Source organism: Pituophis catenifer, unplaced genomic scaffold (genome assembly GCF_029215685.1).
Source record: "Pituophis catenifer annectens isolate HBS135680 unplaced genomic scaffold, rPitCat1.0.hap2 SCAF_1, whole genome shotgun sequence".
In the NCBI taxonomy this organism is placed as follows: Eukaryota; Metazoa; Chordata; class Lepidosauria; order Squamata; family Colubridae; genus Pituophis; species Pituophis catenifer.
The window spans coordinates 315,257,223-315,379,430 of record NW_027256881.1 but is presented as its reverse complement, the minus strand read 5'-3'; the positions used below and the strand labels follow the sequence as shown (position 1 = coordinate 315,379,430).

The following is a 122,208-nucleotide window of genomic DNA, read 5'->3' as shown; positions in this document are numbered from 1 at the left end:
CCACCTTCCTCAAGCAGAGAAGAGGCCCTTCTTAGGACCTTAAGTCTTTACAAAGGCTCTGCTTGAGTTAATGCTGAACGGTTCAGAGTCCAGGGAGTGAATGCTTATTTTGAAAGAAGAAAGACAAAAAAAAAGAAGATGCCATCGTGTCATTTTTATGGGACGAATTTCATTATTGTATCCATTCCTGAGTCAAATGTATATGGGGGGTTATATAAATGCGAAACAACTCTGGGGGTATACAATAGTCAATAAAACAACAGATATAAAAATATAAAAATCCCCATTAAAAATAAATATTATAAAAACAATGAGAAACTGGAAATTGGAAACACAGGGAACAGCCAAGTAAACCGCTCTGCTTATTTTCTTTTCTTTCTTTCTTTTTTTTTTTTTTTTTGTTCTATCTGACAGTGGGTATATATGTGTGATTCACTAAGGCAGTGTTTCCAACCTTGGAAGCTTGAAGATGGGTGGACTTCAACTCCCAGAATCCCCCAGCCAGCAGCGCTAGCTGGCGGATTCTGGGAGTTGAAGTCCACCCATCTTCAAGCTACCAAGGTTGAGAAACACTGCACTAAGGCATGCTGAGATTAATGTTACTAGGTAGGTTCACCTAATGTGCGATCACTGAAAGCTCAAAAAAGTAGGTTTTACCAATGAGCCACACACTATAAGGGTGGATGTTGAAAACAGAGGGAGCCATTAAAATCAGTGCTTCAATCACTGACAGGTGTGTCATACAATGCATCGATGGGATTATTATTCATTTGGATACGAATGGCGCTATAATATTAAATGTATTCTAGTGCAAACCTAATATTGATTTAATCTTCTAAGAGTTGATAAGACGGACGTTAGATTGGAACCTGCTGGTAAATTAATGTTCTTATTGGACATTCAAAGGTCTCAGTGCAGATCACCCATTAATTTACCAACAGGTTTCAATCTACCTTCCTCTACTATAGAATAGAGGAGATAACATCTGATATCAACCACAAGCCTTCTCTATCAACATACCTCCTTCTAAACTAGACCATTAAAAGTCCTAATGATAATAACATATATACAAAATTTGAGGGATATATTTCGATTCCAGAGCATGGTTTCAAGAGTGCCTAAAGCCAATTCTGCAGCTGAGCATACCCATCCAAGATTCTATTTAGTTTTGATTCCAATTATGAGGCTTAAAAATTCATTGAAGAGTCACACTTAAATGGCAGAAACTAAAAATACATTTTTCTTAGCACTTATAGAAGGTAGGACAAATTGGGCATGTGAGCTCTGTAATCACATTGCCTAGAAATTAGCTCAAGTTAAAGAAATTTATATTGGCTTCTTGTATTTATAGAGAAAAAATTACTATTGTTCTGCTACAACATATGTTTGTGGGCAGGGCTGGACTAGAAAGGGCTGGGATGAATTCACATGAACTCTTTGTTAAATTTAAGGGCGTTTTTATCTGAACCTCTTGTTAATCCAGAAAGTCTTGTACCATATGGGGAGCCTTTAAACTCTGATTTGCATGGCAGTCTACAGATCAAATCTCTTCCATCCTTCTTCCTGTCTGGGTTCTGGGTAGTTCAGCATTAGAACTAAATTGGGTACCATCTGTGGTAGAGAGAACAGTAGGCAGAACCAAAGCACTTGCCAGCTCCAAAAGCCAAGAAAGGCACATTGAGTTTCTCTAGGCAGTTTCCTTTATTGTTCCTCAGGTACAGACAGAAATCTTGCCAAATTAAAGCAGACTACTTCCACCATAAAATCTATATTCTGGGAATGATTAGTGAGGAACTATTTACATCTTCTTTCTCCCACACAAGTTATCTGAACCGAGTTGTCTCTTGTTCCTCTGGAATTCACTCCCTCCTTCCTGGGAATCTGGATTACATTCCATCACATGGTGGTGTTGTACTGTGTAGCCAAAGAGGAACAGACAGCAAAGTTGTGCCACAGGTGATTCTTGAGCCAGTGAAGAGCATTGAGCCTGGACCTGCAACAGGTTGAATCCCTATCCCATGCCTTGTGTATTTTTCCGCAGAGGAAAACCAAGATTTCTTTTTTATTATTTTTTTTAAAGTTTATTTATTTATAACACAGTAAAACAATACAAGACATACAACACTTATATCCAAGACTCTTTTTACAGCTTTTTCATAGTGGTCCTTCCTTATTATTTACTATTTCTACAAATTTTACTTCATCTTATTCCAAATTACTATCTGTCCCCATCATTTTATTTACAATATATTTCTCTTTTTCCTTCCAATCACTAAATTGTATTTTATCAATTTTTCCCCTTATTTTTGACGTTTCTTTTTCTCCCCCTTATTTTCCTTCTTCGTTTTTCCAAGATTTCTTTTATAGCTAGTGAGAGGGAGGGAGGGAGAGATATATAGACAGAAAACAGCTCCAATTTCCAATATACCGGTATTCTTCAATCTCATAATCCTCCATAATAATACCAGAAATTTCCTTCTCCAGCTTCTTCATCATAACCACCATGCAGACACTCATCTATATAGGATTTTAACTAGTTTGTGAGAGTTGCATCAGGATTAAATTTATGGAGAGTTTTACAACAATTTTCAGGCAAAACAGTAACAAACTTTATTCTGAAATCTTCCACTTCTGTTAAAGTTCGCCAGGTTTTAAATTTATTGGATTTGGTCTGCTTGTTGAGATACTCTTGGGGCATGGTTACTCTTTAAGAAAAAGTGTGGCGTTGAGGACAGTAAATGTGGAAACAAATTAAAAATAGATCCAGGTAAGACATAATCTGACCAACATCAAAGGGGAGAAGGAGAGGCAAAGAAGGAGGGAGATTCTAACACTTAAGAGAATTGTGAAACACAATGGCAGGAGACTGAGATCCCAGTGGAAGAGCTGTGGATGTGACTACTTCATTTTCACTGCCCAGAAATATTTATAGCTGCCAAAATAATCTGGCAATCCATGAGTATGTTCATTTTTGTCTAGGGGCAATGGCTGGTGTTTGTGACTCAACTCAGGCAGCAAAATGTCTGTAGTTGATTCTTATAGAAAAATGGGCAATATTGTCTCAATACCAGGATATCCTAGGCTCCAAGTGCAAGCATACTGTGTGAAAGAGATATGCTTTTACAGCCCATATATGCAGAACAACTTGAGAAAGAAATAAAAACAAGTAAAGGCCCTTCTCAAAATAAGTTTCAAATGTGCATGTTTGAATTATATATCCACAGTAATGTTAATTTTATCCCAGAAAGCATGCTGGCTGGAGAATTCTAGGAGTTGAAGTCCACACATTGTTGCCAAGGCAGAGAAAACTGGGCTATGGAACAGAGGAAGCCCAGATGGGAGGAAGAATCTGTAGGCTTCATGCTTTAATTGCATTTTGTTGCACAGGGAGAAATTCCTCAAGAAAGGCAAGTTGCTGTTGGGTAATGGAAAAGACAAAGACCATTCATGCTAGGGATATCAAAGCATTGAGGGGGGGGAACCCCATATTAGCTACTATATATCTGAGATATTCATCAAAATCAGCAGGAAGTCTAATCCTCAGTTCCAACTCAGTTCCCCAAAGATGTAGATTGTTTCTGACAATTAGAAGCCAATGCATATCCATAGTAAGACTTTGATTTTAGTCCAGGCATATCAAAATGTGAATTTGAGTAGATTCATCCAGCTCTGAACTTTTGAACAACTAATTGAAAAATCCTTACTGCAGACAGTTGTTGAAGGTCGGGGGAAAAGCACCTGACATGTTCCTAATGAAAGACAGTTGCTGGCAATCATTTGCTCAGTTGTCCATAGCTGGGAGGCGTAGGGTTCCCTGCACAGAAGCTTTTCTAATTTCCATTCTAATTTGCAAGTCATAAAAAGAGAAGCCATTTGTGATACGGGAGCTTCCATTTAATTTCTTGTCACCCTAATCATGCCAGTTTAACCCTCACTTGCTTGCTTGATTGCTTTGCATGCTCAGTTGATCCAATGCCTTCTCCTGAAAATGTAGCACGTTCTCAACTGGGGCATCAGATATTAATACTTCCTCTTTGCAGTTTAAGAAAAAGAAAACAAAAATGCTGCAGCCTCAATTATTTCTGAACAACTTGGCTGTGAGTTGCAGTCTAGAACCAGAATGCAAGAAAAACAAAATGCCTAATTATCCATATTCAGACTTTTGAAATTGCTTTAACCACAACTATGGCAGTAATGTGAACATTGATTTGATATTAACCATATTTGGACACATAACTTCTAGGCAATGTTAAGCTAGTCAAAATATTAAATTTGAAGGATATTCTGCCAGACAAATTTTACCATTTCAGTTTCCGGTATAACTTATACATCAGTTCATGTAAATCCATTTGCAAGAATTCATTCATTTATTGATATGATAAATATAACCTATATATTTAAGATAAACAGCCCAAATAAAACTTATTATTTAGAAATATCAAAATGGGAACTAAATACTATAGTGTACCAACTTACCATTATTGAGACTGATGAGCCTTTCAGATTGAAAAAGATGTAAAGCCGAGTGAACTTCCTCTGAGAATTCAAAATTCTTAGGATAAATACAAAAAAGACTCACTCCTCATACTCATCACTATTCATGAAATAGCAATGCACACAAAGCATGAGCTGGATGCCATTCTTAAGTCTTGGGCAAGCTTATGTAGCAGAAGATAGTTCTCAATAAAAGTATTTTACAGCCACATATAACAACTGGAGAAATATTTGGCGGACAATTCAGAAAGCCAGAATATCAAACCCAATTTCATACATGCTACTGAATATTGCTTCACAAATGCACGTCAGAATATGTATACAAGTGTACAGAGAACAATTGATATGTTCTGATTATTTTATTTATCTTCTTCAGGTATAAATGGAAGTTACTCAATTTTGTCCACATAAATTGATCACCAAGTGAATGTCATACCTAATGGAGAATTTGCCATAGTTCCCTCTGATTTAACTGTGCCCATTACACAATTATCAAATAGCCAGGCAAGCAGACAAATGTTTGTTTATGGGTAGCTAATTTAGCCTAATGGTTAAGGCACCAGACTAGAAACCAGGAGACTGTGAGTTCTAGTCCAGCCTTAAGCATAAAAACCAGCTGGATGACGTTCAGTTAAGCACTCTCTTAGCCCAACTCACCTTACAGAGTTGCTGTGGGGAAACTACCAGGAGGAAGGAGTATTAGGTATGTCTGCTGCCTTGAATTGTTTATTATTTAGTTATTTATTAGATTTTTTTTTATCCCAGCTTTATTACTTTATAAGTAACTCAAGGTGGCAAACATACTTAATACTCCTTTCTCCTCCCATTTTCCCCATAATAACCTATGAGATGAGTTGGACTGAGAGAGAGTGAGAGGCCCAAAGTCACTCAGCTGGTTTCAGTGCACCAGGTGAGACTAGAATTCACTCTCTCCTTGTTTCTTATAAATATGATTTTTAAAAAAAAACATAGTTATTTTGTCTGAAACTTTGCATATCTAACCTTGAGAGTCTAAATGAGGGTGTAGGAAGTCTCTTGCTATATAACCAGGCCATGTTAATGACTGTTATGTATATGTTGTAAGCATGTGCACATCACAAAGCATGTGATGTGATAATAGGATAATTAATTTTTCTAAGGAAGTTATGGCAGTGTAGTTTTTTTTTTATTTATGTATATAAAATAAAGCAATTATCACTAAGAAATGAAGAAGGAAGTTAAGAGAATGTTGAAGAGCTGCCCCCTACTGGCTGCTATTAACAGATAGAGCCAAGTTTTCCTAACTAAGGCATTGAAGAATTTTTAGGACTTTGGAGAGCTCCATGAGTTTCTGTGTAGTCTTTGGACCAGCTGCCCTTGACAAAACTGATAAATTAATGATATTCATAGTCTTCAACTCCACAACCCAGAAAGACCAGAATTACTACAGCCAATTAAACCTTCACATCCTGTGCAGAGTTGATTATTTACAAAACCTGCAGACAGAGAAGATGGGAAAAAGCAAAGTTTATGCTAAAAAATTTAAATTTTGTTCCATCCTCCCCCCCCGCCCGCCAAATGTATGTATAAGAACAGGTATCCTTTTACAAGAACTGCAGTTCCCAAAAATGCGGAAACTGCATTTTTCTGTGCTTAATAATTATCACACCAGAACAAACATTGCATTTGCTCACTAGAAAAGTTCAATGAATTCCAGTAAATCTCTTTCATGAACTTGATTTTCTGAGGAATGGCACTTTGTTACTTTTTTCTTCGCCCCTTTCTTCTGAAGCTAAAATCACATCTTTACTGGCACTTGTGCAGTGATGAGCTTCATAAATCAGATGCTTAACAGATTAAGAGAGTTGGCAGGGACCTTGTAGGTCATCTAGTCCAACCCCCCACCCAAGCAGGAGACCCTACACCATTTCTGACAGATGGCAGTCCAGTCTCTTCTTGAAAGCTTCCAGTGATGAAGCTCCCACAACTTCTGAAGGTAAGCTGTTCCATTGGTTGATTGCTCTCACTATCATAAAATTTCTCCTTTTTTCCAGGTTGAATCTCTCCTTGTTCAGTTTTCATCCATTATTCCTTGTCTGACCTTCAGGTGCTTTGGAAAATAGCATGACCCGCTCCTCTCTGTGACAGCCCCTCAAATATTGGAACACTGCTATCATGTCTCTCCTGGTCCTTCTCTTCACTAGACTAGCCATGCCCAGTTCCTGCAACCATTCATTGTATATTTTAGCCTCCAGTCTCCTAATAATGTTGGTTGCTCTTCTCTGCACTCTTTCTAGAGTCTCAACATCTTTTTTATAGTGTGGTAATGCAGTATTCTAGGTTTGGTCTTACTAAGGCTTTATAGAGTGATATTAGTATCTCGCTTGATCTTGATTGCATCCCTCTGTTAATGCAACTTACGATTGCATTGGCTTTTTTGGCTGCCACTGCACACTGTTGGCTCATATTTAATTGGTTGTCTACTAAGACTCCAAGATCCCTTTCACAGTTACTGCTATTAAGCCTGGTTTCACTCAGTCTATATGTCTACTTTTGGTTTTTCTTGCCTAAGTGTAAGACTTTACTTTTCTCTACACTGAATTTCATTTTGTTAGATAGAGTGCAGTGTTCAAGTCTGTCAAGATCCATCTGGATCTTGAGCCTATTATCCAGGGTGTTGGCTATTCCTGCCAGCTTAGTATCATCCGCAAATTTGGTAAGTTCCCCCTTCTATTCCCTCATCTAAGTCATTTATGACGATATTGAAGAGTACTGAGCCTAAAATGGAACCTTGTGGTACCCCACTGCTTACTTCCCTAGTACCATTAAGGATTACTCATTGAGTATGGTTTGTCAGCCAGTTACAAATCCATCTGATGGTGATGCTATCTATCCCACTTTTTTCTAGCTTACCAAGAAGTAGGTTGTGGTCTACTTTGTTGAAAGTATATTATGCCACAGTATTTGCTGGTCTACTAATTTAATCACTGTGTTAAAGAATGTAGTAAGATTGATTTGGCATGATCTGTTTTTAACAAACCCATGTTGACTTCTAGTTATTACTTTATTTGTTTCTAGATGTTGGCAGATCTGTTTTTTTATTAACTTTTTCAGTATCTTCCCGGGTATTGATGTTAGGCTGATTGGTCTGTGCTTTCCTGGGTCTGGTTTTTTTTGTTTTTTGTTTGTTTGTTTATTTGTTTGTTTGTTTGTTTGTTTGTTTTAAGATGGGAACATCAGCTCTTTTCCAGTCCTCTGGTAATTCCCCAGTGCTCCAGGATTTTTGAAAGATGTGGTACAGTGGTTCTGAGATGACATCTGCCAGCTCCTTTAGAACTCTGGGATGTAATCCGTCAGGTCCCAGTGATGTGTATTCATCAAGATCAGACAGGAGTTCTCTTACTATTTTTTGCTTATTTTAACTTTTATTTCTAGTCTGTCTTTGACAGTTATGTTTTTGGTAGATTGGACTATAGTTTCTTTTTGCGTGAATCAGTTGGATCTTCACTCATTCTTGCAGACATATCTGCTCTCAGATTACTATATAAGGAGCAACTCTCACCCTTTAGATCAACCATCCTTCTCCAAAGGAACAAATAAAAATGATTTCCATAGGCAGGTAGTTGGCACATGACTAATCTAAATAAAGGAGCTTTAGATCTCAAATTAGCAAATCAGTTTTTTGGATTCTTACCACACACTAATTCATATGTCATTTCATCATAGTTTACGAAGTCAGTCCAGTGGTCTGGGTTCACAAAAACACTGAAACCAAAAGTTATTAACAGAGACTGGGTTACATAATGTGTTGAGCCTGAAATAACCAATCACATTTTGGTCTGGCCTGTTGAATGAACCCAGCCAATTATTTGGCTTCCCAGAACATTTCTTTCCTGTCCACAAACGTCAGTGCAAAGATCATCAAACTTTAGCCCCAGAATACATTTTTTAAGGAGATGACCTGATTCATTTGGCAAAGATAATAAGAGGTGGTGAATGGGAGAAAACGTTTCATTTGGCATAAGCAATGAGAGGTAGTGAAGAGGAGCATAAATAATTCACTTAACATGGATAATAAAAAACAAGAAATGAATATGTCTTGTGAATAATTCCCTCCCCCTCCAAATTCTCCCAGGCCTGGGAAGAAACAGGATAGAAAGTACTGAAGCTTTTCAATTGATCATTTATTTGATTGTAAATGTATTTATTTATTTATTTATTTATTGCATATTTATTTATGTTATTTATTTATCAAATTCATATAACCATCTATCTCATGAATGTGACTCTGGGCAGCATGGAAAAGGCTCCTAAGGCTATTATTGATAGTCAAGAAGCACAACAAAAGTAGATCATAGGACAAGTCAATATAGAATACTCACTTGAGACACAAATGACTACTCCCAAATAATAATTATTATTATTATTATTTATTGGTTAATCTTTAGTGAGATTCACAGACTTTGAGGCTGGTTAATAGCTCAGCAGCTCGAGTCCTAACCAAGGACCTAGGAACTGTTAAGGTATCGTCGGAGGATGTAAGCTGTTCCGAGTAAGGTGGTTTTTTGTAGAGTCAAAATGTTCAAGTCCGGCAAATTTAGAATTTCTAAATAGCGGGGTAGCCCTTTGGGTATTGCTCCGAGGGCTCCAATTACAATCGGGACAACACACGATTTCTTTTTCTTTTTCCATTTTATTATTATTATTATTATTATTATTATTATTATTATTATTATTATCATTATGCAACAGATACATTATGTGAAGACCTAATCTTTGGAGAAGTTATGAATACCGAGAAAGGTAGCAGGAAAGAGAAGAAGACAATCTTTTTTTTTTTTTTTGCTTTAATTTATATGCCGCCCTTCTCCGAAGACTCAGGGCGGCTTACAATGCGTTAAGCAATAGCCTTCATACTTTTGTATATTTATACAAAGTCAGCTTATTGCCCCCACAATCTGGGTCCTCATTTCACCTACCTTTGAAAGGATGGAAGGCTGAGTCAACCTTGAGCCTGGTGAGATTTGAACTTGCAGTAATTGCAAGCAGCAGTTGTTAATAACAGTGCTTTAGTCCACTGTACTACAGGCTCAATCAACAGCAAAGTGGATGGACTCGGTTACAGCAGTAATGGGTATACCATTAGAAGGTCTGCAGCATCAGGTTGGGAATGGTCTGGAGAAAATCTGTCTGTTATCACACTTAATCAATCAACCAGCAGAGATGAAGATGTATTTCCTGGTACAGTATTGGATATTTTCCCAAATAAAATCTGGTTAATAAGATTATTACAAGAATCTAGTTTTGGTTGTGAAGGGCTGCTAGAGGTGTGACAGCTATGATTTGTTTATTCTACTGTGTGAATTGAGTCCGTGTATTCAAATTCTAGGCAGTCCTAAGGCACAACATTGGCAGTTTCTCAGCACCAAGGTCCTATCTGGACCAGTCCTGCCAGGCATTCACCTCAGATGGGGGATACTGAATGGTAACAGAAGAAAAGGCAGCAGCCCTGTGGATGATTTTCTCTCTTGAAACCTCGCCTTCATCTTCTTAGATATCCTGCTATTCCTTAAATTGAGGGATGATGTCTTATCATAAAGGAGAAAATGAACATGTAATTGCCAGCTATTTTTATTTTCTTGTACAGAAAAGGAAAGAAAAGGGGAAATTGCATAAGAATACAAATCCACTTTTAGTAATCAAAACCAATGATGTGTGTGTATGTGTACATGTGTGAATTTGTGTGTGTGTGTGTGTCATATTGCAATTACATGATTAGTATTTCAGTTGTGTCGCATAAAAGTAAGAGAAATAACACGTACATTTAAATTAGTGTATACAATTAGATTTTGTCAGAAAAACACGTAGGTAAACATCTTGTTTTTCACTTCAAGGAGCAAACTTGATCCAAGCCTGCCTATTTGTAATTCTAATGAAGTAATTGCTTTGACTTAAAAGTAGTGGGAAAAAGGCAGCTTAAAAATACAGCATCTATGAAATATGAACAAGTGTGATCATACTGTTACCAGTGAAACTATGCAATTATCATACATATTGATTTATAGCTGTTTGGTTCGTATATAAAGATGTCTATATTGTTTTCTTGGTAGCAATTCACAAGTATAAAAATGAACATGCATGAAAGATGGAGTGCACGTGACAAAGAGAAGAATAAACTACATTTATTCATATACTGGGGTTGCCTTTCATTTATGCGTTTTCCGTCTCTTTTTTTCTTTAGCTTTCAATATTTTTATTAAATTTCAGCAAAAGGAAGAAGAAGGAGAAGAAGGAGGGAGAGGGGAGGAGGAAGAAGAAGAGGAGGAAGAGGAGAAAGAAGAAGAGGAGGAGGGGAGGAGGAAGAGGAAGAGGAGGAAGAGGAGGACGGGGAGGAGGACAAGATTTGCAAAATACAAGCAAGTCTTCAATAAAACAAACTAAGCACAGTTGGCAAAAATCAACTCTGTACTGAAGACTGAGCATACTTAATGCCCTCCACAAGCAGACTCATTTCATCTTTCTATAGTTACACCTCTTCCTCACAATAGCCCAGGTTTTCCCAATCTGAGGCTATTCAGGGCTCTTTCTCACAGAATCAAAGTCAAAATGTCTGTAGATTGTGAATTTTAGGAGCTGTAGTCTGGACATATCTAAAAGATTCCTGAATGAAATATGCTAACATTTTTAAAAATAGCAACTCCAAACATTTTCTTTTGGGAGGAGGAAACATAAGATGTGGTGGCAGTGGAAATAGTAAAAATTTAGCTGGAAAGACATCTTCCGAGACAAGCTGCACTAGAAAAACAAAAGTAGGCATCTGAGCCATCAGTCTTCCAGCTGCTTCTTTCAGAGTTTTATTACAGTGTATCTCTCATATAGCAGCAGGTGGCACTATACAGCCGTGCTGGAGCATGACATGAACTGTAGAAAAATGGGATTGAAAGTTGGAAAAGATTTTGTGTAAAGAAAAAAAATGTCTGAGAATGTCCTATTATATAAATAAGTGATTGCAAGATAGATCTCAAAGCAGTATGATGCAGCTGCAGAAAGAAAGTGAAGGAAAGTAACAGAACCTAAATTTCCAAGTCACAAAGACATAAAAGTGATATTGTGAGAAATGGGAAGATGTTCAGAGGCAAGCAGGAAATACAGTCACTTATGGAATGCTTAAAGAAACTGGATGTGTGTGTGTATGTGTGTGTGTAAATGAGAAGACTGGATATGAAAAAATGGCTCATTTGAAGGACTTTCATGTTAAATGCAACAACTCCCATGAATTAAGATTGACTCCGATGGCAGATGGACATGGCTGTATAGTTTTCTTGCAGCAGTATAACAAAGCACTTAGACTTATATACGCTTCAGAGTGCTTTACAGCCCTCTCTAAGCAGTTTACAGAGTCAGCATATTGCCCCCAACAATCTGGGTCCTCATTTTACCCACCTTGGAAGGATGGAAGACTGAGTCAACTTTGAGCCTGGTGAGATTCGAACTGCCAAACTGCTGGCAGCTGACAGTCAGCAGAAGTAGCCTGCAATACTGCACTCTAACTGCACTCCACAGCTCAGTATAGTAGCTGGTTGCCATTTCCTTCTTCTGAGAATGCTGGTTATAACAAAATAACAGAATAACAGAGTTGGACGAGACCTTGGAGGTCTTCTAGTCCACCCCTTGCTCAGGCATATCATTTCAGATAAATGATTATCCAATGATCTCTTCTTAAAACCCTCCAGTGATGGAGCACCCACAACTTCTGGAGGCAAGTCGTTCCACTGATTAATTGTTCTCACTGTCAGGAAATTTCTCCTTAGTTCTAGGTTGGTTCTCTCCTTGATTAGTTTCCACCCATTGCTTCTTGTCCTGCCTTCAGGTGCTTTGGAGAATAGCTTGACTCCCTCTTCTTTGTAGCAGCCCCTGAGATATTGGAACACTGCTATCATGTCACCCCTAGTCCTTCTTTTCATTAAATTAGACATACCCAATTCCTGCAACCATTCTTCATATGTTTTTGCTTTGTATGTTTGTAGGCGAGTGAGTGCATGTGTGTTTATTTCCCAGTCTACCCTACAATCCTTTGATTTTTCTAATAGAAACCCATCGAAGTATGCAACAGGCTTTCAGCTGCTTTGCTGAGGTCAGCTAAAGTTGTTTTTTTTTTTAATCTGCTGTAGGCTATCATGCAGAAGAGAGCAATTATTTACTCTACTGCCCTAGAAAGCAGAGTTAGATCCCATAGGTTTAGTTATTGGTTAGCAGTTAAAGGAACTGCTACTTAAAGTGCATTAATAGGAGCATAAAATTCATGTCACAGGAAGTAATGGTTCCATTCTACTCTGTCCTGGTCAGATACCTTTAAATTGCTATGCCCAGTTCTGGAGATACCAGTGTTTAAAAAAAAGTGACAAATTTGAATGAATTCAAAAGAGGGCTACCAAGATTCTGAGAGGTCTGGAAATTAAGCCCTGATGGGTATGACTGAAGGACCTGAATAGCCTTCAAAAAGCAACTGAAGGGAAATATGAGCGCAGTTTTCAAATATCAATGGGGTTGTAACATAACTTCATCTTCAGACGGCACTGGCTCTTCGGCTTTGAAACAGAGATGAGCACCACCCACTAGAGTCGGGAACGACTAGCACATTTGTGCGAGGGTAACCTTTACCTTTATCTTTAACATAAATATATGTGCCTAAACGCCCAAAATGTTTTGGGTTAAAACTAAAGGTAGAAGGTCCAGGTTAGTCATCAGGATAAATTTTCTGTACAAACTATTAGGTGATAGAATAGGCTGTTAAGTGAAATAATGAACTCTCCTTTATTAGAGGTCTTCAAAGATTCAATAGTAGTCCCTCAGAGATTCCCTAGTGGTTTCTTCACTGAACAAATGTTGTACTAGATCAGTGATGGCTAATCTTTTTGCCGTCGCATGCCAAAAGCGGGGGGAGTGCGGGATGGTCGCGCCCGTGCGTGCCCAAACCCATAATTCAATGTGCCCCGTGCATGCGCGTGTGACCCCCCCGCTTCCCCCGCTTTTGGCACAAAATGGTACGGTGGGCCCAGTAGGCCCGTTTTTTCGCCCTCCCCAGGCTTCAGATGCTTTCTTGGAGCCTGGGGAGGGAGAAAACAGCCTTCCCCATCCCCCCAGAGGCCCTCCGGAGGCTGGAAACGGCCCATTTCCTGACTTCTGGTGGGCTCTGAAGGTCCATTTTTCACCCTCCCCAGGCTCCAGAGGCTTTCTAAGAGCCTGGGAAGGGTGAAAAAGGCCTTTCCCACCACTCCCCAGAGGCCCTCCGGAGGCCAGAAACAGCCCATTTCCCAACTTCTGGTGGGCCTGGAAGCCTGAAAATCAGCTGGCCGGTGTGTGCATGCGCGGTGGAGCTGAGCTAGGGCAACGCTCGTGTGCCCACAGATATGGCTCCACGTGCCACCTGTGGCACACGTGCCATAGGTTTGCCATCATGGTACTATATAATCTCTAGGGTTATGTCCTACTTTATAATTCTCTTATAAACCTGACATTTCACCCTCCTTAAAAGTGGTATGATCACCTCCTAAATCCAACTAATCTCCCCCATTCAGTTAGTTACCAAGGAACCACATGGACATGGAACCAGCCCATAAATTGCAGAGCTTGTATCCACTTCCCTAAGTTCCACAAGTTGAAAACTATTTTACTGGAAAATTATTGGGATATTTTTTAAAAAAATTACTTCTATAAGTGAAAACTGCTGGTCTACTTGATCATTTCAAATACTGAGCCATAGTGAACCATACTCCATGGATTGGGAACAGGGAATTACCTCTACTGTCCTGCTTCTCCAAAATATTCCAATTAATTTTCCAATGATATTTGGTTTCTAATTTGGTAGGACTTTTTCTATTTTATATTCTAGCTAGTAAAGCAAAGGTCCAATAAGGCAAATGTTTATGTCTATAGAAAACCCTGAGTATTAGCTTTTATATATAATTTAGCAATGTTGCTCTAACTCAAAATACTTTCAGGAAGAAATTGTAGCCCAGAGGACATATGTATAATACCTGATGAAATTCACACACACATACACACTCAATGCACACGTAAGTTATCCAGTGTATGAAATGCAGTTACTAAGAGTTATTTTTAGATTTATTTCATCTTGTCAACCCAATGAGTCCAGAGCTGCTTTACAATACTGTGAAGGTTAAACTAGTTATAGAAAAAGAAAGAAGATTTCTGCTCATGGCTGCTATAAAAATGTCATGGAATTATTTCTAATTTTACCATCAGGTTAAAAGAAGTCTCCTGGCTTTTTTTTCTCTCTCTCTCTCTCTCTTTTTAAAGGGGGATAATAAATTCAAAGCAATCCAATGCTGGAGAAGTACCGTATGTTAAAACAATAAAGGCTGATGAATGATTGGTTTGAGTCAAAGTTGGATGAGGATTACTTTGTATAAGGACTATAAGAATTAAAATACAACACATGAGGGGACAATAGGGTTGGTTTATAGGCAGCCATTGAGTGTTTCACTTCAGAAAAATCAGAAAATTTAACATGGTTTCTTTTCAAGCAGGACCTCATTGCTTCCATCAGAATGACAACTGCAGTGTTGGGGCATTGTGTTCTGTCAATCCAGACACCCTTCGATGTACATACTGATGCTTTTTTCATTGATACATGTTGGGTGTGTGTTGTTGTTTTTTACATTAGTGTCATGAAATCATTATCTACTATAGTTGCAAGAAATTGGACAGAGAGAAAAGGTATTTAGCAGCACTCAAAAATCACTGCTATGGGCAATTTGCCTCTTCCCTAAATAGAAGCTCTGATAGGCAAAGATTATTACAAGGTTTAACAGAAGATGAATTTGGTCTCTTTCATGCTGTTTATGAAACCAGAACTTTTGTTGGTTCCAAAGCCATTGCTGCAAATGATTACTGGCAGTATTCCAGTTTTCTATTTTTAATTATAAGATTTTCTTTGAAAAAAAAATAGTCAGATGGGGTTGTATCCCAAAGGAAATATTTGGGAGCAGAATGATGTCTGTAGGTACTATATACCCTATCCCCATGATAAGCCACAGTTCCTTTCATGAGGAGGTTTGCTTCATATATCCTAATGTTAGAACAATCCTCAGATTGTGGACTAGGCAATTAGAAATCTGTGATCTTTCAGAAGCTGTTATCTACAGCTCCAAGCAACACCAACAAATAATATACAATTGAGGAATGCTGCTAACAGTTGTAATTCAGAAGTATTTTGAGAAATATGGGTGAATTTTAATCAGGCCAAGATCCAAACTCTACTATGAAGGCTTAGGTTAACGAGGTCCAAATTATAAAAGCAACATGACACGATTTTGATATAAGCACCACCCTTTTTGCACGCACATGTGAAGTTGCACACATATACGAAAAGGATGGAGCTTGTGCCACAACAGCAGAGATTGCTTCTGTCATTTTGAAGAAAGTTTCCAATCCTGTACACAGGATTGGATGGTATAAAGATGGACTGATTATGATAATAAAGTGGAAGATCCTTCTTAAAAGCTACAGGGGGAGGCTGTAGTCATTGGATTTGGTATTGACTGACAACTCCATCTGAACCTTGCATTCCACTTTTGGAGTAGTGTTTTTGATATATATTACAAAAATGCTGCATAGGAGTCCTCTTCTGAGTAAGCTCATTTAAGATTAGATTCAAATTTCTTTCTAAAATTACTTCTTTGTTCAGTCCAAATGTGTTTCATATTCCTGAAATATGAAAACCTGTAAAGTTTATAATGCCTATATCAATACTTTCCACATTATTAGCAGCCATTCTTCCAAGATTATAGAAATCCTGAAATGGATCCGTAGCTCTTCTCAGGTGAATCTCAGATCATCTTGACCTTTGTCAGGTATGATAGGAATTAATACCTGAATAGGTATGCATTCTTACTTTCCTCCCTTTTTGCATTACATCTAGAGTAGTGATGGTGAACCTTTTTGGCACCGAGTGTCGTACTTGCGCTTACACACACATGCGCTTCTGGGCCACAACCCAGAAAAGGAGCTGCCCAGGGTGCATGCACACACCCAAAAATGAACTTCCGGTTTAAGCTACTGAACTGCCGGTTTCAGCCAGCTACTTCGGGTTTCTGGCACGCATGCGTCCGCAACAATCAGCTGGCCGGCGTACATCCTCACGCAGGAAAATGGAAGACCAGCTCTTCATTTCTGGCACTGCCACATGCAAAAAGGCCAGCTGATTGTCATGCGCATATGTGCGCCAGAACCTCAGAGGAGGTTCTGGCGCTACGCGTGCCAGGTGACATGGCTCCATGTACCACTTTGGGCACGTGTGCCATAGGTTCGCCATCACAGATCTAGAGTTTAAGTATTTAAGTAAAGTTTTTGAAACTTGGAAAATATTAGGTAAGAGGCATGCAATCAAAGATACTCTATGAAGTAGCCAGTCATATGATGTGATTCTTACAGTAAGCAGATTGTCTTCTTCCCATGCATGGTTGTTTCTACATTCATTATGGACAATTAAGAAGCTGTCAGCAATGATAATATAGGAGTGCTCCTTCCAGCCAAGCCCCAGACAAAATGCACATGTTTTTCTAAATTTTGTTGGGCTTGTTTTGGCCTGCTACAGAGCTTGAGAAACACTGCTAGAGGGCCACCCTATGGTGACTCCCAGCAAAATTAAACTCATTATGCCAGTTAATCTCACCTAACCTGTTTTTGATTTGAGACAGCAGAGTTGTAATACCTGTTCCAAGCAGCTTGTTCGACAGACTGATCCACCGGACTGGCTGGCATAGGTCAGCATTGGTGCAATTGGTTTAATTTGTTTTCTGTAAGATTAGGCTGCAGTGTTGGATGTGCTGACACACTTAATTCTCAGTTTTCACCAAATAATTCATGGAATTATTTCACTTAATTCGTTGTGTCCTTTCACTTAATTTATTTTGAATGAGATTCATGCTATATAGTTCCTACATAGGAGTTTAGTAGGTGGGAAATATATATGTTCAGCCATGAACCATATGAAACTTCTATGAGATGTTTAGGCAAAGTAACATTAAAAAACTTTAAAAATGAAATATATAGTGGAAAGATAGGGAATACCTTTCCAAATCATATCCACTAAAACCAATATAAATATAATCACATGCAAGGTGTTTAAAGGGAAATACATTTATTTGTTTATTAAAAGTATAATATATTGAAAAAAGACACGAAAGAGAAAGTAACAAAGTCTATGTTGCAGAATAATAATTTCTTCTTTCATAGCAGTTTCTCAGTTAATAAAACATTCAAAATGCCATTTTAACAGTTGAAGTTTTCCATGCCTGAATTTACAGAGCAATCCTAATCAGATTCCCAATCTACAGTACCTGGTTCCGCTGAATTTTATAAGCTTTATAGCAGACAAATGACAGCAATTTTCCCCTTTAATTCATTCAGGTACAATTTTCCATTTCTTGATTTATTTAGAAAATGCATTAAAATACTCTTGACCATTAATTCCAACCACTCCCAATCAAGTGCCCTGAAAATGTGGTTAGACTATAATTCTCATCATCTCACCATTTTCTCAGTAATAGTGATTGGAATTATAAGATTTGAAGTCCAACATATCTGAATGGCACACAAAGCTAGGGAATGTTATTTCTTTGCCTATTCCAGTCCTATGAATTATTATCTAATAAAAGACTATCATAACTGGGGCAAAAAAAAAATCCAGCCAACCTTTAAAGATACAGAAAACCCACAACTCTTTCCTGAATTCTAATGGTTGACTGGGTATTTTCATCTGGAGTCCTAATCAAATGACTTTTATATAGCACATTATATAGCACAACATTATCCAGCTAGGGCTCTCTTCTCAAACTGATTCCTGGATTTCCTAAGGGGAACAAAGTACTAAAGAATCCATTTAATGTAGGATGCGTGTATTGTATATTTATGCTGTAAAGGTGCTAGGTAATCTGGTTAATAAATTAATCAATTTTCTGGATTTGCACCAGGGGTGGGTTCTACTTACCTCTATTACTGGTTCGCAACGGGATTGCGCATGTGCAGAAGCTTCTGCGCATGCGCAGATCATTCATGATGACGTCTGGGTGGGTGGGCGGAGCCTCCCACCATTACTACCGTTTCACAAGAACCGGACCAAACTGGGAGCAACCCACCACTGGTTTGCACTATACATTGAACCAAAAACTAACCGAGTACATAGGGTTTAAAAGATATATTGAATTACTGAGAAAAAAAACCTAACCAAGACTAACTAAGCTAGCATATTATACAAATGTGTCTCTGACTTCTTGTTTCATTGTATTGTGTCAAAATAGCCAAGACAGATCTCCCTCTCTTATGAGAGCTGTAGCTCAAAAAGCTCATGCCTTTTAATAAAATGTGTTAAGCGGAAAAGGTTATACCAAATTCATTCTAAATTTTGGCTACCATAGACAAACAGGGCTTTCCTCCCTTGACACACGTTTATTGTAACTTGAGAAAATGACTGATGAATAAATGAAACCCCCAGCATTCCTGCACGGGCCAGTTCAACAGGAGGCACAACTAATAACTAATGTTTGATGTGACTAGTCACAAGTTGTAAAAATGTCACCTCATGTTGAATGGAAAAAAAGGATTGGGTAATCCTTTCGTCTTTATGAAGTTTTGCCAAGAGATAAAGAAAATGTCACCACACCTTTGTACCCAGGTATGAAACTGGGAGCAGCAACAGAATGGGAAAGTGCAACCCAGTGCAACCTACTTTCTCTCCTGATTAATTTTTTAAGTATATACATTAACAACCTGTCGTCAAAATCAAAAACATCACTTTTCTGGTTTTGAATGTGGAAATAAATACATTGCAATTCATCAAAATGATTCATTGTTCTAATTACAGAAACCTAAATATTATGAATTAATAGCAATATATTAAATGTATGTGCTACCCAACTTTCAGAAACTCTTGAAATGTTGAAGGTTCTTCGCATAACACTGACTTAAAGATAGCTTGTTCAATCAATTTTCTGGGTTTGTACCACATAACTAACTACATGGGCTGGGTTGCCTAACATGCTAAACTGAAATATGTTTTTTGTTCAGCAACCTTCTACACATTTCTTTCCCCATGACCGCAAAACAAAGAGAAAATAACTTTCTCTATATTTATTACACTGCATACTTTTTTTTTTCTCTTTTGTGGAAGAGAGTGGAAGAATAGGCTAAACCGTAATCTGAAGAATTCTCTTACCTGGGAGTATATCTGATCAAAATCCAAGAAAACAAGTTTTGAGTTGAGTTCTCAGAGAGTAAACACTTGGATTCCAAATCATTTATTCTGCAGTGGCAATGTTCTGGAGTAAGTAATTATATCATTTTAACAACACAATGAAAATTACTTAGGCACCTGCAGAAGTAGATCTCCAAAGTGAATGCCTCATATTTCTGGTGTCTCGGCATATTTATTCCACTGAAATCAACAAAAGCTTTATTCTACAATAAATAGTGTAGGTGACACCAGAAGCTATCAACCTTAGATTTCTACCTTCAGCGTCAGAATCTACAAAAATAAAATCTTATTCTTCAAAGTCAACCCACTCATCTGGTTTTTTGTTAATTTTGACTACTATCCTTATCTTGACTTGAATAGCTGATTTGCTGGCACACTGAAAGGTACTGGTGATCTCATTCTATTGCCACAGCTTGATAACCTGGCTTTTCATATAGTGAGAATTGTTTTATTTTTGATTTAGAATAACAAAGAGCTGTCAGTAACATGAAACCACATTTTACACATGAAATAAATGGCCCCATCTATTCCTTCCATTGGACTTCTCTGACCATCATGACAGCAATTTATAATGATTACTGTTTATTTTCCTGCAGTTATTTTTCTAGCACTGCTTAGTGAACAAAGTGCTTTCTATTTCATTTTGTTTTTTCGCCTGTCCTATTATTTTTGCTTTCTCTTTACTTTTCAAAACTTGCAGTCATCTTGGGAACTACAAATTTATTTTTTGGGTTTTTTTTTAAGTTGAATTTGACATTCTCTGTTTTAAAATTTTCTAGTTATATTCTTTTCGTTTGTTTGCCCCTTTGACTGAACATTTTTAAGAGGAGAAATTATTCAGAGCTTATTTCTCTCCTTTTTCTTTCTGCCTCATCCAGACTTTCACTGACTTCATCTTCAGGATTTGTTGTGGGGTCTCCTTGCAGATGGACCTAGACGGGGCCTTTCACAAAGTGGCTCTAAACCTTCCCCCACACCCCCCCTTGCAAAAGACTGACTCTTCCTCCAGTGACAGCAGCTGAAGTCCGGATTGAGTTCGTCGTTTTTTTCTCTCTCACACGTTTTATTCCCCTTGCCCTAAATCCACAGGGTGGCTTCCTTTCCATCCCGCGATGCACAGGCCGTCCGGATCAAGTGGTCCTAAACATTTCACAATTATGCTACAGAACTGTTGAACTGTTAAGAACCACTGCACCCAGCAGGCTGAGAGAGCTTGGAGTTGGCCAGGGCTGGCTGGGCTGGGCTGGGCTGAAGAAAGGGGGAACGACCTCCCTCCCGCTCCCCCCCTCCCCAATCCCGCCGCCAAACAAAAAGTTCCGCGTCTGTCACGAAACCGCGGTTCATTTTTCTGCGCCTCCACGACCTGCTAAGCCAGACGAAAAAGAAAAAAGAAGGAGGGGGGGAGGAAGCAAGCGGGGAAAAAGAAAAAGCGGAAGCATAAAGACACCACAGACAAGCCTGCCTTGGACCCAACTCCTCGCAAGCAGCGCCACTTACAAAGTGCCAAGAAGATCCGGGCGAGAGACGCGCGCGCTCTGCCCCTCCGCACCATTCCCGCGCCAAAGACGGGCCAAGCCGGCGGCGGCGAGAGGGAGGGAGGGAATGCCGGCTGCGAGCCCGGCGGAGTTTCTTTAAATTATCCTGCCGGAGCGTCGAAAGTCGAAGTTGGGCTGCCCTGTCAGGCAGGGAGAGGTGGGCGCGCGCCCGGCCGGCTCCTCTCGCTCTCTCCTCGCCGTCCCGAACTGAGCTCGAGGTGCCTCGACCTGCTCTTCCTCTTATATACCCGCCCGACTCCTTCGCCGTCGCCTGCAGGGGCAAGCAAGAATGCGGCCCGCGCCCCTGCCGCGACCAGTTTTTCCAGGCGGCCTTTGCAACGACAGCAAGCGGGGTGGGGGTGGCGGGGAGGTGTGGAAGGGTGCTGACGGGGTGTGTGTGTGTGTGCGCGCGCGCGCGTGTGGTTTTTTTTTTTCCCTTTTCCCCCCACAGCGCTCATCTGGGTCGGTGTAAACGTAAGCAGGGAGCGGGCCGGAGGCAAACCTGTTCTGTGGCGCGTTTGGGCGCCTCCTGCCCTCACCCAGGTGCGCTCGTCATTGGGAAAGGAGTAACAGCGACAAGAACAAACAAACAAAAAAACACAAAACCGCTCAACAGGTTGGGCCGAGGCCGCCTTAAATCATAGGGGAAACATGGAAAGGCGTGGGGGGAGGGGGGAGGGCGAATATCTCAGGAAAAGCCAGGCTCCCTCCGCCTGGGCTGTCTCGCACGCGCGCCCTTTGCCGGCACCTCGGAGAGTGAGAACCCCTTTTACACAAGTCCGCGAGGAACGCTGGGCTGGGGTAACAACGCGGTAACCAAGACGCTCAAACCAGGCGCAGGAATGGGGAGGGGGGCCTAGAGCAAGCCTCTTTTTGGGCGGGGGTGGTGTGGGGAGGGAGACTTAATGAGAAGGGCGAAGCAATTCCACGCGAACTGGCCAATTGATAAAACGTGGCCGTTTGGTGGCATGAGGTGGGAAAGTGACCTGCCTGGCTCAGTTCAAGTCCCACCGGTAAGTAGAAAAGTCACAGTTGGAGAATCACTTATGAACGTGGCTTGCACCGTTTTCCCAGCAGCTGCTTTTTCACCCTAATATGAGAAAATCTTCACCTCCACTTTGTCTCCACTAGTGTGCAATGATATATGCAGAATGGAGCCTTCTCCTTAGGTCAAGTGTTAATTTTTCTTCACAAATCAGCCGTTGACGTGAAGAATCAAACAGGGACCTTTTGGAAATGAGTTAGGTAATCAAGCCAAAGTTAGCCACCTTTCTGGATCTTTTCTTCTATTGTCAATATGGTGGAAAGGTGAAATTTGTGGCATATAGCTGATTGTATGCCTGAATCCTCTTTTCTGCCTTTCTGCCTTTACATGGATACAAAAGGACAGGTGGCAGCCCTGAAGATGTTGGAAGCAACATTAGCAGAGTTCTCCAGTGTACAAAAAAATCCATATCTAACCCCTTTGGATCCATAAAGGTAAAGGTTCCCCTTGCACATCATGCTAGTTGTTCCCGACTCTAGGGGGCGGTGCTCATCTCCGTTTCTAAGCCGAAGAGCCAGCGCTGTCCGAAGACGTTTCCGTGCTTATGTGGCCACCATGATTACGGAATGCTGTTACCTTCCCACCAAGGTGGTCCCTATTTTTCTACTTGCATTTTTACATGCTTTCGAACTGCTAGGTTGGCAGAAATTTGAAATCCATACATGTATATAAAAGCCAGCATGATATTAAATAGGGAGAGACCAGAATAAATCTGCACTTGACCGTGGAAATTACTGGGTAGCTTCAGGCAAGTCACTGTCTTTTGAAAAATGATGGCAAGTGCATTCACATGAACACAGAGTGATGACATGGGCTGGATTTTCATAACATACAAGGTTAAAGGTGTTGATTGGTTTGTAGTTCAGTATGATACAGCTAGCATGAGCCACTCAAGCAGTCTTTCTATTAGTTTCACTGGGCTAGAGAAGGTTGAGAGCATTTCAAGTCACGCAGGCATTTCAACTCTTCTGGAAGTGACTCAGCGGGTGGAACCAGCATTAAGAGTCATTCAGCCCTTCCTGGGTTCAAAATGTGGCTGGTGTAAAAAAAAAACAACTAGTTGTCAAGCTGGGTCATCCTATAAGCATTAACCTCCAGCTCAGCCGACACTCAAATAATAACATGCTCTTGCAGAAAACAATACATTCAGCAGCTGAACACAAATTGCCTTCAACATGAACCAGAATTCTATGGCAAAGTCCCATTCTATTAGGAGCACAAAGACTTTCTCACATGGACAATTGTACTGAATGAATGAAAATGAGACTGACAAAACCTAAGTGTGGTCAGTAGAGGACTGATTAATTAGCACACTGGATTTGATAATGTTCCATTATGGTAAATGAAACTTCTCTCAGTTTCCACATCTTTCTTAGTTCATCCTACATGCAAACTTTATAAAACATTAACATGCATTTTAAGCATTTTATGTGGTTCCTCTTCTTGACACTGAAACTGTTTTGGAGTAATTACCATAACTACAGATGTAATGAACCAACACATAGCATGACAATGGAGACATGTCTAGGAAATTCCCTATAGGGCAACAGGATCAGGCTATGAGTAATGGTTTTTGCCAAAACTTTTGGTAATCCCATAGGCATGTCTTGTATAATTGACCTGTTTCCTGAACACAGAGACTACCTTGATTTGTTTTTGTGTTCACGTCTCTTAGCTCTGCACTTGCCTGAAACTGGCACTATCCAGAGAACTTAAAAGCAGAGGAAGGCAGAAGATGTGGGTTGCTATGCAAAGATGAAAAAAATCAAATATTGTAATCTGTTACTATCATAGAAAAGGGCCTTTAGGATGTGTTTTTGGACTCAACTACCAAACTAATTTAACTACCCTTGATTTTAATGCCCCTTGAAGTTAGAATGAGGATGGAGAATCATGTGGTGTTTTCCCTTAAGCAGAAAAATTGGCATTTGCACAAACCACAAAATTATAAGCAAACAATTGAGGGAAAGAGGTAGCTGTGTTATACAGCACTGCCTGTTTTGTAGATAAAAAGTTTGTTGCTGGTACCTCTAAAAAGCACAGCTGGGGAAGATGGACAGATAGGTTGGGTAAAAGTAAATAAAAGTGGAGATTACAGAGAGCCTCTAACCAGGCTAGAGGAATTAATATGGTTGTGTTCCAAATTGGGGAAAGTCTGAATCCAGGACAGGGAGCAAATGGATTCCATTCACCAGAGACAGGATGAGATGGTGCTTACCCACCTTATCTCCATTCAAAACTTTCTATCAGTTTCTGGTCTGGATTTGCCATTCTGCTGAAGTTTTGATACAGCTGGCACATTTAAAATGGGAAGTGTAAAACAAGAATTTCTTTTAAAAGAATGTTACGGGCATAAAATGTCTTCATGGAGAAGTGAGGGGAATGATGGAGGGAGAACATTCAATTTAGGGAGAATGTTGAATTTAGTAATGAATTAATCTGTCCTGGACTCAGAATGGTTCTTGCAATCTGACCATTGTGAGTACATGCCAAGAAAGCCCTGTAGAAGAGTGAGATTATTATGGGGTCAGTGGTACTCAAGCACTATAGGGCAGTCAAGGAAAAGATTTGAGATGGGAAAAATGATGGCAAGTTTCAATCAAATGCAAGCACAAAATACTACTTTGAGTTTTGCTAAGTCCAGCAAAGCCTGGGCAGATGGTTGCTGGGCTGGGCTGGGATGGGCTGGGCTGGGCTGGGATGGGATGGGATGGGATGGGATGGGATGGGACGGGACAGGACAGGACAGGACAGTATAGGATAGATGCTTATAAAATTTTATGCAAAACTCAGATTAACAATTCTAACTTGGTTTGGAGGACAAGGAGACACTGTGCCTTAAAAGGATAAATGGGAAGTATTAAGATGAGTATTTCATAATAGACTGTCATTCCATTCTCATTTGATAAGCCAGTGGGTCAGCCTGTTACCCCTTTCTACACATGGTTTAAATAAGTCCAGCATGATCATATATTAAAGGTAGTTTATGTCAACTCGGGATGAGCCTGTCTGCATAGAGTATTTTTTAGAAAAATTGTGGATAGTTGTTCCTATTTAGATTAGAGTCTTCACTAAATGAACCACAGTGGCTTTGATAGAAGTGCTGCTCAGTAGGCACAATGAAAAGGACAACAACATCATTTGTGTTTGATTGCAAAATGACATTTGAATACTAGGCATTGCAGTTGTAGAGTTTGGTTGTTACAGTGTATGTTGGATTTTTTAAAATACAATTTTGTCTGCAAATGTGCACAGGATTGCATAGACTTTCCTTCAATATGGCATACCTGATCCAGATTTTTAAAAATGAAATTAATAATTTCCCTATTATCAGTTTCTGGAAAGCAGAGATCAACCTTTCCATCTCCTTTTGTTAATTCCATTCTAGCTGAGCTCTCTAGTTAATTTGATAGTCCAAAAACATCAGTGAACACAATCTTAATCTTGTCCAGTTAGTTTCCCTCCATTCCATTTAGTTTTTTATAGAAGGCCACTGAGCTTGAATGCCCCTATTTATGTAAGCAGGAGCACATTTCTAATGCTTTGGTGCACAAATGAAACTAGCAGTATTTCAGATTGGAAGTACCTTATTCTCAGTAATTCATGGAAGGCTTATAAGAGAAAAGATATGTTTCTAATGGGAAAGAGTTTCAGGAGAACCAGTTAGAATATGTGCTGTGAATCCAAAGAGTGTGGAAAGCCATGCTGAAATAAGATATTATTTTCATTCAGAGAATAGTAGCCAAGTCTTGCATTTAACTATATACCAGCATTATGATAGATGTAGAAGTTGTTGCCCTGTCCCTTTAAGGTCTGCCATGAAAACATCATAGTGGGAAGAGTCTTATAGCTACCAATTCAGGTCTTCAAGATGCCATTGGAGTTCCAATAGGTCCTATAAAGGTGATAATTCAGGCCTGGAAATTCTTAATCTTATTACTTTGCCTGCCCTAGTCTGAGAATACTGCTTCATTCAGGGCACCCTCTGCCAATAAAACCACAGATGCTAATGAAATTTGCTACTTCTGGATTTTCTATAGCCTATTATCATTTTTTTTAAAAATCCCCCCATGCCCAATTCTCGAGATTGCCTGGTCAAGTCTGTATTACCTATACTTTTAATCAACCAATGTGCAAAGTTGCTTTTGACAATATATTATTGTGGCTGACCTTTGGCGCTGCCAGCAACTATTTTGTGATCATAAATCCCTACTGGCTCCAACAATAACCTTGAAGTGGAATGGCAATAGAACATAAAATAAATCCTTTGTAAAGTAGTGTGAAACTACTTTTAGTTTCCCATCGACTCAGACCAGATGGGAAAGAGTAGGTTTAAATTTAAAAAAGTATGTTTTGGTCATAGATCAGGAAAAATATCTGTCTTGGATTTATAGCTTTGGGCAGTATATATAGTCTCTTTCCCCCCCCCCTCTCCCTTTCCAGATTCTTTACAGACATCACTTTGCCACACAGAATTCACTGTGTCTAGTATCCTAAGTTTTACATATATCAAAAGACAAAAGAAAAATACTGTCTGGGGATCTTCTGGTCTGCAAATTTTAACTTAATCCAGAGGTGTGTGTATAGGATGGAGAGTATATTTGCAAGAGGAGTTGTGCAGAATTAACACTCCAGGGCCTTTGGTTTTGCCTATTGACTACAGCAGCTTCCTCTTCATAATGTAAGCTGGATGCTCCCCATTCCCAAGCCAACTCTAAGTAACCATTCATCATGGCCAATAGTCCCTGGACCTCCTATGGCTTGTTATTTGGCTGCTTTCTGATGTGGGCAGATTTCCTTTTAAAACACTAGACCGGAGCCATCCAAGTTTTTTTATTATTATTTTCTAAAAATACATAAGAGACCTAGAGGCATATTGTACTTGTAAATAAAGTTGATATTAGAAGTTGGCACTTTGTTTGCAGCATGGCCAGATTCCACCTAATTTTATTTTTTAATTAAAACAATCTATTTAAAAAGTCAGATGGGAGAGGGAATTTAGGGGATGGTGGAGGATTTGTTGGTAAGGCATTGACTGTCATGGGCACCAGGTGTCCTATCTCTGAATTAGGAAATACTCAGATCTCTTCTTGATCTCCACAATCCTTTTCAGTCCTTGAATAGTCTTGGATAGTCTTGGATAGACCAAGATTCTTCATGCTAGATTCCCAGTCTGCCTTCCTCATTTGATAGCCTTTGATATGTTGACTTGATAACCCCATGTTAGCTGAGAATTCTGGGAGCTGTAGATCTGAAACATCTGGTGAGTGTCAAGTAAACAAAAGTAAAATAATAGTTCAAGAAACATATATTAAGAAGAGAAATACAGGTGAGGCACTATCTTATGCAAGCAAAATTATGCACACATGTACAGTAATTGAGACTGCACCCATATATTGTTTACTTTGCGATTTTCAATTATAAATTGTCACTGTCCTGGACAGTTTAAATTGGGTCTTCAAAGACACCATACACACACACATACACACACACCCTCAAAGATCAATAGAAGAGAATATACAGTATATACAGTATATAGCTCAGGTTTGTACAGATTTGAATAGGCTGTTTGGAGCAAACCCTACACTCACTGATCATGTTACCTTGTCAGGGAATGAAATGTCTGCAAGCAAATAACCAAGCTCAAAGAGCAAGAAGGACTCTAATGTATGTTCAAACAAAAACATGGGAAAAGCCAAGCCTTATTCAGGAGAAAACAAGTCTGTGAAATAAAATTCAAGATTATCAAGTCTATGAGACTCTTGCATATGAGTAAATTTCTCTGTGAAACCATATAATCAATCCAGATTACAGCAAGGCTTTAGTTACTGGTTTTTGTTATCACGAGCCTTGCAGCATTATTTTACTATTTAGATGATGGGCAGGTAGGTAACTTCTAAAGAAAATTTCAAAGCCTGTCTTTGTTGAAAAGACACAAGAAAAAAAACATGTCTGAGTGTATCCTCTTTGTTGAAAGTATGCAGAGTTATTGTTAGTGTTATTTTTAGTTATGCATCTTTTAGCATCCTCCTTGGCTGTCTACATGTCCCAATCTTCAAATGCCCTGTGAAAAATTTTCTTTGTTGATATCTTTAGTTTGCATTGAGTGATCTTGTGAGAAGCCACCAAAATTGCAGAGCACTCAACAGATTCAATGGAAAACAAGAGATTCAGATGAGTATGTTGCATGAAATCAACAGTGTGAAAAGCCACTGCTCCAGGCAGCTATGGTTGCTTGTGAGTAAAATGCCATACTGTCTCAGACAACACACATACACAAATCACTTCATGCTAAACAAACCATTTCCAAATATTTTATTGAAAACCATAGCAGCACATCATAGAATAGAATAGAATAGAATAGAATAGAATAGAATAGAATAGAATAGAATAGAATAGAATAGAATAGAATAGAATAGAATAGAATAGAATAGAATAGAATATTCGCCAAGTGTGATACATACAAGGAATTTGTCTTGGTGCATATGCTCTCAGTGTACATAAAATAAAAGATACGTTCACCAAGAATCATAAGGTACAACACTAAATGATAGTCATAGGTTACAAATAAGCAATCAGGAAACAATATCAATATAAATTGTAAGGATACCAGCAACAAGGTTACAGTCATACAGTCATAAGTGGGAGGAGATGGGTGATGGGAACGATGAGAAGACTAATAGTAGTGCAGACTTAGTAAATAGTTTGACAGTGTTGAGGGAATTATTTGTTTAGTAGAGTGATGGCGTTTGGGAAAAAACTCTTCTTGTGTCTAGTTGTTCTGGTTTGGAGTGCTCTATAGCGTTTTTTGAGGGTAGGAGTTGAAAGAGTTTATGTCCAGGGGTCTGTAAATATTTTCACAGCCCTCTTTTGGACTCGTGCAGTATACAGGTCCTCAATGGAAGGCAGGTTGATAGCCATTATTTTTTCTGCAATTCTAATTATCCTCTGAAGTCTGTGTCTGTCTTGTTGGGTTGCAGAGCCAAACCAGACAGTTATAGAGGTGCAGATGACAGACTCAATAATTCCTCTGTAGAACTGGATCAGCAGCCCCTTGGGCAGTTTGAGCTTTCTGAGTTGGCACAGAAAGAACATTCTTTGTTGTGCTTTTTTGATGAAATTTTTTATGTTAGCTGTCCATTTTAGATCTTGCGATATGGTAGAACCTAGAAATTTGAAGATCTCTACTGTTGATACTGTGTTGTCTAGTATTGTGAGAGATGGAAGTATGGAAGGGTTTCTCCTAAAGTCCACCACCATTTCTACGGTTTTGAATCATGACATTTTAAAGGTAATAAAGCACATACCGGTAGTTCTATTGTATTTGGCATGTAAATACTTAACAGATTGAGGCATTAGAAATAGGAACATGTAATGCTTACTTGAGAAACGTGAGAAATCTTATCAAAATTTTATTAAGTTGCTTTCAAATTCATATAATTATACCCCCATATCAGATTCTCTAGAAGGCTGATTAATTTTCATTTCACTATCTATAGAAATTTGCAAATTTATTCATCTGCTTAACATACTGATATTTTTTGATTTCTGAAATTATCTAAGTTTCCCCTCATCTCCTACAGTAGGAATCTCTAAATTCATGCTAAGATTTGCTTTACATTTATCAAACTGAACATGCCACAAAACACCACAGAATATCCTCACCGTACAGTACGAGACTTCTTGTGCTGCATTCCAGACAGACAGATCTTTTTTCAAGATAGGCCATTTCATTGCCAACCAGTTTTTCAATTTTCTTTTTCAATGTTTTAGAAGTACTGAGGATGTTCTCGGTTCTTACTCACCTGGGATCTAGGTGAAGTTAAGATTCCCCTCTTCCTCCCCCCTCATTTTTTTCCTCTTTGTTAAAACCTCTGAGTTTTTCCAGACTTGCTTATATCTTTCCCCATTATTTCTCTTCACAGATGTTGATCTTCACAGAGGTTTCAGTCCTCTTGGCATCTTCACTTCACATATCAAAAAAGTTATTTGTTAGGCAATCTACTATTCAGTTTCTAACGCAATGGCCAATAGCTGATCACGTTGTTTCTTAGAATGTTAAAGGTGGAATTATACACTTTTAAGTAATTCTACATTTTATTAAGAAGGGTTGATTCACACTATCTACCACAGCAAAGAGCTCAAGAGATCTCAGTGGCAGGGAGCATTGCTCTGAGTGCAACATAGCCCTTCTGAATCTGAAGTCCTCCCATCACTCCTGGCCTAGTACTGCCTATGGTGACTAGGGATAATGGGAACAATAGTCCTGTATATTGAGGTAATAAAAATTGAAGAGCAGCAGCAGCAAAGGTTTCAAGTCCTAGTTTTACCAATGAACACTACAGTTTGATTCAGTATCATGTATTACTTCCTGAAAGCAAAATACAATCTGACAGGCTATTATGGGAATACATTTTGGATCTATGATATCCTTATAGGCAGACTATTTCTTTTAATAAGGATTTGGGTGTGTTTTTTTAAAGTCAGATATAAAAAAGAAATCTCCATACTAAGTTAATCCTAAACATCATAAGCATTCAATTGCCTTTTCCAATCGGTTGTAGTTGTTTGTTTGCCTTTCTTTCTCACAGTCACCAAGGAACATCATGTATCTAAAGTTTTGAAAAAAAATGACAGAGACGGAGAGAGAAGGTTAGTTGTCTGAGTATTACTATAAAATAATACCTTCTTAGTCTTAATATCTGCCTAAAATAGCTACAGGTAGTCTGTCTTTATTTATTTATTCATTTATTTTATTTTATTTTATTTCTATACCGCCCTACTCCCGAAGGACTCAGGGTGGTGAACAGCCAACAATAAAATCCATACATACAAAATTTAAAAGCAGAATTAAAATCAAATTAAATAGTTTTGGTCTTTGACTTACAACCATACATTTAATGACCACTCGAAGTTACAATGGCACTGAAAAAAGTGACATATGACCAGTTCTCATACTTAACAACTGTTGTCACATCCCCATGGCCATGTGATCAAAATTCAGGCCCCTGGCAACTGGCATGTATTTTTGAGAGTTCCATTGTCCCAGGCTCAAGTGATCACCGTTTGCAACTTTCCCAGTTGGTTTCTGACAAGCAACGTCAATGGGGAAGCCAGATTCACTTAATGAGCACATGATTCATTTAACAATTGCAGTGATTCATTTAACAACTGTGGCATGAAAGGTCATAAAATGGGGCACAACTCAATTAACAACTGCCATGCTTAGCAATGGAAATTTTGGGCTTAGTTATGGTTGTAAATCAAGGACTATCTGAATTGCAATGTGGTACTTGACTCTATCAGGATCTTCTGAAATGCTACATTTTTGTCTTCTACTGCATTTTTTTGTTTTGTTTCTTGTTTGGTTTTTATCTGTGAGTCTGCTTTCTCATCCTAGTCATTCCAGAAAATATTTACTTCTCAAGCTGAGAACATAAAACACCCTCAAAATTACTTTTCTCCTTTCTGAATAATTTGAGTCTACTTGAATGTTGTTACATAAGAAATGTTTTATATATATATAAAACCTTCCTTGATTGTTTCATATTTCACAGCCGTTGTCAAAATATCTGTGCAAAATAATTCCAGTGCAAAAATGTTGCTGACAATTTGGTTGCTGGAATAGACAACTATTAAAATGCTGATATCTATGTATATATCAACATAATATACAAACATGTATGCTAGAAACTTTGCCTATGAGGCTTGAAGACTATTTCATATCCAGAGAAAAGTAGAAAACATTTCATCATGCCTCTGAAGCAATGTGAAACTTGTTCCACATTATGGAAGGAGCCATTTTTCTAATAACCTGAAACCCCAATGGGGATTTTGCAGACTTTGTTAAATGGCTATAAAGAAAAAGAGAGCTGTCAGCAAGTGTGCCCTGAAGAGGGAGTTTCAGCTAATCATAGATCCACAACAATACTCTTTAAAATCCCTGTTCATTTCATTTTATTCAGAATTTAAATCTGCCTGGGTACATTACCAGAAAGTTTAACTAAGTAGCTAGGAAAACAAACGTGATGCCCACTGTTGCCCTTCTAAAAAGCTGAGGAATATAATTGATTTGATTCTAGAGACCTCCTATCTGAACTTATTGATTGCAAAACTGACCACCTTGGAGATCTGGGATAGTGCATACACTGTACCAGGATTCAGAGTTTCAAGTGGAAAAGGAAGTACTTTTATAATTTTGTACAGATTAGAAAAAAGAAGTATCCCAAAGTCTGTTTCAAGAAGTAGACTAATCTTGCTAAATCTTGTTTAAAAATAAAACCTTGGAGAGACACCATCCTTGATCTAAGAAAGCAAACTAGATTATTCCAAAATGGTTTAAACCCTCACCCTATCCCCAAATTGTCTGTTCCCAGATAATGCTCAGGAATAGTCCTTTCTACACATAATTGTGGGAGGAATACAATATACAAAATTCCCACCCAACACAACCAATTTCAATAGCTCTAGTGCCAGCAAATCTGGAGCATACAAATTTGAGCAAGGCTGATATGGAAACCGTCTGGACAGACAGACGGACAGATGGATGGGAGGGAGGAGGGAGGAAGAGAGAGAGAGAGAGAGTCTTGTGATCTTCGGTAGGGAAAAAGAGTTAAAAAGCAGCAATTTCACATGGGATTTGGGGATGAAGGATAGAAAAAGTGTGTGCTTGTATAAAAGAAACTTTGCAATTCTGTGATGCATCTATGTAGTTAAATCCTGGCTGCTTAATTTAGGGATCTGTTCTCACTCAAAGTTTATTCTGCTTATAAATTGATTACAGATACCAATGTTTTCTGAGCTCTTTATTAATACATAGAAATAAAACTTATGGTTAACTTTGAAAATACTACTGTTCAAGTAAAAGAATCAGCTGTTCTTATAAATACTCCTGACTCTAAATATTTTCGGTCCTCTAGTGTGTGAATAAAGGATAATAACTCAGAGCAATAAGACTGGTCTGAAAACATTCTCATGGAATTCAGTGCAAACATAAATGTCCTTTTTAGAGATGGACTGCGAAACCGGGAAAAAAAGTAAGCTACTGTAAGTTGAAGTTTAAAAAAAATCTGCATTACACAGATTGGTTATTCTTGCACAAAAAAAAACCTTTTCCCTAATTTCCAGAGCAACTTAAAAATCATTTTAAATCATTTTGGAAGTAATAAAACAAAGCCTGAAGATCTGAGAAAGAACAAGACTGAGAAGCAAATTAGTTGCTATTAATTTATTTATGCACAGGTCTATAATTGAAACTACAAAGTGCTTGCAGGTTAGCCAAATAATGTACTATGAGTTGTATTTACATCACATTTGTCTTTACTGAAACTGAAACATGCCTAAAACATTCTTCTGGTTCAAGTGTCTTAACTCTCAACCATTTCTATACTCAAATCATTCTTCCAGCAGAGAAACAAGCCTATTTGCTGACGATTACTGTAAAAGTCAGTTGCAAAATGACAAACTCAAAGCAGAGGACCATGACCTCACTCATCCCATTTTCCACATTGTGCTGCATGACCAAATGATGTACAACGATAAATGCTCATTTTTAAAAAAAACTTACCAAGTTCAGGATGCCAATTTATTGAAAAACTCGATGACTTTTGCATGCCCTGCAGCCTTGGCCTATGGAGAAAAAAAAAAGATTGCAATGCCAGTAAGCACCATCCCATTTACATACCCTAAGGAGCATGGTGGCTCAAATGATTGGAACATTGGGCAGAACTTTAACAAGCCCAGGTTCGAGACCTGAGAGCTGCCATGGGGCAGGGTTGAGCTCTCATCCTGCACTCCAAGTCCTGTTGGGGACATGAAAGGAACCCCCAACTGGGTGTTCCCAGGGCAATGGTGGTGTCACTGGCTAATCCTTTCAACCCAGAAGTACCTTGGTGCTTTTGACTTGAGTGCAAAATTTATATATACTGTATATCCTCCATACACATAGCAATAGCAGTGGCAATAACAATTAGACACTCTGGGTGGTTTACAATGTCAGCATATGGCCCCCAACATCCTGGGAAGGATGGAAGGCTCAGTCAACCTTGGGCCCTGTCAGGATCAAACTTCAGGCTGTGGGAAGAGTTTGCATGCTATACTGCATTCTAATCACTAGTCACCAGGGCTCCTCAATATTATAATATGTTCCTATAAGCATTGTCCTGTTTTATTGTCCAGTCAAGGCTCTGCTCCAAAATTCTTCAATACTTAATACCTTCCCAGGAACAATTTTACATTCTTTGAAACTTTAGAAAAATTGGATCAATGTTTCTATTTCATCAAGTTTAAAATTACATTGTCTAGCTACACCCCATCCAAGAGTTGAGGACTGCTTGAAAGACACCCATTGTTTGAAAGAAAAAAAAGTGAGTCATTTTATTTTTCTTGGTCATCTGATTTTCTATTCACTTTTATGGCTATTTATTTCTTCTGAGACTTTATTACATATTATGCTACATGGGCTAGAAACCTCTTTCAGCTGTGCTAGCAGGAGACGCATGAAAAATAGATAAATAACCTACATATAATACACACACTTAATTAGAAGGGTTAATTCCATTAACCGTATTAAGGCTATGGCTAGACGGCAGTTCTTTCCCTCTATACATATGCACACATACAGAGACATACACTGCAATTGTATAGGTATTTGCATAAAATTCATGGCAATTACCCGTTTGAGCAATGTAATTCTTACTTGCTGGCCCAGCTATTTCTCTTTATTTGGAGGCAGCACTATCAAACTGAATTTGCCCCAGTCATCCATGAAAGTTAACTACACGGAACAGATGTAACCCATGTATAGTTGGTCTTGCAAAATCTCCCTCAATGTGATTCTCATTAAAACATCTGAAAAAGCTTCTTTTAAGGCTTTGAGCATGACCTAGCAATATTCCCTGCATCTAGAACCTAAATTGGAATATAAGGTATAGTCATCCACGTCATTCTTACCACGTTAGCTGGAGTGTTTCCATCATAACCAGTTTGATTCAGATCTACCCCAGCTAAATGCCATGCCAGCAGACCATCAAGATCTCCGTGAAAAGCAAGACTGCAAGAAAAATATATTATTATTCTAAATATTCTGAGTTCAGAGAAGTACAGCTCACTTTACAAATATACAGAAAACCAAGCTTTTATAGAACGATTATTAACCACTTTTCATTTCTGCCATATATTTGTTTTTTGTAATTCTAATTAAAGTATTTTTTATTTTATTTATTATAAATGCTTGTATGCTAAGTCATTTTTATGTCAGTCTCTTATGGGTTTATAACCATAAAATTCAATAATAAATCAATAAATATATTAATATACTGCTCAAAAAAATAAAGGGAACACAAGCAGAAGACATCCGAGATCTGAATGAATGAAATAGCCTTATTAAATACTTTGTTCTTTACATACAGTAGTTTATACGCTGCTCAAACAACTAAAGGGAACACAAAACTACTGTATGTAACGAACAAAGTATTTAATAAGGCTATTTCATTCATTCAGATCTCGGATGTCTTTTGCTTGTGTTCCCTTTATTTTTTTGAGCAGTGTATATCACAAATAAAAGGTACAATCAGTGTTTATAATATTATTATCATCATCAATCAAGCAGATTCATCCCAAATTCAAGTACTTTTAGACATTCTTGCTTTAGTCCCCAAATGTACATTGGAAAATCTATATTGTTAAAGTATCTCTCTCTCTCTCTCTCTCTCTATCTATCTATCTATCTATCTATCTATCTATCTATCTATCTCTTCAAGAGCTAAAAACTGAGTTATATGAAGAGCCTGGATAGCTGTGCAGACAAGGCACTGTAATTTAACACCAGCTGTCTGCAATTAAAGTAAGTTCAAATCTTGCCAGGCTCAAGGTTGACTCAGCCTTCCATCCTTTCTAAGGTAGGTAAATTGAGGACCCAGTTTGTGGGGGCAATAAGCTGACTTTGTATAAAATATACAAAAGTATGAAGGCTATTGCTTAACGCACTGTAAGCCGCCCTGAGTCTCCGGAGAAGGGCAGCATATAAATCAAATTTAAAAAAAAAAAGAGAGAGAGAGAGAGAAATTGCAGAACTGGGAAACTTAATCTTTAGAAGAAAAAACTGGGGGGAAAACTTTTCTTTTTGTTTCTTTTTTGTTCTTCCATTTAATCATGTCTGATTCTCAGGGACAGGTCAAGTCCCTGCCTGGCAAGGTTTTTCAGAAATGGTTTGCCGTTGCCTCCTTCCTAGGGCTGAGAAAAAGTGACTGGTCCAAGGTCACCCAGCTGTTTTCATATCTTCATGGTGGGGCTAAAAATCACAGTCTCCCATTCTAGCTTGATGCCTTAACCACTACCCAAAACTGTAGCGTTATTGTAGTACTCTCCACATATTTAAAAAGATGACTCATAGATGGAAGCCCTGTCTTCTAACATTTCAGTGTATAGAACATAGAATAATTACTCAACAATCGATCAAGCTCATCTTCGAGCTCATCTTCACTGGATGTATTCAAATAACATATTTCAGGGATGCTTGAATCTGGATTCCTGCACTGAGTAGTAGTTGGATTCCATGGCCTAAATAACTCCTTACAATTCTATAATGTAGTATGATTCTTGTGTGTAATTTTTACTTAGATATTTCAAAGTAAAATGATCCCTATTTAAAGAATAATGCTTACAGTTTAGCAACAGCAGAGATTATAATTAATTTAAAACATTAAAACAGAGTCTTACATTAGAATGTTAATTATGCTAACCATCTTCCTGGTTTGTTGGCATTTTCAAAGTAGTTTTGTTTTGCTCTTTTAATCTTTTGTGCTAGTTCTTCTGTTTCCATTAAATTGAGTTTATGTTTTATCAGTTCCATTTGTTTTTTTAAAATTTCTTTTTTGTGGTTCTTTCTGTGACTCTGTTTCCAGTCTTTTTACTAAAACCAATTTCTGAGAAACTGTGCTTAGAGTCAAAGCACTAATGTGAAATACTTAAAAAGTGTCAGGTTTGAAAAGTTTAGTGAAACATAATAAATGGATCAGCTATCCTCCAATTCTTATAACATGCACCTGATAGCAATTCAAGAAGACTGGACTTGAAAAAAAAACTGACCTTCATTTTCTCCATGCAGACTGAAACATTTGAAATCATAGTCCCAACGAGATGGTTTATTCATGGAAGTTACATAGATGACTGAAGGAAACTGGGAAGCTCATCAGATTCACTTATTGTGTTTGCCTAACCTTTCTTCTTCAGCACCCATATTTACTCTAAATTGCATTCATTTTGTGGAGTCCTTGGTGCTCTCTTGAGTTTGGTTGTTTTCTTGCAGACATTTCATTACCCAACTTGAAAAGTCTGCAAGAAAGCAACCAAGCTCAAAGAGCACCAAGAACTCCACTGTTCAATCCTGAGTTACAAATATTATCTTCTATTGGTACTGTAGTTCATTCATCTTTTCCAATCAATATAATCAAATGGTAATGTTCTGTTGACATATACTGTCTCAACTGCAGAGGGAGGAGTGGGTTGCTTTTCCAACATTCCATTATTAGAGAAAAATCAAAACTCTTAGCAGGTAAATGAGGCAAGCTGGTTTTTATTCTTCACACTGTTGATTATTCTTAACCAATAAAAAAAGCAATCTATGAACCTGTGGATAGACATGGTGGAAGCATGAATGATTTACTAGGATAGAAAAGAATGGAGAGGGGTAGTGAATGAGGTTACTATAAATTATCTTTACCTAAATGTCCTTTTCTTTTGTGTATATGATTTTAATTTCTTCGGCTTACTATTTCTTACTCCTTTTCTATGATGATGATGATGATGATGATGATGATGATGATGATGATGATGTTATCCAATTAATCAAGTCCAACTCATGATGATTTTATGGGCCAGGTCTCTCCACATCTTCCAATCTTGAACTATTTCTTTGAATTTTTCTATACTCTGGCTGGTGTCAGCTTTGATAATGCCCAGCCATCATGTTCTTTGACAGTCTGGTTTCCTTTTACTGCTAATACTTTCAAACATTTCTCCAGTGAAACCCTTTTCTGTACTTTGCTTAATATTGCTAGTCCTAATAAAGAATAGAGTGATAGATATGAATTTATTTATGTATGACATGGCAATTTTTTTCTTTCTGAGGAGGAATATTGTTCAAAGGAAGCATAAACCTAAAATGGGTGGATTTTAGCAATAGTTTCTTGTGATTGCATCAACTGGGCCCTTCACGCACGTATTTTACTATTCATGCTTATCCATCTTGTGCAATATAATAGGGCCAAGATATCCTTGTTCCCTGCACTCTATACCACTAAAGCTATAATATATGAGCTTTAAAAAACTGGACAATCACTAGATGGCAGCAAAGAGTTATTTCCATAGAGTTACCCCCTTGGCAGCCATCTAGTAACTATCCAGATATGCCCAAATATGGAACCCTATCTTCAGAATAATAAAATTGGTACCTACAATTTTTTGGGGAGAACCACACGTTTTTTAAAGGGTGAGAAACAAAAGGCTTGGAAAAGATGCCAGAAAAAGAAAGACAAGATTACAAAAGCCCAAATAGCTGAACAAGCAATACTGCTTGATGAATCAGCTGCATAAATTAACAAGGGCGTTTGGGAAGAAGTTTTCGACAGGCTGGTTTCACCCAGAAGGTGTGCCCATGACCAAAGGGAAAGAGGCACAGGCAGTTTCATATTTCACAACATCACAGCTATCCCATAAAATGCAGTTTAAAGGGGATGTCTTGCATTGAAGTTGCTTCATGTTTCATGTTTTTGCTTCAAAATTCAATACTCAAATACAATATGAGAACAAAGCAGTCACATAAGCATGCTATTATTTAATATTAAAAATGATCATATAATCTCCAGCCTCCTAAAAGATACTTGCCTCCTCAAGTTTCCAAACTAGAGGCTAAGGAGGCGTTGCAAAAGAACAGGTAGGCAGGACATATAAGGTACCTAACGTGCTACACCTCACTTAAGGGCTGCTCCTATTATTAGGCAAAGTGAAGCAGCCACCTAAGGCAACAGAGGCTGGAGGACCGGAGAAACAGTCCCCTGGCCAATTCAGCTAAATCCTTGGATGGAACTCCACCTACCACATATCTATCCTGCATCAAATAAAGTAAGACTTTATAGTGGTTACCCATAACTAGAAAAATACAATTTCCTTTTCTTTTAAACAATGTATTTTCTACAAACATTGAGGGATCTTTTCCTCAGTCAACATTCAATGGGCAGTTAGATAGTTTAGAATGGACTTGTAAAGATGCAACTAATATATTTTAGAAGTTGGATCTTAGAAAAGATCTGAAGCACCAATCCTGTGCAGAGATGCATGGAAGCAAATTCCAATGAACATAAAGCAAGAAGCAAAGCAGACTCTACTTCGAGCTACAATCACAGGACGCCCACCCCCACCCTGAGCTCCATTTTCGCTGGCAGAGGGATGCACGAGGCTGTTGTGACTGAAAACAGGGCCCAGGGCACACAAACGGCCCCCATGGGTTCCATTTTCACTGGCAGAGGGCTAGTAAAACAAACTAAAAGAAAAAGAGAAATGTTTCCCCTTTTGCATTTGAGTATGCAAGAAGGGACAGGAAAGGAGAAAGGGAAAGAGGAAAGAAAAAGAAAAAAGGGGAAGATGGGAAGAGAGGAAGGAAGAAGAAAGGGGAAGGAAGAGGGAGGGAGGGAAGGAAAGGAAGGGAAGGGAAGGGAAGGGAAGGGAAGGGAAGGAAGGAAGGAAGGAAGGAAGGAAGGAAGGAAGGAAGGAAGGAAGGAAGGAAGGAAGGAAGGAAGATAGATTATAATGAGAGTGAGGGAGGGTCTGAGAGAAGTCCTGCCTTAGCACTTGGCCACCACAGGTGCCCCTGACACGAGTGACTTCGAGCTGTCCACCCACGCCCCCCTGACCATGCCCCCCCTGCTCCCCCTGAGGTTAAACACAACCCTGATGCCGCCCTCAATGAAATCAAGTTTGACATCCCTTCACTAGACCAGCAGGGACTGTTGTCCACATTCTTTGGATATCACTGGCATTGCCTCATGTTTAGATTACTGTGGTAAATTCCTGGCAGTTTTTCTCAATCCCTCTCTCTCCCTGATCTTCGTTCATAACAATATTGCTTGGGATGTCTTGGCTCTTCCATGTTATTCTCATGCCTTCATGCAATACAGGATTCTTCACTGGCTCCCTATTCAGGTCACTATAGAGCCCACTATAAATTATTAGTGATTATGTTTACAGCCTTCCAGGATTAAACAGTACAATACAGAATAGACAATACCTGACTCAACAGTATACCTGTCACAGGGTTCTAGATGTCTTAGTAGATAACCACATAAACATGAGCCAGCAGTGTGCTGTAGCTGCCATAAAAACCAATGCAGTCCTAGGCTGCATCAACAAAGGTATAGCATCAAGATCACAAGAAGTGATAATACCATTCTATATAGCACTAATAAGTCCACACTTGCACAAAACTGCATCCAGTTCTGATCAACACTATATATAAAATATGCTGAGACCCTAGAAAGAGTGCAGAGAAGAGCAACAAAGATGATACGGGGTCTGGAGGCTAAACCATACAGTGAATGGCTAAGGGAACTATAGTTAGCCTAACAAAAGAGAAGGCTTAGGAGTGACATGATAGCCATCTTCCAATACTTGAAGGGCTGTCACAGAAGAGATTGATTTATTCTCTAAAGCACCTGGGGGCAGGACAAGAAGCAATGGATGGAAGCTTGCCAAAGGAGATCCAGCTTGGAACTAAGGAGCAATTTTCTGCAAGTGAGAACAATTAGTTAATGGAACAGCTTGCCTCCCAAAGTTCTGTGTGCTCCATCACTGGAAGTTTTCAAGAAAAAAATAGATAACCATTTGTCCAGGACAAAATAAAGTGTCCTGCCCTGGAAAGGGGGTTGGACTAGAAAACCCCCAAGATCATTTCCAGCCCTATAATTCTGTACTCTTCAGTATCTACTGCTCTTTTTTCTCCCTACAATCCTGTTTGTTCTTTATATTCCTCTGAGCACAGCCTTATTCTGATACCTAATCTTGGAAAAAAGATCAAATAAGACAGAAAAATAAAGTTATTATTTTGTATGTTGAATGTGTCACCTCACCTTAGACTTGAGAGAAGTCAATGACATGTCACAAGAAGCAGCAAGGATTTCCCAGAAGAGTTACAGAGAATTGGCAATTTCATATTTTTCCTGCCTTTGAGGTCACTTCTCAATCCAGCACTGCTGATAAAAATATGTAAGCCTTTGGGAGCATCAAGCATTGGAAAGTAGGGGAATCAACCTGCTGAAACATCCCAGGAATGAAAATAAAAGTATATGGAGCCAAGAATAACACCCAGAGTTGGTAAAACTCATGGAAGGATGCCTGCCATTTTTAAAATACATTCTTTAGCACCAAATGGGAAAAGCTACACTCAAGACTGAGAGAAAACCTTTATTCTCTTTGTTTTGTGAGTGATTGGAAAGCTGTAAAAGAATACCTCTTCTCCATTGTTCTGTACCAAATGGAAAGAAAGGCTTAAAGTGAGCCTCTGAATAATCTAGTTAAGATAATGGGACTCTTGCAGATACTCCATTATTAAGGAGTGGCCATAGATCAATACAATTACATCAGGGATGGGTTCTACTTACCTTTACTACCGGTTTGCAACGGGGCTGCGCACGCACACACACGCGTGCGATTCTGCGCAAGCGCAGAAGCATTTTTATGACATCGGGGTTGGTGGGTGGAGTCTCCCGTCGGTTTTACTACTGGTACTATAGAACCGGTGCGAACCGGGGGCAACCCACCACTGAATTACATACTTTGCGAGACTGCAACTTCAATGACTGAGGAACTAAGGCCAATGTCAGGCTAAGTAAAGCTGCTGCCTTACTTTAGTTAGATACTGAGGACAGATTGTAGCATGGAGACAGTGAGGGTAGAGCTACAGTTATATCATGAAACCTGCATTAAGCCTGCTGTCCTCAAGTGATATTAAAGAGAGAGAATGCCATCTTGTTCTTTATCTTGGCCATAAAATGTGTTGGACTTGTAAAATAGCACATTATTTTACAAAGGTCTGAAACTATGTGCTACACTGGTATCCAGTTTTTGGTTGCTGCCATCTTCATCAGCCCAACTAAGTTTCCATGGTCCCACCAACCTTACTGAATTACAACTCCCAGCAGCCTTCACCACCATCTATGCTGGATAGTCTTCTGGAAGAGATACGTCAGTAATACCAAGAGAGACACAAGTTTTCCACTGCTGATATACACGATTCTGACATATTCCACTGTCACCAAAAATCCAAAGCCAGGATAGGAACCAAGCAGTTGAAAAAGTAAAACTTACACAGAGGTAGCAAAGAACAGGTAATAGGTGCAGTCCTAGTAGTTCATGAAGACTTTTCTCTCAGAATAGGAACTATGTACCACTCACTTCAAAGAAGGAATGCAGAAAAATCTGAGCATCTAATGGAAGGAAACAGAGAGCTTAATATGTCTAAATAGAGAATACTTACAGAGTTCCTTTCTTCACATAATCATCTCGGCTCCGTAATTACAATGGGTATTTTACTAGTTTTCGGTAACATTCATTCTATGTCTAAACAAGTTGTGGAACTTCTCAAACTAGGCTGCTCTTGCTGCTATGCCTCATATCCTCATCACCTTGTCTTTAGACTCTTATGGTTCACTTTACATGAGGCACCTTTGAAAGCAGCTCAAAAGCTGCAATTGATTCAACATGCAGCAGCCCAGCTATTTGGAGGGAAAAGCACAATTGGGGTAGAAGCATTGCCTGAGTCTCTTGTCACTCAACTGCTGACAGATTTCTAGACTAATTCAAGGTGCTGTTTTATAAATCCCTACTGATGCCTGTGCTCCCAACTTGTGGGAGGTTACAGAAGGAGAGTCCCAGGGTCACATCTTCACATTGGTGAAGATGTGGCCCCACACTATGCCATGCCTTGCCTCTCACAAAGCAGCCAAGATTGCCTTGTTCTAAAAGGTTTTTTGGTGCAAATAGTGAACCTGAACTATTATGGTAATATTATTTTTAGGAGTTTGTTATTCTATTTTGACCATAATGATATTATTGTAAATTGCCTTGAGTTGTTGGAAGTAGGGGTGTAGAGATATGACTGTATAAAGAAATGAATAAATAATAAATAAAATATCCTCATAGAAGGGCATCGCCACTTCTAAGGTCAATATGTGAGCTGAGCTTATACATTTCTCTCCAGTCCTCCTATCCTGCTTGAAAGTAGAAACAAGGATCCAATTTTGCAGCACAAATATTCTCATGATTTCTGTAAGGTTTTATAATACAGTTTCCATACCAAAAGATTAAGCCATTCAAAAGGCTTCATAATTTAATATTTTCCTTATTTTCTTACAGATCAAGATATCACCATTAAAAAGAATGGAATTGATTAGTACAAGTCATTTATTTAACCATACCAATCTCCTCATGGTTCACATATTGGGTTAATGATGTCCCTGGCATGGAAAAATTGCCTTTCAGATTTCAGCCCTTTCTCTCATTATGAGTCAGGAAATTTACTTAAGCTGTTTCATCAGATGCATCACTAATTATGTCCTTTCCACCATCTTATATATACATAAGATTAATAATACACTGAAAGACATAAGTCTTCAACTAAACTTTAGATATCTAAAAGGCCTGTTATTTAAATAAAGTTAAGAAAAAGGCCGAGATCTATAAAACTAAGGCCTTTATGGATCAATATTTCAAAGCAAAAATGGCAAAATGTAAATCATTATCTCCGCTTTATTACAAGATATAGCATAGTAGCAGAATTAGAGATTTGCACATTTGATAAAACACAATCTAAAAACTTGCAGAGGCTTAGGGGACTCAGGGAAATGCTATATTTAAGTTTTAACACAAAACTTAAGACTTAGAGACCTCAACCATATGGTATATCTCAAAGAGCACAGCACTCAAGAGTCCTACAAATGTTGCTCCAAATGGTCATTTTTATGAGATAAAAGAGAAAATATAAACTATATTTATTTTATTTATTTATTTATTATTTTATTAAATTTCTATACCACCCTTCTCCCGAAGGACTCAGGGTGGTAAACAGCCACGAGATAAAACACATAAATACAAAAAATTTAAAATGAATTAAAAACGAATTAAATAAATAAAATAAAATAAAATTAATTAAATTAAATAATGACTAGAAAGTAATATCAACAGCATTTAACTGTAAGTAAATAGATTTAGTTTTTCTTCTGCTCTCATCTATTGCTTTTTGGAGTGCAGTCTCCATGCACAATTCAAAGCTAGGTGTAAGATAGCCTTTGCCACAAAAAAAATAAGACACTCTTTCTACAGGATCACAAGCCTTTTTTAGGTGGGGGGAAAGCTGTCCATGGAAATCAAAGCAAAACCATGGTTAATTGAAGAAAACATGGTTCAATAAACAGTGAATGTTTATTGTTGAGTAAACTCAACCATTTATGCTCATTCTAGGCTGGACCATTAATTGAACAGTTTAACCGATCTCTTCTAAACAGGTGAAGTTTGCCAGGGCTGATGCACAGCTAATATTGTACCTATCTGCAAGAAGGGGCTAGGGAAAAAGCTGGCAACTACATGCCAGTGAGCTTATCATCTGTAGTATTGAAGTTAATGGAATTACTCCTGAAAAAAAGGATTGATGAACATTTAAAAAGTGCAAACTTGATGGACCCAAAGCAACATGGCTTTACTATAGGCAGATAATGGCAAACTAATCTCATACACTTTTTACACTCTGTCACAAATGTTTGGCACAAAGGTATGGACATAGCCTATCTGGATTTTAGCAAAGCATTTGATTACAGTTCAGTGGATAGGAAGTTGGCTGAGGGATAGATTCCATAGGTAATTGTTAACAGGGCACTGTCTGAACAGAGACCAGTCACAAGTGGTGTACCACAAGGTTCAGTCCTAGGTCCTGTTCAGAGGTGGTATTCAGCAGGTTCTGACCAGTTCTGGTGAACCGGTAGTGGAAACTTTGAGTAGTTTGGAGAACCAGTAAATACCACCTCTGACTGGCCTCACTCCCATCTATTCTCTGCCTCCCGAGTCCTAGCTGATCGGGAGGAAATAGGGATTTTGCAGTAACCTTCCCCTGGAGTGGGGTGGGAATGGAGATTTTATAGTATCCTTCCCCTGCCACGCCCACCAAGCCATGCCCACAGAACTGGTAGTAAAAAAATTTGAATCCCACCACTGGTCCTGTTGTGATGAATGTGTTTGTAAGTCAAATAAGAGAAAGATTGCTAGGTAAGGTTTGTCTTTTTGCTGATGACACAAAGGTGCATAATAGAGTTGACTTTTGTGGGAGTATCCATAACATGGAAAATAATTCGGCATTGCTGGAAAATTTTTCAAAAATGTGGAAACTAGAATTTAATGTTACTAAATCTAAGAACATGCCCTTAGGAAAAAAGAATCCTATGGCAGGACACAGTATTAGGGTTTAACACAGTATTAGGTGTGTATAACCCTAAGGGAAAAAAAAAGATTTAGATGTGCTCATAGCAGATGACTGCAAAATGAGCCAACAGTATGGCCAGGTAACTGTGAAGGCAAACAAAATTTTGGGATGTATCCAGGGTTGCCCCCGGTTCGGACCGGTTCACAAGAACCGGTAGTAAAACTGGTGGGAGCTCCGTCCACTGACCCGGACGTTATCAGAAATGATCTGCACGCGGGCACAATGCGAACCGGTAGTAAAGGTAAGTAGAACCCACCCCTGGATGTATCGCTAGAGGGATCACCAGCAGGGAAAAGGAGGTCCTGGTCCTGCTACGTAGACCCCGTTTGAAATACTGTTTTGAGAATACTCTTCTTGCTCGTAACAAATTACCAATACTCTTGACAGAATATTGTCTTTCAGAGAACATCTCAAGAAGACTGTAACCAAACTGCAATCAAGGAATAACATTCTGCAAGCTGTGTGGATCTACCTGGAGTTCCACCCTGGGCATCATGTTCATTACTGATAATTCTAGAAGTTAAGTCCACTCATATGGAGGCCAGCTAGGTTTAAGAAGCCAGCCATGGCTGGTGTCTGTTAAAAGACGAACAATTTGTGATCTAATTGAAGCACAGCCCATCATTTCTATTGTCTTGTCCTTCAAAAGCTTTGTAATAGGACTTTGTTGCCTACCTAGCCTTGCAAAACCAAGTAGATTTAAACATCTTGCAGGGCACCATACCTGGTGGTGGCTTAGTTGACTCACTTTTTCCAGGAACTCTTCCATATCTTCCCACCTTGAATCCTCCCAACAAGCACATTAAGTCCTGATGGGAGATTTAGATGTTTACAGGTGAAAACTATCTCCCAGATAGTGAAGATATTATCCTTCTGTGTTGGTGAAAAACTTTGATAAGCGATGTAGAGATTTTACATGCGGGAAAGTAATTCCACCTGGAGCACATTCATGCAATAAGTCTGCCTGCCTATATCTTTTTATGAATTTCCTATAAAACCTAGTAAGGATTCAGACTATAAAAACATAGTCCATATTTTATTTTATGAGAAAGATAATCTGGTATAAGAGGCATGCTCAAAGTTCTGTCAGTAGCCTAATTTTTTTCTAACAGCTATAATCATAAATGAACAGCATTTTAGCCTAGAGAGGGACTCCATTAAGTGGTTTGGAGTAAAGCATTTTTTTATTTCATTATCCAGTTTTTATATATATATAGGAGAAAGAAGAAGGATGAAAAGGAAAAGAGAATTTGATTACTTCTCTCCATCTAAATATTCTTATGTTTTCACATTTCATTCAGAGAAACAATCCAGAGATGAAAAGGTCAAGGCTCAACTTTATTCCTAAATACAGAAACAGAGTCAGGGATGTCAGTTAAATCTGATCTCTGGTCAAATATGTTATTGCAGTGTCATTTTTAGAATGGATACTTATGTTCTTGCTATATACTTTCTTTTAGTGGTGAAATCCACTTATCTTCCCTACCGGTTTGGGAACGGGAATGTGCGGGAGTGCGCACCAGTGCCCCAATTTGGACTGGTTCGCAAGAACCGGTAGTAAAACCGACGGGAGGCTCCGCCCACTGCCCCAGATGTCGTCATAGGCAATCTGTGCATGCGCAGATGCTTGGCGCATGTGCACGATCCTGTTGCGAATTGGTAGTAAAGATAAGTAGAACCCACCCCTGGTGCGCACCTCTTCTGCACATGTGCAGAACCTTCTGCACATGCGCAGATGGTAAAAAAAGGGCCATAATGACATCCTGGCGGGTGGGTGGAGCCTCCCGGCGGTGGCGCTACCAGTTCAGCAAGCCAGACAGAACCGGGGACATTTCATCACTGCTTTCTTTCCTAAAACATGAAATTTGGTTTGGCAGTTAAGATGAGAACAATTGTGAGTCAGTTCACATCACACCTTAGCAATGCAATATACAAAAGGTCACAAATTAAGTGATACCTATATATTCTGTCCAAAGTTTTTTTTTTTTTTCAATACTTGTTTTTCACAAATAGAATCTATAGCTATGCAAAATATATAGGGATAGCCAAATGATGCTTTGGATCCATTTTGCATATCCATAAACACCTCATGAGAGCTTTTCTATTACAGCATTTCTATTGCAGAAACAGCATTTGCAGAATTACCTCTGAATATTCCCTACCCATTCTTTAAGAAAAAGAAAGATACCTACCATTAATGCTTAATAATGGGACATTTAGAACTTTATAGACTACTTAGCATTACTATAGTATTCTCTTCTGATCTCTGATCCAAACTTTACTGGAAAAGCAGACAAATATGGTGCAACTACTAATGGCAAAGTTCCCCTCTGAGAAAATAGTGGAGAATTCCTCCTTTCCCCAGAGAAATTAGGTGACATGGTCCTTCCAATGTGGTTGGGCCCAAATAGGGCAGAGAATGTCAAAAGCTGTGTCTACCAGGCATCTAAAAATTATGGAAAGTGAAGCATAAATTTAGAAGGCACCAGATTGTAGAAGTCAGTTTATGGAAGTGTTTGGCTCTAAAAGCCACTATAAAATTGTAATCAAAAATTTTAATGTGAAATCAGGAGAAATTACTAAATACACAACATATAAACATATTAAATGTATTTAAGTAAATGTATATTGAAGTTAATTACACTAAAGTTAATGATCCTGCTTAGCCCAAAAGGAAGAGTTTGAAGGATTAAAAAAACTTATATAGAGATAAACATCCAATATAAGGTCCAACTTTCCTCATCTTTTCAAACTACCGGAAGGTTTCCAACTTTAGTTAAAGCTAATAAATGTGTACACAGATTATACTTGTGCATATGCACATGCCAGAAATAATCCTTCAGGGACCAGAAGGTTGAAGTCACCCACATATATACAAATACACAGAGACACTGTATATACTGATTCAAATTAATTAAGTTCTCCATTTGATAAAATTGATTCCCCCATCTGCACATACCAACTGTTCTCTCACGCATAAATAATTCTCAGAAACACAAGTGTGTGTGTGTGTGTGCATGTACACACATTGCCCTTCCAGCAGCCAAGGGCATCCATGGAAAGGAGTGAGAGCAGATTTCAAGATGGTGACCTTAACTGCATGACTAAGATCTCACATCTTTTCACAAATAATGTTGGAGTAGTAACTGTGAGAGGGATCTTGGAGTCCTAGTGGACAATCATTTAAATATGAGCCAGCAGTGCACTGCAGCTGCCAAAAAAAGCCAACACAATTCTAGGCTGCATTAACAGAGGAATAGAATCAAGATCACATGAAGTATTAATACCACTTTCTAATGCCTTGGTAAAAGAAAGACTAGGGGAGACATGATAGCAGTGTTCCAATATCTCAGGAGCTACCACAAAGAAGAGGGAGTCAAGCTATTCTCCAAAGCTCCTGAGGGCAGGACAAGGAGCAATGGGTGGAAACTAATCAAGGAGAGAAGCAACCTAGAACTAAGGAGAAATTTCCTGATAGTTAGAACAATTAATCAGTGGAACAACTTGCCTCCAGAAGTTGTGAATACTCCAACACTGGAAGTTTTTAAGAAGAGATTGGACAACCATTTGTCTAAAGTGGTGAATGGTTTCCTACCTGAGCGAGTTGAACTAGAAGATCTCCAAGGTCCTTTCCAACTATTCTATTCTATTCTGTTCTGTTCTGTTCTGTTCTGTTTTGTTCTATTTCTCAAATGGTGCACATAAATAGGGGTGTATCCTCAGTTACATGATCATGACATACTTGCCAGGTTATTTCCCCTTCCTCACATAGACAAACTGAACTGTATGGAAAAACATAATATAAGATAGCATCCACTGCTCAACATTTTCTGTATATAGAACCAAGATATTGCAATGGAGTTTGGAGTGGATAAATAGGGCACCCTTAACACCAACAGGAAAAAAATAGTGAAAACTGAATGAATATTAATGCCCTTTGGAATAACATCAAAAGTCTGGATGAGGAAAATCACTATAAATACCTGGGCACACTTCAGATTGACAATATCAGGCATAAAGACAAGAAGGTTAGAAGTGAATACATCATGAGAGTGAAGAGATCTTAGAAACTCAGTGGAGGAAATTCCATGAAAACAATTAACATCTTAGCAATTCCAATTATTAGACAGACAGCTGTAATAGTGGACTGGACTCAAGCAAAACTAAAAGCTCTGGCTAGGGAGACCAGAAAAATAATCACAATATCATAAATCATGTCCTTCATCCATGCAGCAACGTTTACAGAGTCTACTTACTAAGAAAAATAGGTGATCATGGAATGTTGCAAGTATACAGATAAAAGGGCATTAGAAGAATATCTGCAGGACTTTTCAGTTCTTCAGTCTTAAATTAAATTCTAAAGTCACCATCAGCATTGACAAAAAGCAACATAAGTCTATTGCAAAAGACCCTCATTTTCAATTTGGCCTACAAGACCAAATGAAGAACTGAAAAGACATAACGACAAAAATTACATAGCCAATAGTAGGCAAAGTAGATAACAGCAAGACCTGGCAATAGTTAAGAGAAGGAAAGGTGAAGAAATAGATAAAGGGCTAATTTTGGCAGTATAAAACCAAACCTTAAGAACAAATACATGTAAAGCCGGAACTGAGAAGACAGCAACAGACAGTGAATGCCACCTCTGCAAAAAAAACCTGAAAAAATAGTTGGCTACCTGTTTTGCTGCTATAAGAAGATCACATAATCTTACTACAAACAACAGTATGACAAAGTAACAACAATGGTGTATTGGAACGTCTGCAAGAAATATCTTTTGCCTGCAAGCTGGTGGGACTACAACCTAGTTCAGTGGTTCTCAACCTGTGGGTTGCGACCCCTTTGGGGGTCGAACGACCCTTTCACAGGGGTCACCTAAGACCATCGGAAAACACATATTTTCAATGGCTTTAGGAATAATTTTATGGTTGGGGGTCACCACAACATGAGGAACTGTATTAAAGGTTTGTAGCATTAAGAAGGTTGAGAACCACTAACCTAGTTGAAAAGTAATAGAAAATGAAGAAGCTAAAGTGATGTGTAATTTTAGAATTCAGTCAAATAAGCATCCGTTATATAATATTTTAGAGGGAACAATTATTGATAACAAGGTGGGGGGGAGGGAGGTCTGGATAGTGGATGTTGCAATACCTGGAGAGAACAGGAGACAAAGGAAAGAAATGGAGAAAATCACAAAATACAAAGATCTGCAAACAGAAGTAGAATAACTGTGGTAAAAGAAAAGAATGAAAGTACCAAAGAAAGGTACAACTCCAAAGCAACAGGACCACAATATGAACACCATCAGCACTGACAAAATCACCATCACCATCAATTGCAGAAGGCAGCTTTATTTGGAACAGCTTACTTCCTGCAGTGATACCTTTAACACCATCAAACTATAACAGGTCCTTGGGAAGAACTTGGTAGGAAGATAAAAGTGCTAAATCCAGTCTGAACATCTGGCTGAATGTGCAATGAACCGTAATAAATAAAAGCCTTCATGGAGAAATGAAACAATTATTTGGTTAGAAAAGCAATCTAAGCAAACAAAATGTCTCAATAAAAGTTTATTTATGCAGTTATCATTTTTCTGATTGTTGAATGCCGCCCAAAGCACTTTGCTGTCATCTGTGACTAACCTGTTAAACTGGATTTTCACATGCAGAAAAGGCTAAGTGGGTTAATCTATTTCCTAAAGAATATAAAGTTTTTTAAAGCCACTCCTCTTAATAATCTTGACAACTAAACAAGATTTTACAAAGCAGATTTCGAGTCTCTCATTCTTGGGAATTACTGCTACATTAATTGGCTTTATGGAATTGCTATTTGGAAAGCACAAAACAGAACTAGTCTCATATTCAAAGATTTTATGTCACTCCTGTGCCTCAGTACTTTTGAAAGTTAATAGTAGCTAACTAGCTTTTCCCTAAGTTCTTTTTCTTATCTTCAGCAACTTGATTCATCTAAGCCAGAGATGGCAGAAAGTAACTGGGATCATATATCATTTTGCAATAGCTCAGGCCAAGAATTTTTGACTGAACTAATAAGAAGGTAAAAATGAAGTTTAAATGAGTTCTCTTCTTTGGCAGTCCAAATATGAATTAATTACCTCTAAATATCCTTTTTAAGTAGTTTGGTTAAATTAGTTCTGCTTTCCAATGAATTTGTTGCTTTTGAATACAACTTTGTGTAGCCATAGAAACCAATTTTAGAAGTAATCCTTCCAGATAATGGGCCACAACAGAGTTCCCCAGGTAAAACATGGGCAGATTTTGGAAACAGCTAGATTAGAAGTAAAATGTGTTTCTGTGAGCAGAAGATCAGCTGAGCAACACTTGGAAGTTTCAAATTCCCTCAGCTCTGAAATCAAGGAAATAAGTGGAAGAACCTCTAAAGCAAGGGTGTCAAACTCGCATCATCATGGCGTCGTCACGTGACATATCGGGACTTTTTTCCCCTTCGTTAAACCGGGTGGGGGCGGGGCCAGCACATGACATATTCGGCCCATGGACCGCAAGTTTGACACCCTTTGCTCTAAAGAACTCCTTATCTGCTGGGTTGATCAGTCTTCTGTGCAACCAATCAACTCACAGCATTAACTGTAACCCACTTGCAAAACACCTGTTAGTCCTTGAATTTTTTGATTATCAATATCACATGTGGCAAGTTTAAGAAAGGCTGATGCATGATACCTAATAACAAGGTAAGCAGAACAATTAGGCCAATGAGTACATCAGGAATTTAGACAGCACTCTTTTGCAGATATTCACAGAAACCAGCTGTCACAAGAAGGGTCATGAGCAGATAGAGAAGTAACCTTTCAAAGTTAGCTTTCTTTACAAGATGTGTGTTGGTAATGCACCGTAAGGTCTGTTTTAGTGGGCAATGATCTGGTATAAGATAGAGGGGCAAGGAAACAGTGAGGAACACTGGCTATTCTGATGCTAATGAACAAGATTCAACCATGCAGTAGATATTGGAGATTTGCAACCTGAAGGTGGATGCTACTTTCATTTTGTCTCAAGCAGCAAAAAGTCTGAAATCAAAGCAGTACATTTATTAATGCAGCGATTTTCAAATTTGACAACTTGAAAATGTATGGACTTCAACTCCCAGCATTCCCCACCATCTCTTCAACCCTTAAATGTGACTCTCTCAGTTGCTTTGTCATCAATATTTTACAATATTTTCTTTCATGAACAACTGCCTGATATAATGTAATCATTCAGAACCAGCTATATGGTCATGTCATTACTCTAACTCAGAGTGTAAGTCTCACTTTGTTATTACTATCAATGGATAATATATCTTCAATCAGATTTTGTTAATAATAAATCTCAAAGTAATTGTTAGTGAAGATAGTATTTCTGATCTTCCTCCTATGAATCAACAAACACATTTATGACTGTGCAAACATACATAAACACACATTGTCAAGGCAGATATGAGAACTGTGACGACAAGGTTCACTAACTTGTTGTCTCCCATCTAAACTTTATAACCTCCAGACACTGGGACAGAAGACTGCATTTCCTCTTCAGTTGATGGAAGGGGCAAAGTATCTTTTGGTATCATCAGCATATAGATGCCTAATGTCAGATGACCTCCCCCATTGGTTTATATAGATGTTAACAAGCTGGGGAGAGAGGACTGACCTTTGCAGTTTCCCATAAGTCAGAGACTACTGGGCTGACATCACAGCTTCTAGACTAGATCCCTATGTTGATCTCTCCCTACCTAGACTGAAAATGTCCATTCAGGAAATAGCAGAACCATTAGATCAGGGGTGTCAAACTCAAGGCCCGGGGGCCACCCTGGAAACAATGAAGTACTGGCCCGTGGTGCCTCTGCCAGTGAAAACGAAGCTCGGGAGGGCTGTAAGCGCCCCTCCCGAGCTCCATTTTCACTGGCAGAGAGTTGCAGGAGGCTGTCTCAGCTGAAAATGGAGCTCGGGAGCCCGTTTTCACTGGCAGAAGTGCTCGGGTCATCATAGGCACTCTGATACAAGTGACATCGAGCTGGCCACACCCACCCTGGCAGACCCCCTGCTCCCCCCAGGTCAAACCCAACACTGATGTGTCCCTCGATCAAATCGAGTTTGCCACCCCTGCATTCGATAGTCCCTTTTATTTTCACTTCTATAGTCAGTTCACAAAAATACCATAGACAATGATATGAAAAGCCACCACAAGAACTGAAAAGACCAGAAGAGGTGCACTACCCCCATTGAGGTTTCAAGAAGTTCATCAAGGAGAGTGATCAAAACATTCTCAGTCTCATACCTAGGTCTGAAAAAGGTTTAGATAATCTCTTACTCCTATGATGCTATCCAGTGGTGGGTTGCTACCAGTTCGCCCCGGTTCGGGCAAACCGGTAGTAGTGGCAGTGGGAGGCTCCACCCACCCGCCCAGACATCATCAAATATGCTCTGCACATGCAAATCGGTAGCAAAGGTAAGTGAAACCCACCCCTGATGTTATCTGGATCTGCCACCGTCTTAACATCCTTCCCCTGAAAAAGAATTTTGGAAGTTAGCCAGTAGTTATCTAGGATCATAAGATCCAGAATTAATCTTTTAAAAAATGAGAAACTACTGCCTCCCTCTATAATAGCTCCCCTTGATGCAGAAAGGCATTAACAGTCTCGTGGATCCAGGTCGTCACTTCTCCACTTTAACAGGAAAGATGATAAGGGATGCAATCTACACATGTCAGAGGACAACCTCTTCCTTGGAGGTCATGGGCCAAAAGGAGTCTTGGATAATCGTCTTTTGGGCTATTAAGAGTAAAGATTGCATAGACTCTGGCATGTAAGTATAACTGATGTCTTTCTTGTTTTGATTAGTAGAAACTGTTTAACTATTTGATTGGTAGGAAGTTGGATAGAACTTTTGACTCAGGTAAATTAATATTGAAACAAAAAAATATGAAATAATAGAAAAGATTAAGAATGAGAAAACTAATTGCACTGGTGCGTAATGCTGAATCCAGAGTATTATTTCTAATTCCTATCATTCTGCCACTACTGACAGGAAAAGCTGAGTCTAGAGGAACCGTTTCATTTAAAGTTCTGCAAAACTCAATATTTTAGGACTGAACAGGATGAAGATACAGCATTTTGTTTTTCTTTGCCAGCAATTAGAAATGAATGAACTATATTTATTTGCCCTAGTTTCTGGATTACTATAGATCTGTTACTGATTTAGAGAATCAGTAAATTTATACAGCCAGTGACTCTCTTGGCATACCCACCAAAATGTTCGAAATGATCCTTGCTCTCTTCTCTGATCTCAAAGTTTTGCCACTGTCTGGGAGAGAATTCTCTTACGCCTCCAACAACTGAGCAGTAATTAAATGTATGCCAAAACCCCTGGGAAGGCATATCAGGGATCATAAAAGAGCAGCATTAATCAGAAAAATCAATATTTGATTTTTTTTTTTAAAAAAATCACATATTCAGCTGTTAATTATCAAATGTACAGCTCTTGAATGGAGAAAAATCGGTTGATGGAGATTATATATATATATATATATATATATATATATATATATATATATATATATATATATATATATATATATATCACATTTTTTGGAGTATAAAACATTCCAGACTATAAGACGCACCTACCTTTTTTGGTGAGGAAAACAAGAAAAAGAAATCTGCCTCTGCCTCCCAGCAATTTTGCCTCGTTGCAGCAAACAGCAAATACCCTGCTTTACTTTCATTTTTGTTTTCAGCATAGCTTGATTAGCACAAGAAAAAAAAATCTGCTCCCAGCAATTTACCTCCTTGCAGCAAGCAGCAGAGGCCCGCACAAAACAGCTGAGAGCTGGGAGGCCAACAGGACAATCAACTTGTGCTAATTAGGTTGTGGTGAAGCTGAAATGAGCTGTTTCTTCTTGCTGCTTGCTGCAAGGAGGTAAACTGCTGGGAGGCAGAGGCCAAAGGGTGGGTGACAGTGGGTGGGCGGGGCTACATTCGGTGTATAAGACGCACCTAAATTGTCACCTCCTTTTAGGGGGGGAAAGGTGCGTTTTATACTCCAAAAAATACGGTGTATTCTCAGTAGAATCACATCCACTCGATTCTGGGCTTTTTTCTTTCTGGCAGCCAGCAAGTTCTTGCTCCCAGGTGAGAGACTTATATAGATCTATTTCTGGCTCGTTAGCCATCATCAGTAAGCCACACCCACATCTCATGTATCCTCCCTGTAAAGGTACAATATCTATTTTCTTACTTCTTCGTAGGATTTATGTGTGTTTTTCTTTTAGCCAGGTTTTTCCTACATAACCAAGGTTTTTCTGCAGCCCTAGCTCAGTGGAGTCACATCCACTCGATTCTGGGCTTTTTTCTTTCTGGCAGCCAAGGGCCTGCTGGCTGCCAGAAAAAAAAAGCCCAGAATCGAGTGGATGTGACTCCACTGAGCTAGGGCTGCAGAAAAACCTTGGTTATGTAGGAAAAACCATATATATATTTGCATAGTTCAGAGTCATACTTGCCTGCAGAGTTCTGTCCCAACATTCACAAGTTCTTGGCTGGAAAGGTGAGCTCCAGTTTTGCGGAGTAATTCAATCACTTTATGATTCCTTTAGAAAAGAGGGGAAGGAGAAAGTTTTATTCTTCATCCTATTTGTGTTTTAATAAGAGCATCTACTTCAATTAATTGATAAGCAGAATCAGAGAATAATTTCCCATGCTGAATTTCCTTCACAGTGGGACCCTGAAAATCACACCTATGGTAAAGAATATAACAGAAGGGGAAAAATGAAAACTGTATTGGGCAATCTTGTGTTGTGATTTTAATGATTGGGATATATTATTTATCTTGAGAATTATGGATCACTGCTTATTACCATTGTTTTAATCTTTGTATGCTGCCTTGAATCACTGTTATGACATAAGCAGCCATATCAATCTATATAAATAAAATAAGAATTCTAGGAGTTGCAGTCCCAGTACCACTGGGAAGCTGATTTGCATCCATGCCTCCATGTTAAACCACCACAACCTAACTGAGTATTTTCAACTCAAAATATATCCAGGTTTCAATCATCATTAATCTAAAAACAGCACCAAAATCTTTCACACAACCACTGCAAGCCCAAAACACATTGCTGAAAGATCATGTAGTATTTAATACCATATTTCCACATATGATCAAGAACAATCCTTCAAAAGATTTCATAGTCCAAACAGAGAATCAATTCCCGCTTTCTTGTATCACTCAGACTTTAGTAGTTTTGCACCAGTGGTAGAATTTAATTTTTTTTACTACCGGTTCTGTGGCCATGGCTTGGTGGGCATGGTGTGGCTTGGTGGGCGTGGCAGAGGATGTATACTGCAAAATCTCCATTCCTACCCCACTCCAGGGGAAGGATACTGCAAAATCCCCATTCCCCCCCCCCACTTCTGGGGGAAGGATATTGCAAAATCTCCATTCCCACCCCACTCTGGGGCCAGACAGAGGTGGTATTTGCCGGTTCTCCGAACTACTCAAAATTTCCGCTACCAGTTCTCTAGAACCTATCAGAACCTCCTGAATTTCACCCCTGTTTTGCACCCTTTATTCCCCTGGCAACTTTTGTTCTGCACTATAGTCATCTTCATTTTTACCTTCACAGTCTGCCTTATTACACCGACCATCATTTCTTCCCACTGTACCTTGTTCTCAATTATTTGTTACAGCCTCCCCTTCGGGCCCTGCAATGCTTTGAATGCAATTCCCAAATTGCATGTACTAGCATAGCACTTTTCTGTAAAACAACCACATTTTTTCCCATGATCCTGTGGCAGTTGCAGAGATCAGCATATGACCCCATAAGAACACTGTGGATGTTTTAAAAGTTTGCAAAATACATTCCCACTCTTGCATGTTGGTAGCCAATCCAAAGCAATGAATAGTTTTAAGTCACCTCAGATGTTTGAAAAAAAAATCACAAGTGTTAAATTAGCCCGTAAAATTGATCAGTAATATGGCAGAAAAAGCTAGCTAAATTAGGAAGCTGGAAGAAAAGAAAGAAAATATAGCAGAGAGCCAACATTAATACATTTGATATTTTTATGGAAATGCTACCACAATTCAGTCTATTTTCATACTTATAAATAAGACTATTCTGAATCAGTTCTTCCTTAGAAACTGCTGGAACAATCACTGCTGCCTGCTTAGACTGTCCATTGTTTTCCAATGGTTCATGGGCTAAAGTATTTCAGTGCAAACCAGAGGTGCTATTCAGCAGGATCTGACAGGTTCTGGAGAACCGGTAGCGGAAATTTTGAGTAGTTCGGAGAACCGGCAAATACCACCTCTGGCTGGCCCCAGAGTGGGATGGGAATGGAGATTTTGCAATATCCTTCCCCCAGGAGTGGGGAGGGAATGGGGATTTTGCAGTATCCTTCCCCTGCCATGCCCACCAAGCCACGCCTACAGAACTGGTAGCTAAAAAGTTTGAATTCCACCACTGGTGCAAACCCTGTTTTGAATTGAGATTTGAGGAAGAGACTTCCAGCTTTTGAACATTTTAGTCAACCTCAACAAAACTAAAAATAACAAATAGCAAACCAAAATAAAGCCCCCCCCCCCAATTAGGCATCATTGAACATTTTTAATTCTAAAAATTAGCAAGCATTTCATTTTGTTAAAACTACTGTTTGTGGTTTGAGAACCATGCTAAGTGATCTTCCATACATATACCACTGTCTTTCTTCTATACTTTTCCGTTCATCAAAGAGACTCTTGTAAAGCACTTCAGAACCAGGCATGGCTTTTTCATAAGTAAGGTAATCTAGTGGCCCACTCTTAAAGATGATATAACACATTTATTTCTGTCTAAAAGTAAGACAAAGTCTCTGAAAAATGTAACATAGATTCCTTCTGTATCTCAAGTAGATTAGAAAGCAAATCACAAGGTTTCAGTCATATTTTTTCAGGTGTAAAATTGCTTAAAGCACCCTCTACGTAGCTTAAGTTGTTAGGAATGCATGGCAGATCTGAGGCATGAAGTGGATTTCATTTTTTTTTCTTTAGATTTATTCTCAATAAGCCAGAGGTGGGTTTCAGCACGTTCTGACCAGTTCTGGAGAACCGATAGAGGAAATTTTGAGTAGTTCGGTAGTAAAAATTCTGACTGACCCCGCCCCCATCTATTCTCTGCCTCCCAAGTCCCAGCTGATCAGGAGGAAATGGGGATTTTGCAGTATCCTTCCCTTGCCATGCCCACTAAGCCACACCCACAGAACTGGTACCAAAAAAATTTGAAACCCACCACTGCAGTAAGCTATGTACAGACATTTTTTTCAAAATATGTTTACATTTCTTTTGTTGCACTATTAAAATCACAATATCGATGCAATTGTCCTTCTCCTGGAAGGCAGTATTATTCAGTCCTTATTGCTGAGCACAGAGGTATTACTAACTATCACTGTTACAAACCTCCGATGTTTGCTTATTATCTTAAATACTTTATTGCAAGTATTCCATGAGAAACAAAATATCACTTTAGATATTTTCCCCCTTTTCAATTGGTAGATAACTTATATTGATTTTCACTTCAGCCTGCAACGTACCATTTATATAAATAAATGTTCACAGAAAGTGTAGACAACTTCAATTAGCTCATACCATGTTGGGAGGGGGTTGCGTGAATTGTGATTCACCCTAAACCTAAACCCTCTTTGTGGACTTCTAGGTACTTGGAATAAAATACTCTGAATTTCATCCAGGTGTAAGTTAGTGCCACAAGACTTTTTTCCTGAGGAAACATCCATGAGATTTTTTGCACTGTCAGTTCCATGTGCCTCAAATTACACAGGCTCATAGACGCCTTTCTGTACCATCAAGCTACTTTGTAATGCACATGCATAGCTGAAGACAATGTGGAACCACTGATTACTCTCCTTGAGTACCTGAAAACTCTTTTGAAGACATCAAGGGCTACAAATAACTTGTTTAATATTCAGGTCAAAATCAGAAGCAGACAGACAACTCACCTGACACAGAAATATATAATGACTGGGTGGAATTCTTACTGAGTTGCAGATAATTATATACAGGTAAGTCAGTGCCTTGAATAGGTAAATTGCAAGCCCTGTGTCTCATTCTTTGTAACACAAGTGCTGGATTTTCTAAGGTAATCACAATGTGTCCCATTGATTTCAATACATTTTAGGTGTTCTTGGTGTATAATCTGGATTATCTCAGATTAGAACTAGTAGGCAGGGTTTAGGCAAATACAAACTTCAGTCTCAGCTTCTCATCTGCATTATGAGACTGAACAGAAAAAGTAAAATAAAAGGTAAATGCCCCCTTGGGTTCAGCCCATCAATGGGTGGTTGTTGGAAGCCCCCCTGGATGATGCTTCTCAGAGCAGAATAAAAATAAAAGAGAGATACATTGATCCACTTAAGAAGTGCTATCGGAAATCCTCACTTGGTAAGCTGGAGAATAAATCAGAAATATTTTACATGCAAAACTATAGCCCCACCTTAAACACTCTAAAGCATTATTATACATGATAAAGATGATTACAGTTATTATGCTGTGAGTGGGTATTAAGATTCCCTAATGCTGACACCTGACATTCTTTATTTTTACATATGTTTTTAAAATAGTTTTTTGAAGGCTTACTTAGAATTTAAAATGCAAGCAAATCTTTATAGGAATGAGAATAGCAAGGATATTTCCTTTCCTTCAGGAATTTAATGACATGCAAATGTTAAACCCAGGCCTCAACTTGATGAACTTTTATTTAATTCTTTAATTTTGTTCCCTGGTATGAAATAAAGAATTGACCTTTTACATAGTCTTGACAAAGTTCAAACTTAGGAAGCAACAGAGCAAAAAAAAAACTCTGTCCTTAAAAGAGCCAGAACAAGATACCTTTTGCAGATGACTAATAGCATTGCCTTTTTTTTTTAAGAAGTCATAGAAGGCATAAATATTCTTGGATATTTATTTGGTTCCCCATAAAATATCCAACATTTCAAACAGGAATATTGATGTCTAAGGCCCAAACAAGCTCTTTCTATCATACTTATGAACACAAAAAGCAATACACAGTTCTACCTTAAATCTCATAATTTCTTTTTATTGCTAAAGTTTATTTATTTACTTATTTGAGAAGAAAATGTTGTGGGAAATTAAACACAAAATAAACATGCTTTATGAGTGACTGGGCACATATGTGGGACTGCATATTAGTATGCAATAATTTTCTCTCACATAAAATGAAAGCAAAGGCCTATCCCTGTACAACATTATTTTTGCTCCAGTTGCAGTAATAATATGTAATGCTACCAGATTTAAATCATCCCATGCCATCATTTTAAGATTGGCTGCGAAGTCTTCCAGCACATAGGAGCCTAAAGCAATCCTTCCAGACTCTACAAAATGATGACTAATAAGTCCCTTCTAACAAGAGCATAATCTTGAACTCAAATTCATTCTGTTCTTCCAGTCCCCCTTTTGGCAGCTTTCAAAAGATCAAGCTCCCTCTCTTATGGGAGTGGTAAAGCAAAAGAATCTGAATAACAAACTCATGTGAAATTCCTCAGGCAGCCTTGGGTGTGGTTAAAACACACATGCAGGCACATTGCTGTTTACAGGAACATTTCGCACAGAAGTGCAGAGCAAGTGCTACCTCGGCTCAGTTGTAAGTGTTTTTAACTTGCACTAGAAACTCTTAGGAAATTCCTCTCCTGTGTTCTAGGACCTGGTTAGACATCATATTGTAACAGATTATTTGGAACAGCTGCCAAATTTCTTAGAAAAATACTAATCCAGGAGTGTGAGGAATTGACCAGAGTTTTAGCCTTGTGGACTGGTGATGATGGAAACTGTCATTCCACAATTCTGGAACTCATCAGAAAGCTACACTACAGCAGGCATTTATCTGAATCCTTAAAGAGAAAGCTTTACTAGTGATTGTTGTATAAGGATGAGCCACAGAGAAAGCTGTTATAAACCAGCATTTAGATCTATTGCATCAAACTCTTTCCATAGATGCGAAGCAGGCATGCTCTGCATACTTAATTTTAATGAATGATGTACATAGAAATATATACAGTATCTGCAAAAACTGGACTTTCCTGTTCAATTACTAGGATAGGGACAATGAAATAAGCAGTTAAACCAATTAGGATTAAAAGGAGAAAAAACAGATTGTAGTTTACAGAGAGGGGCATAACAGTACAACATGCTAAAATCCATTAAAATGCTCAAAAAAAGTCCCTGATTTTAAGTTAACAAAAATTTTGACATGTTATCCTATGCATAAAGATCTGAAACATAATAGTTTCTTTAACCAGATTTTTACATATTTATTTATCTATCTATCTATCTATCTATCTATCTATCTATCTATCTATCTATCTATCTATCTATCTATCTATCTATCAAATTTCTATACCGCCCTACTCCCGAAGGACTCAGGGCGGTGAACAGCCAAGATAAAATACAGATAATACAAATATTAAAAATCCCTTAAAATTATTAAATATTTTGGCCGAAACACAGATTAAAACACCCAATTTATAAAATCACGAATTAAAAAAATTTAAAAGAGGAGAGTTAGGCCAGGCCAGCTTGCTGAAATAGAAAAGTTTTGAGAGCACGGCGAAATGTGCGCAGGTCCGGGATCCTCCATATCTCTGGGGGGAGCGCGTTCCAGATGATAGGTGCCCCCACAGAGAAGGCTCTCCCCCTGAGGGCCGCCAGTCGACACTGTTTGGCCGACGGAACCCTGAGGAGCCCCTCTCTATGGGAGTGTACTGGTCGGTGAGAGGCTATTGGTAGCAGAAGGCGGTTTCGTAAATACCCCGGTCCGATGCCATGGAGCGCTCTAAAGGTGGTAACCAAAACCTTGAAGCGCACCCGGAAGACCACCGGGAGCCAGTGCAGCTCGCGCAGGAGGGGGGGTCACATGGGAGCGCCATGTCGCTCCCATAACCACCCACGTGGCCGCATTCTGGACCAGCTGGAGCCTCCGGGTGCTCCGGGTGCTCCTCAAGGGGAGCCCCATGTAGAGAGCATTGCAGTAGTCCAAGCGGGAAATAACGAGAGCATGAGTGACCATATTTAACGAGTCCCGATCCAGAAAGGGATGCAACTGGCGAATCAGGCAGACCTGATAAAAAGTCCCCCTGGCCACGGCCGTCATGTGCTCTTCTAAAGACAGCCGTGAATCCAGGAGGACACCCAAGTTGCGAACCCTCTCCGTGGGTTCTCATATTCCATGCAGAATTCTAGATTTGATTCCAAAAAGGTGTTTTGGGACATCTAGGGACAGAAATGTTGCATCAGTCAAGTGACAATTGCAGATGACAGTTAAGCCAGGAAAAGATATGGTTTCTTTAAAGAACTGCTCATAGATATGTTCATATGCCTGCTTACTCTAAAATACCTTGTTGAAATTGATTTCAAAGTTATGAACAGCCTTGATGAGTGAAATTCCATACAGCAGTGTATTTTCCAAAACATCTTCCCAATAGAAGCTAAACATTTTTTCACCACACAGAAACTAATAATAAACATATGAAGTCTCTTTACTCACTGTGTTCCTCTCCTTGTGTAGCAATAGCATATAAATCAATTTTTTTTAAAAAAAAATAGCAATACATGCAATGTGAAACAAGACTGAGGAGTGAACAAGAACAATCAGTCCTTTATACTTACTGATCTTTTACTACAGTATCCTATTAGAGAGTTTTCCGTCTTTATTACTTGGGATATAGCACATGACCAAAAATATCTCTTTCATTTCCAACCATGAAAGTTGATTTGGAAAAGACAAGTTTTGTAAAGGAATAAACTGTGGCTGAGAACAGCCCTTTAGCACATAATACTTATCTGTCCCAAAACCAATATATAACTGGGCTTCAATTCATTCAGCTGCTTATGTCTTAACTCTTCCAAGGTGCCTGATTTAAATTACATTTTAATAAGATACCTGAACATAACAGCATTCATCAGTGGAGTAGCTCCTGATCGGTCTTTTGCATATACAGTTGCACCAGACTTCAACAGATGCCTGACTATCTTCAAATTGCCTTCACAGGATGCAACATGAAGTGGAGTGCGACCATCATAATCACCAGAGCTCAAGTTTCCACCCTACAATAAAGTTGTTTAAAATGTATGTAAAATTGTATCTGTCTTTAAATTCTTCTTCAAATATTTACTGTATACCCATATCTTTTTCTAGTTTATTAGGAATTGGACAAAGAAGAAATGTTTCTATCATTGTATTATTCATTTATTTAGTATTATTTCATTCATTCATTCTCATGAACTCTAGGACCAAAGGAGAAGAGTCACCTAAAACTACTTTCTGAATATCAATCTAAAACCCTTAAGGAACACAGAAATATAGCTTGATTAAAGTCTCCAACAGCATATGTATATAAGATTCAAATAGATTAAGGTGTTCTACAGATCCTCTGTTTTTCAGGAATCCCTTTTCATATGGAGAAAGACCTTGATGTCGCTAGTGGTACATGATCTCTTTTCAGACATTATTATATTAATAACTGAATCCTGCTCACCCTCTTACATTCATTGTATTCATTGATATAAACCCTTTATCCAATAAAACAATTTCACGTAACAATCTGATGACTAGAAATAATAATATAATTTCAATAATTGGGGCAAACTATAACAAAGAGTCAAACTCACTTTTGAATTTTCCAGAATAACTGCATATTAACCAAAAATGTGGGATGCAAGAAGAATAAGATAAGAATTCCCCATCTGCAATTATGAAATATTAAGATTACCTGAGGGATGTACTAGGAGTTAATGGAATTTTATTTAGACTGCAAGGAGCAAAAGAGAAAGTTTGCTGCTTTCTACTCAAAAATATAAAAGTGTAGCAGTTATCTTAAGCCATCTCCAGTTTTAATCAGCTGTAATTTTGGGGTTCTTTCTAATAAATACACAAGGCTTCCTGAAATTGATTATAGATAATGTAACATGTCTGGATTTTTATTTTCCTTCTAAATCCAGATTCTGGAGGCCATGGAATAACCTCTTGGAAAAATACAATTCAGATTAACTGGTGAGCAAAAATTGTTTCACACTCCAAAACAGTCATATAAGAAGAAATAAAATAAGAGACAATTACCAAGTCCTGTAAGACTTTTAGGGCAGTTAAGTCACCGTTTTTTGCAGCCACACATGCCAAAGAAGGAGTCAAGGCATCCCTTACAGCTGCTAGTTCCTGAGAAAAGGAAATAAAACTATTATTTACACATATTTCCTCCATCTGCGCTTGCATATAGCTGGACTTTTTTGACTAGAGATGCTTGTTTGAGGAATCACTTTCTGAGCAATGCCTCCTTTCTCAATCTAGTATATAGAGTTCTGGAATTTAATGCTGTCTGGACATATGGAGCATATGGACAAGATGACTCTTTATTTTTAAAGTTTTATGAAATTACAGTTTCCTCTCCATCAGTCCTGTACTTCAGTCACTCTAGCAATCTTCAAACATATTTTTATCAAGCATTTTAATTATTATATCTTTATTTAATATGTTAGGGGAAAAAAAGTTATAAAAATGAAATTAAATAGATATGAATGAAAGAGCCTGACATAGCTAATGGAAATTGCAGATTGTCTTAATGTGCTAAATATATAATTGTTAGAAGAAAACACGATAACCATCTCTTCTAATGTCAGAGACAGTGGTCCGTGAGCACAAACAAGAGAGGATGTATTGCACACATACATAGGTGTGGATTTCCATTCAATATCTGGTTGATCTATTTGGGAAGAGACCTCAAGACTAAATAGACTTTTGGTCTGATACAGGTGAAAATATCTCTCTTCTTCCTACCTGTTGAGTTCCAAAGCTAAATTGGGCCTGCTTCATTTGAACCTGACAGTCTCATCTCACATACTTGAACAATAATTGGATATTGTTGTCTAGGATATAGTCTTTGGACATCATTGTCAATGCTCTTGATTGGTTTAAAAGGTTTTGTTTTGTTTTCTTGTTCTTTGACATTATCACACGGTGGATTAAAGTCCTAGGAAGGGGTTGTCCCTCAGAGATTAGATATGGGTGCTATTTTGTTTCCCTTTCCCTTTCTTATTATGAATCACGGTTTCCAGTATCAAAGTCTTATCAGTCTTTTATGGCTCTTGATGATGTGTGGACTCAAATGTTTTATCTTCATAGAGCATAACAGTGCCATTTGAGCTTTTTTCTGAACCTTTCATATTATTCCTCACATTTTAGTACCACATAGAGCTCTTCACTGGCTGCCAAGTGAAAGCAGCCACAAGTTTAAATTAATACTACTTTTATTTAAAGCCCTCCAGTCACACTCCCCAGTATCAGTCTGCTTTTATTTCCTCCTACAGTCTGGTTATGTTCCAAACAGCATGGTCTTATTTTGGTTTCTTACTTCAGGGGTGCAGGCTCAGGTTTCAAGATGTGATCCCATGATTCAGGGCCCACTTCCTTCCTCCCTTTATGTGGAAATCAGATACTTCTTAAAGGGATTTAAATATTATTTTATTAGTGGGTTAATCTGCTTGTTCCACCCTATCTAACAGTTCTAGATAAGTACTTTTTAAAAATGATTGTGGATGTAGATACATTTAGTTTTGTTCTGTGGCATTATTTTAAATCTACTGTTGTTGTATTCAGCATTTTAGAGTTAATATTTGTTTGCTGTACTGAAGCTAAATTCCAAACTAATGTTATTGGACTGGTTGCTATTACTTTTTAAAATTTGTACTGTGCCTTGGTAAAATAAAGCAGTAATAGGGAAGGGAATCTTTTCACCATGGTATACCATAGTATTTTGCAACTGGTTAACACCATAGTATTTCACAACTGGTTAAACTGTTCTGCAGTGTGTCCTCTTTGCTTAAACAAGTGCCATTTGAACAAGTACCTCTTTGCAGCTGATCAACAGATATTTTGCAATCTCTTGTATAAACTTGCAATCTTTAAGAGTTATCTGGGTTCCAATGGGCACAACAGTCATTTCTCCTCTCAGATTCTTGCTCAGCATCTGCATAAAGAAAAGCAAGTCTGAAATCCAAATAAATAAATCTAAGATAACTGAATAACCATCTACTCCAGGGGTGCCAAACTCAAGGGCCGGGGGCTGAATCCGGCCCATGGAGTGCTTAGATCTGGCCACGGGGCTTCCCTGGAAACAGTGAAGGCCCAGCCCATAGTATGTCTGCCAGCGAAAATGGAGCTCAGGAGCTTCTGAGCTCTGCTTTCACTGGCAGAGGGTCACAGAAGGCCGTCGCAGCTGAAAATGGAGCTCAGAAGCCTGTTTTCACTGGCAGAGCATTCAGGCCACCACAGGCACCTCGACACGAGTGATGTTAAGCTGGTCACACTCACCCCGCCACCCCCCGAGGTCAAATACAACCCTGATGCGTCCCTCAATGAAATTGAGTTTGACACCCCTGATCTGCTCCAATCTGAGTTGACTATTCAAACAGATCCTCCAAGCACAGTTTGTGTGGTGGTGGGGAGAGCACTGAGACTGAGATCTAGTCAATCTGTTTTGAATTAAATCACAATCCCTAGATTTTATGCAACAGAGAAACTTTAAGAAAGTTTCATGCAAGAAGAAGAGGAAGAAGAGATGAAGAAGAAGAAGAAAAAAGATGGTGCAAAGTCACACAACTCAAACTTATTTCATCTTTTATGCATAGTATTAAGGATTAAGATTATATGTTACTTGGTTTATTTAATGTGCACAATGTGAACACTCACAAAAGCTATTCATTTTTTATGTGTTAATACTAATTTGAAAGATTCCTTTACTCAAATCCTGTAGATACTATCACCTGTCTTATAATCATAAACTCAATCATAGAAGGGTAAAACCATGTTAAATAGCTTGCTGCTATTAAGACAAATAAGGCAGCAGAAGTACTAGTAGTAATAATCTGAGGCACACATCATCAACATAATCTGAGGCAAACATTATGCCTCTATTTGAAATGCAGGAGAACAGTAAGAAACAGTAAGAAATATGGAAGAATTTAGGTTAAGCAAAGAAAGCATTACAGGCATGAAGGAACTGCCTGAATGTATACTGTCCACTGTGTTCACTATCAAGAAGTTTCAGGGGTTTATTGAAGGAGGACTAATGATACAGCAGAAATCAAATCTCCTTCTTCTGGAAAGGTAAAGATAGAAAGGAGAATAGTTTCCTGAGAAGAGGAGAGGATGATGTCAGGGTAATGATTTAAGAGCTGACCAGTTGCTACAATGATGTAATGCTGGGAATGAGTCAGCAAGGTTTATGGACTGATATCACTTTAAGAGCCTATAATAAGAAAAGGCCCTGTTGGGGCATATCTCTCTCTCCGTGTGTGCTTCCATGCTGTAATTGCTGATTGCTGTTTGAAGTCTGACTAGAGTATGTGTATGTATATATTCTTTGTAGATAAAACCACTATTTAAATACAAACCTCTGTTACTGTATTTGCTCCTGGGTTGTCTCACATAGTCACACTATGCGCACTCTGACAGAAGACATGTTAAGAAGCCAAGATGAGGGCTGTGAAATATCAGAGATAATAAAGAATGGGACACCAAGACATAGAAAGCCAAGTTTGCATCATGACAAGTTCCCAGAACCTTACTGAACCTTACAGAAAATTTATAATACATGACAATTCCCCAAGTTTCCAAGTAGGCATATAATTCTGAACTCTAAAAAGCACACAAAATGGGAACTAATTTACATGTGTGCTGGACCTATGAACTGGATCTATCACATACCACATGAGAAAGATACTATAGATATATTTTAAAAGTATTAAAATCTGTGTTTGGATGGAAATTCATTTATGATCAGGGGCCTTGATCAGTACACCCTGATTCCTGATCTGCTCTTCATAAGATTTTCAGGAACATTATTCTTACTTTCTTCATAAGATTTTCATGAATATCATTCATACTTAATCACCTTGAAAAGTTAGCAAATTAGCAATGTTAGAAAGATTAGTCAATCTCATAAGTTCTTGCTATGATAATAGACATGAATTAGTAGTGTTATGATACGGATTTGGTAAGTGGGGATGTTTTCTCCTAGTTGGTTTATTTGGATGTCGAGTAGTTTTCACTTAATAACCACAATTTGTATTGAGAACTCCATCACTAAGCAACATGGTAATTAAGTAAAACATCACATGACCATGCCCGACTTACAATGTAATTTCTTCTGCAGATGTTAATAACCATTCATGGTCATTAAGTATGACATCAATTTGAGACTTAATAACCCAATTGACAAAATAAGTTCAAGGACCAGTTGTAAAACTACTTCCTCAATGCTATTGAAGGTTCAAATGGTCACTAAACACAGCCAAGGACTACCTGTATTGTATGAAATGACCCAAGTATGTGTGAAGTATACATATTTGTTGTGCGTGAGTTAAGGTTCCATGTCAATCTGTCTCAAGAATCTAACCCTAACAAAAACAAAAGGCCATTGTCAACCATTGTGATCTGAGAGCCCTTAACCTGTAAGATGCCATAGCTAAGTCTGGTTCTGACAATAACACTGATAATTATTTAGGAACAGAGGAAGAGGAGAGATTCTGGGATAATATTGGGGAAAGACGGAAAACAAAATAAGAACAGTGTTGTACATACATGCAGAACGCTTGTGTAATGCACAATTCCCTGATTAGAGAGAATTCTAATTCCCTGATTAGAGAGAATATGGGAATATACATGCCTAGTGATGCCTATCTATCTAGAAGCATGGCTGTACAAAGTTAAAGAAAGCAAGAGTACTGTGGGAAAGACTATCTCACTTTTAGTACTGTTTAGGCATGTCTGAAAAAGAATAAAATAAAGAGAACATTGTAGGTGTGGGAATTTTTTAATGCTACTTTCCAGGGGAAGTTAGACCCCAATTTATATATATATATATACAAGGATTCTTCCCAAGCCACAGGATAACTTTTAGCAAGGGACATGTGTAGTTCTCTCTTCTCTCTTCTCTCACCATCTTTCACTATCATTGAGTTAGCAGCATTCCTAACTCTAGTTACTAAAACATATACAGATTTTCCCCACAGTTCACTAGGTAGCCATAGGTTACAGGAAATATCTTGCAGTAGAATATGTAGGATCCTATTGCTCCATGGGTAAAAATCTGCAGTATTTTCTTGGTTTGCTATTTTGATACTAAACTTTGACCTACACCATAAACCAGATTGTGGGCACATTGTGTGGGAGATTCTTTATTAAAATGGGCCTCTCTCCCATTAGCGGCAGCTAAATTAAGAATATTTTTTACCTATATTGAACTATAGGTACTATTATTTTCAGCCTCTGAGAGCTACAAGAAACATAATGAGTGGGCAGCAATTGAATGTTAAAGACTTCCTTTAACATTTGTTAAATAATTTTTTAAAAAGTTCAGCAGGATTTTGTCTCTGAAGTTCAGCAGGCAAAAACTGGTTCTGAAGTTCACTCAAGGGAATGGAAGTGAACTGCTCCACTTATTTTTTATTTTGAGGCCAAGGCTAACCTGAGATGTTTGATACAGAATGAGAATATAATGTCAATATCATCATCATCATCATCATCATCATCATCATCATCATCATCATCAAATTGATAGAGGATGAGAATATTATGTCAATATCATGATAATGATCATCATCGTCATCGTCATCAAATTGTCAATGTTACCCTTGTTGTTGCTATCCAATTCCTATTTATTCTTATTAATATGAATCTTGAATGGACTTACTCATGCACACTGATTCCATAGGGTGCATTTTCACATTAATAATCAAACAAATTATCTCAATATGTTTTGAACTTGGTTATATTTTTTTGTAGCTTATTGTGTTGAGAGAGCTTAGCCAGCTGTTCTTTAAACTTCCCTTGGCCACCAGATACTAGTTATTAGTTATTAAACTTCCCTTGGCCACCAGCACTTTGTGCAAGAAAGGTAAGGAAACCAGGCATTCAAAAACTGAAACGAAAAAGTCATTTTACCTTTTTCTTTTTATCAAAAGTAAGTCCAGGTTTGCTGAGGACATAGGATAACTTGGCAAGAGCAGCTTCTGGCGTCATATCTCCTCCTGGAATTATACCAACATCCATGAGAGTCTATATACAATGCCAAAGGAAAAAAAAATACAGCTTGAATTAATGCACTGCTTTCTAATATAACTAGAATGAAAAACAGCTCTGTAAGCGCAAAGCATGATTTGGGGCAATGACAGATAATCCTTTACATATAACCACAATTGAGCACAGAAATTCTGGGCGAAATATGTGTTAAGTGAGTTTTGCCCCATTTTACGACCTTTCTTGGCACAGTTGTCACAAGTTGTTAATGGCTTCCCCATTGACTTTACTTGTCAGAAGGTCGTAAAAGATGAAACATGACCCTGGGACACTGCAACCTTTATAAATATGAATCCATTGCCAAGCAACCGAATTTTGATCATGTGACTATAGGGATGCTGCAATGGTCATAAGTGTAAAAAACAGTTATAAGTCACTCTTTTCAGTGCTGTTATAACTTCAAATGGTCACTAGATGAAGGATTTTAAATCGCAGAACTACCTGTACTGATTGCAGCCCTCTGTTCAACCAATATTCTTCTAATGCTGCAAATCTCAGGAATAATTTTTAGGGCCAGCTTGTTTGTGAAGGAATTAGTAAACACAGAATGTTTTGCAATAGCAATAGCACTTAGACTTATATACCGCTTCACAGTGCTTTCTAAGCGGTTTACAGAGTCAGCATATTGCCCCCAGCAATCTGGGTCCTCATTTTATTGACCTCGGAAGGATAGAAAACTAAATCAACTTTGAGCCAGTGAGAATCGAACTGCCGAACTGCTGGCAGCCAACAGTCAGCAGAAGTAGTGTTCAGTACTGCATTCTAACCACTGTGTCACCATGGCTCATCAATGAACATTAATGAACAAGCTTTCTGCTACTGCACCAGTCAATACGATTTAATATTTGTTATCATTATTTACTAAGTTCTGGTAAATGTGTGAATCCTAGAGTAAAATTTGAAAATTTAAACAAGATTTTAATGTTATTATTCCTTTGATTTAGATGTCAATATTATTTTGCTGGATAATGGACCATTGGTCCATTATAACAGCTAATTTAAAACTATTTTTTTAAATTGATTTCATTTGCTGACTTCCACACACATGGCACATTTTAAACACAGGATTTTTTAAAAATGATAATAATATCTTAATTCATAATACAAAGCTAATCAGGAATAGGGGTTACCTGTTAAAAATCATACCAATAAGAAACAGGCTTTGTTGCTACAATATAATGTAACCTATTCTTAGTATATTTGCTATGCTTTCAGCTATTGGTTATTTTGCATATATTATAGGCATGCTTTAATACAGCAATTGGAATATCCAGAATTGAGTTTTTATAACAAAAATTATCCTACTGAACCTTAAAGGAAAGCCATTGAACTTGGAATCTTCTCAAGATACATGCTAGATTAAAATAGATGAGCATGTTTGTAGAACATTCCCACAGGGTAGTTTCACTCAAACGCAAATTGTATTCGGTATATGTCTCTCATAACCTAATATTCCTTCTTTTTCATTACCACCACAACAGACTCTCAACTATTTGCTAACAGCAAACCTTTAAGCCAAAATACTTCCTGGAAAAGCAAAGCCATTTTAAAACCAAAGAAAAGCAGCGATTATAAACCTAAACAAGGCTTTTTAATTAAATATTAAAAATAAATAACATTTGTCTTTGTACATGACAGTCTTTGTCTATTAATTAGGCATAAAAAGCACAACCTTAGAAGCGATTGGTGCAAGAACTAGTAATCTTTGGGATACAATGGGGATTATAGAAAAAGAAATTAAAAACTTCCAAGTGCCAGATCAGACATAATTCTATTAATTGGCACAACCACTTAAATTTGGTCCTATCCTACTTTTCAAATCACATCTGTCTTGGATAAAATCTGCCATTCATGCTATACCTCTTGGAAGCATCCTGTCTTGAGAACCATTCAGATGTTTCAGCTGGTTCAGCAAGCAGTGGCCTGTGCTGCTATTGGAATACCTACCATCAACCATATAATGTCACTAAAAAGGGAGCTGCATTGTCAGCCAATCAATTTCAGTATACAATTCAGGGTGATAGAATTTAAAGTTCTACATGGCTGAAAACTTGGATATCTCCAAGATCCCATTCCACAAGTTGAATTTGCTCATCCAGTAAAATCCAGTGCTAAGGATGCCAACTCTGAGGAAGTACTACCCACATGGATAGCTAACTGATGGCTCCAGACTTCTAGTTGGCCTACCCTCAGTTATTTGGACTATGTTATATTTGAAAGAGCTGTTTAAAATGAAGATTTTGCTGCCTGATACACCTGAGCCTTCTTGTGATTATGCCAATGTTAGTGATTCTTATGTTTTAATTGTATGGAAGCCACTCAGAATCTTTGGAATGGAGTGGTCCGTAAGAAAAGAACAGCAAGTATGTTCACTAGCTAAGCATATTGTTCAAATCTGCCATCTAAAACAAGGATCTTACAAGACCGTTTAAGATCATGGGAATTATCGGGAAACCATCAAGATGGGAAGAGTGATTTAGATTGCAGAATTCCTCTCACCTTTCCTGTGGCATAGACTGATGACACAGATCCTCGCAGACATTGGGTGCAATTCAAAATCACAACATTGGAATCAGTAGCTTTCCTCAGCAAATCTAGTAATTCTGGACAATTATTTGGAGCATTTCCACTCCCATACGTCTCAAGTACAATGCCTTCCATAGAGCTCTGAAGAAATGCCCTTACCTGTTTGGAAGAGAAAAACCACAATGAGAAATTACAGTTCAAGCTCATTGCAATATAATTTTATTTCTTCTCAGATCCACTCAAAATGTATGAATAATTACATTAGTTCTGTAATGAGGAATATAGTGTTGTCTTTTGACTGGACTAGCATAGACCCATTAGTAAATAAATGTTCAAAAAGGAACAGAAGTGCTAATTATTTAAGATTAATACGTAGCTGTTACAAACACACATGTGTATATAAACACAAAGTCTCACATAGATGCAAACACTTGTGTAAAAATCAATAGTTTATAGTATATCATGCCACTGGCAATGGCTGGCTAGAGTTTCTGAGAGTTGCTAGGCCAGGGTCAGCAACCTGTGGCTCCGAAGCCACATGCGGCTCTTTGGGCCCTCTGCTGTGGCTCCCTGTCGAGTGATCCTACCACTGGCTGGCCATGCCCCTCGCCCTCCCCTACCAGTCACTCCTCACCTGGCCTGAGAAGGTAAGGGAGATGGCAGGGGATGGAGAAGTGGCCAGGGCAGAGAGAGAGAGAGAGATAGAGAGAGGGAGAGAGAGGGAGACATAAAGAGATACAGGGAGAGAGGGAGAGAGAGTGCGGAGGGAGGGGAGAGAGAGAAATGTCAAATGGGTTTTGTGGTTCCTGGTGTTTTTTAACAGCTGGTTTTCTGCCCTAATGATGGCTGGGTAGGTGTGGCTAGGGGGGTGTCATGTGACTGGTGGAAGTGAGTGACATCAAGTTGGCCATGCCCACCCACATTTTGTGGCTCCCGATGTTTTCTTTTCTGTGGGAAATGGGTCCAAATGGCTCTTTGAGTGCTTAAGGTTGCAGACCCCTGTTCTAGGATGATCAAGGGTGGGAAAAAGTATAGCTAATATATACAGCACTGCATGTGTACAAAGAAATGTTGAGTAAGCAAAGACAGGCTATACTCAAAAATGAAAAAAAATATGATGATTCAGAAAGATGCAGGTAATCTGCCTATTTTTAATTATGATGTGTTAAAATAATCTACTTAAATAAAGACATAGATATATGACTCCAGAGTGAATATCTTACGATTACTTTACTTAGAATTATAGACTTCTAACACAGACCTTGAAGGCCATCTGCTAGGGTTGCCTGGTTCTAATCACAAAACCTTGATGACACAAGGCAGGGAAATATGCTGCTTGAAGTCTGAGACAGTAGAAGCAGAGGGAAGATAAAAAAAATTCAGATAATCTTCTACTTTCTTTGCTTTAACTGTGTCACAGCAGAAAATTAGGGCATCTTTCCTTTGTGTAATGTACATTTGCAAACTAGCCTCACTTCCTAGCTAGAGCAGCACACTTGTGAATAGGACTAAAGCTCTATGAAAGGCAGTTGGTAGGGTACAAGAGAACTGTAGCCCTAGACTTTTGCTGGAGATGGGGCCAGGTTTAGACATGGTGAAGCCCCAAGCTATGAGAAGTTGTAGAGGCTCTACTTGACAAGTACCAGCAGAGAATAAAGCTGTGTAACAACTGAATTTGGCAAGGCTGCTGCCAAGATGCGTAACAAACCTGTGGTGGGGAGGGGATGGGCCCTCTTTGAACAAAAGGTATTAGTGCATGCAGAAACAAAGCACACATTAATCAATTATTGAGGGTCACGTGACCACACTAAAAGGCTTAATTTAATTTCCCATATTTAAACAAAATCTGACATTTTAAGAAGCCTCTACAGACTGTGAAACCTAAATTATAGCATCTTTGTGTTAGATGTTGAGCTTTCTGTTTAATGTAAAAAAACCTCTGCCTTCTTCAAAAAGAAAAAAAAATGAATTTAACATCCAATTTGCAAGTATAATGATAGAGTGAAATCCAGTTTATCATCACTGTCATCTAAAACTTTTCATTCTGCTATTATTTGTGAATAAAAAGTATGCATAAATTAATAGATCCTGTGGGCAAAATGTGAAACCCAGCAGCTCCCATTTGGTGTCCCCTGGAACCCTCCAGTGAAGATTAAGCGGAAAAAAAAAAGGCTAATTTTTTCAGGTTCTTTAGATGTTTGGGAAGTTATTAAGGAGTAAAATGGGTACTATAAACCTTGCAAATATGTAAGGCCACTATACTCTGCAAAAGCTGCAGTGCTCAAACAATTGCTAGACTTCAAGCTGTCTATTTTGATTCCATCTATCTCGTCCATTGCTGCCAATCTCATATTATATATATATTATATGAGATATAACCTGAGAAGACACACACACACACACACACACATATGTGTGTGTGTGTGTGTCTTCTCAGGTTATATCTTATATATATATATATAGGAGCAATTGCTCCTAGAAGCACGAAGACGTCATCGAAACGTCGCCAAGACACTTCCAATTTTACACGGGAGAAAACCCGAATAACCAAAGACCTACATACAAATACCCGCGAAAACCTCAGAAAACATATATATATAATCTGTTACCCTTTTAAACTCCAACATACATTAAGACCAATCAATGGTCTTACTATACAGTAATCAGTTTTAAAAGATAGAATTCTTCTTGTATTTTTCTTGCTCAGTCCATTTTTTGTGCTACGTTAATCATCTGATCTTGGGTTCCTTCCTGAAACCTGCCTGTTTATTTGGCACTCCAGTTTTCATGGACTGTATGGTTCTGTTCTTTATAGATCCGTAAGCTAGACTTTGATTGTGCAAGCAATTAGTGCAATACTTTAATTTGCATATTCTCTTATGTCTCCTTTCTTTGGGATACAATCGGTATGTACAGCAAACTTTTTCCAATCTCTAGCTCAGCAGTCTTGTTTTTGACTATATCTTGTCTTTTAGCTTTAAACAGTTAAATAGATATTTCATCTGCATCCCATGCTTTTCTACCTGACAGCTGTTTTATTGTACCCAATTTTCTAATGGAATTGATTTCTGAATATATACTCTCTCTGCAAATTTTATCTCTAAATCATATCTGTAAAGAGTTTCAATATACTTCCGCATCTTCTTTTAACCTCATTTACATCAATCAAATCTCTTCCATGATAACTCATGAATAATCCTGTCTTAATGTAAATTTTCTTTTCTTCTTCTCTGATCTTCTTAAAAGTTTGATTTCTCCTTTCATCGCATTTTCTCCAATTCTTAATTGAGATATTTGTCTTTCACTTAACAGTGAAAATCTTCATTTAATCATCTCCCAATTGGATTTGTCACATACAGTAACTTAATGCAGCTTCCTTTCTAGACCACCCTAAAGCTATAATTGAGCCAGAATCCAACAGCACAAGCAATTATGGATTCCTCTCACTATGCCCATGTGACACCGTAGTCCTCATTTAATGGTAGTAATTGAGATCAGATTTCTATCACTAAGCAATATGGTCATAAAGAGAGATATTATGTCACTGTGCCATTTAGCAATGGCAGTTTTGACAGTCCCTGGTTTGTTAAGAGAGAACCTCAAGTAAGTGCAACTTCTGGCTTCCTGCCATCTTTCCCATTGACTGCAATGGCCAGAAGTTTGAGGATCAATCTTAAATGCAATTCATTCAGTTCCGTTGCAAATTCGAACAATCACTGAATGAGTGGTTCTTAACTAAGGACCATCTGTACCAGGGGTGAAATCCAGCAGGTTCTGAGAACTGGTAGCAGAAATTTTGAGCAGTTCAGAGAACCGGTAGCAGAAATTTCAAGTAGTTCGGAGAACTAGCAAATACCATCTCTGGCTGGCCCCAGAGTGGGGTGGGAATGGAGATTTTGCAATAACCTTCCCTCCGGAGTGAGGAGGGAATGGGGATTTTGCAGTATTCTTCCCCTGCCTCACCCATCAAGCCACACCCACCAAGCCACGCCCACAGAACTGGTAGTAAAAAAAATTGGATTTCACCACTGATCTGTACTCTATAAGCCATACTGGCTCACTTTTGGATTTTGACTGCAATTCAAAGTGATGCCTATCATCTTTAAAGTTCTACATGTCATAGGACCAGTATACTTGAGGGCCACCTTCTTACCAGAGTTCCCCTTATATACTCTAGATTCATTAATTGAAATAATGTTATTGTGTGGGGCCCAGGAAGTGGACCTTTATGGTGGCCGCTCATATTTTATGGAACAACCTTTCTCCCCACTTACAATTGGCCTTGACTTTGTTGGCCTTTAGAAGTGCTTTAGAAATATGAAAAGTGGAAAAAGCAGAGGAGTGAAAGAGAGAAAATGTTCTAATAAAGTTAAATAAGTTAAGAAGAGGACTGTTATAGTATTAGGTATGGTATATGTTAATATTAGTATTAAGTTAAGAAGAGGTAAAATAATAAACATGACTGTAATTGTTATTGTGTAAAATATTTGCACAAAATATTTGTACCCAGATGACACACAGTTTAATGGAAGATGATGTTTGAATCAAAATAAAATAAAAAAATTGAAAAAAAAAAGAAAAGAAAAGAAATGCTGTCAAGACAGGCTGTTTCCCTGGGCTTCGGAGTCATGATATCTTAGAGCCATCATTAGATGATGGTATTATTTCTGTTTGGATCACCATTTTATTATTTCATTATTGTGCGTTTACATACTATGGTTTTATGTTCTCCATATTACATTTCGTTGAATTTTGTGAGCCAGACAAAGACACCTTAGTTGAGTTAGGTGGCCACATAAATATGTTAAATAAATTTTAAGTAGATATGCCCTTTTTCCCGAAGCTATGAGTTAGCATCTTGAATTTTACAATTGCCCAGGTAGCATTCTCCTGTTGTAAAATATTGCCTAATCTCTACCAGGGTCAACTAAGCAAGCAAAACTGAGAGATCTCAATACAAAGTTATGTCAGATTTGTGAGTAAATTTCTTAGACACCAAGAAAAGATCTGGAACAAGGCAACTCTGTACAAGATAAACAAGCTCCACCTCAACCAAAATGGAACTAGGCTGCTGGCACATCATTAAGAAAAAGCTGTAGAACAGCTTTTCTAACTGATCCCTAAGGGAAAGTCAACAGACAGAAAAAAATAGTCAGGGTAGAAGGGTTTACAGATTTTAGAAAATAATATAAGTAATAGTATTGTGAGCTAATCAGTGGACATGACAGTCAGGAAACAAAAAGGCAAGATGTGGGAAAGGATCTTGTGTACATATAGGTGTTTCTGTGCCAATGCTAGAAGTGTCCAAGCCAAGAATGGAAAATTAGAATACTTTGTTGCAAACAAGGACATAAATACTTATGTACTATATAACAGAAATCTGCTGGAATGGAAAGAATTAATGGGTTAGAATAATTCCTAGCTATAAAACGTATATAAAGAACAGAAGATATGGGATATATATCTGAAGCCGTATTGGTTTTTTCAGGGAAGTGATCAGGATAAATGAAGCAAACTGAGATAACAAGGGAAAATAATTCTAGGATATCTTGAAAGGTTAGAACAGGGGTGTCAAACTGGCAGCCCGTGGGCCAGATGTGTCACATGCAGGCCACGCCCACCCCAGGTCTGTGAAGGGAAAAAACATTGTGATATGTCACGTGATGGCAATATGACACAGTGAATTTGACACCTGTGGGTTAGAGTAACAAATCACTGTTGATGGGATCCATCCAAGAGTTCATCCTTACCAACCTTCTGTGGGACTGTAAATGGCCCATGAATGGCTCTGTCAATGCTGTATACTTGGATTTTAAGGAACTTTCAGAATGACCTATACAGTCTATCTTCCTTCACACTGTAAGACAGAAGGATATGTATTTTATATCATGTCAGAATGTACAGGATTTAATGTGACTTCTACCCTCTTTCTTGAATGTATCTATTTTTGCACAGTATATATCTTCTATGGTATTTTTCATTTACATTGACCATCAGTAGGTACAATGTTCCTCACCAAAAACTGTTGAGTAAACACAGTGGACAAGAGATCAGAAGGCTTGTCTTTGAATGACTAAAAAACAGAAAGCAAAGAATAGGAATAAATGAGCCATTTTATAAATAGAGAAAGCCAAGAAATGAAGTTCTTCAAGAACCTAAATTAGGACCAGGGTTTTTAACTTTTCAAAAAAATATCCTGATTAAGAGTAAGGAATCAACTGGCCAAGTTTGCAGATGATACAAAACTATTCGGAGTAATGACATAGAAAATGATTTTGAAAAGCTTAAAAAGGTTTTCTTTTTAAAAAAAGCTTGATGAATGGTCAACCAAATGACTAGAGGTTCAGTTTAACTAAGTGTGAAATGTTGCACATTGGGCAACAAGCTGTAATACCTCATTTATGCACCAATAGGGTTTGAGCTATCTGCCACAAGCCAAGGAACAGATCTTAAAGGGATCTTATGATTAACTCAGTGAAGATGTTGATAATGTTCAACTGTGGAAAAAGTCAAATTCTATGCTAGAGATCATTAGGAAAGCAATTGAGAACAAGACTGCCAAATTTGTAATGGCTTTACAAATCTATGCTACATCTCCATTTGTATTACGATGTACAATTCTAGTCACCCCATTTGAAAGAGAATATACAGAGCTAGAAAAAGTGCAGATGATTATCAAAACAAATAGACTCAAACATTTCTTTTAGTTTGGAAAAGTAGCGAGTGAGACTTATAATACATGCATGGCATGGAGAAATGGGCATGGAGATATTTTTCTCCTCCTTAAAATATGAAAATTAGGGCTTATATAATGACTCTATTAGCTATTTGGAAATTACTGAAAACAAAGTTATTTGAGGGAGCTTTTGAACTACAAATATTGCCATCTATTTATTGGTTGAGGTTCTGGTCAGTTTTTGTTGATTTTTAAACTTTTATATCATAGCTTTGCTACTTTTTTTACTTTGATTTAATCAAATCAAAATGTTTTATTTGAGTTTATGCTATGGTTGTTTTAGAATTATTTGATGAACCTGCCAAGAGTCTTTTGATTGTAGTGGAAAGAATATATATAAAAAGGTTCATGGAGATCCGATCCATCTTGAAGATGGAAGCCTGGAAGATCAATTCTGTTTCTGGACTGGAAGAAGCACGCATGCCTTCAAATACATGCCTCAGGCATCCAATGGTAGTCAGGACAGAGATATGTCCAATTTCTGCATCCTCAGACTCGTTTTTGTAAGAGAAAATCACAGTGTAAAGGGCTCGGGTGACTTCTCCAATGCAAATTACCCTTTAACAACCTCAAGCCATAAATAATATAAAAATGTTTCTCAACTGTCAAAGATTCAGAAGATTATTTTGCCACAAAAGTCCCCAAAATCTGGTAGCTTCCTATTACAAATATTGACATAACAGTGTTCTTGGAAGTGTTAACCTCATCTAAACAAGTATTGTAAGATAATTCATTCAATACTAATACTAAGATTTAAATACTCTCAATTTAAATATCAGCAATGAACCTGGGTAATACCAAATATCTTTTCTCATTGCTTATTAATTAAATTTAATCAACACTCCAAACTTGCTCTGAGATGTTCTGAGGAAGTGGGAGACTGACCGCTCTAGCAGTAATTCCAGGGAAGACTCTCAGTAGTCCAACGTTGCTATTCATGTTCATATGGATCTCAAATTTCTTCATAGTATTAGCTCTCCATATGGTCTCCCAATTAACTGTGAAAAAACAAAACAAAAAATAATCATTCATTCATGGAATATTCTTTCCTATTGTGTTCAAAATCTGCCTTACAGGAAATCTGATTAATATTTACACAAGAATAACTACCACCTTATATATACAACAGATCATACATAAGATCCAGAGTCACGTCAAGGGTGAGATGGGCAGCATATACATTTATTAAATAAATCAATAAAATCTAGTACCGTATAATTGAGTGAACTTTCAGCCACATAGCAAGGCATTTTTTCCTCTCCTCTGACATTCTCTTTGGCCCTGCAAATCTGCTTTGCACCCTCCCATTCCCTTCCTATTTTTTTCCAAATATTGAACATTCATGGGGGTTGTAGGTCGGATTTTATCTTCATTCTACCGATGAAACCATTCCATCAATGAAAGTGGGTAATTTAATACAATTCAGCCTTCATTCATCTGGAAAGGAAAAGTAAGTACTAAATTTTATTGCATTCAACTCTTGTGAGTCTCCTTTTCTTCTCATAGGTAAGTAGCATCTAAAATTTGCAATATTAACCCAACGGGGAGAGAATCTGCCTTATATTACTCTGAAAAGTTATGTGAGCATTAGTAGCACAGGATGACTCTTGCATAAAGGAAAATCATTTCCTTGAGTTCTGCCCAGTTATAGATCCAATATTGGGTCCTGTTCTGGGCTTAATTTCTCATAGGAATTTCAGGTTTCAGAAGGCCAATAAGAGATCACGTGTATGCACTTTTTAATAATAACAGCAGCAATAATGATGTGAAATACAACTAATCTTCACCTTTTCTGTTTCCAAAGAAAAGAGGAAAAAAGATTTTAAGGCCCAAGCATGGTATTTTATATTTATTTAACCATAGACATTAAATGCCATTCTTTATTTCAAAGAATAGTACAAAATTAAAATGAAGAACTGTTTCAAAAGCATAACGTACAATTAGAAGATCCTGTGAAATTTAACGTTCTGAATTCTGGGGCGGGTGGACAACTGAGACACAGAACTTTATGATCTCAGGAGGGAGCTGTCAGAGGTCGTTTATGAGTATGCCTCTTATTAAAGAACAATTCTACCACTGCAATGATTTAAGATCTTATTCTTTATCTATTTTTGCTCAATAATCGGGAACATGGGCATATACTGAGTTGTGGAAAGTGGACTGCCATTATTATCCATGGAAATGAAGTATCCAAAAATTGATCTGGAAAAACACTATGCAATGCATTCTGGTTAATGCACAAAAGTCTCAGCCAATTAGAACTGAAGAAGCCATTGGGTTTTGGCACAACACCCGTTTATAACAGCCCGAGTTGAAAACCAATATGTCAACACATTCCAAATTGCCCGAATAATAATTTTCAAGTGCTCTGTTATTACAAAGATGTGAAGATGCTTCAACATAATTGATATATTCTGCTTCTCTAATCCCAGTTTCATTTTACGTACCTAGGGCAACAGTACCAACATGTGCCTGGGGGGTAGAGTGAAGCAAAGCAAGGCCACCTTGCCAGCCGTCTGCAATGTGACACATATTTCACACGTTTTTAAAAGACAGATGTTGTTACTCTTACCACTAAACATCTACAGAGTTTATAATGCAGTTACTAGTGATTAAATAAAATGGCAATGAATCAATTAAGTGTGATTATACATTGCAAGCCAGATGCCAGCTGTTTAACTAATAGTCATGCTTCAGTTCCGTTGCTGAAATGCCAAAACATTCATTATTAATTCTGAAAAATCTCACTATCCCTATCTAGCAGACAATGAAATGTAAGTAAGATTAGAAGAAAGCTACATCCACAAGATGCACATTCGCGGACTATCCAAGATAATATCTAGTTAAGAAGTCTGGAGAAAGATATGTTCATTTACACTATATTATTATATTTTATGAAGTATATTGGACTGAAAATTGTGTAGGGTCATTAAATATAAATAAATGCAAAATTAAATAAACATTAAAACACTAAAATAAAAAATACACAAATACAGAGGGTTTGTTGATGCCCAAATCAGAATGTTTCTCTAGAGAACAGAGCTGTCCTAAACTGATATTATTCTGTCACGGTTGCATTGGCAGTAGCTTATCTATGCAGTGAATATTTTAAAATCTTGTATCTTTAACATTAACTTCAGGGATCTTTTGAATTAGGCCTCTTCAAAAGATCTCTGATGAGGATACAAGTATTACAACTGCTGGAATGTGACTCAGAAGAGATACTAGGGCAAATAAAAGTAGCACAGAAGTTTGTATTTCAGCAAGTTTCTGTTACCAGTTAAGCCCTATATTGGGAAGAATAAGACCTGATTTCAGTTTTGAAAGCAAAAGATACAGCATCATATTTCATGAAAGTATCATTATACCCGACTCAACTTTTTGTGGCAATTGTGGATTAATTTGTTTTCTGGCATCAGTATGGCTGGCATCAACTTTACCGGAAAGACTTTCTTTCTCAGAAGATGTGAAAAAGAATTATTGCCATGTTGAATGTGTCTGATTTAGTGTTAGAAACTGTGTATTTAATACTTTGGAATAATTAGAAACACCATTTTTGAGATGACATACATTAGCCATATTCACTTCAAATGAAAATACACAAGATAACAAGATGAAAATACACAATTGGGAGAGAATCCATGGCAATGATTTTTTTCATAGCTGTTTCTGAACTTGAAAGTAACCAATTACCGGTACTTCTATTTCATTCATCCACTCATTCATTTGCTGAATTTATATCCCATCATAACTCAGGGACATTTACAAAGAGGGCCTCATAACTTTATCCTTACAATAACTTCGTGAGGTAGGCTGGCTTGACAATGAATATAATTTCTTAGTAAATTCAGTGGTTGCATGGGGACTTACAACTCAGCTCTCCATCTAGTTGCAATACCATAATTTCTACTTTACACTGGATTCCTTTCATTACAAAAAAGAGAGGGTGATTATACCAGCAATAACTATTGTTTTAATCCATAGAATGGTACTCTACAAGTTTGGGGCATTCCACCTCAAAAGCATCTCCCACCCCCAAATCATGCCAATAAATCTTTGTGACAATCCTCAATAAACATAATTTTCTTTAAATGGAGAAACAAACTGCAGCATATATTCTAGCAATGGCAACTCTACTAACAGGCACCCATGGGAATAGAAAAACAAATCTATCTTTATTTTGGAGCAAACTTCTATTGGGTTACACTAGTGTTTTTCAATCTTGGCAACTTTAAGATTTGTGGAATTCAACTTCCAGAATTTGAGGATTCTGGGAGCTTAACTCCATGAAGCTTAAAGTTGCTGAGCTTGGGAAACACTGAGTTGCACTCTTAATTATGAATAAGCCTTGATAATGTTCAGTTCAAGTTGCAGTTAAATATACATACTATATATAGCCTCTGAGTAAAAACAATTTCATTAACGGGAAGCCAGATCTACTACATATATCATTTATGCCTCTGAGTAGCATTGTGGATGAGTCACAGTCCTGAATAATTATTGAGAAGACACAGTCATTCCCCCCAGCTCTCCACCAAGACCAACTCAGAACTTCAAGGTAAAACTTTGAAGGACATGGTGGGTCCCTAGTACTTATGAAGTTCAGTCATCATCATCATCAAATACCAATAAACCTCTTAAGGTTAAAGGTAAATTTCTTTTTAAGGTGACAAGTTCAATTAAACTTATTTATTATTTGGGACAGATAGTTTTCTTTTCCTTACCCCTTAAATAAATTGTATTCCATGGGGAACATCATTATTAGCATATAATGACTCTAGATTTACTAAGGTTATCTGCAAGGAATCCAAGAATAGAGTTGGCATAAATCAGACATTATATCATAAATCAGAGATGCACTGCCTTATCTAATAGTGTAAGACTGACTATTTTTGAGCTCTGTTTGTCTTCTTGCATGCTCAAATAGGTACTCTGATGATAGGGCATGAAAGGATGGAAAAACTGGCTATGAAGCTATTTAGCTGAGATCTAGCCATTGCTAAAACACAGTTTATCATGTCAGATTCCTTATCACTTATTGCTGGAGATTTCCTCTGCCATCCTGAATTTAAACAAATTATTCAAGAGATGGAGGGGCTTTTTTGCAACCAAAATGGCACACATTTTTCTCATTATTGTTGTTGTTGTTGTTAAGATCATAGAAAATGAGGTCAGTAATGGCATGAAGCCACCAGAGAAAGAGTCAAAATGTCTGATTCATTTGGCATTGGTTTGAAAAATGTACAGGGCAAAAATAGAACTTACCGTATTTTTCGGAGTACAAGATGCACCTTTTCCCCCCAAAAAAGAGGGTGAAAATCTGGGTGCATCTTATACTCTGAATGTAGCCCCACCCAGCTTCTCAAATGGAGGTTTCAGAGGCTGAAAAAAGCATCAGAAACAAAGCTTCAGAAATGAAGCCCCCAAACAGAGCTTCAGAGGCTTTTTTTCTGAAGCTCTGCCTCTGAAAGCTCTGAGGCTTTCAGAGGCAGAAAAGAAAGCAAAAAAAAAAAAAAAAAAAAGCAAGGCACAGAGCTCACAACCAAGGAACCTGTTGCTAAAATTCACCTGTTGCTAAAATTCAGCTGATTGGGGGTATTCCGGGAGGCCGATCCACCTGCCAATCAGCTTTTTTCTTATTTTCCTCCCCAAAAACTAAGGTATGTTTTATATTCCAGTGCGTCTTATACTCCGAAAAATACAGTATCTTAAGATAACACTTTTTTCTTTTAAAAAAATTCTCATGTTTTTAAAAAAGGTTTGGGATAAAATTACTTAAGCAATTGCCCTGAGGGGGTGAGAGTGGAGCAAATACACTTTACAGAGAAAAATTCTGACCTGTCCATTTGTTAATAAAATGTTTTCAACTTTTTTTCCAGCACAACACTGTATAGTTTCCAGATTGTACCAGCAACCTGCTCTGACTTCAATAATCCAAGCATGTAAAAGAGGTTGTATTTCATTCAGTAAAAATAGTCCTTCACAATATGTAAATTCAATACAAATCTTAAATAATCCTAAACAAGCAAGGGTAGAAACCATTCCTACCTAAGATTCCAAAAAGCTATTACTAACCAAATCAATAGAATTAGATGCTTCAATATTCTAACTTTGTATAAGAAATCAGATTTTAGTTTCTGGACGTTTACATCTATGAAAACTTTCAGCAACAGGCACAAGTCACAATGATAAAAATTAAATCCATACACAACTTGATTTGTTATTTTCAAGGATTTTAGTAATTGTTAAGAATCATGGATATCTAACTATGGGTCTGATTTCTAGTTCATTTTCTTTTTTAAAAAAAATAATAATCTTTATTTACATTTTACCATTAAAAAACAACAAGAGAACGACATAATATATAAATAACAAACAAAACATACAAAACAACACAACAAAAACCTACAACGCTAACATATCTATAAATAGTACCTTGATAACCTAGTACTCGGTACTGTATATCTATATTATAATCCGGAGAAGACAGAGCATCTTACATATCTTTATAAAACAATTAGGTCTATCCGACCTCACTTTACTCGTATAATATAAGTTTCTCAATACATATAGTTCCTCTTCTAATTTGGGTTATATTTTCCTTTTCTCAAGCCATTTATAAAATTTTTCCCAGGATAAACATACTTGTGTTTGATCTCTATCTTGTAATTTTTTGGTCAATTTATCTGCTTCCGCACAGTCTAAAATCTTTTTTATAATAGCTTCCTCTGATGGGATATTTTGATTTTTCCAGAGTTGAGCATACGCCAATCTCGCCGCTGTGACAATATGTAATGCAAGATACCATACATCTCTTTTAATACCTTCTGGTTTGGAGCCAAGCAGGCATGTCTCTGGTCGCCATTCAATCGTTTGGTTTAAAATCTCATTCAGCCATTTTTTAATTTTCCCCCAGAATTCTACTGCTTTCGGGCACGTCCACCACTGATGGTAGTAGGTGCCACGCTCACACCATTTCCAGCATTCTGCTGATTGTCCAGTAAACATTTTCGTTAGTCTATCGGGGGGGGAGATGCCATCTGTATATCATCTTGTATATATTTTCTTTGTATGCCGTGGAAACTACTAATTTCATATTCTCCCACCAAATCTCTTGCCATTTCTCTAAATGGATTGAATAACCAAAGTTTTTTCCCCAGGCGATCATTGTATCCTTAATTATCTCATCGCCTATCTTTATTCTCATCAACAATTTATAAGTTTTCGAAATCATGCCTTTTTCTTGGCCCATCAAAATTTTATCTAATTCTTGTAACTCACCATTAATACCCTTCTTATCTCTGTCTTTTTTGTATTTAGATTGGATCTCTAAATATGTCCACCAGTCCACTGGTGGACATAATTTCTAGTTCATTTTCTGTTGATGCAGAAGGAAACTTTCTCCTGATTGAGATGGGACATTAATCATACAATCCAAAATCTTCCTGTCCAGATAATCAAATATTCTCAGAAGCAGAACACAGACAAACTATGAAACTCCTAGATTTGTTCTAGATCCTCTGCTATGAGAGTGACCAAGCTGTTTCTTCTAGTAGTTGTGGCCAGTGCTTGGACATAAACAAGAGATAATAGCTGAAGAAACCAAAGACACTTTTTCATTAGCAAAAACTATATTTGGAAACAGGAAAAAATGATTTCTTAATGTCTATGGAGAGTCTAAATCATCAGTGTCATGATTGTCTCAAAAGTCCTTTTTCCAAAAAGCAACTGGACTTTGATTTTTTTTGTTGAAAACATTTCGTTTCTCATCCAAGAAGCTTCTTCATTTCATGATTCCTTACTTCAATCTAAACTAAAACACTTAGATGAGTCCATTCAAAGTTGCAGTGTTTGATCCCTAAAACACTACAGTAAGAACAGAGTAAATGCTCTCCTTAACAATGATCAGTGTGCTTATTATATCTCATGAGTTTGTTTCAGACTTGTAAGAAGCATTATTGAGTGATGAAGGCCATACTTGCCTAACCCAGTAACCTGATGGCTAGGGAATGTGACTGTTGTCATCCAACACATTAGGAAGGTATCAGTACTAGAAGACTGGACTTGTCACTAGCCCAACTGAGCACTCCAAATAAAACTATAGTAGTGGACTGGAATGAACATGGTTTCTTCAAGAGTCAACAAAGGCCTGACATACACCTACACGCATTAATGACATGCAATCTGACATCTTAATTACATTGCATTTGAGATAATGTTATAATATCATGGCATTTCTGTTTTGATTTAGATCTGTGATACAAGCCACTTCATGTTGCACTCAGCAAGTGATGAAATGTAGATGTGGACATTAATACTTACACAAGCTGTTTGCCTTTTAGCTTTTTCTTCTTGTATTTTTTTTTAGTCACCTGAGAACTATTATGTAGTACAATAAGGGATTAGAAAGCTACATCAGGCCAGTAGAGTTTAGGGAACATTTTCCACCAAGAATATGCTTCTTCCTTAAATCAGCTACCATCATTTGGAGTATAGGGTGGTTTAACAACAGAATCATGCTTAGAATATTAACACTCCAGATGTTAAGATAAACTTAAAATATTATTAAACATATCATCATTCTGAAAATATTGTGATGTTCTCAATATCAGATGAACTGATCTCTCAAGTTTCCATGTCCACAGCTATTTTTAGAGCTTCGTAGATGTCACTACCTTAAATGGTAGTAAATATACTACTGTAGTATAGCAATAGAAATAGCACTTAGACTTATATACCGCTTCATACTGCTTTTACAGCCCTCTCTAAGCAGTTTACAGAGTCAGCATATTGCCCTCAACAATCTGGGTCCTCATACTATTGGCAACCAAAGTAGTGCTTGAAGAGATGGAATAAAGTTCAGACATCTTCTGAGTCCACATACTACCTCGATTGCCATATATAAGATGGCAGCTGAACACAGAGTACATTGCAACAATCTATTTAAGAGATTACTGGTGCATGTACTACTGATGTACAGCTATCTACACTCAGAAATGGACGAAGTGTATGCTGAACACTGATGTCACTGTGCCCCTAGTGAAAATTAGGCTTGAAAAACGATTTTATATGAGAATATCATCCTATTGGATTTAAAGCCAATTTCTAAAAATAAGAACTATTTAGCCAGAGAATTTCATCAGTTTTGATCCATTCCATCACAGCCTGAAATCACTGATACAGCAGTTCAAATGTGACTACTGGTTCCTTCGGGAGAGGTTGTTTGACTATTATCTATTTACTGATGAAACTTCACTCCAAATGTCAGAATGACTTCTACTAGCAACTTTCTATAGATATTCAAAAATACCAGGCAAGATGAACCTCGTGGAAGTACACACCACAACTGTTACAAGGCTTTACAAAAGTCACCCCATCACCAACCTCTTTTTGGAAACAGCATCAGGTAGGAATGGAACCACTATAAAACAATCCCTCCAATTTTCAACTCACAGAGATGCTTCAGTATGATTCTACATCAACAGCATCAAAAACTAGAAGAATCAACAGAATGCCCTACTCCTATATAAAATTAATTACCAAGAGTAACTCTGTTGGAAATGTAAAGTGCATAAAGGGACATACTATCATATATGGTGGTCATGTCCCAAAGATAAAAAATTCTGGAACAATATAAAAATGCAACTGGAACAAATAATAACTCAAAAGGTGCCATTAAAGCCAGAAACTTATTTATTAGGAATACCTACAAGCAAATATGAAAAAGAAATAATATATTTAATAACACACATTTTGACTGCAGCAAGAATTATATACACACAAAATTGGAAACAAGAAGAGGTCCCGACTCAAGAGAAATTAATATCCAAAATTATGGAATGCGCTGAGATGGATAAACTTACCAAGGAGATCCAAGGAAAGGAAGAATCTGAATATTATCTGGTCTGGCAAAAATGGTATAAATGGTTAGAGGGAAGTAAAAAAAAAGAGAAGAAGAAAGAAAGAAAAATTAAATAAAAGAAAAGATATCAATAGAGTAAAATAAATTTTTACATCAAATGAAATTTAAGAAAGAGACACGAGATATCAATAAAATAATATCCTTATATAAGGTGAGAGGAATATTGTATATTGAAGAATATAGGATATTGATATTGTAACAATTCAGATATTATAGGTAGATATTATTAAGATGATGCTTGTTGTAAATTGTTTTAATTGCATTTATAAATGTATTATGTGGTTTCTTAAATTAATAAAAGTTTAAAAATTAAAAAAAAATAGAGTAACCAAGCTATTTTCTGTGCTGGTCTGTGATGGATCCAGAAAAATCTGTAACATACATTATTACTACAATTCACTAGTTATCAGTTCATCAAATCCTGCCCAAAAATGGAATGTTAACAGCAGATATTTCTGGATCCTCTTCAACAAGGGTCAGATCACTGATATCTTCAAATCTGTTGTCACCTTTCCTTCCATTAATGTGACATCCATTATTCTCTTAACTCATTCCAACATTGCTTGCTTCTGAAACCCACTAAGAACAAAGATCAAAAGGGCAGATAATCAAGAAAATATCTTGAAGAACTTTGTCAATCTCCTCAAGTCTCACTGGTGAAAGTGATTCTATAGTAAATAGTCAGGTGGTATGCTGACAACTTCTCCTGATTTTGGCAGACTTTAGCAATTTTGCCAATAAAGCACGGGTGAAATGTTCCCGGTTCAGACCGGATCGCCCGATTCGGTAGCAATGGAGGAGAGTGGTTCAGAGAACCGGTAGCAAAAATCCCTGCCCCCCCCCCATGCCCAGCTGAGCCACGCGATCATCAGAGGCTTTTTTTTATTATTTTTAAAAGCATTTTTTCTACAACCTCTTCGCAGAAAAAATGCTTTTTAAAGTAAAAAAAACAAAAAAAGCCTCTGCCGATCAGGCAACTCAGCTGGGATTGTCAGAGGCTTTTAAAAGCATTTTTTTTACAACCTCTTCGGCCGAAGCGGTTGTAGAAAAAATGGTTTTAAAAGTAAAAAAAAAAAAAAAGTTGGCCACGCCTACCATCACATTACCCACCCACTCACCAAGCCACGCCCACAGAACCAGTAGTAACAAACTTTAGATTTCACCACTGCAATAAAGTGCATGACAAACTCATTGCTTTGCTTCTGCCAATTAGAACTTGACAAAATGTCACATTCACAATCTTTGGAAAAATTCAGCTGGGTAATTCAGTGGGACACAGTGGGTTCTTTGCCACCATAATTAGTGCTGTGAACATAAACATTGTCTTTGCCCTCATAAGTACCCTATAGTAAGTGCAATTACATTCACATTGAGACTGAAACATGTATGTTTCAATTATATTTCCCTCCATTTCATTCTTGTATGCTTTTCACTAAACCAAGGAGCCCTGTGAACTCTCACTACTTCTATAACTAAGGTTTCAATAGAGGAGGGATGTTATGTTGATCAGAAAACTCTACAAAGCTTTCAGGAACTGCTACAATTTCATAAGTCTTAGGAAGCATGCTAGATCCTCATTCCTGAAGATGAGAATGGCAATCTGGCTAAATCATAACAGGAAGTGATCCAATCATGACAAAGGAGTAATTTTCCCTCTAACTATCACTTCACTTTCCAGAAACTCAAAAGAAAAAAACTAGATCAGTTGCTGCATAGTGTATCTGGCTTCTGATGTATGTTTAATGGCCATGAAGTTAGTCCATTTCCAGGATCACTAGCATGGGCATTGAGTTCCACAACCACCAAAATCCTAAGATTCTAAGGACCATTTTGGAGAGCACCAGTGTAATCCATAAACTGTTGGATTAGCAACAAAGTACTCTGTTTCTCCCTCCCCCAACCCACGACTATACTCCCCCAAATATAGTCGCTGGGGAATCTGATTAATGGAGAAGGAATGTATTCCTTATAAAAGGTAAAGATAAAGGTTCCTCTCGCACATATGTGCTAGTCGTTCCCGACTCTAGGGAGCAGTGTTCATCTCCGTTTCAAAGCCGAAGAGCCAGCACTGTCCGAGGACGTCTCCGGGGTCATGTGGCCAGCATGACTAAACGCCAAAGGCACATGGAACGCTGTTACCTTCCCACCAAAGGTGGTCCCTATTTTTCTACTTGCATTTTTTACGTGCTTTCGAACTGCTAGATTGGCAGAAGCTGGGCCAAGTAACGGGAGCTCATTCCAGTACATGGCACGAGGGATTCGAACCACTGAACTGCTGACCTTTTGATCGACAAGCTCAGCGTCTTAGCCACTGAGCCACTGCGTCCCCACATATCCCCTATAGATGACTGTAATTCTACCTCACAATTTACCTTGACGTTGTACAACATCTCTAGACAGGTTTATATGGGTTAAATTCAGGCCACCCGGCTCTCCTATCCTGGTCTCTATAACACAACCTGACCAGCCTGCTGATCCACAAGAAGATCACGGATATAAAATACTTTTATATATTGAACTAATCTGGCATTCAGCAACTGAATTTAGGAGATGTGTAAGCCAACCGGTCTGACTACTGGATCTTGGTAACTGAGACCTAAGAGCAGCCCTAAGGGTGCTATATCTTCTGTGTCTGGGAAGAATGTTATAACCCCCCCCCCCCTTTTTTTTTTTCCTGGCCCACAGGTTGCCCTTCCCTTGGATATTGCAAGAAGACATGAGTCCAAGATAACCAGCAGGTGCACCCTGCTAATGATGGCATCCAAACACACGTTTGTAGATTTGGCTGAGCTCCTAATCCTTTAACAGCAGTCTGATGCGCAATAATTAAACATGTATAATAATTAAACATGTACTGGGATGAAGAAAAAGTGATGGGGAAAAATTTCACTTGCTTCATTTCCTCCCACTCTAGGTGGTGAAGATATATTACCCATCAGGTTACATAATCGAGTTAGGTTGCTTTTGCAGTCCTTGGGAGTGTAGACTTGAGAGGTTTACAAAAGCAGAAGCACTTACATTGGCTGCCTTCCATTATCCAGTATCTGGAAAGACTTTCATTTCAAAACACACAGAACAAGAAGAAGCAGGTCTCTCTATGGAGATCAAGCACACAAGATGCTATTTAAGCTGTGAGAAGCCAACACACTATAAGTATTGCCAGCAAGGTCGCATGCAATAAAAGAAACTCTGTCCGAGAGCTGAAGAGACCAACTAATCCCCTCATACAGTATTCTAGAAAGCAGTAAAGCTGGATCCAGGCTGCCATACAGGTTTGAATTCTTTCCTTTAAAGGAGTACAATAGCTTTGAGAAGTGATCCCTCCCTAAGAGGGAGGGAGTGGGGAATCCATCTGCAAAATCAAACCTGAAATGCAACTTTCGGCTAATTCCAATCTGCTGGGAAGACCTGACACTGATTTTTCATCCCTTCCCTGCTAGGCTGAAAGTAGCTTAACCTCAATTACATAACTTTGCACGTTCATTCTGAGTACAGAGAGGCAGCAATGAGCTAGAAAACCATGGCCAGCCAATGGTGAAAGTTCTTGAACTGGCAAGACAAGACACATACAAATAATACAAGACAAAGACAAAGACAAAGACACATACAAGATCAATACAGCCACCTTCTCCTGGCCAGAACAAAATTATATATTGGCTATTACTGAAAATAACTGCAACAAGTTCTTTTAAGCCAGTGGTTCTCAACCTGTGGGTCGGGACCCCTTTGGGAGTCGAATGACCCTTTCACAGGGGTCGCCTAAGACCATCAGAAATACATATTTTCAATGGTTTTAGGAATAATTTTATGGTTGGGGGTCACCACAACATGAGGAACTGTATTAAAGGGTCACGGCATTAGGAAGGTTGAGAACCACTGTTTTAAGCAAAGGTAGCCTAATCCATCCAAACAATAATGTTATGTATAAATATTCTTGTATTTATTTGGCAGGGGTGTTCAGAAGTGGCTTGAGCTTTTTAAACTGAATAGGACTGCCTAAAACTGGTTGTTAAAAATTCTAGTTTAATGGTTCTAAGTTGATTTTTTTTAAAAAAAATTATGTGGTTAATGAAACAAATACGTAAATTATACAAGAATATTAAACAGGGAACTGAGATTCGCTACTAAGCTGTCCAATGGGTGTGGTTAAAAAAATGTCAAGGTGATGGGACACAATGTTCCAATCAAACTTCTGGTTGTTTTTGTTTTAATGTGATACACATTAAAAAAGGGACAGGGCTTCACCTTTTTGATTATATCCCTGCTATTGACTCACAAATCTAAGTTTACTATCATGCTAGGCAAGGTACTATTCCCTACAGCAGCTGAACATTACATGGTTTCTTTAAGGTCATCCAGACTGTTCTGAAGATCTATGTAGGAAAGCTAGCATCTCTCACAGATGGATGCCCAGCTTCTGCCAAAAGACCACAGTTCCAACAAAGAACATCTAATAAGTGGGATTCAAATTTGCACTTATATTTGGTATACTGAATATAGGGTTAGTTCTGGCTCTGGGAATCTCAATGGTCTACTTACCAAGAAATTTATCTTTTTCTGCCTTAATGAAATCTCTGACAACTGTCTTAGCAAGTGACAGCATATGGCTGCCCTTGCTTGGTTTGGGCTCCCAAGCAGAGTTGGCCTGGTGGCATTTGGATTGGAGGCCTCCAGGGACTACCAGAGTTGTAGATTCAACTGGGAAGTTAAGAAGTCATCCTAGAAGAAAGTGGTGGCAAACCACTTTGTATTGATGCCAAGAAAACTGGATGGATATTTCTATGAAGCTACCAGAAGTCAAAATAAATGAAAGGAGACTTTTACTTAAGTTACGTGATATGGATGTAGCATTGCACTAAGTTGGGTTTGTTCTAAACATATCTCATTGAATATGTTTGGTTCATATATGCTTAAATGCAAGTAAAGATTACAGACCATAATGGCTGTGCTATAACTATAAGTCAAAACTGAACAAGTCAGAATTGCTTTAGTCCAATATGTGAAATTGATATGTTTGTCCACTCTCTAGTGAATCATTAGCACTAATTTAAAATCAAGGTGCAATTTTGCCAGGAGAACAGGGCAGGTGAAATATTTATCCTTCCATTGGAGATTTAATTTATAAATATTGACTGCTAGGTTTAATCACTTTGGTTATAAAATCTTTTAATGCAATAAATCATGTACAATTAAAATGTAAATTTCATGCATGTCACTTTATGTTCTGTCTAATCCTATTCCTTAGCTGAAGAAGGACCATGCCATCAATGAGGAATTACAGAATTCTGATATCTCTTCAACACGAACTGCTTGTGAACCCTGTTACTGAGGGATGAAGAGACGAATTCAGTTCAGGTTTATGCAACTTTAACTGAAGTGGAATTCCATTGTGCTTTTATTCTCCAAGGGCCTTGGGAATATGTTATGTCCTATTCTAACCAATAAAAGTATGTATTTCATCAATAAAAACAAACACTAGTCAACCCTTCTCCAGGGGATTATACATGGTACTCTGCTACAAGCAGAACTCATAAGACACTAAAAACACTCCTCTCAACAACCTCACTTGAATTTACCACCTTTAATATTTCTACTTTTATTAACCAGGCATTAGCCAGACATCGCTTTAGATTTGTTTGTCTGGTTGACAGCAAGTGAAATTGAAGGCCAGTGAGACAAAATTCCTTGTCAATGGCATTTTTTAACCGGAGAGACAATAAGGAGGAACAATTGGACAAACAGTTGCAATCAGTTGATAAACTATAAGCTATGTAAACCATGTCATTCAAAAGTGACATGAGAAATAGGCTTCATATCATGTCTGTTCTGAATAAAGAGAGAATTTAGGTGCTTATTGTAATACTGGCAAACAAACAAACAAACAAACAAACAAAAATAACCTCATAAATAAAAGATAAAGATGCTTGAACAACCGAGACCCATGTGGCAACAATCCAGGAAAGGGTTACAGATTAACTACAGCCTGAAAGCTGAAATCACATCATTGCTTACTTATAATATCAACCTCAGCATTTGCAAGCGGAGGCAGGTTAGGTGAGGAAAAGGCACTGAAACTCCCTGCATCCATCTTAGTCACCCGGTTTCCCCTGTACAGTTTATTATCAAAGTACAGGCACACCTACAAGGATGAGAAAAGAAGCATGTCAGTGTGCAAACCTTGTAATTAAAAGATCCAGCAGATTAAAACATACACACACATAAAGTTGACTTTTCTTTCTATACAATGAAAGCTACTTTAGAGAGAGTTATAAATATAATTAGGGTTATGTAGGAGGGTTTTATCTCTGGGCTGCTTTGAAAAGTGCTGTGTCTCTTTTGGATTTTGACAACAAAATACAGGTAAACTCCTTGTGAGATTTCCTTCCAAGAACAGGTTTGGCAGCTCTCAAGGTTTGTGATGGATCTCTGAAGTTAAAGATATTTTTAAAGGGGATAGAATGGGCTTTTAATAATGTGCAAAATCCCTCCAGAAGTGTTGATGTTTCTGACAGAGCAGACAAAATTGAGTTATTTAGAAAGGTAAGTAGAAAGTGAGCCTACCTAGATATCAATCAGGTTTCTGGGTTTCCCTTTGTGCAGATTGTCACAGCCTATTGGTAGTTATGGCACCACAGATTAATCCCAATGAAAATTCAGAGTGGGAAACCTTTTAGTAAGTAAAAGATCACTCTAGACCAGGGCCAATGTTGAGTAATACTAAAAGCTGTATACTAGACACATGTGGAAGGTCATAGATTCAGCACATCTGAAATAATCTATGCATCTTCCTATCATATTTTATTCAAATAATTGGTAAATTTCAAGCCTGATGAAGTTGATTTTTGACATTTATTTTTTTGATGACTCTATATTAAGCAATGACACATTGACATAGAAGGAGTACTCCTACTTATAGTAGTAGTAACTTTTGTTTATTTTAAAAGACTAATTGCGAGAATAGGCAGTATCTATACAACCATTAAAATGATTAGGAAATCCAATATTCTTATGTGTACTGCAGGAAACTACTATTTGTAATATTAGAATTCATCGACTCTAACATTCAAGCAGAATCTGCTATCCTGTAATTTCTCTAAGTGTTTCTTGTCCACTGCCAAGACCTGGCAACAGAAGTAGGAATCTCACCAAGGAAAAACATAAGTATTATTTCCCATTAGAATTGTCAAGGAAGATACTGAAGTGACGGTTAGTTTTTGCCTTTTAGGATCGGCTACCAACAGTAACAGAATCAGCAGTTGAAACACTCTGCAGACCAGCACTTGGTACAGTAGCAATGAAGGTCTTGGAAAATATATCCTGAGGTTGGTATATGTTGGTACCTATAAAAAAAATTCCCTGTGACATTCTATAAAAGTGAAATAACAAATATTGATGCTTTTGAACTTTGTTGTTGGAGATTTCTAAGACATCATTTATAGCTAAGAAATTGAACAAATGGATCACTGAACAAATCAACCCAGAGTTCTCACACAAGGCACAAAAGATCAGGCTTAGATTATCATACTATGAACATATTATGTAAGGGCTACGTTTCAAGAGAAGCTCTATTGCTGGGAAAGATGATAGAGAAGTGGATGACAAACAGAAAAGGTGGATGGACTCAATTACAGCACTTTACAGCACTGCTAGAAGACATGAAGGGTCAGGTTGGGGACAGAGCATCATGGATAAAATCTGTGTATGTGATCATTAAGAGTCAAGACCAATTTGGTGGCACACAATCAATTGCTTCTCATCATTTGAAAAGTCCAGCTCTATTGAGGCAGCCTAAAAGTGACTTTCTCTTTTTTAGCAGCCATATAGAATGGGCGGCGTGGTGTCTCAGCGGTTAAGAAGCTGAGCTCGTTGGTTGGAAAGCTGACAGTCCAGGTTCAAGACCTGAGTGCCATGTAATGGGATGAACTCCCGTTCTCACTTCAGCTCTTGCCAACCCAGAAGTTTGAAAGCAGGCAAAATGCGAGTAGATGAATAGGTACCACTTTGGTGGGAAAGTAACAGCGCTCCGTGATGTCATGCTGGCCACATGACCGCAGAAATGTCTTCAGACAGTGCTAGCTCAATGGCCTTGAAATGGAGATGAGCACTGCCTCCTAGAGTCAGCAACAATTAGCAGAGTAAAATCTGCAGGGACTCCTTTTTTTATCTAGAATCATAGGGCTGGAAGGGACCTTGGAGATCTTCTAAAATCTAATCCAATCCCCTGCCCAAGGCAGGAGTCCTTATTCCACCCTGGACAAATAGTTGTCCAATCTTTTCCTAGAAACCACCAGCAATGGATTGCCCACAAATCTGCGAGACAAACTGTTTCACTGACTAATTGTTCCCACTGTCAGGAAATTTCTCCTTAGTTCCAGGTTGGATCTTCCTCTGACTAGCTTCTACCCATTGCTTCTTGTTCTGTTCTCAGGTGCTTTGGAGAACAAGTCAACTCCCTCTTCCCTATCACCTGTTTGGTGATCACGCACTTCACATGTGTGCACACACACATATCAGATGCACGCTGCATGCGTGTGCACAATTAAACAGAAAATCACCTTCCGCGTTAGTGCTAGGGAATTAAAACAGCTGAGGTGCGGCAATCCGCTCTGCCATGCTAAACAGCTGCGAAAATAAAGGTAAGTAAAGCGTAGGAGTGGTGGGCGGGCCCAGCTGATCATCGGAGCGAACCGGTTCGTTCCCAGATGATCGTTGGAGCTACCAGTTCGCCCGAACCGGTCTGAACCGGTAGAATCCCATCCCTGCCCTTAATCATTCTTCATATGGTTTAGCCTCCAAACCTCTTATTGCCTTTGTTGCTCTTCTCTGCACTCTCTCTCTCTCTCTCTCTCTCTAGTACCTCGGCATCTTTTTTATATTGTGGTAAGCAGAACTGGATGTAGTATACCAGGTGTGCCCTTACTAATGAAATATAGACTGGTACTATCAATTCCTGTATGATGCCATCCCTGTGTTGATGCAGCCTAAGACTGCATTGGCTTTTTTGGCAGCTACATTGTACTGCTGGCTCATACTTAAGCAGTGATCCACCACACACCTGAATTCCTCTCATTGGTACTACTGTTGAGCCAGGTACTGCCTGTTCTGTACTTGTGTATTTGGTTTTCCCTTCTATATAGTAGTATTGAATCAACAGTGGATCAAGTCTTTTACATTGATATATTCATCTTTTTTTAAAAAAAATAATAAAGTTCCCTCTAATTGGTCTTTTGTTGCTGTTTGCATGATTTGATATTATTTTTATAAATCAAAATATTTCTGAAACAACCTCCCGACCACCCCAGTCATGATCTACAATGCAGCCCTTTCAGGGAACAAAGACTCTAAAAGCAAAATAAAATAAAATAAAAATGAGCAGACCTCGGGAATTACAAACTGTCCCGCAATCAACAGCGCCCCCAACAGGTTGGCTCTGCCATCATTCCTCAGTTCATATATTGGTATCTAGAAAAGAGAGAAATGATTACCAATTGCCGTTCAAAAACTCATATACACTCAGCAGCAAGAGAGAGCAACTCCAGTCGACATAATACAAAGCGAGTGTAAAGCCATGCATAATTTATGAAACATTCTCTTAACGTATGATTTATTGGAACATGGATGCATTTCTTCATCTCAACTATGGCAGATGGTGGAATTTCTCGTTTGGAATGTAAAATATTTTCTCCCACACCTCATGAAATTATCCTTGAATTTTTAACCATACTCTTTTTGTTGGGGTGGGAGAGGGAATAATTCAAAGTGGAAGTGGGGTCCCTACAATCCTTCTCAACATCTAGCCTATTTCTTTGCATTTTATTTGTAAGCTTTAGCTAATGCAAAAGTCAAATTCCCACCAGCGGTTCGTGACAATCAGGAACAGTCTAAGATGATTTTCAGTCAGTGGTGGTAATTTTTTACTACTGATTCTGTGGGCATGGCTTGGTGGGCGTGGCTTGGTGGGCGTGGCAGGGGAAGGATACTGTAAAATCTCCATTCCCTCCCCACTCCAGGGGAAGGTTACTGCAAAATCCCCATTTCTTCCCAATCAGCTGGGACTTGGGAGGCAGAGAATAGATGGGGACGGAGCCAGTCAGAGGTGGTATTTACTGGTTCTCCGAACTACTCAATTTTTCCGCTACCGGTTCTCCAGAACTGGTCAGAACCTGCTGAATACCACCTCTGTTTTCGGTGGTGGTGAAATAGAAGGGATTCATTACTTCTTTCCAAAACATTGTTCCCTGATAGAAATCATCCCTTTCAAACTGTTGCAAGCCCCAGCAACAATAATGCCAAGTGTAAGGAGAAACAATTTGAATCAGGAAAAGGGAGAAGATTAAAAAATAAAACAACAAACTTTAAGCAGTACCAATATCTCAATCAAACTAGCTGTCTTTCAGGATATCTCGTATTTAAAAAAGAACACCATACAAGGTCATGAATTGTCTCATTTCTCATTCACTGTATCCCATGTGCAAGTAGGGGGTGAAAAAACTGTAATGAGTTAGAATTTAAAAATACATATCTTCTATCAGTGGTGGTTTGCTACTAGTTCGCCCCATTTCGGGCGAACTGGTAGCGGCAGCAGCGGGAGGCCCCACCCACCCACCTGGACGTCTCTGTGCATGCTCAGAAGCTTCTACACATGCGCAGAAGTGCCGTGTGTGGGTGTTGTGGCGCGCCAGCGGCCTGTGCAGATTGTGGCTGATCTCGATGATGAGGAGGCTGGTGTGGTGTCGCGCCAGCAGCCTGTGCAGCCGGCGCTCGAGTCGGACAGCGAGGAGGCTGAAGAGGATGTGGTGCCAGAGGCAGAGACTCAGCCAGGCCTTCAGAACATCCAGTGGCTTCTTCAAGTGAAGAGAGTGAAGTGGAGGAGCCTATTCTCAATGCTCGAGCATGCAGGGCTGCCAAAAGGCAGGAGTGGCTACTCAGGAGGTCTCCTCGAGAGTAAGGTTTAGGGTTAATTGGCCACTCTCTTAGCCTATTTAAGTTCGCACACAGATAGCAAACATTGCTGGAAACAACGTTTGGTCCTACACAGAGCATTTTGAGAGTGAGTTTTTTGTTACAACTTGGTTTCTGGGTTGATTGCCAACCTTTATCGGACTTTGTTTAATCTCTGTAATTCATAGCAGGCTGATAAGGACATTTGTAGTTAAAGCCTGCATTTTGAAAGGAGTCTGTTTGTATTAAATGGAGTTTTTGGAGCTGTGTGGGTGTGCTACACTTCTTGGGAGCTGGGGCAGAACAGTGAGCGCAAGCAGGCATGCACCCACGAGCAAACCGGTAGCGACGGGATTTGAATCCCACTACTGTCTTCTATGGTCAAAACTTATTTTTCAACATAAATGTATTGCTTAACTGAAAATTTCTTACCTGAGATCCTGTCAAGATTACTGTTTTGCCCAGGTTCTCACACATGAAGGACAATGCTGAAGATGTATAAGCCATTGTGTCTGTGCCATGGAGTATCACAAATCCGTCATACTTCTCATAGTTTGCCTGCCAATTTTTAAAAAAAAATTATTGTGGTGAGAGAAACAGTCAAAGAGACAAAGTAATTTAAATAATACAAACTTTTTGAGAATTGTGGGGAATAAAATGGTATTTAAGGGTCAAGTTGAGGGTAGACAGATTTCACAGTTGTTGCATTTATATCAATACAATCAACACCAACCAAGCACAAAAGTTATTAATTTAGAATTAAATAGCAGAGGGCAAGGTAAACTAAAACCAATATAATTTAGTTTGCTTTCAGTACCACAACAAAATGAAACAGAGTTCTCATTTATAGTAGAGGTGTTCTTTCAGTGCAGATGACATTAGAATTTGTCTGATCTCTAACAAGTAGGTAGAGAGGAAAAATTGTCTATCCAAAGGATAACCTTTTAAAAGGTTATCATGACCAAACATTCCAAGATGGCGTACACTAAATGAGTTGTATGTGTTGCCCGAGACTAAAGGAGTCAGCATCAGTTAGAGGATATTCAAGATGGAGGAATGACTGAATGATGTGGAGACTTATGATCTGTTCTCTATCAGGCAGGTTTGCCTGTCCATATAGAATAAAGACTTTTTTCCCCATCCTCACAGAAATAGATGCTAAAACATAAACTGGAAAATAAAAACAAAGGAAGGACTTGAAAAATCCCAATAGGGGACAGCCCTTAGTGTATATCTGACCAATACAAGAAATACAATCAATAACCTCTTATTTATTTGAGTATGCCTGTCTAGCTTCTAAGAAAAAAGCATAATTAATTCTTAAAGAATACAGACAACATAAAATCTAGTGAGATGTTTTTTTCAGTCACTAATTATGACAACATTCAAAGACTTGTTCTTCGGTGTATAAATATTAATGATCTGTCCTTAACCAGAGGAAGACTGCTAATTAAGAAAAGCTTAGCAGTAGCTTTAAAACAGGAATGTTAACATATGTAAATGAATCATATGGTCTGATTCCTTGTTCTTGCTTTTACTTTGGGGATTATACCATTTATGGGAGCAGACTAAGCAAACCGGAGCTATTGTAATAGTAGATATGGAAGAAATGCCATCCTTAACAGACGCTAAATGCTAATGGAAGATTGCCCTCATCTGTTCAAAAGACAGTACAGAAAATACACAGGCACGCACATACACACAGAGTTTTCTTTAAATAAAATTAGAAATTTATATAGTCAAAGAATGAATAGACACTTTTTCTATTAGTTCCAGAAATATAGATGCAATTGAAAGTGCTTTATCTCCCAGATGCTTAATGATAAATTCTAAGATATCATATGCCAAACTTAAAATAATATAATTAGTGGTACCCAGAATCAAATCATTGATTTTTCTGGTCCAGGACTAATTGTCTGACAGGCAATAGGTTTTTAAGATTTCAAGCAAGCCCTTCTCATCACCTGACTTCTTTTAAATTGGAGATGCCATGTTTATTGCCATTGTACTACGACATCTGACCTCCCATAATGTGGAAGACAACATTATTTATATATAATTTTTTTCCCCTGAGGTAGAATTGGCAACAATTCTTTGTTCTCATGCCTGAAATAATTACAGTTTTCAATGGAGCAAAGGAAAGTAGATCAAAAGTAGATTAAATTGTAGGAAGCTTTCAAATTAGGATTTCTGGCTTACAATGGCAAATATATTTGGAAATATTAATTTGTTATTTATTTATTCTTTTATCTGTCCAACAACAAAGTTCTCTGGACAAATAACAAAATCATGCAGTCAAAACCAGTGGTGAAATTCAAAGTTTTTTACTACTAGTTCTGTGGGCATGGTTTGATGGGCGTGGTGTGGCTTGATGGACGTGGCTTGGTGGGCATGGCAGGGGAAGGATACTGCAAAATCTCCATTTTCACCCCACTCCAGGAGAAGAATACTGCAAAATCCCCATTCCCTCCCCATTCCTGGGGGAAGGATATTGCAAAATCTCCATTCCCAACCCACTCTGGGGCCAGCCAGATTTGGTATTTGCTGGTTCTCCAAACTACTCAAAATTTCCGCTACTGGTTCACCGAACTACTCAAAATTTCCGCTACTGGTTCACCGAACTACTCAAAATTTCCGCTACCGGTTCTCCAGAACCTGTCAGATACTGCTGGATTTCACCCCTGGTGAAAACAGTCAGAAACATTAATATAGCAAGATGGATTAAAAAATTTTTTAAAAATAAATATCTTCAATATCTAGCCTGGCATTAATTGCTTAATTTTCTTAGTTGTCCTCTATTGTAAAATATATGTATTAAATGGTATCCTTCAAGTATGCTTTTGTACAGGTTTAAGAACTAATTTATTTAATTCAGTAATTGGAATCACACATCCCAATTAGCCATTAGTTTACTTATATTGGGCTTCCTGAATAAACCACCATTGATTGCATTCATACAGTACCCAGCCTAAAGCAAACAACCCACATGATGGCTTAGCATAATGTGTGAACTCACCAGTCTGTAAACATTATAATGCAATAACTGCTGAGCTGTCCTCTTGGGCAGTGGTCCCCAACCTTTTTATCGCCGCGGCCCGCTGAGCGCGCGCAGGGGTGGGGGCACGGCCCAGGAGCTTTTGCGCACGGCCCATTGCGCACGGCCCAGGAGCCTTTGCGCTGCAGCGTTCATGTCCCCCAGCTGCTGCGCGGCCCGGTGCCAGGTACTCCACGGCCCGGCACCGGTCCGCGGACCGGGGGTTGGGGACCACTGCTCTTGGGTATGATTCTACCTCCAGGAGTAACTATTTTACATTTAGCTCCCATTGGAGTTTACTTACACCACTGTGCACTGTGAAAGAATCAGACTTAAGCATCCTTTAAGGAACCCATCCAAAATGTAACTCACTGGTTCAATCATGATTTTAAATTAGAAAAGAACAAGCTGGGTCGGGAAGGAGGGAGGGAGGGAGGGAGGGAGGGAGGGAAGGAAGGAAGGAAGGAAGGAAGGAAGGAAGGAAGGAAGGAAGGAAGGAAGGAAGGAAGGAAGGAAGGAAGGAAGGACTTTAACATGTTTAGTTCTGGATGGTGTTGCATTACTCTAAATAGACCTCAGTCCAGTGGTGAGTTCCTTCCGGTTCGGCCCAGTTCTCCCGAGCTGGTAGCGGTGGCGATATGACATCACCGAACCGGTTCTGCCCCCCCGCCCCCTGCCTTTGCAGAAACGGGGTGGGCAGTTTGTATGGAGGATTGGTCGGGGGGATTCGCAGCCCTCCGGGATGAAGAGCAAGGCAAAAGAAGGCTCTGAGGTTCACCTGGGCAGTCAAGCCAGAGGGAAACTCAAACCGTTGGGGGCTTCAGAAAGGCAGAATGTGCTTTTGTGCAGCTCCTGGCTTCTGTGACATTCTGTGAAAGACAGAATGTGCTTCTGTGTCAGAATGTGGAGCTCCTGGCTCTAACAGTGAGTGATGTGAGTGACGTCAAACTGGCCATGCCCACCCAGTCACACGCCCACCCAGTCACATGCCCACCAAGCCACGCCCACCAAGCCACGCCCACAGAACCTGTAGCAAAAGAATTTAGATTTCACCCCTGACCTAGACTATTGAGATTTGTGACATTGCACAACATTTCAAGTGTGGGTAGTTGAGAAAAAAAGTCATGTAATCAATCTGCCATAGGGAAGGGCCACTCTTGCAAAGGGAACATCGTGGTGCCCCAGAAGAGAAGAGAATCAGGACTTGGGATGCAGAAACTCAGGATCCCACATGCTGGACTTCTCGGGAATGTCCTCAAATACAATAGTAAATAAATAAAGAGATAATTATGAAGTCCAGTATTTAAAATAGCCTTACTGATGCTTTTGAACTCTGATGTTGGAGAAGACTCCTAAGAACAACGGGGGCAGCCAAGAAAACAAACCAATGGATCATTGAACAAATCAACCTGAAGTTCTCACTTGAGGCACAAATGACCAGGTTAAAATTAACCTTCAGATATCTCATACAAAGGTCTGGCTCTCTAGAGAAGGCTGTTGTGCTGTGAAAAGGTGGGAGGAAAGGGAAGAAGAAGACAACCAGCCAAAAGGTGGATAGTCTCAGCTACTAGGCAATAAGAGCCTTGGTAGTACAAGGGTTTAAGGCACCCTGTTATTAAGCTGGTTATTAAGACCAGCTGCCTGCAATTACTGCAGGGTTCGAATCTCGCCAAGGCTCAAGGTTGACTCAGCCTTCCATCCTTTCTAAGGTAGGTGAAATGAGGACCCAGTTTGTGGGGGCAATAAGCTGACTTTGTATAAATATACAAAAGGATGAAGGCTATTGCTGAGCACATTGTAAGCCGCCCTGAGTCTTCGGAGAAGGGCGGCATATTTTATTTTATTTTTTTTTATTTTTAATTTGATTTATATGCCGCCCTTCTCCGAAGACTCAGGGCGGCTTACAATGTGCTCAGCAATAGCCTTCATCCTTTTGTATATTTATACAAAGTCAGCTTATTGCCCCCACAACTGGGTCCTCATTTCACCTACCTTAGAAAGGATGGAAGGCTGAGTCAACCTTGAGCCTTGGCGAGATTCGAACCCTGCAGTAATTGCAGGCAGCTGGTCTTAATAAGCTTAATAACAGGGTGCTTTAAATCAAAAAAATTTTTTTTTTAAAAAAAAGTGTACTATTGGAAGATCCAAAAACCAGGTTAGGAACGGACTGTTATGGAGGAAATCTATCCATGTGGTCACTAAGAATTGATAGCAACTTGACAATACTTAATCAATGCATCAAAAGTGCACTACTGCATAGCAGATCTTTGATTTCCACTAACAAATGAAAATGATTTTTTTCTAAACCACTAATACATTAGCTTCTGGAAGCTCGAACATATACCAAAGAACAGAAATATCAGTACAAATACACCTTATACAATTTATACACCTTATACAATTTATATAGCTTATACACTTTAGATAGAACTGGCTGGGAATTCTGGGAGCGACAATCCAAACAAAGCAGTTATCAGTCCTTAGAACCTTTTCCCCCCAAACCTGCTACTTTTAACTCCACTGAACAGAAACTTCAGTGATTAAATACTTCTGTGTCCAGAGAACATGTTCTTTATCCAGAAAGTTATGGGATATGACACTCATCATTCCACTGAATTCTATTTTTAAAATTTCATTGTGTTTCGATAATGCCAGATTGCTCTGTAAATTGCTTATTCTTCTGCAAATTTTCACTGGCATGCCATCTGTAAATCTTGCAGAGTAAAAAGCAGCAATATACTACCATCTTGTGGTCATATGAATTTTAGCAGAAAGGTTTTAAAAACCTGTTTTAAGTGACTCATAGTATTATAGAATTATAGAACTGGAAGTCACTTAACGTTACATCAGCTTTCATTCTACTCATTCCTTTTCCTAGAACAGTGTTCCTTAAAGTGTGATCTTGGAGATAATATAAGATCCTTTCAGGGGTCCATGAAATCACCATTATTTGCCAAATATTGCAGCTACAGGTAGTCCTCGGTTTACAACAGTTCATTTAGCGATTGTTCAGTCACAATGGCAATGAAAAAGTGACTTAGCCAGTGGTGGGTTGCTCCCAGTTTGGTCCGGTTCTTGTGAACCAGTAGTAAAAGCGGCGGGAGGCTCCGCCCACCCTCCCAGATGTCATCATGGACGATCTGCGCATGCGCTGTGAACCGGTAGTAAAAGTATGTAGAACCCATCCCTGTTTTTCACATTTATGACTATTGTAGCATCCCCATGGTCACATGATCAAAATTCAGATGCTTAGCAACTGACTCATATTTAGGAAGATTGCAGTGTTGTGGGATCATGTGATCAGCAACCTTCTGACCAACAATGGGGAATGCAGATTCACTTAACAATCATGTTACTAACTTAACAAATGCAATGATTCACTTGACAACTGTGACAAAAAATTCATGAAATGGGGCAAACTCACTTAGCAACATAGATCTTGGGTTCAATTGTGGCCATAACTCAAAGACTACCTGTATTTAACTCAATGTTATTTTTTATCATTATTTTTATCCGTTAAAATTATAGTTTTTTCATAAAAACATTTTATTTATATCAATATCTAATGGATTTAATATAGTTATTTTACATGATTCAATTCTACAAATGCATCCATTTTCATTTTTAATTTGATTAATATAACCCATACAAACCAAAGCTTTTTTGCAGTTAGTCCTCTATAATTTTTAGAAGTAGGAAGCGGTCTGAGAACAAAATATTTAAGAAACAGTCCTAGAGCAATCTTGGAAGCAGGATCTTAGTTTTTAGAAGAACATTTGTGTATAAAAAAGAATTGTTTAAGGGATGCTGGGCCTTAACTATTGTTGTTCCAATGTCGTTCTCGGGAGTTTGCGCCAACTCATTCCTCACAAAAGAAATCAGTAATAATGGAAATAGGGAAAATGGAAGATGGCATATAATAGTATGAGTTTAATAGGCAGCCATGTGAATCACACAACTTGTCAATTAAGAGAATTGGTTGGCTTTGACTATGTAATCATCTCAGTTAAAAATAAATTAAGGATTTGAAAGAACTGAAGTTTTGGTGCTATATTAGGCAATTGATCAGAAATAATATCTGAGTTATTGATCATAGGGTGATTATGTATCTGTGACTAATAACAAATTATTTATTTTTAAAAGTTACCTCAAGGCACCTGGCAATTTTGTCCCATTCAGATGGTGTCATATTTGAAGAATCTAGTAGAGGAGAAAGTTCCAGGATGGTGTAGATAATTCTTTTATCCTGGTTGGAAGATCTGTCATAAAAAGAACATCTTCTGAAATAAACTGTTTTAACAATATTGTTTTTCAGATCACTCTGGACAAAAGTATCAAGTTATAGTTGATGAGAAAATCTACAAACAGAATGGCTTTCATGCAAGATATTCCTGGCAACTTGTGAATGGTTGACCTGATACAGATGCAAGCAAGCTTCAACACCCACCGTCATTCTGAAGTTGGGCAGCACCTAAACTGAATAAATAAATTGAATTAAACCCCTATACCCCTCTTTGCCTGTCACTGTGCAAATTCATTTTCCCTCACTCTCAGCCTCCTGAGGCGCCACTGTTCCATATTGTTCTATCGTTTAATTCTCTGCACTCATCCTCAACTTCCAGTTTTACCAATTCCACAAAATATAAAACTCCAAATCTTCTTTTGCACTAAGTACACAAAAGCACCATCTTTTTTTTTAAACTGTACTAAAGTAGTGAGGTTTTCCTTTAAAAATCAGCATTAATTTAAACAAATTCAATCATTTTCCATCTATTTGATAGTTATCTATTCTATAACTGTCTGGTTTGGTATAGAAACCAAACAGGACAGATACAGACTCCAATGGATATTAAGATTGCAGAAAGAACAATTGCAACCAGCCTGCCTTCCATAGAAGACCTCTACATTGTGCAGGTTAGAAGGATGGCTGAGAAAATATCTACCGACCCCTCACATCCTGGTCATTAACTGTTTCAACACCTTCCCTCAGGGCGACGCTATAAGTAAGGCATTGTATGGCAAAACAACTAGGCACAGGGACAATTTTTCCCCTCATGCCTTCATTCTACTGAACACATAATTCTCTGTGCTGCTTAATGTCTATTAATCCATGTAGTGTGGCTGTGGTATTATTTATTCTTATTATTATCTTCTTTACTCCCTCTTTTACTGATAATATTATTATTATTCTTTTGCTTTGCATGTACACTGAGTACTTCTGTATGGAGACAAACTCCTTGGGTATCTAATCACACTTAGTCAAATAAAGTATTCAATTTAATTTAATTTTAATTAATTTAGATAATTGGCCAGGTATTTGCAATTGGGCGGTTCCAATCCCAATATATCAGGAGCGAGTCTCAGGTTGGAAAGGGTTATTCTAGACACAATCTTAAATATTTTTTTAAAAAATATTCAGGATGCTTCACAGGAAATTCAAAAACTCATTAAACAAAAACATTCCAGTATTCCAAATACATACGGAAGTACCAAAGTGTCAACTCCAAGGCGGTTATATAGTTGGGTTTCCTTTGCATATGTTGCATCATGAAGTATGGTCATCTTCTTCAGGGCTTCTGCAAGCTTGTTAGCTTCAGGGACAAGACCTGAGAAATAAAATAAATCATGAATAAAACAATTTTCTCTGAATGTTTATCTGAACTTTGAGACTGAGATGCAGGTCGGTAGTAGAAACATGGTTTGCAAGAAGACAATTCCAGGTTCATTCCTTGCATCTCCAGTTAAAGCTAGACATATTCTTGCCTAAAACCCTGAATAGTCATTTCAATGATTGTGAAAATAACAAGCACAAATGGATCAATAGCAAAAGTTTACTATGCTGTTCCACTAGAACCAAAAAGAAAATTCATATAAACTGGTATCTGAAATCATAAAACATTGCCCATGCATTTTGCTTATCTAAAACTGAAAAGAGGCAAGATGTGAAATAAAACAAGGAAGGCTATCATCTGCAACAGATTTTACACAATCACAATATTGCTTAGTGCAATGTGTGAATGCTGTTCCTATACTTTTGGTCCCTCCCAACTGAATCAACAACAGAGGGTCAGGCTTATACTTAAATTACTTCAGAAGAATCCTGAAATCTTTAGAATCAGCCCATTTCATTATAAAATTACTGTAAGCATTCAGCTTAATCTAATGCACATTCCTTATTGACAGTATGGCCCAGATTAATACAGGTAGTCCTTGATTTATGATAATAACTGAGCTTGGCAATTACGGTCGTAAATCATGATAGTTGTAAAATGGGTCACCACATGACTAGACCCGTATTTGTGATCTCTTTTTTTTTTTGTGGTAATACCACAGTCATTAAGTAAATATCATGGTTGGTGAGGGAACCATTGTTCACTACGGATCAGTTTTTACTAGAAGTAAAACTGGAAGTAAACATTGGTTTCTGGCAGAAACACTATAAATCGTGGCTACATAAATCGGGCTGCTAAAATGGCTTAAAACATGAGCTGGTTGCAGTCATGTGATCATGGGGGGATTTCAAAAGTGTGTCATAAGTCCCTTTTGAGGGGTCAGTGATAAATCAAGGACTACCTGTATTGCTCTTAAATAGTTTTAATTTGCCATGTGATCAGAAAAAGAAACTAGGTCTTCCAGTTCCTAAAAAATTTGCACTGTTTAAATGAAACAAAATATTGCCTATTATACAGTACAAATCCTGTTTCAAAAATTCGGTTTTCAGGTATTTTTTTTTTTAATTTGATTTATATGCCGCCCTTCTCCGGAGACTCAGGGCGGCTTACAATGCGTTAAGCAATAGCCTTCATTCTTTTGTATATTTTATACAAAGTCAGCTTATTGCCCCCACAAACTGGGTCCTCATTTCACCTACCTTAGAAAGGATGGAAGGCTGAGTCAACCTTGAGCCTTGGAGAGATTCGAACCAGCAGAAATTGCAGGCAGCTGTGTTAATAACAGGGTGCACTAAACCCCTGTACTATCAAGGCTCTTACTATCAAGGTATGCAAGTATTTATCAAGAATAAACATTTTTCCATGTTAGCCCTGCCCATGGAGGCAATGCCCTTTACGTGAGGGGTTTGCCTTGTTCAGGAACATCTTACTCACTTGGAATAATGCTCTCTTTCACTATTACTCAGGAAGCTGGTGCAATAGGCTAACCGAATTGCACTGTTACAATAAACTAGCCAAATTACAGAGCTACTTCAAAACATCCAGACCTAAGCCTCCAAGTTTTCTTCCTTGTGTCTACAAGAAGAAAAAAATCTAAAACATCAATTAAGGCTTCTTGTTATCATTTTATTTGGATGTATTTGAACACTTGAACCAAAGAATCCTTCTGCAAGCTGCCCTGTATTACCAAAAAGTCAGGAGAGAAAATGAAAGTTGGATCAAGAAGAAAATTGTGTATTAATAATTGACCCACACCCCTAGGCAAAAGCACATAAACACCCAAAGTTATTTATGGAGGGTGAAGTAATGTGAATGTATATCAAAGGTTCATGTTGAAAAGTGACTTATTTTGGTGTGATTTACTTCCAACTAGTATGGAACAATCCTATACATAACAAGTCAGGGAAAAGAAGCAAGGAATGGTCTCTGGCATTCTTATCGATCTTTTTACCAAGTTTTGCACTTATGTCTATGTATGCAAGGTGTTAAGCAGGCTGCATTCCCTCAGCTCTGGATCATGCATTTGAGAAGGATGGAGAAGGAGTGGAAATTTCCAACCCCTGGATCATGTAATCCTAAAGAAAGCAGTAGCAGGCTTAGAGTAGAAGTGTTAGCAGCATTCTGAGCCAGTATACAAGTGCTTCTCCCATAGGGATACCTTGGAGAATATTTTGGGAAAAGATCCATTGCTTCAATCTGGACCCAGCCCATTTGCAGACCTGGTCCTTCTTTTGTTGCTTTGTCCCATTAAATCAAACTTTATTATTGTTTTTTAAAGAACTATCTTGCTGACAGATGGTGGAGTCCCAGTCTCCTTTACATTACAGTATTCTGTTCCAACAACGAATTAGAATAGAATAGAATAGAATAGAATAGAATAGAATAGAATAGAATAGAATAGAATAGAATAGAATAGAATAGAATAGAATAGAATTCTTTATTGGCCAAGTGTGATTGGACACACAAGGAATTTGTTTTTGGTGCATATGCTTTCATTGTACATAAAAAGGACAAGATACATTCGTCAAAGTTAAAAAATAAAAAAAAATCTCCTTCAAATCATGTTCAACTCCTGGTGGCTTCACAGACATCCCCTTTCCACAATCCTAATCACACTTAGCCCCCCTCCCTCCCCAATTCACTCAATGAGCTCATGAGACCAACGATCATATGAAATCAGAGCTGAAGAACCTTCTTGGATGAGAAGCCAAAGGTCTTCAAAGAAAAATCAGAAAGTCCAGCTGGCTCTTGAAAAAGCACCTTTGGGACAACCATGACCTGGATGACGGAGAATCTCCATAGACATCAAGCTGTACTCTGGCCCATCTGAAGAGCACCAGATGGGAGGGACCCCCGTTGTATGGGGTGGCCTCAATCCGGCTCGATTTCAATAAGCGCTTTTATCCACGAGGGGGTGAAAGCGTCCCACGATGAATTTCTGCCGAGAGGCGCGTGCAAGGGAAGGATCCCTCTCAGCCTCACCAAGCACCCTTCTTACTCACTCACCCTCTGACTGGGGCACCATCCCGATAGTCCCCCCGGTGTTGATCACCAGCACCCACACTTCGGCCATGGGTCTGCATTCGATGTCAAGGGCCGGACCGGGCTCGGTGTACGACAGAGCCCTGCCCAGCTCGCCCTTCTCCTCTTCTGTCATGATGGCTCCTCGGTAGGAAAGAGGAAGGGCCGGCGATATGGATACCCCACTCGGGCAAGCTGGGCATCCTAACACCGGCTCTTAGCGCCGCCCCTTTCCGGGCTCGCCGTCTCCCATTGGCCAGGCAGGCCTCGTCCTCCCTCCCTCCCTAGTAGGGGGCGGGGGGGCAGCCAAGGGGAGAACGGGACGACCCTCTCCAGCTTCCTCCCGTTGAGCCACACTGTTGCGCGGAGGTGACCAGAGAGGGCAGATATGATTCAGCTCCTGACCTGGGGAGGTTTCATTGCCCTCCGCCGGTTCTACCTCCCTCCCTCCCTCCTGGCGCACTACGACCCTGAACTTTTCTCTAAGGGAGGAAAACAAAGTGCTCCCCCCACACCCAATTTTCAATTTTTTTTAATTGAAAACCGGCGCTGAGAAATAAGCCAGGGCGGCAGAAAACTGGTTGAAGAAGAGACAGGACAGTCATTTGTCTGAAATAGTATAAGTCAGGATCTCCTGCTTGGTTAGACTAGAAGACCTCCAAGGCCCCTTCCAGCTCTATTCTGATTCTCTCTTTAAAACTTTCCTGAGCCGCCTCAAAGACAAGCCCCCACTTGTTTTTTTGGGTCGATGTTTCAATTATTAACGTTTTCGAAATCAAAATACAGGGTGAAGAAGTTCAAAGCAAAAGCGTCCTGGGGGGGTGGGTAAATATCTTGCTGGGTCAAACCAAGAGTTCAACATTTCTGTTCCGACAACGACCACATGCCTCCAAGCCGCCTCTTTTCTGAAGGGGCTCCTGTGAAAACCGTTTCTGCTCTTATGTTGATGAACGGCCTCGAAAAATTCAGTGAACTTTTATGGTGCCGCCTTAAATGACTTTAAGACTTAAATGACTGAAACGTTTGATCTTCTAATAACGGGAAAAGTAATTTTCCAATTACCACAGCATGTTGAAATTCAGTCAAATGCATGGCCTTGCCTGTTCTCAAAATTAAAAATGCATTTGGTGCTCTAAGGGGCTCTGGGATTTCGTGTTGTTTTTTAAACATAGAAAGGCCTAGTACTCTATATGTTCCAATAACACTCAAAACATATATCATTATTTTGTGTTGTTTTTTTTAAAGCTCTCCCTCTGCTGTGGGGTGTTGTTTTATTTTCCATAATAGAGCCACCTCTTGACCTACCGTTCCTTCCTTTGTAATAACTGTACAGAATAACCACGGTTTGCACACCTTTTGTCCTTTTCTTTTTTTACTTCCTTCCATATATTTTGCAGGGAACAATTTAAGATGTTTTGGTGCCTAAGGTGGGATGTATGTACTCAAGCTAAGTAATTATATAATGGATTTATAGGGCTGCCAAACTCAAAAGAAAGTGGTTCTGGACAGCATGTGAGCAAATGGACAAAGAGTCATTTCTTCAGATTTCTCTAGGGTAGGAAAAATTCTCCTACGGCTATTTAACGTCCACATTTATCAGTATTAATAGTGAACTTGAGATGTTTGTTTGAAAGAGGGCTTTTACTTTGCTTTCATTTTTGTTTTCATTTGCCACAATTGCTATTGCCTGCAATAACAGCTGTGTTGGAGCCTTTGCTCCCTAGTGGCTTGGATCATTTTTCTGGAGTATAGAATCAGAACTGGAAGGGACCTTAGAGATCTTTTAGTTCAACCCCCTTGCTTAAGACAGGAATCGTCCTTATTGGGCGTTTTCATTGGATAATGAAGCACCCACAACTCCAGGACACAAGCTGTTCCATTGACTAATTGTTCTATCAAGAAGTTTCTCCTTAGTTCCAAGCTGGATCTCTGACTAGCTTCCACCGATTGCTTCTTGTCCTGCTCTCAGGTGTTTATGAAGAGGCAGAACAGTTCCAGTTGCCTAAAACAATGTAATTTTTGGTGACTGACCCTGAATGGCTCCTTGGTTTATTTTACACACACACACACACATTCCAGGAAATGAAATTGTAGAAGTAATATCTGGAGCACCAATGAAGATGAAAAGCCACTTTGAGTTATATACACAGGTAGTTTTTACAACTACAACTGGGACCAGAATTTGCATTGCTAAGCAAATTGTTAAATGAGTTGCATCTGATTTTACACCCTTTTTTGCCATGGTTGTTAAACGAATCACATAGTCATTGAGCAAATCCAACTTCCCCCTTTGACTTTTCATGTCAGGAGCTAGCTGGGAAAGTCGCAAATGGTGATCACATGACTCTAGGATGCTGTAACCATTGTAAATATATGAGTTGCCAAGCACCCAAATTTTGAACACATAACCATGGGGATACTAGTGACAATCATAACTGCAAGGCATGATTCTGTTGCTTTTTTCAGTGCTGTTGTAACTTTGAACAGTTGCTAAACAATTGGTTCCTCTTGGTGGAACATCAGGCCACTCTCCAATAGCCTTGTTTATCTGCCAAACTACTGTGAACAATTTGTACTGCACTTTACCAATAAAGTCAATCAGATTTTAATTGTTCATGAGCAATTAATTCTGTGTGGCAACTGGAACAAAGTCTGACTGTGTCATCTGTGCCTCCTTTTTAGCCTTCTGCCCCATAAACTCAATCCATGCGCTCTAGGAGGGCACGAAGGACATGGGTCATCTGAAAGTTAGCATCACCTTTGGGAGAAGGATTTGTGGTAGCCTTCAGATGAACAGTGCCACAACATTTCCTAAAGAGGACTTCCTTGGATCTGATTAATTTCAGCAATTTTCTCTAGAAAGGGAATATTGGAGATTCTGCAATAGTTATCCAGTTAATTTTGATAACTACTGCAATTTCAATTTTTCCCTTTCTGGAAAGTGGTTGAAATGGTATTGGGGGTATCTGTGACAGCAACCTAGAAAAATGCATAATATTTGAACCCTTTTACTCAAACATGAAATGGAAACGGCACTGGTCACTCCAATAGATGACCTTGGTTGGAACTGAATAAGAGAAGTATGCCTTTCTTGATCATTCTAGACCTCTCAGTCTGTCAAACATGGTATGTTTCAAAACTGCCTCAAGGGATGGGGATTGGAAGCACTTGTTTGAAATTTATTTTACAAAATTTATTACCTATTCCAATTCTAATGAACTCTGGGCAGAGTACAACAAAATCAAGTGCAACAGACAGAAACAAAAGTAAATGTTTAATATAAACAATTAAAGTTAATGACCTGTCAACAGTCATTAGAGGAGGAGGCAGCACCCCCACCCCCTGAGTTTTCTGGACTCGCTAGCCTCTACACTGCAACACTGCAAATATTCTTCCAGCCCTTCCTTGAAAGTCCAAAATACCTCTAAATGGCAGAACAGCAAGTACATAGTAGGTTCCTCTCTTGGGAGAAGACAGAGAATAAATAACTTCTTAGGAATGAAAGAGAACTCATTGGAATGATTGTGAGGATGGACATTTCTAACTTTCTCAAAAAAAACACCAAAAAACCACTAGAGTTTAGATCACTGGAGGTGATCTATTCAAGCAAGGATAGGGGTTGTAGAATGTAACAACATCTTTAACAAATGGCTATCTATGTGTCTATGGAGATTCTCAGTCATCCAGGTCATGGTTGGAAAGTCCAGTTGCCTCTTTGAAAGAAAAAAGCACCTTTGAGACAAATGGCTATCTAATTTATATAGCACATACCAATCTTTAGGGAGAGGATTCTATAACATACAGTTCTCATCATCTGGGGATTTGACTTAAATATTCAGCTTGAAAATAGTTTCCCTGCAACTGCCACCTCTCCACTTTAGCTCCTCTTCTCTGGAGAGAAAAAGTCAGTGCCATCAAGTCATGTTGACCACCCCAACTTGGCATGCTGCAGATATTTGGGATTACAAATTGCATGCTGTTCTCCAAGCAGCCCAACATATTTCTGGATGAGAACCCTTATTTGATGGGCAAAATTCATCCAGCAGTTTTAACAGTTCTTCAGAGACCTTGACTTCCAGACATCAGTTATCAACCTGGATGTCTTTGTTTAAGCATACTACTAGTAGTACTCAGCATCCCTCTTTAAAAAATTGCAGCTAGGACACAATATTCTCAGTTGCAACGTGACCTGTAATAGAAAGATTTTAACAAGAATGAAGCAGAAATGCACGTAGTGTACATTTCAGTGTATATTTGCTTAATTTTATGCCCTTAAGTATATAAACCAAAACATCTCATGTGAACTCCTCAAAATTTTGCTCTGTGGTTCATCAGCAATAAAAATCAAAGAATACATACATAAAAATGATGTTCAAATACATGTTTTGTATTTTTGAACATTATTGTAAAAACAAGAACAACGTGCATGTATATTAAAAGGTTTGGTAACATCTTTTAAGACTAAAAAACCATTCTAATGAATTATAAGGACTTACAATAAAATCTGTCAGGCATAAAATCTTAGGTCAACCCACTTCATAGGATTGTTGTTGCTGGGAAAATAGGAGAAAGGGGTATGTCATTGTTTTATTTATAAAACTAATGAAGATGGGAGAACAATTGTTGTTGTGTTGTTGTTAGTTGCGAAGTTGTGTCCAATCCATCACGACCCCATGGGACAATGTTCCTCCAGGCCTTCCCGCCCTCCACCATCCCCCGGAGTCCACTTAAACTCACACCTACTGCCTCAGTGACTCCATCCAGCCACCCCGCACTCCGCCGTTCCCCCCTTCTTTTGCCCTCAATCTTTCCCAGCATTAGGCTCTTCTCCAGCAAGTCCTTCCTTTCCATTAGGTGGCCAAAGCACTTGAGTTTCATCTCCAGGATCTGGTCTTCCAAAAAGCAGTCAGGGTTTGGTCAGCTACCAAATTCTTTACTTTTTACTTTACTTTTTGGCTACCATAAACAAACATGGCTCTGCACATAGTGTCCACCAGGTGGCAGCAAATTTCCCAAAATTGGTTATTGCAATGTTCAGTTCCAAAAAAGCCCTGGTCCTGTAAGGTAAATTGGGCTGAGATGAGTGAGTGCTTGGTGTCAACATTAAGATACATTATCTGCCCTTAACTCCCAGAATTTTCCAGCCAGCATGCTGGTTGGGATATTCTGAGAGTTGATGCCCATACAGTTGTGCAGGCTAAAAAACAGTATTATTTGTTCAACTACTACCATACTACACCATGCCAAAATAAATCTTATATTATGAAATGTTCAAAATAGTAAGTATATCTGTTTTCTGGATAAAATTGGCCTCTCGATTCCATTTGGGATCAATTCAGTGTGAAAAACCTGTTTTTATAACTTATAGAATGAAAACCAAGTTTAGCTCATTGTGCTTCTTGGTAACTTACTCAGCTCAGGCACTTAACTGGATTATTTCTTCCTGATGTTACTCCTACTTCTGAAGTTCACCACTAGGTAAGAGCTGAAAATACTTTGCTTTTTCCTGGAAAAATCTCTCTTAATCAACATATATATTAGGCCAGGGGTCTGCAACCTTAAACACTCAGAGTCATTTGGACCTGTTTCCCCACAGAAAAGAAAACACTGAGAGCCACAAAACCCTTCCCGTGCCTGACTATTTCTTGAGTGGCCACAAAGCTAGCATATGTAGTTGAAGTAAACGTTCTGTTTTCTTCTGAAACTTTTCTTTTCTTGGATCTATCCATGGTTGGCCTACCGGGGGTTGAAAAGTTCAATAAATCATGTGCTGGCGGGTGTCGCACATTGGCGGTTGTGATGCATATTTTGAGTGACAGGGAGCCGCAGCAGAGGGTGAAAGAGCCACATGGGGCTCCAGAGCCGCAGGTTGCTGACCCCTGTATTAGGCTATATGGAACAACGGTATGAACAGTTTTTGCTTGCTATTGTAAACTTCATGTGAAATTGCAAAGTGATTCCTTACTATGGTACAGATGCATTCCCAGCCAGCAGTGTACCAATTGTGAAGCATGCTGGGTACTTAGTTCAACACCACATGCTTTCACAAGACATTCCATGCTTAGTAGTTAAGGCAATGTAAGGTAAGGAAGCAATAGTGTATTAAATATGGTGCAGAGGATATAATTCATTCTATGTTTAAGGGGGAAAAAACAAACTTAGTACAAGATGGGGATTTGCATTACAATGGTATGGCAATGAAGCTCAGTAACCTTTCTCTCCAATACCGAAGACCTGAGGAAAATTGCTTATTTTCACGGTTGCATTTAATAGCAAGAAAGGACCTACATCCATTTATACTAGAACAAGTGCTATCTTAAATTTGGTCGTTCTTATACAATCAGAACTTTTGTCAGTCTTGCAAGGTAGACCAAATAGGAAATAAAGTCAGGTGAGTTAATTCTACTTTATTGTAAGATAATTAACAGGATCTTGCAAGTCTGAAAGAATACCTCTCCCCTTCCACCCCATCTCCTTCACAGCCCAAGAACTTGGGAGTCCCTTCTGAGCCTCTGGTGCAGAGGTGTATTCAGCAGGTTCTGACGACTTCTGGAGAACTGGTAGTGGAAATTTTGAATACTTCAGAGAACCGGTAAATACCACCTCTGACTGGCCCTGCCCCCATCTATTCTCTGCCTCCTGAGTCCCAGCTGATCGGGAGGAAATGGGGATTTTGCAGTAACCTTCCCCTGGAGTGGAGGAAATGGAGATTTTACAGTATCCTTCCCCTGCCATGCTCACCAAGCCATGCCCACAGAACCAGTAGCAAAATTTTTTGAATCCCACCACTGCTCTTGTGCTGCCAACATTCCTGCAGTGGGCTCAGCTGCCTTTTATCTCACCATTCCCTTGGCTGCTGTCTCTTCAACCTATCATCCAGGGGTCATTCCTAAATTCCATTACAATTTTTTTACGGTAAGACTCTTGCAGGAAAAGAACCCCCAGAACTTTAGTGACGGGTGACCATCAATTTATCTTCTTACACAAAGTTTTGATATGTGCTTGTTTGAAGAAAAAAAAAAAACCCACCCAGATCCAGTATCTGGAAGCTTTAGGATCAGGATGGGTTAAATCAAGTTCAGATTACATGGCATGGGCCCGGGATACTTGCAGGACCACCTCCTACCGGCCTCCCACTGCCCAGTGCGTTCACATAAAGCTGCTCTCTTCCGGGTGCCATCGGCGAGACAATGTCGGCTGGCGACCCCCAGGATGAGGGCCTTCTCTGTGGCCACACTGACCCTCTGGAATGGGTTACCCACTGAGCTCCGGACGGCTCCCGATCTCCGCACTTTCCGCGCTGGCCTGAAGACATGGCTGTTCCAGCAAACTCCCTGATCAACTACGAGGTTTGAATTTTGGGGATTTTAATTTTTATACTGGTTTTAGGTGTTATTGCTGTTGTTTTATTGTGTGAGCGGCCCCAAGTCCTTTGGGAGGAGGGCGGCATATAAATTTTAATAAAATAAAATAAATAAAATAAATAAGATTAAATCCTATCAAGATGGAGTTGGTAGCAATTGGTGATAATCTAATAACATTTGTCCCAGTAGTCATTCTGAAACACCGCGCCCCTCCCAGGAGTCCCCACACGGCCCATTTTGGATGCAGATAAGTGCAGCGCATGCGCGGAGACTCGGGGAGGGCAAAAAACGGGCCTACCGGAAGTTCAGGAAGGCCTCCAGAGGGCCTCCAGAGCCTGGGGAGGCCATTTTTGCCCTCCTGGAGGCTCAAAAAAAGCCTCTGGAGCCCGGGAAGGGCAAAAACGCCCTCCCCCCCCGCCATAGTGCAGGAGGCCGACTAGGACACGCCCACCATGGACACACCCACCCAGCAACCGGGCAGAGAACCCCTTGCTAAAATTTTTGAAGCCCACCCCTGTTCCAAGGTACTTCCCCCCCCCCCACCCCCCAAATCCTAGTCATTAACTTTAAAGCTACTGAGAATTTGAATTTAAATGCATGGAAACATAAATTTTTCAAATAAAAAAATAAAGCCTATGTAGCACACTACCAAGAAAATCAGGTAATGCCTTGTCAGAACAAAATCTGCCTATTGCTGGGCCAAAGCATCATTCATCTAAACTAATCAAAACCCTCTGAAGATACAATATACAGCAAAGCATTGACAGCTTGCTGAGCAGACCTATGGAAAAGCAGAACCACAGCTTAATATATCTTTGGCCTACTAGATTTCAAAGATAAGACAAAGGTGTAAATTATAGCATGATGTTGGAACGTTTTCGATCAAGCCATCTGGATAGTCTTATTACTTATCTCTTCCTACTAGGTCAGCATGCTAGCTCTAGGGCCAGTAAATATCAACAATTTAAATTAAAGGACCACTGAGCCGTGACTGATTCTTCCCTCTGGTGCTATTCAGGGTCAATTCAGCTTGCTGTAAATTATTTATTACAAGGACAATTCAGTATTTCCCATGTAATGGGAAAGGGGGAGGAGCCTCTCAGAGATTTGCACGGGGTTGCAGCTTATTTGTGAGCTGCACACTTATCACCACACTGTGCATTCCATTCATTTAGAGAGAGCTTATTGAGGTCCCCAGTTTTGTGAGATTTGGCCAAACAACGGACCTTCCCTGCAGCAGCCCACTTTCCGGAGCAATCTTCCCCAGAGGTACATACAGCCTGTCCTTTGTTAGTATTTCATAAGCAAGGCAAATGTCTATGGAGATTCTAGGTCATCCAGCTCATGGTTGTCCCAAAGGTGCTATTTTTAAGAAGCAACTGGACTTTCTGGTTTTAATTTGAAGACATTTTGCTTCTCATCCAAGAAGCTTCTTCAGCTCTGACTGGATGGTGGAGAATGGAAGGATTTATACTCCTTGCAGACAGATGGTCATTTACATTCTTTTAGAGAGTCATTGAGGCCACCTAGAGGTTTATGTGTGTCATCAGGGTCATTTGAGTGGTGCAAATTGGTGTAGAACCTTCTTGGAACTGTTGAAAGGACTGTGTTGTAGATTGGAGATAGATGATGTCGTATCCCCCCCTCAGGGGATCCTGATGACACAGATAAAACTCCAGATGGCCTCAATGACTCTCTAAAAGAATGCAAATGACCAGCTATCTGCAAGGAGTATAAATTCTTCTATTCCCCACCATCCAGTCATAGTTGAAGAAGCTTCTTGGATGAGAAGGTACACGTCTTCAAAGAAAAACCAAAAAGTCCAGTTGCCTCTTGAAAAAAACACCTTTGGGATAAGCAAGGCAAGGTTGTCCCAAATGATGTGATGACTGAGAATCTCTACAAGGTTGTGTTGTACCAGTAAGGTATCAGCTTTTAGTGGTTTTTGACTGAGAACGTGCATCTTGTATATGTAAGCCTGGTTGTACGGTTGTGTATTTTT

At 38.6% G+C, this 122,208-nt stretch overlaps 1 protein-coding gene across 1 annotated transcript; it reads right to left on the bottom strand.

The window, feature by feature from the left end:
- Positions 1-30,883: 30,883 nt before the first annotated feature.
- ASPG (asparaginase) lies at positions 30,884-112,978 on the bottom strand. Its single transcript, XM_070931580.1, has 16 exons — positions 112,828-112,978; positions 109,632-109,755; positions 108,297-108,408; positions 101,548-101,673; positions 99,553-99,636; positions 96,187-96,313; positions 81,138-81,250; positions 73,490-73,675; positions 70,856-70,969; positions 66,759-66,878; positions 64,976-65,071; positions 63,800-63,963; positions 56,357-56,443; positions 35,282-35,381; positions 33,897-33,958; positions 30,884-30,942 (listed from the first exon to the last, which is right to left on the bottom strand). Exons 1-15 carry the CDS (start codon positions 112,976-112,978, stop codon positions 33,902-33,904), a joined length of 1,761 nt encoding a protein of 586 aa, XP_070787681.1. The 3' UTR covers positions 30,884-30,942; positions 33,897-33,901.
- Between the last annotated feature and the right edge of the window lie 9,230 nt (positions 112,979-122,208).

What these genes read in the sequence shown, in the direction of transcription:
- ASPG (XM_070931580.1), bottom strand. Translation starts at nt 112,978, where the DNA reads ATGACAGAAGAGGAGAAGGGCGAGCTGGGCAGGGCTCTGTCGTACACC. An exon ending in TGCTGAGGTTGATATTATAA is followed by an intron (nt 81,251 to 96,186) that starts GTAAGCAATGAT and finishes GTTTTTTCACAG; the next exon opens with TTAATTGGGAGACCATATGG. An exon ending in CTGGAATTACTGCTAGAGCG is followed by an intron (nt 73,676 to 81,137) that starts GTCAGTCTCCCA and finishes TCTTCCAAACAG; the next exon opens with GTAAGGGCATTTCTTCAGAG.